Source organism: Leopardus geoffroyi, chromosome C1 (assembly GCF_018350155.1).
Source record: "Leopardus geoffroyi isolate Oge1 chromosome C1, O.geoffroyi_Oge1_pat1.0, whole genome shotgun sequence".
In the NCBI taxonomy this organism is placed as follows: Eukaryota; Metazoa; Chordata; class Mammalia; order Carnivora; family Felidae; genus Leopardus; species Leopardus geoffroyi.
The window spans coordinates 210,894,978-211,038,161 of NC_059328.1; the positions used below are offsets into that span (position 1 = coordinate 210,894,978).

Here is a 143,184-nt window from a genome sequence, read left to right on the forward strand (position 1 = left end):
ATTTGGGCTCAGGTCATGATCTCACGGTTCATGAGTTCAAGCCCCACGTCGGGCTCTGTCCTGATGGCTCAGAGCCTGGAGCCTGCTTTGGATTCTGCGTCTCCCTCTCTCTCTGCCCCTCCCCTGCTCATGCTCTGCCTCTATCTTTCTCTCAAAATTAAATAAACATTAAAAAAAAAAAAAAAGAATGGACTACCAGGGCCATCGGGTGGGTCAGTCAGTTATGCTTCCAACTCTTGAGTTCAGCTCAGGTCATGATCTCACAGTTTTGTGAGTTCGAGCCCTGAGTCGGGCTCTGCACTGACAGTGCGAATCCTACCTGGGATTCTCTCTCTCTCTCTCTCTGCCCCTCCCCCTCTCACACACTCTCTCTCTCTCTCTCTCTCTCTCTGTCTCAAAATCAATAAACTTTAAAAATAAATTTAAGGATAAATAAATAAAACAGAATGGACTACCACAGTCTGGCAAAAGGACCCAGATTAGAGGACTAGTCAGAGCCCCTCTAAGCTCATGAGTCTCAAAAATAAAACTTAAAAACATCCATCAAAGTTTAAGTTACTAAGCAAGATCTGAAATGAAGCCAAAAGTAAGCCTGAGCCTTCGCAATACCCCAACCAAGGTTAAATTAATATAAACAGAAAAGAACGAAGAGAAATCCCACATCCACCAAAGCTGACCCACTTAGCACAGCCTGATGGCATTACTTTTTGTAGTTAGGGAGATGGAAAGCTAAACTAATAATACCGAAAGTCTAAATGTGTACTGCTGGCTAAATTCATAGGGGAAAGTGACGGGGCCTGCTCTGCAGGGGTGGGGCTCTGCCCCTGATGCAAAGAATAAGTGGCCCCAGTAGATGGGAATCTAAGGCAAATGCAGCCCTCCATATTTTGGTGGTGGATGTATTTCTGAACATTTGTTTGAAATGGCTCTTTGTGAATAAAACAGCATTTTTAATCAATTAGGGACCCTTGTTTCCCTGTAACTGAAACCGTCATCTCAAAACAGAATTCCAGTTGTAGGTAAAGCACTTTCAAGTGCTCTGTTGGTGTCAGTAGCGGAAATGCACGGGCAGCGGGGGCAGGAAGGCTGCTGTTCTCATGGTTCCTTGCCTTGCTCTGCTCTCACTGCCCATCTTCCAAGTGACTTTTAAGTGAGATTAAGATGTTCCGGGATGGGGGATATGGTAAAATCAAAACAAAGGCAAAAACACACTTTTCATGCTAAAAGTTTGTATTTATTAGGACATTTAGAAAAACGCTGTCGACAAACAGGAATACAAGATTAAAAAAGGAGCAGAGGTAAAAGCACAGACATGGGAAGGAAATAATCACGTAGGTCTAAAGAACGTTAATTGCGATCCTATCTCACGGAGCCCCATGAGGTCAGCTCTTCATTCAGAGTGAGCATGTTGTGCTCGCGTCCTTTGTTTTCACTGTTGGCTATTTGATTAGAAACTTTTCAGATGGGAAACCTGAAAACACCCAAAGCAGGAAAAAAAAAACAAAAACAGGAACCTCAATGCAGGAGCAAAGAGGGTCAGTCTCAGAACAGCAGATGAGGACAGGTAGGGCAGGCGAATGGAGCAGAGGAACGTTCCAGGGTCTCCTGGGCAGGGACAGAGGCCAGGTGGCCCGCCTAGCTGCAGCACTGCCTCTTGCAACAGCACTTCTGCTGACAACAGCACTTCTGCTGGCAGCAGCCCTTCCCGCAGCCACACGAGCCGCAGCCACACGAGCGGCGGCAGCAGCAGACCACGGGGACGCTGCAGCAGCCCCCGCAGCAGCCGCAGCAGCAGGGACAGCAGCTGGAGCAGCAGCCCACCCGGTAGCACCTGCAGGTGGTGCAGCTGCCGCAGCCGCCGCCGCAGCCACCACAGCCGCCGCCGCAGCCACCGCAGCCACTACCGCAGCCACCGCAGCCACCGCCGCAGCCGCCGCAGCCGCCGCAGCCACCGCAACTTCCGCAGCCACAGCACCCCATGGTGTCGGTAAAGAGGTCTCGGGAGAGGGGAGGAGGGAGACTCTGGAGGTGAGGAAGGTCTGGTGCCGCCTCCTGCTGGGGGAGGGGCTTATATAGCATCTTGAAGCGGGTGGGGATGGAGCCGCCCAGGACCCGTGACCCTGAGCACTTCCTCATTGCCGCAGCTTCCACGATAAGCTCATCTAGGGTTGTTCCTTGTTTACATTCTAGCCGATGACATTTGACCCAATACATTTGCTAATTTTAGCTTTTCTTCTTAAAGTCATTTTATTTTATTTTTTTTAATGTTTATTTATTTTGAGGCAGAGAGAAAGAGAGAATGAGCACCCACGTGCACAGGGGAGGGGCAGAGAGAGAGAGAGAGAGAGAGGGAGAGACTCCGCAGCAGCCTCCGGACTGTCAGCTCAGAGCCCGACTCAGAGCTCAATCTCATGAACCGTGAGATCATGATCTGAGCCGATATCAAGAGCTGGACGCTTAACCGACTGAGTCGTGCAGGTGCCCCTTCTTACAGTCATTTTAGAGGCAGACTAAGAGATGCTCACATTTGGGAGGTGATCTCCATTTCCACAGAAACACAGCTGAACCTTTGAGATGTTAACCTAAGAAAGCACTTGATTACTGCCAGCTCCTTTTCTCCTGGGTGATTTTCTCTCCATATATTCAGTTGGAGCCCTCCCCTCCTCCCCACCCCCGGCTCTAACAGAAACTTCCAAGAGGTCGAGTCCATATGAACAGCCGAGTTGAACAAACCATTTGTCTCTGATTTTGTCACATCTATCACTGTTGTGTGGCTCACACCTCGTTAAACGGGTCCCTTTGGTTCTTGCGAGGTTTACATGTTCACAGCTACCTTTCCAAAGAAATGTGGACTATTTTTAAACTAAATGATCCTCTTTTCTCCCTCAACCCCACAAGTTCTCTACTGAAAGTCTTGACCCGATGCTCCCTTCTCTCCCACTATACTCCCTCCCTACGTGCTCACATCCAGAACCGGGGCTTCAGTTTCCATGTGCATTTCATGGATCCCTTCCCCCCATTTAGAATCTCCTCCGCACCCCAAATCCACCGACATCTAACTGGTGCTCCGCCCTCTTCCCAAGGCTTTTCCGAGGCACCTGCCATGTCCCTGGCCACAGACTCAAGGCATAGTCACCAACCCCACGACACAAAAGGTACATTCCTCCACTGCATGCCTTCTCCATCAAATGGACCATCCATTAAAATCTCGGCTTTGAATCCTTTGTTTCTCTCAGCCCCATTTCTGGTCTTCTTTCCAATTCTGTCGATTCTGCTTCCTTAAAAGCTCTCAAATCTCTTAAAACCTCTTATCTCTTGCCCCACTGCACCCCCCACCCCAGCTCAAGCACCACACCCCCCCCCCCCCACCCCCCGGTGGTTGAAAGGCTCTAGTCCACATACCACAAAAATAGTTTGGGATCATTAATAACAATGTCAACATGCCCCGGGGACCTTACAGCATTTTCTGTCACTCAGATTCCTGAAGGACAATCTCACTGGACTGGGAAAATAAACTCCGAGCAGCAAGCCATTTACAAAACGTAGTTTGGGGAATCTGTTGATCTCTGAAGATCCCCACGAAGGTCCTCAGAACTCCCTGAAAGGCCAGAGTGCCCCTCCATCAGCACACGCAGTACAGAGCCCGCTTTTGCTCTCATCCTTTTGTCTTCTGTTTTTCCAGCCTCCTTGTTGGTCGCTAGCCCTCAGACCCCACAGGACCCCAGCTACACATTCACCACATCTCACACTTCCTTTCTCCCCACATCGGGCCTCTCCTCACTTCTCAGGCCTCTGCGCCTGTGTCCCCCAAGGTACCACCCTGCTCTCAAAATTGCCTAGGTCAGCCTCCTTAGCAGACATCAACTGATGTCAAAGCCAAAAACTAATTCCTCATCCAGAGCAAAATACACCGAGGATTACACCATTAAAATGCAGACTCTTAAGAGGATTTATTTCCATTTTTAAAATAATCAGGGGTTGCTTGGGTGACTCAGTCCGTTAGGCATCCGACTTCGGCTCAGGTCATGATCTCCCAATTCATGGGTTCGAGCCCCACGTCAGGCTCTGTGCTGACAGCTCAGAGCCTGGAGCCTGCTTTGGATTCTGTGTCTCCCTCTCTTTCGCTGCCCCTCCCCCACTTGCACTCTGCCTCTCTGTTTCAAAAGTAAATAAATAAAATAAAATAAAATAAAATAAAATAAAATAAAATAAATCAGTATGACCTGGGTGTAAGAAATCACCATGACAAGGTGCCTGGCTGGCATAGTCGGTAGAACATCTGATTCTTGATCTCAGAATCATGAGTTCAAGCCCCCCATTGGGTATGGAGCCTGTTAAAAAAAAAAAAAAAAAAAGGATAGAAATACTGTTATTGGAACGCCTGGGTGGCTCCGTTGGTTGAGCATCCAACTCTTGATCTCAGATCGGGTCTTTTTCTTTTTTTTTTAATTTTTTTTTCAACGTTTATTTATTTTTGGGACAGAGAGAGACAGAGCATGAATGGGGGAGGGACAGAGAGAGAGGGAGACACAGAATCGGAAATAGGCTGCAGGCTCTGAGCCATCAGCCCAGAGCCTGACGCGGGGCTCGAACTCACGGACCGTGAGATCGTGACCTGGCTGAAGTCAGACGCTTAACCGACTGCGCCACCCAGGCGCCCCTCAGATTGGGTCTTGATCTCAGGGTTGTGAGTTCTGGCCCTGAGCCTAATTTAAAAAAAAAAAAATCACAATGGTATCTTTAGTTTCCCCTGGCCAACAAATGCAATGATGGCATCTGGCCTTGACAGTGACCTTTGAATCTGTTGCCAATTTCACATCCCCAGCTCCCAGGGTCATTTCTATCGCAAGCTCTTTGAGGTCAGGGAGGACACCTTGACCTTCAATGTAGCAGCTCCCTCAGAACTCACAGATCACCTGACCCAGGGGCTGCCTGATGATGGGTGTGGTCCGCACGCCCCGCGGGCACAGGCGGCTTGGGAATGCGGAGATGTTGCCTGGTCCCGTGGGTAGCCTCACCACGCTCCTGGTTCCCAGGAGGATTCCCTAGATTTTGTAAGTGTTTTAAACTTAAACTGGAATATAGGTTTATTTAAACAGTAAACTACACAGGTGATGAAGCCAAAGATATCTAAAAGGGAAGCACATAAGAGATGATGCGATTCTTCCCTGTAAATAGAGCCAAATAGCAACAAGGAAGTGGTCACGTGTCTTCCTGCTCCTGCTCCGGGGTTGGTATATAAGCCCCTCCCCCAGCAGGAGGCGGCACCAGACCTCCCTCACCTCCTGAGTCTCCCTCCTCCCCTCTCCTGAGTCCTCTCTGCCGACACCATGGGGTGCTGTGGCTGTGGAAGTTGCGGTGGCTGCGGCGGCTGCGGTGGTGGCTGCGGCGGCTGCAGTAGTGGCTGCGGTGGCTGCGGCGGCGGCTGCGGCAGTTGCACCACCTGCAGGTGCTACCGGGTGGGCTGCTGCTCCAGCTGCTGTCCCTGCTGCTGTGGCTGCTGCGGGGGCTGCTGCAGCGTCCCCGTGGTCTGCTGCTGCCGCCGCTCGTGTGGCTGTGGCTCGTGTGGCTGCGGGAAGGGCTGCTGCCAGCAGAAGTGCTGTTGTCAGCAGAAGTGCTGTTGCAAGAGGCAGTGCTGCAGCTAAGGCTGCGGTGTGCAGAGCTGGTAAGATTTCCTCTTCCCCCGCCTTGAAAATACTCCCTTCCTATCTCTTCGGTGCCTTAAGTCCTTCCATCAGAAGTCCCCGAACCAAGAGAAATTACCTAATGGAAGAAATCCGTATGCAGCCCAGCACCAGAGCAATTGTGCAAATTACTAATGAAGTCATGATTCCGAATACCTGGTTGGCTGGAACTATCCACTGTCTTTCAGTTCTGTCTTTGCCCACTTTTTCTCGTCTTCTTACATAGTTTTTTCCCCTTTTTTCTTGTGTGTTCTTAGTCATTGCATAATCCTGTCTAAATTTCCTAATAAAATAAAAACTAGAAGTCCATCAAAAGTGTTCTTTTTGCCTTTGTTGTGTTTGGGCGCGTAGAATCCTGGTTTGTGCTGAAGATTGCGAGAGAATTTATCTTTGCAGGAAGTCTTAAGAGCCCAACGGCGGCAGCACGTTCAAGGGTGGTCCTAGAAGCCCCTGCCAGGTCTCTGGGGACCAATATCTCCCCTCAGTGAAACTTCACCCTCCTCACAGACCCCTCACTCCCTTATAGCCCCGTGTGTGGTCTCCCCAGAGGTCCAGTTCCTTTGTGTCGATGTATGGACATGCCCCTTTAGTGGCCTATTGAACCCTCCATGGGCATTCCCATCAGGACTCAAATACAGAATTTCATGGTGGGCCTGAGACCATCTGGGCTTTGCATGGGGTCTCTTTTGTTGACACATTCAATCTTTTCCTTCCCTTCTTTCTGCTGTTTTGTGTATACAGTTTTCTTCTTTCACCTTTTTCAGTACACCGGAACGTTCAATTACAGAAGTCTGAAACATGCATTCGAGCTGTAAATTCTCCCGGTGCCTGTGTCTTCTGAACTACCTCTAGCAAAAGTGATAAATGAAAAGGAGATCTGATGAAAGGAAGCCCAGTGGAAAGGGGGTTTTCAGTGCTTCTTTGAGTGAGGAAGTCTTTTCTTCCACTGCTTCAATTTCATTTACAACAAGAGGGTAACCTGCTCTTTTCTTTTTTCTTCCCTTCTCCTGTTTTCCATTTTCTTTTCTTTTCCTTTCTTTTCTTTTCTCTTCTCTTCTCTTCTTTCTTTTCTTTCTTCTCCTCTCCCCTCCTTGTCCTTTCCTTTTTTCTTTTTCTGATTATTTTCTACAGCTTTTTCCAGCTGTTTTATTAGCAGCAGAGACCATAGGCTGACGAGAATTTGGATCACGGTGATCCAGTATTTTCACACATTGATGTATCTGTCCAGAAAGGGTAGGGGGGAAGCTATGGCAGATAACATGTTCTAAGAAAATAAATGAACCACATAGCTAGGCTCAAAAACAAGCGAACTATTTCTGTGGACCAAACATAGAATGGAAATGCTGACTGCAAGGTTGTATTCATGACCTTGCTGGGGTCAGGGTCTAGAAGTGCGCTGTAGGCGTGAGGAGAGTGGGAATATGATCACAGAGATCAGGTATTCGATGTAGAGAGGGGATGACAGCAAGGCAAACTTTTGGGATTTTGTGCCAGGGTGGGGCCCCTTTCGTCTTGAAAAAATTCTATGACTCTTTTCCACCTGGGGCTCTGGCCTGTGAACTGGTATCCATCAAAGACATATGGACCTCGTCCCAAGGTCACAAATTGTCTTAAATTATCTGCAGGCTTGAGAACAATCTATGATATCCCACTACACTATGGGATGGGGCTTGGAGGTGGGGCAGGAAAATATTCTAGGAAAACTTCTAGACAGGTAAAAGCCAAGGCAAGAGTTGGGGTAAGGAGAGAGAAAGCAAAAGAAATGAAAGGGGAAGCAAAACAGCTCTCACCTAGAGGAAGCTGGCAAAATTTCAAAACCTCCTTGTAGTAGGAAGTCTCAAACATGGTGCCCAATGATCCCTGCCTCCTGGTGTTCACACTCTTGTGAAATCATCTGCTCTTCATTATGTGCTGGCTCTAGGTACAGGTGAAGAGAATGCCACAAAAGTGACAGGATATCACATCCTTGATTAGGTTACAACAGTCTGTGACTTCCATCTTCAAGCCAACCCTTGATTTGTTGGCTTGCACTCTCTGATGAAACAAGCTGACATCTTGGAAAGGCCCACATGGCCAGGAACTGAGGGCAGTCTCCAGTCAACAGCCAGCAAAGAATTGAAGCTCTCAGCTCAGTAGCCACGAGGAGCTGAATCCTGCCAACAATTACATGAACTTGGAAATGCATTATGGCCCAGTCAGCATCCTGCCCCCTTGACATGACCACGGCCTGGTCAACACCTTGACTGGAGCCTATAAGAGACCCTGAAATAGAGGACCCAGCTACGATGTGCCCAGATTCCTGGGACTCAGAAACTGTGAGATAATAAATGTGCAGTGTTTTAAGCCACAAGGGTTGGGTTAACTTGTTATATAATGCTGAATAACTAACACACATTTGAAAATATCTAATATTAAGAACGGACAGGGGCGCCTGGGTGGCGCAGTCGGTTAAGCGTCCGACTTCAGCCAGGTCATGATCTCGCGGTCCGTGAGTTCGAGCCCCGCGTCGGGCTCTGGGCTGATGGCTCAGAGCCTGGAGCCTGTTTCCGATTCTGTGTCTCCCTCTCTCTCTGCCCCTCCCCCGTTCATGCTCTGTCTCTCTCTGTCCCCAAAATAAATAAACGTTGGAAAAAAAAAAAATTTAAAAAAAAAAAAAAAAAAAAGAACGGACAACAAAATAAGCTTGCAACATGAATTCATTTCAGATTACATTGACTTTGTAGAACTAACAGTGTCTTTTAAATTATATTTTTTTGGATCTTTAACAATAAGTAAGAGAATGACTTCTATTTAAAAAAAAAGAAGGATTTATAGTGAAAATACAGGTAAAAACAAAGTAAGTATAGATTGATATCAAAATCTCAGGAATAAAAAGATACGTGAGTTGAAATAAAACCTCAATCAACAAAATAAGACACCCTCAAAGAGAGAATTTGTGAATTGCAAGATAGACATTGGCTGCTCACTCAGTATACAACAGAGAAAAACAGAGTCCCAGAGTAGAAACTGAAGTTGTCTCGACATGATAACTAATCCGAGAAAAGGGTTTTGAAGATTTTTCCATTGGGAAAATTCCTGCCTCCTATGCCCAAGGATTTCTTTTTACTACCCTCAAGCTTATTTACCTTGGGCTTAAATTCCAGACACCCCTGGATGGATTAGATTTTAGGCAGCTTTTTACTCTAAAAAACATCGGACTCCAAATTATCATGAAGCAATGGTAGCATTTTCCATTATGACTGCTCGTGAATATTAAGTTGCTTAAAATTCGTTAGAACACTTTCGCTCATGCAGATCAAGTAAGAATTTGGTAAATTGTTCATCTACTTCTTTTCTAGGGATACCAACCAGCCAACACCACAAGTATCCATGAGGTAGACTATTCTGACCACTGCTTTGGCTCCATTGTCCATTATGGTAACCATACCCATCTTGTCTTTAGCAACTCAATGTCTCCATGTGGCTCCTGCCACCCTGGGATCCCATCATTTCCATTGTATTTGAGTGTCCCCAGTTCATGGGTAGCAGCTCCCACTGGAATTTCTGACCCATAGAGCAAAGCAGCCACAGAGTTCTAGAATGCTGGGCTGCTCTCACAAATATATTCTCAAAGTTATGGGAAAAGATGTGCCTTCTGGACCTTCCCATGTTGGGTGAACAAATCCGCAGGATAAATCCACTCTAATATTATACTTTGCCTAAGCTTTGGAATACCTTCCTCTATGGCACACCAAGGCACTTCTGGCATTTCAACTTCTTTAGGGTGGGCTTCATGTTTCAGCTAACCAACCAAACTGGCAACCCATATCAACAAATTCCGCTTGGTCCAACTTCATGTTCCCTCTATCATGATCCTACATCCTTAAGGTCCATTTCCACACATATTATCTAGATTTCTAGGTTTCTATACAAGCTGGGGGAACCATGTGTCTCTTTTGGACTGTAATGCTTCTCCATACACTTTGTATTTTACCTTTTGGGGCCTGCTGAAACAGCTGCCATTATAGGACCCCTCGTTAAGCAGGGGTGGAAGGGCAGCCTCTAAGGGCAAAGACTTGGCAGATCTAGGGGTCAGGTGTCCCCAGCTTTATTGAGATCTGACCATATGTCTCCATTCCAGTTTTCAGGATTTCATTTATTCCCAACGAGTGTCCTCACTTTATCAGAAGACACCCTGCAGGGTTAGGAATTCAATTTATGTTGTAAATCAGCCACTTGCAGAACGAGACTCTGGGTTTGGTTATCAGAAATCTCAGCTCTGTGGCTGCAGGAGATTTGCGTTTGTTTCAGGGATGATATTAGAGCTTTCAGGTCATTAATGCAGCACTTTGAGCTGGGAATTTGAATCCCTGAGGTCATCCTTATTTCTCCCTTATTTTCTCCAGTGAGAATATGTGTGTGTGTGTGTGTGTGTGTGTGTGTGTGTGTGTGTGTGTACTGCTCCAGGAGCAGCCTGCCAATTCCATTATTCTCTTCAGGTTAAGTAAAACATCCTGAACTGACAAATACACAGCAATCCAGAACCTCACCTCCCATAGGTATTTCAACTGGGCTGAATATTGTCCCGTCCAAAATTGATGCTCATCTGGAACCTATTAATGTGACTTTATTAGGGTCAACCCTAAATCCAACATGATTGGTCTCCTAATACTAAGAGGGGACTTTGGACATAGAGACACGGACACAAAGGGAGACCATCATGTGACACCAGAAGAACAGACTGGAGTGATGTGTCTACAAGTCAAGGGAGGCTAAGAATCGCCAGCAACTGCTAAAATCTAGGAAGAGGCAAGGAAGAACCCTCCCCGAGACCAAGTTTTCAGAGAGCAAGTATGGCCTCGCCAACACCTTGATTTCAGACTTCTAGCCTTCATAACTTTGAGAAAATAAGTTCCTGTTGCTTAATGCCACTCCATTTGTGGCAGTTTGTTGTAAGATCATTAGGAAACCAATGTAGTATTTGATTAGGAGGGCCCAATGGTGACACTTGTACGTCTAAAACTACATCATGCCATGACTATTAGTGCTCTCTTTATGACCGGAAACAGATTCATAGTGGCTTAAAACCTAACTAGATTAGATACCCAGTTCCAGGAAACCCAGAAACAGTTCAGAAAAGTTGGCCTTGTAGATGTGTCCTCTACAACCGCTCCTGGTACCAAAATCTGTATCAATCAGGATTCAACCTGAGAAACAGAACCAGTGGAGATATATAGTAAAAAATGTATTTCAAGGAGTTGGCTTACTTGATTGTCAGGGCTGATGAGGCTAAGTTCAAAACTCATAGGGCAGGCCATCAGGATGCGTGGGCTAGAACTCTCAGGCATGACCCGAAGCTCCTGTCCACAGAGGGAACTTCTCCTTCTGGGAAGGCTCAGTTCTTCTCTTAAGGCCTTTCAACTGATTGGATTGGTCCCACCTAGATTATCTGGGATAGTCTCCCTTACTGAAAGTCAACTGATTGTGAACTTTGATCACATCTGCAAAATACATCACAGCAATACCTCCATTAGTGTTTATTAGAATCAATGAGAAACTTGGCCCAGTCAAGTGGACACATAAGACCGTCACAAATTGCAACAAACTTATAAATTAGTTTGAGAAGAACTGAAATCATTACAACATTCAGTCTTTTCATGTAGGGTCATGGTAAAGTTTAAGGACAAATTTTCCCTTAATTTTTTGGCCTCCTTTTGGGGGAATTAAATTATTTTCCCCATTCTAACGTTTTTGGTAGTATACAATATGAATACAATATGGTTATCACATATTTTATTTTTTTTGAGAGAGAGAGAGCATGTGCTCCCAGATGAGTGGGAGAGGGGCAGAGAGAGAGAGAGAGAGAGAGAGGGAGAGAGAGCATCCTAAGCAGACCTCGCACCGTCAGTGGGGAGTCTGATGCAAGGCTCGATATCATGACCCTGAGATCATGACCTGAGCCGAAATCAAGAGTCTGATGCTTAACTGACCAAGTCATCCAGGAGTCCTGGTTATCACGTATTGATCATTTAATATGCATTGGACCTGTGCTAGAAACTTCTTTATTACCTAGATCAAAACAAATCACACTTTTATGAGGTTGGGCACAGAAAGCTAATATATATCATTAACTCTGGGATATTTCATGTTTCTGTTTTTGGATGGTCCCACTTGTCTGATTTCCATGTTGTTTTGGGATGGACTTCAAAGTATTCAAACAGTATTTAGGGTCCCAGTTGCTCACCGAGGCCATAAAGATGGCTGGTTTCAACTTGGTCAACTCCAGTTTTTGGTTGTACCCTGCTCACCGGCCCGTAGCTGAGGTTTTGATGTACTGTTGATGATAATTCTGTCTTTTACGGTGTCTTCATCTAGGACAAAAAATTAAAATGCCATGTAGTTTAGCGCCATATATTTTCAGAACAGTCCGTCTTCTGAGTCCATGATAGGAGAGACCAGGCTAAAACTGCGTCACTGTGTTCGTATCGGAAATGGAGTCCTCTGGATCATGTGGATTCTGGTCAGTAGTAGAATTACATCTTCCCTGTCTGCATTTGGCTGAATAGATTATGTAAATGCTTCTCACTAGGAAAATTCCAGCAATAACAGAGAAATAACTCCCATAAATTAAAAACTAAAAGAAGACAAAAAAAAAAGAGAGAAATCGTGAATGATATAGAAATGGATGCTCAACACTACAGGTAGGTAATGATGCTTTACTACTGGCTGTGAGATTTTTAAACAGATCATGGATCTTCTCTCTGCCTCAGTTTTCCAAATTGTAAAATTACAATAATAACCATATTTACACATTTGTTGAGAGGATTAGATGAGTTATTACATGTAGGGTGCACAGAAAAGTACCCACAGAGTAGAATTCAATCAATGTCAACTGTTTCCGTAGTTCTGAAGTTCTCCATCTATATAGACTCTATATAGATTTCCTTCTCGTTTTTCTTCCTTTTTTTCTATTCACATTTAGTATATGAAATTGGGAGTTCATTTTTTTCTTAGACCGTAACATGCTTGACACTGTTCCTATCCAAAATATTGAAATGATATTAATAGATATGTAGAATTTTAGAACCCAGATATATTACTAATGAATACATTAACCTTGAATCATTTTTTTAAAATTTATTTATTTATTTATTTGTTTAGAGAACCAGCAAGAAAGGGGCAGAGAGAGAGGCGGGGGACAGAGGATCCCAAGTGGGCTCTGTGCTGACAGCAGAGAGCCTGATGACGGGCTTAAACTCACAAACTGTGGGATCGTAAACTGAGCTGAAGTCGGACGCTCAACCGACTGAGCACCCAGGTGCCCCGACTTTTGATCATTTTTAACGACTCTCCTTAGATATATAGATCAAGAGGACTTAATTATGCTTTATCTTTAAAAAATTTAACTATATTAACTCTTAAAATTTTTGTTTGCATCATATGAATTTTCCCTCCCCACTCCAAACTTTAGATGTCTTTCCATTTTAGATGTGTTTTCTGTAAATAGACCATAGTTGTAAGAATCTAACCTGAAAATATTTTTATTGTCTTTATTTATTCGTTTTTTTTTTTTTTTTTTTTTTTTTTTTTTTTTTTTTTTTACCGGTCTGTCTAGCTTGGAATCACTTAACTTTTATTTTTGGAAAATTATAAACATTCACAAAAGTGGACAGAATAGTATACAAATGCCCATAAATCCGTGATCTGGTTTCGTCAATTATCAGCTCATAGCCAGTCTTGCTTCCATAGTGCCCCAACCACTTACCTTTTCATCTCACAGATTAATTTGAATCTAGTATCATATCATGTAATGAATATTTGTTTATATCTTTTTAAAAAATATTTATTTATTTTGAGAGCGAGCAAGAGAGGGCACGCTTGCAAGCTGGGGAGGGACAGAGAGAGAGGATCCCAACCAAGCAGGCTCAGCAATGTCAGAGCCGAGCCCCAGGGTTCCATCTCTTGGGATGAGATGAGATCGTGATCCGAGCCAAAATCAAGACTTGGCCACTTAACTGAGTCACCCAGGCGCCCCTCAGTTTGTATCTTTAAAATAGGGATGCACGGGGGCACCTTGGTGGCTTAGTCAGTTAAGCGTCTGACTTCGGCTCAGGTCATGATCTCACAGCTCGGGAGTTGGAGCCCCGCGTTGGGCTCTGTGCTGACAGCTCAGACCCTGGGGCCTGCTTCTCTGCCCCTCCCCCACTCGCACTCGCTCTCTATCTCTCTCTCTCAAAAATCAACATTAAAAAAATAAAAATAAAGATGCACAAAAGCATAACCACAAATAATTATCACACTTAAAAAATTAACAATTAAAAAAATATTTTTTTTTCTTCATTCTCATTTTCTTTTTTTCATTTAAAAATTTAAATTTAGGAATCATAACCTGAGCCGAAATCAAGGGTCGAACACTCAACGGCGGACCCTAACAATTCTTTAATATTGTCTAGTCAGGGCTCAAATTTCCCTGCTTGTCTCAGAATAGTTTTACTTTCTGGGTATGAATCAGATTTCAAAGAAGATCCACACATCATGATTGCTGAATTTCTCAAGACATGATCAGTCTTCATTTTATTTGTTGGAAACCTGTCTTTTCCCAGACTCTGGTGTTTTATGGGTGACATCCCTGGACGTCACTTAATGAGTTCTTCTGCTTCTCCTGTTTCCTGTGTGTTGGCAGTTCAACCCATGAGTTAATTTATTATTTAGCGATAATTAACCTATTTGTATTTTTTACCGCCCTATTTTCCCTATTCCTCACGCTCTTCAATGTTCCCCTCCTTTCTCGAACTCTCGTGTGACTGTTTTTCCACGTGCTATGCTTTATTTCTCTCTCCTGTATAATAATTGCATAATCTGCGTCTAATTCTTTCCTAGTTACACTTGAAATAGCAGCTCTTAAATAAACAAAGCAGTGGTGTGTTAAGCTGACGCTGCCTCAGGTACAGGCAGTAAGGGGGAGAACTGTCTGCAGAGAACTTCAAAACTGTAGCAAAACTGATTAAAAGTCCGTTGCGTGTCGTTATCGTCACGCTGCGGCAATTTGAACAATGCAGGTGATGAAACCCACCTCCCCCCCGGAGGGACTTACACCCCACTCCCCGCTTGGTGTGTGCCCCCCAGCAGTGTCCCATCGGTAATTCCTGCCCTCCTCTGCAACAGTACAAAATCTTTCGTTCTGAACATCCTTCTGCTGACAGATATCACTGTTGTCGAGTACTTTGGACATCTTTTAAAGAAACTCCTCAAGATGTAAAATGTAACTGTTTTAAATGCTTCGTGTTTTGATTCACTCACACCTTCCTTTCTTCTTTCTTTCTTTCTTCTTTCTTTGCTTTTCTTTCTTTCTTTCTTTCTTTCTTTCTTTCTTCTTTTCTTTTCTTTCTTTCTTCTTTCTTTGCTTTTCTTTCTTTCTTTCTTTCTTTCTTTCTTTCTTCTTTTCTTTTCTTTCTTTCTTTTTCTTTCTTTGCTTTTCTTTCTTTCTTTTTCTTTCTTTGCTTTTCTTTCTTTCTTCTCTTTCTTCTTTCTTTGCTTTTCTTTCTTTCTTTTATTTTTCTTTGCTTTTCTTTTTCTTTCTTTCTTCTTTCCTTGCTTCTTTCTTTCTTCTTTCTTTGCTTCTCTTTCTTCTTTTTTTGCTTCTTTCTTCTTTCTTTGCTTCTCTTCTTTTTTTGCTTCTTCCTTTCTTCTTTCTTTGCTTCTCTTTCTTCTTTTTTTGCTTCTTCCTTTCTTTCTTTCTTTGCTTCTTTCTTTCTTTGCTTCTTTCTTCCTTTCTTTATTCTTTCTTTCTTTCTTTTTTTCACATTCCTTCTTTTGGGAAATACCTTCCTCTTGGGATAATTTTCCTTCTTCCTCAGGTGCATCTTTGAGAAATTGCTTTTGTAAAGGTTTGTTGGTGATAACACATTCATCCCATTTCCGTTTGTTTGCAAATGTCTTCACTGTGCTCTCGTTTTTATTTATTTATTTATTTATTTATTTATTTATTATTTTTTAATGTGCCCTCAGTTTTATTTATTTTTTAATGTTTATTTAGTTTGAGGGAGAGACAGAGGGAGAGCTCAATGAGTGGGGGAGAGTGAGAGAGAGAGAGACAGAGAGACAGAGAGACAGAGGGAGAGAATCCCAAGCAGGTTCTGTGCTGTCAGTACACAGCCCGACGTGGGGCTGGGTATCATGAACCCTGAGATCACGACCTGAGCCAAAACCAAGAATCCAAACGCTTAACTGACTGAGCCACCCAGATGCTCCTTGCTCTCCTATTATTTATTTATTTGTTTGTTTTTTCAATTTTTTTCTAATGTTTATTTATTTTTGAGACGGAGACAGAGCGCGAGTGGGGGAGGGGCAGAGAGAGAGGGAGACACAGAATCTATTTATTTTTGAGACGGAGACAGAGCGCGAGTGGGGGAGGGGCAGAGAGAGAGGGAGACACAGAATCTATTTATTTTTGAGACGGAGACAGAGCGCGAGTGGGGGAGGGGCAGAGAGAGAGGGAGACACAGAATCCAAAGCAGGTTCCGGGCTCTGAGCTCTCCGCACAGAGCCGGTTGCGGGGCTCGAACCCACGAACCGTGAGATCATGACCTGAGCCGAAGTCAGACACTCAACCGTCTGAGCCACCCAGGCGCCCTCCTTGCTCTCTTTTCTAAAACGTGGTTTCTCTTTGTCTATAATTCCAGGCTGGCAGTTTTTGTCTCCGACACTTGAAGTCATTGATTTTCTGACTTCCGCATGAGCTATTGAAAAGTCCGTTGTCTATTACAATTTCTCTATAGCTGATGTTCTGTTTCTCTATTTTTAAGATTTCTTTTTCTTTGATTTTTTGCAATTAACCCAGTGTGTTTAAATTTTTTTTTTTCAACGTTTATTTATTTTTGGGACAGAGAGAGACAGAGCATGAACGGGGGAGGGGCAGAGAGAGAGGGAGACACAGAATCGGAAACAGGCTCCAGGCTCTGAGCCATCAGCCCAGAGCCCGACGCGGGGCTCGAAGTCACGGACCGCGAGATCGTGACCTGGCTGAAGTCGGACGCCTAACCGACTGCGCCACCCAGGCGCCCCTAACCCAGTGTGTTTAGATATGAATTTTCTTTGACTTACTCTTTTGAGATTTTGGGGGGCTTCTTAATTCTGAGAATACATGCTTTTGATTACTAGTGGAAAATTCTCAGTGTATATTTATCTGCCTCTCTGCTACCTTAGAATTTTTTTTTAATGTTTATTTATTTTTGAGAGAGAGAGACAGAGAGTGAGAGAGAGAGACAGAGAGAGAGAGCATGAGCAGGGGGAGGGGCAGAGAGAGAAGGAGACACAGAATCTGAAGCAGGTTCCAGGCTCCAGGCTCTGAGCTGTCAGCACAGAGCCCACTGCAGGGCTTGAATCCACAAACCTTTGAGATCAGAACCTGAGCCGAAGTCGGATGCTTAACCGACTGAGCCACCCATGTGCCCCTCTATTACCTTTATTATCTCCTCAAAGAACTCGAAATAGATATTTGTTGAACTTTCTCATTTTAATCCCCATGTGTATGAATAATTTTTCCACTTCTCTCACTCTCTGTGCTGCATTCCTGGTGATTTCTTCCCATTCAGTAATTTTTCCTATGTATGTGTCTACGTTGCCCTTAACATGTTTAAGTTCCTAATTCTGGTTAGTTCTATTTTTCCCAGATATTCATGATGTATCTTGTTCCATTCTTATGTTATCATTTTCCTCTGTGTACAGACGTGTTAAACATCTTACTTTACATTCTGACGCTAATTCCTCTGTCTCAAATCTCTGTCGGTCTGATTCTTTATTACTTCAGTTGGCTTGCTCATGCTACTTTATATCTATGCATGATTTTGGACTTTAAAAAAATCATAATCTCATATTTGGTGGAATTTTATCTGCGGCAGGTTTTTTGATTTCTGCATGGAAGGACAGTCTTCCAGACAGCATTTATTTGGACACGTATAAGTGCCTGGGGCCATTACCAACCAGGGGCACTTTAAACTAAATACTCAGCTTGAAAAATAATGTTTAGCATGTAGAAATTGGGCCCTGGAATTATGTGAGTGCTGGCTTATGAAGCAAATCTCTAGAATAAATTCCTCTGGCATCACCCCGGTTCATCTTCTTTGCTGGAGGCCCCCCCACCCCCGCCATAATTTCATGTTCTATTTCATCACTCACTGACAGTGTAGATTTGGGGTCGCCACTAAAACCAAAATTCCAGGTCACTGGGAGAATCAGTCCAGCATTTGCTGGAGCACGATAGACCCGGTGTGCCCTTATCTATCTGGTTTCCTGTTCCTGCCTTGACCTCTGGGGCGTTTTCTTATTTCTTTTTTTTTTTTTTTTTTTTAATTTTTTTTTTCAACGTTTATTCATTTTTGGGACAGAGAGAGACAGAGCATGAACGGGGGAGGGGCAGAGAGAGAGGGAGACACAGAATCGGAAACAGGCTCCAGGCTCTGAGCCATCAGCCCAGAGCCCGACGCGGGGCTCGAAGTCACGGACCGCGAGATCGTGACCTGGCTGAAGTCGGACGCTTAACCGACTGCGCCACCCAGGCGCCCCCGTTTTCTTATTTCTTACCAATTCAGCCATTTATTAAAAAATCTTCAATTTATATCCAGGAGTTTTAGGTGTTCTATAGCGTCGTGTGTTTTTCCGATAACTAGTCGATGGCTTTAGTGGAACGAGGCCTTTCTTATTTTAATATCTTTAAAAGTACGTAGCGTTTAATGAAAGTCTTTCTTAATTTAATATTTTGACATTTGTTTAAACTTTAAACTTAAGCAACCTGGACATCCACCCTTCTTCTCCTTCTTCAAATGCAATCCTTTAACCCCAATTCCTCTAAGGTACCTGCATTCAGATCATTTCCACTAGAACAGAAGAGTAGGAAAGCAAGACAATGTCTGAAGGTCAGGACCCAAACTCATTGAAAATCCATGTAAGTATTTTGTTTGATAATGAAAATCTGGCTTCACCTTCAGCTATTCTTTGGGTTAAGATTCCAAAATAGTTTACAAAGGAGCGAAACCTAAGTCCAACGGAACACGTATCTCACATGTTTGAGGTAATGAGCATGAACTGAACACGCTCATCTGAGCTATCTAACTGGCAAATATTCCATGATTTCAACACATCTGAAAAATTTCAGGTTTGATGTATGGGAGGCTGCCCAATACCTGAACGAATCCCCATTTCATGCACTTAAAATAATAGCATCGCTGTTCTCCTTTTTGTGAGATGATCTTTCTGTTTAGAGTGCCCCTTCCCTTATTAAGCCCTTTGGGGTTAAAACTAAAAAATCCATTTTCATGATTCTAATTTTTATTTAATTTGAGGCAGACGAAAGTACCAGTTATCCTAGCCAGATAATCTAATGGAGTGCGTAATCAGGGTCCATCTGGTCCCAGAGTGGCTGAGTGCAGTGGCTTCCTGCCAAGAGAGCTGGCGAGGATCATTTTGCATTTCTCAGTGAGGACAGGGGAGACAGAGCAGGGCGGCAGCTGTGGTTTTTATGACATTGAGGGATCACTTTACACCCATGCCCTTTCCCTTTTCTTTTTCATGTGTATTTCCCCCCTACTTGCTGGTGATAGGGTTCAGGACAATTTACCCCCAAATATGGCACTTTGGCATAGTGAATATTTTTTAACTGAAGGAATTTGAGATATAGCAGGTGCAGGAAGGACTCTCTGACCGTCCCCTGGAGCAGGTCATAAGACCCTAGTGTCTATATTCGGAGGAAAGGAACATCCTTATCTCCGAAGATAAAGGGACACGGAAAGAAATCTGAATGAACAGGTTGTGTGAAGCTTCCCCAGCTTACTATTCTTAGCTCGTAACCTTCTTGTCCTATCGTATTTTTTTCCCCCAACTCTCTACTCTCTATCAAATCTAGCATAAAAACACTCCAGCTTAACTATTTCTTTGTGTCTTCACTTCCTCATGAAGGCTCCCGCGTTACATAAAACTTATAACCAAACACAGTTGCGTACTTTTGTTAATCTTTGTTACAGAGACCCAGCTGACAACCAAGTAGGGTAGGAAGAAACATTTTTCCTCCCTTACGACATCAGGCGTTGTTCTTCATAGCTTAAGCCTCAAGACTATCCAGGGAGAAGGAGGGTAATGAGATTCATGAATGGGAGTTGAATGAATGGCATCTCCCACAATCAACATGAAATTTCTGGTTACCAATGTGTTGCCCAATTCCAAGGGGTATCTCTGCAACTTGGAGGGGGGAGCGGGGTCTGGGGCTGGGAGGGATGGAGGGCTATAGTAACGGGTAACCAACCTGGAAATAGTTGGGTGTCTTGGCGTGAAACTTGTGAGGTGTTATCACCTCTTTCACCTGACAAAAAGAGTACTTTTTAAAAAATCAGCTTTTTTGGAGTTGTGTGTTACTCACCCATTCCCTCCAAAAGTCCCTCATAACTTTAGACTTAATGGATGTCACTTATTTTTTTTTAAAAAACGAAACTTCCCCAGAAAATTATTTTATATCATCAGTATACCGCAGTATTATCTTATGCCTTTAGTAAAGACACACTTTAAAGTTACCACTTCTTACACAACTAGCTCAATTACTCCTTAGCTTTTTCTAGATGAGGTAAAAAGATGCTTTTAACTTTTCTCATGGGTCTTTTCCCCTTAGCCTTTTAGTAATATTCAAAGATGTACGTGGAACCTCTTTTCAAGATCTCTATGGTTCTTTTAAATTGAGAAAGTTATAAAAAGCTTATTCTGTGATAACAGTTTGAGAAATAATGCGAAAATGGGGGACTTAGTTCAGGATGTCTCAACACAGACTTCTCTCTGCTGAATCTCTAAGTCATATGAAAATGCTGACTTAGGTTGTATTTTCTATTTTTTAGATTCCAATCTTTTAAAATGGCACTTGAAATTATAGTAGGAAGCTCATGGGCTATCGTAAGTGCATAATCAATGACAAATAGGCATTTAGGATTGAGATTTGGGAGTTATTAATCAATATACCTGTATATTCTTGGCTCTCCAAAGTTTAATTCAAGCATATTCAATCAGATTCCTACCCAAAATCAATTTTTAAGAAGGTTGCTTTTCAAAACCAGGGATCTGCAATGAGACTTCTCTTGTCTGGGGAATATTTTATAGAAATAGGATTTGTCTTCTGTTATGCCTTTGGACTAAATATTTTCTGCTTACCCAGCTCTGGCATCCAGGTAAACTAGTCCTTTACTCAGGAGTTGAGTTTTACATTAAGTAACTTACATGAAAGAACCTCTATGAAAATTGTGCTAGCATTGAGGATATTGGCAGAGACTACAAAAGAAGATAGATAGAAATATAATGAAAGATTTTATAGGAGTGCCCCGAATCTAGATTCCCTTTTGTTGCGAAGATAAAACCATTTGGAAATCTTGAATTATCAGGGGAAGCAAAGGTGGAGCTTGACTTTTACTGCCAAATTTAATTTTCACCCCCAGCTCTTGATGTTTGCGAGAACTCCTCAGAAAGGTCAAAATGTATTGATTTTCCCACAAAGCAGTCATTTAAATCAGATTACACAAAATAGTGGCAGAGAGGAGGACAGGCAGATGGACGGGCAATTTTCTTCTCAAGTTCTATTTTGCCTCCTTCTGTTCTAGGAATTCATTAATTTCAGGTTAAGACACAATGGATTTGTAGAAAAATGAAGGAAATATCTGGAGGTGTGATGTATGAAGAAGTCCTTAGAAACAATAAGTGCATCCTAACAGTGTTGACTAATGTGAATAATTATTCTTTTTTTCTATTAAGAAAAGAGAGGAACGCATCCATGTATCGAGTACACTACCGGCCAGGAATGGTGTATTTTACAGGTGGGCATCTAATCTAAGATCTCATAAAGGAGGTTTTATATTTTCTATGTTACTGAACAGAAAACTGAGACATTAAAACAAAACTACATCTCCAGGGTAAGGATGAAGAACTGGGTGGCAGGTGCAGAGAAAACAAGATTGGCCATAAAATGATAATTGCTAAATTTGGGTGATGGGTGCCTGAGACATCATGAAGCTATTCTCTCTATTTTTAAAATGTATTTGAAATTTTCCCAAATAAAAAGTCCTCAAGAAATCACTAATGAACATCAAGGTTCAAATCCACTCTTGGTTGTTTTCAAGCTTGTGCTCTCTCGATCACATCACCTACCTAGTAATTTCTAAAAAGCTGGACAGCAAATTTCAAGCTGGGTAATAAACCAGGAATTTAAATTTTATGTTAGAAACTAACAATTGCTTGTTTTATGTTCTCAAAAAGAATTGAGTCTGAATCAATCTTAGTGTTGTATTTATTCAATGAAGATGTCTTTCTTTCTATTGAACTAGTGTGAGATTAAAATAAACCTCTTTTTGGGGCGCCTGGGTGGCGCAGTCGGCTAAGCGTCCGACTTCAGCCAGGTCACGATCTCGCGGTCTGTGAGTTCGAGCCCCGCGTTGGGCTCTGGGCTGATGGCTCAGAGCCTGGAGCCTGTTTCCGATTCTGTGTCTCCCTCTCTCTCTCTGCCCCTCCCCCGTTCATGCTCTGTCTCTGTCCCAAAAATAAATAAACGTTGAAAAAAAATAAAATAAACCTCTTTAAAAAAAAAATTTTTTTTTAAGTTTATTTATTTTTGAGATAGAGAGAGAGACAGAGCATGAACGGGGGGAAGGTCAGAGAGAGAGGGAGACACAGAATCTGAAACAGGCTCCAGGCTCTGAGCTGTCAGCACAGAGCCCGATGCGGGGCTAGAACTCATGGACCGCGAGATGATGACCTGAGCTGAAGTCGGATGCTTAACCGACTGAGCCACCCAGGCTCCCCTAAAATAAACTTCTTAAATGTCCCGGTGTCAATTGTGTTTCCTGAAATGACTTCTTTTTCTCTTTTTCTTTTTTTTCTTTTTTTTATTATTTTTTTTTTTCAACGTTTATTTATTTTTGGGACAGAGAGAGATAGAGCATGAACGGGGGAGGGGCAGAGAGAGAGGGAGACACAGAATCGGAAACAGGCTCCAGGCTCTAAGCCATCAGTCCAGAGCCCGACGCAGGCCTCGAACTCACGGACCGCGAGATCGTGACCCGGCTGAAGTCGGACGCTTAACCGACTGCGCCACCCAGGCGCCCCTCTCTTTTTCTTTTTAAAGAAGACATTTCAATATTCTAAACATTTGCATTGGATATGTAGAGACATGTAAGATCAACCATTTTGTCCGTAAGACTGAGTAGGCTTACGAAATTTGTGAACTAAGCTTTAATAAGATTGAACTTCAGCCAGAACAAGAAGAACCTTTAGCTGTGGGTAATGAGAACCACTTAAAGTGGAATGACTTCATGGCTCTGTTTTAGGTCATTCTTTCACTCTAGCATCTACTTAATGAAAAGGTCACCTGTTTAATAAAAAATTTTCTTAAGAAATAGAATGCATTGGGGTGCCTGGATGGCTCAAATGGTTAGGTATCCGACTCTTGCTTTTGGCTCAGATCATGATCCCAGGGTATTGAGTCGCATGTTGGGCTCTATGCTCAGTGTGGAGCCTGCTTGAGATTCTCTCTCTCTCTCTCTCTCTCTCTCTTTCTTTCTCTCTCTCCCCCCGTCTGCCCCTCTCCCCTGCTTGTGTGAGCACGTGCTCTATATCTCTACAATTAAAAAAATTAAAAAAGAACTAGAATATATCTTAACCTCATCATGTTTATATCTCTCAATACAAAATTATTCCATTGAAGACACTATGCTAAATGAAAAAAGCCAGAAACAAAAGGCTATAGACACTATGAATCCATTTATGACTTAAAAAAATATTTATTTATTTTGAGAGAGAGAGAGGATGAGAGCAAGCGAGCAGGGGAGGGGCAGAAAGAGAGGGAGAGAGAGAATCCTAAGCAGGCTCCATGCTGTCAGCACAGAGCCCGATGTGGGGCTCGATCTCACGATCCATGAGATCATGACCTGGGTGAAATCAAGAGTCAGACACTCAACTGACTGAGCCACCCAGGTGCCCCATTTATATGACTTTCTGAAATGACAAACCTATAGGGATAGAAAAGTGATGAGTGGGTTTCTGGGGGTGCTGTGGAGAGAGGCGACTGCAGAGGGACATGGGCATTTTCTCGGTGAAGGCACTCTTCTTTATTTTCACGTGGTGGTGGCTACACAGCTGTGTTTTTGCCTAAATTAATAGAACTGTATATACATTTATTTATGTGTCAATTTATTGTATGAAAATTGTATCTCAGAAAGTCTGATTACTATGTATAATAATATAAATGTGTGTGTGTGTGTGTGTATAGTTTTCAAAGTATGCCTCTGTGTCAGTGAGAGCACAGAATCATGCACTTACCTGTATGCTGACCGGAAGCCCCAGTCCCCGGTTGTCAACCACAGCTATAGTCATGACAGTCTGGATCACCAAGGCAACAAAGGTGTTGATTCCAAATATCAGGGCATAGCGTTCCACACTGAGGTTAACAGCAATCTGAAATCTAACATTGTACAAATGGAAAGAGCTTTGAAAGCATACATATGTGGGCTTTTACATACAGAGCAAGGAATCGTGTTGTTCCCAAGACTTGGCTCCCCTCAGGAAGCCCAGGCTTCTGTTGACAGTTTCTTGCTAAAAGCTCTTCTAGCAGAGAAAAAGGAGTGAAGGGTAAATGAAATAGTGAAGTGTTGTATTTTCACATTCCATGCGATGTGATGTATTTTAAGAATTTAAAATGAACAAACCTTTTCTAAAATTGAACCAAATATTCCAAATGTTCTGCAACGAGGGAGCACTGAACATCACTGGATGTGGCTATGGTTTATCAGTCACTTTTTAACTTAGATGTATCAATTAGTAAATCACAAGCCCCTTTGATGAGTTTTTATTTATTTGGAGATTGTTCACTGGATCATTGACTGTCTACGTTAGCGGTTTCAGAGTCTAATAGGGGAATTTTTCTCTGGAAAACTCACAAATTATTTTCTTTCACAGTTGATTCAATCTGGCATTAGTTCATTTTAAATAATTTATTGGGTTTTTAATGTTAGCCAGGCAAGACTGACATGTATGCATTAGAATTGTTCCACCTAATTTAGCTAAGACATTTATAACCTGAATCTATTTAAAAATATGAAAACAAATGGAAAGTTTTAACTATTTTCACATCCCCTCCCCAAATCCACACAGCAAAAAACAATCCAAGCATTTAAAAATTATGTGATTCAATGAAAATGTATTATTTCAGTGCAAAAACTTACCAATTAAACATAGCAAAGCCCATAAATAATCCTAGATCCCACAAAGTGAATATAACGGGTGGTCCAAATAGGCTTTATAATTTCGGGATTTTCTTGCTCAGCTAACAATTGTTCCTTTGGAAAGAAATGTTACAGGAGACAGATGCTTTTGAAACCTAGATTAAGTCAAATGGCAGATTCCCTTTTAGTATGCAAATTATTCCAGGTTGGAATCTTGATTTAATATTTACAGACGCTTCAACAGCTTATCAGTGATTACTTGGTTTGGGATAAGACCTTTACATGTGGTGGATTCAGATGGAGACATAATACTGACATCAGGCTGACTGTGGCATTGAATCCTAAGATCTTTTCAGTCTAAACCTGAAATACTGACTAAAATCTTTTGTCTTTTAAATTTTTTAAACATTATTTATTTTTGAGAGACAGAGCATGAGCAGGAGAGGGGCAGAGAGAGAGGGAGACACAGAATCTGAAGCAGGCTCCAGGCTCTGAGCTGTCAGCACACAGCCCAATAGGGGGCTCAAAACCATGAATGGTGAGATCATGACCTGAGCCAAAGTCAGACACTTGACCAACTGAGCCACCCAGGCACCCCCTGATTAAAATCTTATTTCAAAGCTCCTACTGGATTATTTCTATGTAGGCATAAAGCGACCACTGGCCAGGGCTGGTAAGTTCTTGGAAAGAGAATTGTATCATGTTCATCCGTGAGGCATTTAGCACTAAATACAGATGAACCTCTGAGACAGTCTATAATTTTATAAGATAGTACAACTTTGAAATTTTATTTGATCATTTATGTTCCACATATTGTGAAAATATAGGATTGGCACTTATCAATTTACCTTATAACTTAAAGGAAAGTAATAGCAACGTTTTCTAAAGCATTAAAAAAAATACATTGGTGTGCTGGGATGGCTCAGTCGGTTAAGAATCTGACTCCTAGGGGTGCCTGGGTGGCACAGTCGGTTAAGCGTCCGACTTCAGCCAGGTCACGATCTCGCGGTCCGTGACTTCGAGCCCCGCGTCGGGCTCTGGGCTGATGGCTCAGAGCCTGGAGGCTGTTTCCGATTCTGTGTCTCCCTCTCTCTCTGCCCCTCCCCCGTTCATGCTCTGTCTCTCTCTGTCCCAAAAATAAATAAACGTTGAAAAAAAAAATTAAAAAAAAAAAAAAAAAAGAATCTGACTCCTGATTTCGGCTCAGGTCCTGATCTCACATTTCATGAGATTAAGCCCCACATTGGGTTCTGTGCTGACAGCAGGGAGCCTGCTTGGGATTCTCTCTCTCCCTCTTTTTGCCCCTCCCTCCCTCATGATTTTTCTCAAAAATAAATCAATGAACTTTAAAAGCACATTACTTTGTGCCTATAAAAAATAGAATGGTTAGATTAAAAAAAATCAATAGCCCCAATTTTTTTTTAATATTGTATTATTGTATTCACTTTTTTTTTTTTCAAGAAGTGTTAACCAAATGCTTATTATGAAGCAAGAACTAGGGTAAAACACCAAGGTATACAATGAACAAACTTGATTCTATCCTCACAGAGCTTATACTCCTACAGGGAATATTTAACTGTTACCAGATAACTGCTTTGACTAATATTTAATTAAATTTATCAGTTTTTATCATGAAAAAGATATAGGTAGTAAATATCTTTTTGTAGAAAAATCAAATTATTTTTTATGAACTTCTTGTATCACGTGATGGTTGAAACCATGGCTGGTCAACTATCTTAGAATTCCTTCCAAATCTGAACACTAACCCTTTGTACTAGAGACACATGTATCCAACACTTGCCAAATTTATTTTAAAATTTTCTTAGAAGCTGGAGAAGTAATAAAATGTAAATGGAGTTAGAGTGATTGGATTCACCTACAGAGAAAATGATATTCAATCAGTATTCTGAAGGTGGACATGTGTGTGATAATTTCATTCAGCACCAAATTTGACAGGTCTATGAAGTCAAGTTCTCTTCTTTTCCCCACGGTGAGTGTGTATCCTGACATTAAGATACTATCTGTTGAGCGCTGTTCAGTAATTAGATAATCTAAATAATGTAGCCAAAGTTAATTACGTCTAAAATAATTCTTCACTAAACTTAACAGTCACCTGACTGAATGGACAAATTAGATGATCACTGAGTTTTATGTAGAACGCTCTGAACATACCGTCTGGGAAAACCCTGATGGTCAGTGTATGAGTTCCATCGTCACGGGCTCCCAGAATCGCAGCATTCTTACTATTCGTGTGACTTACCCCTCTACTTCTGTATGTCTATAATAAATCATTCTGAGAATTTATCAATACACCAAAACATTTGGGTTGTGTTTTTTTCCGAAACCATCTCATATTCTGACAGTTAATCTAGCTTTTTTTTCCTTCAAATTTTCTTATTTGTTTCTTTAGTAGAACAATATTGACTTGCTTCATGGTATGCAGTAGAAATGCAGATGGCTGTGAACCAATCTGTTCTGAAACATTCAAGAATAATACTTTTATCTTTTCATTGTGTAGAAGCTGTGGCCAGGGACAGTACAAATAAGTCTGAAAAAATATTGCTGCCAACTTTCAGATTCTCCATTTTCCTACACATAGCCATTGAGCGTTAAACCAAACGGATTTAGGTTTGGCTTGAGTTCTTTTTCCTAATCAAGAGTTAGATTTCGAAGACAAAACAAACAAACAAACAAACAACAAAACAACACAAAACAATTCCAAATATTTTCTAGAACAAAAGTGGGGGAAGACAGAGATCTCGTTAGGATGTTGAAGGTCAGAAAAGACTGAAATAACAATAAGAAAGTAACAGGGTAAGCCAAAAATCATGCTATCCCATTAAGAAAACATAAGTATAGTCAAACTTCTGAAAACCAAATAAAAACAGAAAATCTTAGAAGCAGCCTAGAGCAAAATTACCATCACATTTAGGGGAACAGCAATGAGAATGACAACTAACTCCTTAATGCAAGCTGAAAGACAATGGAAGTATAAATCTTGAACATGCTGAACGGAAAAACAAAACAAAATATAACAAAACACTATCAACTAAGAATTCTGATCAGCAGAACTGTACTTAGAAATGACAGTAAACTTCATTTTTAAATGCATAAAATTTGAGAGAAATTGTCACCAGGAGGTTTGTACTACAAGAAATGTTAAAGGAAGTTTTCAGGCTGAAGGGAATCAAGAGCAGATGGAGACTTGGATATAGAAAGAAATGAAAAGTACTGAGAAAGGTAAATCTACGAGCAAACGTAAGAGATTATTTTTTCCTGTCTTCATTTTTAAAAGATAACCTTCGGTTTATAGCAAATGGAATAATAACGTATTGTAGGGTTTATAACAGTTACTGAAGTACAATCTGTGAAACAGTACAAGGGACAGGGAGTAAATGGAATTATGTTGCTCTAAAGTATTTATACAAGAAGTGGTACAACATTAATTTAAGGAAAACTGATGAGTTAAGAAACCTAATCCCACTAAAGACATAAAGACTTAGCCAAGAAAAACCAATACAGAAGGGGCGCCTGGGTGGTGCAGTCGGTTAAGCGTCCGACTTCAGCCAGGTCACGATCTCGCGGTCCGGGAGTTCGAGCCCCGCGTCAGGCTCTGGGCTGATGGCTCGGAGCCTGGAGCCTGTTTCCGACTCTGTGTCTCCCTCTCTCTCTGCCCCTCCCCCGTTCATGCTCTGTCTCTCTCTGTCCCAAAAATAAATAAACGTTGAAAAAAAAAAATTTGAAAAAAAAAAAGAAAAACCAATACAGGAAATAAAATGGAATTAATACGAAAGCTCAATTGACTTCAAAAAAAGAATAAAGACAAATGAACAGGTGGGACAAATAGTAAACAAATAACAACCTGGTAGACTTAAACATAAACACGTTACATGGAGTTCATGGGTGAGCTCCTTGAACGTGTAAATTCACATTTTAAATTAATATTTATGGTTTCTTGGATATGTAAAGTAATGCTTTTCATCAAATTTGGGAACTTTTTGGCCATTATGTCTTTACATGTTTTTTTTCTCCCTCTTTGTGTTCTCTTCTTCTGGAACTACATAATGCATATATTGATTCAGTTCATGATGTTCCACACGCCTCTAAAAAAGTCTAAGGCCAAAGAGCCCATCCAAGATTATGCAGCTGATAATGTTAGGTCAAGGAAACTATTTCAGCTGCTTGCTTTATCACCGATCAACTTCCTAACTAAAATGAAACACATTGCCACATAGGAAATGAGGAGCTATACCTACCTAATCCTTTAGGCAACACTCATCACCTCTTCAGCTCATTTTCTTTCCTTTTTCATTAATCTAGATAAAATATTTCCTACGTTTAAACCACTGTGTCATTTAACATTTATTATATTCATATGTGGTTTTATAGAACAGCTTCGCCTTTACAACTGCTCTGAGGCTATTCGATGAGTTGTTTCAGAAAGAAACCGATGTGCCATGATTATTCAAGCAGGTAGGGAAAATTGGGAGTGCAAACTAACTTAGTCAAAATTAGATACAATCACATATCATTAAATGATGCTGCTAAAAAACCAAAATCAAAGTTCAGAAACTGGAACACTGGTACACTGTTGGTGGGAATACAAAACAGTGCAGTCACTATGGAAAATAGTGCGGAGGTTCCTCAACAAGTTAAAAATAGAACTACCCTACCATCCAGAGACTCCCACTTGTGAGTATTTATCCAGAAGCATCGAAATCAGGATCTAGAAGAGATATGAGCACTCCCATGTTTGTTACAGTGCTATTCTCAATAGCCAAGACGTGAATAAAGATAATGTGGTATATACACACACATGACTACTATTTGCCCTTCAAAAGAAGGAAATTCTGGGGCGCCTGGGTGGCTCAGTCAGTTAAGCGGCCGACTTCAGCTCAGGTCACGATCTCGCGGTCCGTGAGTTCGAGCCCTGCGTCAGGCTCTCGGCTGATGGCTCAGAGCCTGGAGCCTGCTTCTGACTCTGTGTCTCCCTCTCTCTCTGCCCCTCCCCCATTCATGCTCTGTCTCTCTCTGTCTCAAAAATAAATAAAAAACGTTATAAAAAAATTAAAAAAAAAAAGAAGGAAATTCTGCAATATGGGACAACATGGATGAAACCTGGAAACATTCCGTTACATAAAATGTGTCAGTCATAGAAGGGCAGATGTTGCACGATTCCATTTATATGAGGTGTCTAAAGTAATCAGATTCAAAGAAGCGAAGAATAGAAAGAATGGTGGTTTCCAGGGGCTGGGTGGAGGGGAAAATGAAGAGTTGCTACTTCATGTGTATAAATACCGATCTTTCAGTAATGCAACATAAAAAGTTTCTAGCGGTCTGATGAACAACATTGTGCCTATAGACAGCAATACTGTAGAGTGCACTTAAAAGTCTGCTAAGAGGCGTAGATCTCATGTTGTGTTTTTACTAAAATAAAAAAAAAGAGGACTACAAAATAAAGAAATCAATAAAATTATTCCATTAAGTAAATAAAATATAAAAAAGATAAAAAACCAAAATGTAAGGGCATATCCCTGTTTATTACTTGTGAGAACTTTGCATTTTCTTTGCCTGATTAATAACTTTAACCAAGTCCCAAGAGAGAGCTGGTTAAAATAAGAATATAGTTGTATTGTCTCTTATTTTTTTTAAAGTGTATGTATTTATTTTGAGAGAGAGAGACAGAGAAAGAGAGAGAGAAAAAGAGAGCAGAGAAAGAGGGAGATAGAGAATCCCATGCAGGCCCCAGCCTATCAGCATGGAGCCCGACACAGGGCTCGAATTCAAAAACAGTGAGATCATGACTTGAGCTGAAACCAAGAGTCCAAAGCTTAACTGACTAAGCCACCCAGGTGCTTCCCCCCCCACCACCCCGTTGTCGCTTACATTTAGCATTAAATATAACATTGCAAATGCCCTCCAGAAGAACTGGAAGAATAAATAAACATATTTTGTTGCTTCAGATTTAGATAAAGAAAGAAATGACAAATACTTACGCTGCTATCGTTATGAGAAGCATGTAACTTGACTTGAATATCAAAAAACCGGCATAGCACACCCAAATATTAGCTGTGTAATGCATGAGAAGCAGAGAACCTGCATCTGCCGCTGAGAAGATCGCCAGAGCCAGCTCTCCCAGGAGGTTCCAATTGACTTTCACACAGCCCGCTGTGAAGGCTGCCAGAGCCCCTGGAAAGAAAGGAATCAACGTATATTACATCTTGTCATTCCGTGCATAACAAAGTAGGGTGCCGCTTTGTTAAAATTCACATTGGATAGAAATGGAAGCATTTCCAGGCTTTGGTAAAAAAAAAAAAAAAAAAGATAGACTTATCGTGAACATCGATTGAATGAAAATCACTTGATCTGGCTTTGTGAAGTGTACATAACTTTTCCTCTTCAAGTTTGAAATAGATCAACTGAATCTGGGTGTCCATAAATCACACACTGGAATGGACCCGTAGAGCCCATTTTTTCCTTTCTTCCTCCCTTTGCAGAGGATAAAACTCAGGCTCAGAAATCTGGTGTCAAACAAAAACAAATTCAGACTTTGATAGGGAGAGGCTTTATTTAGAAGAAAGGCTTGTAATAGCACACTCTGATTGCCAAAATCTGCAAGCATCTTGAAAATCAAACAGAAAAAGATTTTCTTTTCTAGGGTAATCCTTCCCTATAGGGCAAGCAGACACAAGCAGGATCTTTGAAGGGGAAGCTGGGCAAGCGAGGGGAAATGATCAGGGGAGTCTGATAGGAAAGTGTCCCGCTGTGGTCAGCTAATTTTCAGGAGAAACTGATGGGGGCTGGGGCACATTCCGTATTGTGTCGTGTTTACTCAGGGTTGGCGAAGGCAGAACGTCCAGGGATCTGTAGTAAGGAGAGGAGTCTGACTAAAGTTCGGTCAAGACAAAGCAGACTGTATGGGACGGTAAATCGGGAATACTTGGTGACCGAGTGAGACGCCAAGTTTTTCAAGCTGAATGCCAGCTCTTGCTTCCATGTCTTTCTCTGTGCCACGTTACGGCTACTCTAGCAAGGAGAGACTCTCTCTCAGTGTCCCCGTCTCTGTTTTCTTTATCTTCTCTATAACACTGATTTAAAAATTTCCTCAAATTCCTGACAGGTACCAAACTTCTTTTAAAGAATTCTCTCTATACACTTTCCCACCATTTGTTGGTTTGATCATTCCCCTTTATACTTGTTCACACATTCATTCACCTACTCACCCATCAACTGTTTTGGAGCTTCTCTGTGGAAAAATGTGGTAAACGTTGGATCCTTGCTCTTGAAAATAGTATAGCCTACTGGAGACATTGGATCTATCAATTTATAGTGTTAATAAGAGTGCGATAAGGATTATAAAAACACTGATTCTAACTCAAATTTAAACAAGCCATAACCCAGTGGTTCTCACATGGGTCTTTTGCCCTTCAGGGGACAGATGGCAATATTTGAAGATAGTTTTCGTTTTCATGACTTGGCAGGGGTGGTGGTGGTGGTGGGGATATGCTAACAGGATCTAGTGGGTTAAGACCAGTGATGCTGTGGAACATCTTACAATGCACAGGACAGCACCCCCCGCCCCCCCCCCCCCCCCCACGACAAAGAATTTCCCCAACCGAAATGTCAGTGTTGTTGAGGATGAGAAACTTTGACCCAAGCCCAACATGTAGTCCCTAGACATATCCTTAGGACAAATCGATATAATGTGCATGATATACACGTTCTTATAATGTGTTCCTATAACGTGCTGTGAACAAAGTAACCATTTGTCACGTTTCTTACTACCCTTAGCTTTCTTTCTTAAAGACATGGCTTAGTTTACATGAGGTCTTAAGTCAGCAAACCACTCCTTTTTCTCCTGGTTTTACCTAAAAATTTGACACTAATTAGGATCCTCGCTAATCACAAAGAGACTAAAGAACAGCTGTGTTTAGGGGGCTTTTATTTTATTTTATTTTTTTTTATTTTTTTTTTTTCAACGTTTATTTATTTTTGGGACAGAGAGAGACAGAGCATGAACGGGGGAGGGGCAGAGAGAGAGGGAGACACAGAATCGGAAACAGGCTCCAGGCTCTGAGCCATCAGCCCAGAGCCCGACGCGGGGCTCGAACTCACGGACCGCGAGATCGTGACCTGGCTGAAGTCGGACGCTTAACCGACTGCGCCACCCAGGCGCCCCTAGGGGGCTTTTAAAGAATAAACTTTATGAACACTTTACCTTTTCTACACATTAGCTGAAGAGAAGAGGATTTTTTTTTTTTCTCCCTTTTCTCCAGGAGCAAGTCCTTAGAGAGGAAATGGGTTTAAGGTAAACAAATACAAGAACAGGTTTCTAGGAGCCAAAATGGAATTTTTAGAAAGGGAAATGAGAAGACTCTTACCTCAACAATGGACCCTGAAATGTTCAATAAATATGTGGGTGTGGAACACCCCAACTTCAAAAATAATATCTTCAAAGTCTTATTTGATGTGAAAGCTTTGTTATGTCAGGAAAATCCATGTGTGTTGTTGGGCTCACTTCAAAGACAGCTCTGACCTCTACCCTTCTGACTTTAGACCATTAACTCTTGGGTCAGCCCACCTTCCCTCACTCTTTTCACCTCATTCCCTTTGGAAAAGTATTTCAAACTGCACAAAATAGGTTCTGGGAAAAAGGAAGAGTCCATGGACAAGAATCTAAAATTCCCCCCAAACTGCTGTAGCTTCTCAGCCAGGAGGGAAATTTTTCAAGAGAAGGAAGCCCAGGACAGGGTTGAAGGGTGAATTTAGTGGTGCAAGTTGGAAACACTCAATCCCCCAGAGACCTTCTCAAGGTCATTCAGTCTTGCTGCCTCTTTTTTGGTGGACAAAATGCAGTATCAGAAATCCATCTATGGGTGAATAAGGTTGAAGCAGACACTTGCCAGTCAGCTCAAGGAGAAGCAATAAATACTCAGAAACACACATAGTCTCTTGGAGGGCCCGCCTCTGCCACCTTGCCATTTTCTCCATAATCAAAGATTACTATTGGGGTGCCTGATTGGCTCAGTCAGTTAAGCGTCCGACTTTGGCTCAGGTCATCTCACAGTCCGTGAGTTTGAGCCCCGCGTCGGGCTCTGTGCTGACAGCCCGGAGCCTGGAGCCTGCTTTGGATTCTGTGTCCGCTCTCTCTCTGCCCCTCCCTCGCTCATGTTCTAACTCTCTCTCTCTCAAGAATAAATAAAACATTAAAAAAAAAAAAAGATCACTATTTGTTAAGGGCTATTGTGGAGGGACACACTTCTTACTGGCTCTTACTAAACATTTGAATGAAAGTATAATACATATGAAGGGCCAGAGAGAAAATTATACAATACAATAACCTGGCTGCGGAGAAGAGATAGGGTAGAAGATTGTAAGAATCCAAGCTGGATTCACTATTATTCTAGAGAATATTTGGATATGGTAGGTAATGGGGAAGCTGAGTATGGAAAATAATCTTAATCAGAAGACAACAAGCTTTGGCAAATTCCCACATGTAGAATGAAGGAAAGATCTAACTATATTATTTAAGTTGTCTTGATGGGAACCTTTGAAATGGTAAAGTAGCTCTTAGAACAGTAGCTTTCAAACTTCTTTGACCATAGCCTGAAAAGGAAATATATTTCATATGTCCACTGGTACATTTATATGTGAATGTAAACAGAATTTTCATAAAATGAAACTTATCCTTATAAGCTGCTATGCTCCCTATTCTCTATTCTATTCTATTCTATTCTATTCTATTCCATTCCATTCCATTCCATTCCGTTCTAAATTTTCTATTCTGTTCTTTGATTTAAAAATGCTGGTTAGAAATCCATTACATTAATCTCAAGATCTATATTCTATAAAGGCCCAAATAGTAAATATTTTAGGCTTGTGGGCCACATAGCCTTCTTTGTTTTTATTTGGTTGCTTGCTTGGATTTATTACTTTTACAACCCTTGTCATATATTGTTTTTTTTTCCCCTTACAACTTCCTCTTCAAAATGTAAAAAGTATTATCTCTGGTGGGCCATGGGCCATCGTTTGCCCACTTCTATTAATGGTTTGCAAACCATAGTTTAAAGGCTAGTGTTACAGAGTGGTTAGAGAGGAAAGTGATTTGGTAGTTTTACCTTAAACTGTCCAACTCTTTATGGCCAGTGGGACACAAATTCGCAGTCCCTATTTTTAGGGGTGGATTACACTATTTCCATGGATAGTTTTGTCAATTTTCCCTTGAATTCATTGCCTTTTTAAAATTTGGTGACAAAAGCTCTTTTCGTTTTCGAAATATTTGGTATTCACTGTTGACATCTCTACAACCAATCTCTCCGAGACTATGATTTGAAAGAATATATTTCTGCCACACTGAAAAGAGAACGTCTGGTGGACCTACCTCCAAACGTTGCAAGGGCTTCTACTGCTCCATTATAGATTGCAGAGCTCTGGGATGGTGCCTTGTAATCCCACAGGATTTGAACATAGTTCAAAACCTGGTTAAAACCTGCTGTGGAAAAAGCCCACCACAGGGACCAGTAAAAAAGATGCTTTGAGGAGTAGCAACCCTTCAAATCTTGGAACCACTGCACAAAAACTCTCAGCGTTACATTTCCCGGCTTTGGATCGTTCAGCGGATCGTCCTCACCCAGGTTCCCTGAAAAGGTGACTAATCCTTTGCAGACTGGTTTGCGATCCTTTTGTGGTTCCTTTGAGAAAGCATCCTTCCCCCGTGGCTTGGGAGGAGCTCCTTTGCTGGGTTGTACATGAAAAAACATGCTCTTCTCAGGCATTGGTAGGAACAGGGAGAAAAGAAGGGCCACACAGACAGAGGCCAAGGATATGACGTTGAGGTAAAAGTACGATAGGCTGGCCAGGGATACCAGGAGCTGGGCCAGCACCGAGGCCACCGTGTAGGCCACCAGGGTGACGCTCCTGCAGTAGCCGCTCACTTTCTGGTAGTGCTCCGGGCTGACCACGCTGTAAATGTAGGCATAGTAGGCCACCTCGGAGGCGGAGACCATCCCATAGAAGAACTCTAGCACCTGCATGGCTCTCAATCCTTGACCAAACACAAGCAGCAGCCAGGTGATGACGAAGCTGATCCCCTGCAGGATAATGACTGGCTTGTAGCCGACATAGTCGGTGACGATGACCACTGGGAGCAGCAGTGCCAGGTAAGAGTATGTCCAGATGGGAAAGACCTCTTTTGTGATCTGTGAGGTTAAACGGGGAGGGTGTGAGGACACAAGCACGAGGAAGCGGAACACACACCTGACATATATCTTATCCACATGACGCGTATCCATCCCAGGACGCATTGCCGGGCCCCCGTCAGTTTGACCCTTCACAGGACTTTCTGACAATATGATGGAAAGCAATGGGAAACTGAAACTCAAGGGAAAGAAGTCCCCAAATCATAGAAACTCATGACATGTGGGTTCCTTCCTCCAGGTATAAAGAAAGAGCGGTTGCCGTTCTCAGTGATCTGCTTCTTACATTTTTAAAATGTAATATGATCTGCATACGCTCACCAGGCTGGGAAAAGAGGCCCTAATGCATATACTAAGCTCAACAGTTTTTGCGGGGCGGTTCAGGGCTGCTCAGGTGCTGTTCCTGTCCATTTAAGATAGTTTCCTCTCCTTCAATAAGGTTAAAAGGAATGTTTCAGGCACTGGCAGAACCTGACCATATTTACCTTTGATTCCCATCAGTATGTAAAATGTGCAGACCATCAGGCTGTCGTCTGGGTGATCAGGAAAATATAGAACAAATGACCAGTTCAAGACTCAGTATCAGAAGAAGGGATCTGTTCTCCGGTTCTTCTGCATTCTTGGCCTCACTTTCTTGGGCTGCTTTGGAGGACCCAAAACCCAAACCAAACTGCTTAGTGTCTTGTCTCTCTCTTGCTCAAATCAGCTTTGGCCACGATTTTCCAGGGAACACTGGTTATATCAGCAAATCATCTGAGCCCATCCACAGTACATGATAATTTCCGCTTCTGTAAGCGGAATCTACAGCAGATAGAAGATGATGTAAAGAAGGCTGGTAGACCCTCTTTTGGGGTCTCCCTGACCCTCGCAAACCTTAGGATCTCAGATCACTGACATAAACCACCCACTTCCTGAGCCTAGGAGTGTCCTTTGTTTTGACCTAATCTGTGCCCTTACCCCTTGAGTTCCCGGGTCCCCTTTTACCTACGTGTTCTCACAGTTTGGTAGAATGTTATTCTTGCTCTTCCTGACACTCAGGGGTAGTCACTAACCTGGGAGAAGATACGTCCCAGATCTGCTTTTTGTGACTGTCCCTGGAGTCTAAATCCAGCCAGGGGCTCTCTCCCAGCCAAACCTGTCTGCACCTAATGGCATTCAAGATTGGCACATGCTTTTCTTATTGGGAGGGGAAAGGGTGGATTGGTTCACAAGGCAGTTTCCTTGGCGTCGGGTAGGGACACAAGCATGGTTTCTGGGAGAGGGTGGCCAAGGGGGATGCAATTGTTATGCCCCATTTGCTGAATAACCAGCCCGGAAAACAGGTGTGACTCCTCCCCCCCCCCCCCCCTCCCCGGAAGAAATCAAACTGATACAGGGCTTTGTCTGGCCTTGTTATTGTTCGGTGGCTTAAAGTGGTGGTTCTCAAATGTTCGCGCAGATCAGATTCACCCGGAGGGTTTGTTAAACACCAGACATTCAGACTCTGGAGATCTGGGGTGGGGCCTGAAAATGAACATTTCTAACCAGTTTCCCAGTGATGCTGGTGCACTAGTCCAAGGACCACACTTTGAGACCCACTGACTAATAGGCTCCCTAGGATTAGATCCTATGGCCTGACTAACAGCTGACAACGGCCTTAATATTGATATGTAAAGAGGCAAAAAAATCTTCGGAGGACTTTTTCAGATGCTTTTGCATAACTTTTTCCTTCCCAATCTTACACTACCCTGTAAGGTTTGTATTTATACCTAAGGATGGCTTTATTTCTAAAGGTTCATGATAATCAGCAATGACGTCCTGGAGTATGATTTGTGTGCAGCTGGAAGATTGTTTTGAATTCACCCCATTTTTGTTGTATCAGAAAGTTTTACATTTTTGCACGACAGACATGCAGAAATTATTAAGACCCGTTTGTTCGCATTTGAGTTTGCGAGAAGTTCTGATATTTTGCTTCTACCCAAAACTTTAGACACCGGTTTTCACAAGATGTAAAACTAAGATCAACATGTGAGTACTCTTACCGTGCTGAGGCTTATATTTTTATCTGGTCCTGCTAAATAAGGTACAACAAATGGTTCTGATGGTTTCATCATTGAGAAAAATCCAAAGCAGCAGAGGATGACTGTGGGAAAAACCCAGGAATGGCGTGGTGATGTCTGGCAACAATTCATGGGTGGTTACGCTTAAAAAAAAAAAAAAAAAAAAAGCAAGTCAGAAGATTGATGGTTTCTTTTCATAAAACTTGTGTTCTCTTCCCCATGTTCCATTTGTCCTTTGGTCCCAAAACGGAAAAAACGAAAAGCATTGTGACAGTAAATATATACCACAGGTCAAAACACAGGAACTTGAGTCTTGCCTTTGCATTTCTTGGTTTAAAGACAAAACTGATGATTATTTGAAAACACTGCAGTCGGGATTAAATTTCATCTCAGCTGGAATGGCAGGGTCGCTGATGAAAAACCAGTTCCCAGCATTGCAAGCCAGTCAGCCATGCTCTCCTGTAATCTTTCATAGTAGCAAAAACTCAGGGAATTTCTCCTAAGGTGGAAATCTTGGGCCTGAGATAAGATTGGTGGAATTTTGATAGACACAGTTGCTAAGCCAACGTCTGCTTCATGGTCCCCATCCTGAGCCTATTACCCTGTAGTGGTTGATGACCTGGAAATTCATTAACGAATGCTTTAAAATGGTGAATAAAATAGCCTTTGGGGGAGTAAAGATTTATAAAGCAGATAGACCCCTTGCTTCTTCTAAGCATTGAATTCAAAGTAAACATTGGTTTAGCATCAGAAGCCTCAGCTAATTAAAACTGTCATCCACCCAGGTGATTTGGATTGTTTGTAATACCTACTTTCAGAAGAATTACATGACAATATCGCATCATGGATGAAATTCAACAGTATTTAAAAGTATTTTTCTGAGTTGATACTTGGTTCCTGCCCTACTTTTCCCCCCACTTATGTTGCTAATACTGAAATGTCAGAACTTCCGTCCGGGAGGATAAACCTTAAGGTTGGCTGACGGAAGGAAGACATGGGTAGCCTGAAGAAGGGCAATCCACTGCTCTGAGAGAATCTCCCTCGCTCGGTCTTCGACTGTTTCCTCCCTGAAGCTTCCTGACCCTCTCCAGCTCCTCTCCTGCCTTAGTCTATGCTCTGTCTCCGTTACAGCCCTGGCGAGGCATTATGGCATGGAAGTCAAGGGCAGGGCTCTGGAGTCAATAAGGTCCACATTCTTCTCCGCTGCTTACAAGCATGTAAACTCTGGCAAGTTACCGGATCTCTTCGGTACCTTGGATTTCTCATCTGTAAAATAGGGAAAATAATACCTACCTCACATTGTGGAGACTACCCACATTCAGTACATGTTAGAACGATGCCAATCAGTAAGCCTAAACTATGCAGTCTGCAGGGTGGATGGCTTTCAGAGGCACTGATGTATTGACATCCATATCTGCTAGTTAGCCCGGGAGCTCCGTGGAGGCAGGGATTCCTTTTTGTCACCGAGTCTAGCACAGAATCATATATATCAAAGGTCTCCTGGAAGGTGTCTTCAACTCCTTGGTGAAGGTACATCCGTTGGACCAAACAGGGTTTTCTAACTGAGCAAAAAAATTCATGTAATAATAAGGAGACATTTCCCAAGTGTTCTGGTTATTTAAAGTTGTCTTCTGGAGTGGGAACTATAAGCCACCATTGGATTTTCAAGAATATGGAGGTTACTCTGAAAATCGTTTTGGAGTAATGAAAGGGGAATTCCTGGTGAGAAGAACACGGGCTTTGCAGTTGAGCAAATACAGATCTCCGATCCACCTTTTAAGTTGTGTGACCCTGGACAAGTTTCTTAATGGACAGAGGCCTCAGGTTTCCTCACCTGTAGAGTGGAAAACTTCCCATTCTACCCCAAGTGTTGGCAGCCAGGGTGTCAAAGAATGTTGAACTCAAAATGGGTGGATTGGTTGGTTTGACTAGACTATGGAATCTGTTCCACCGCGATGGAAGGATTCACGTAGCAAGTGATCATGTGGAGAAACAGCTGCAACAAATCTTGAATATGGAATTTGGACTGCGGGTGTGAGGACGGGCTCCAAGTTCGCCCCCTGCTGGTATCTTCGCTTATTGCAAAAAGACGGTGTCATTTGAGCTCTGTGGTGTTTTGCCTGCCCAGACCTTCTGGATTGAACTGCTTGCTCTATGGCCTGTGGAAAACTAATGGCGCCCTAGAAAGAACCTTGAAACACGAAGCATACGCTATTCCCTGATATGAGGTCTCTGCTGAGGTTGAAGGGACCAAAGAACCCAACGTGAAAGATGCAAGCATTCCTTTCTCGGACCTTGTTAATTCCAAGGCATTTTTCGTTTTTTAAAATTAATGGCAGAGTTACTGCTTTAAAAAGGGACAACTACTGAATTTACAATCCCAGGTTATCTTAGTGGTGTGGTTGTTAATAGTTCAAACAGATGATAATTCGTAGTTGATTTTTAACCTGTTGCTTCAAAGGTCATTGGAAATCAGTTAAAACGTTACCAAACGGATGTTTCGATCTGCACCTAATTATGTCAAAACGCAAATTTCTAGTCTTCCTGAGGATGTCGGGTGCATCGAACCCAGTGGGCTTCTGTTTCGGGACACAGGGCTATTTCAGCTGCTTCAGGTGGGGAGTCCTGCCGCTTTGTGGAGCTGCTGTACTGGAAGGACTGGGTGGGCATCTAATAGATATCCTGGCTATTACTGTGCCCTGCACCTTCTGATAATAGGCTTTTTTTCTGTTGTATTAACTAACCATAGCTGGCTGAACTTACTTGAATTCCTTTACCTCTCCTAGTCCCACTGATTACAAGAAGGTAACAATGATCTACTTTATTGTTTCCGGGGAGTAAATGAGGTCAACAGGAGAGGACTGGGGCTCTGCGCAAGGCGATAAATACCAGGGTTTTCCCCTAGCCTTTCTTTGAGAATCTGCTCTAGTCCCATGACTCAGGAAATCACAAGACCAATGAATTGCTGATAACGTTAACAGCTCATATTGATAGCCCCAGCTAAATCGAATCATTGATCATCAGTACAAAATGTGTAAGTAATTTCAAAATTATTTTAAGATAATAAGAAGACACTAAAAAAGTAAGTTTATGGTTTGAGATTAGATTTGCAAGGAAAACTATTCCTTTAAGGACCTAAATAGTCTGAAAGCCTTTTATAACTATTAACTTACATATGAAAGGTCATAAGTCATACGTATTTGCCTTTTAATCAGGCCTTTATGGTCAGGCCATTACGGAGAACACTTGGTCAGTTTAGTTAGGTTCTGCTCCAAATACATGCTGTCCACACCTATTCTTTTCCATGATGTTTTACTAAATTCAGTTAGCATCGTCTCTAAATTAGTGAACATTCACTGTATATACTTATTAAGAATTAAAAGAAAATAATCTCTATACTCCAGCTCACCATGACTAAGTATTAAAAGTGGTGGTGTTTTCTAAAATCTAGATTTCTTTTTTTTTTTTTTAATTTTTTTTTTCAACGTTTATTTATTTTTGGGACAGAGAGAGACAGAGCATGAACGGGGGAGGGGCAGAGAGAGAGGGAGACACAGAATTGGAAACAGGCTCCAGGCTCTGAGCCATCAGCCCAGAGCCCGACGCGGGGCTCGAACCCACGGACCGCGAGATCGTGACCTGGCTGAAGTCGGATGCTTAACCGACTGCGCCACCCAGGCGCCCCTAAAATCTAGATTTCTTAAATCAGCTCTCCGTGCCAGCATTTTCCATCTGGACCTTGCTCTGCCCTTTCTAACTGGCAGTGTTGTTTAACACACAGTGACCACGTGGCCTCATCATTTTTAATGGCAATTTGACAGATTTCTTTCTAGTTGACTTTCAACGGCCACATCACTCATCTTGCTGTTCGGAGGCCGTCAGGTAGGACTAGGGACTCATTTCATTGGCACGTTTCCCTCGCATCCAGGAAATCATGAGGACTAATGCACTGTTGATACCGACGTTGGTGCTGGGAAGTGACATGGTCTGTAACAAATATGTAAAAACGTGGAGGCGGCTTTGGAACTGGATAACGGATCAGGGCTAGAAGAATTTGGGGGTATTTGATAGAAAAAAATTTAGAATGCCTTGAAGAGATTGTTGGTGGAAATACTACTGTTTAAGGCAATTCTGTCGAGGGCTCAGAAAGAAGAGAAGAGGGCTACGGAGAAAGTGCCTATTGTCTTAAAGAGGACCTCTATCACCAGGAACAGAATGTGGCTAGAAATAGGAATGGTAAAGGTGTTTCCGATGATGTCCCAGATGGGAAGGAGAAGCACGCTATTGGACACTGGAGGAAAGGTGAATTTTGTCAGAAAATGGCAGAGAACATGATGGAATTTTGTTCTGTTGTTGGAAGGAAAGTAGAACTGGTAAGAAACGAATCTGGATATTTTGCTTGGAGAGCTCCAAGCAGTGTTGAAGGCGCAGCCTGGCTTCTCCTTGCTGGTTATAGTAAAATATGAGGGAAAAGAAAGAAATTGAGGAAGGAACTGCAAAGCAAAAAGGAACGAGTCTTCAATGATCTGAAAGATTCTCAGCCCATCTAGATAGCATACTTTGCAAACAGTGCCAAGAGCGTAGCTGGACAATCATTTGCTAAAGAGCTCGGCTGTGTGGCTAATGGATCCAATGAACCATGTTAGCAAAAGCTGGGAATAGAGATGGGGTTCCCCAGGAATGCTCCGTGGAGGGCTCTCTTGCCTGATGGTTTGCACCTCTCTGAATTGCACAGGAGTCTGACGGATCTTTGAGAATTTTATATCCACAGAATCACTACTAGCCTGGACTAACAGGGGCAGGGGAAGCATGAAATGAAAAAAGAATGACCCTGAAGGCAGAGGCACAGATGCAGAAGTTTGGGCTGATGAGATCCCCTCAAGGCCAACACGGGGAGGCTGCCACCCTATCTGGCCCAGGGGACAGAGCATCGAGCCACACAGGATTATTCTCAGGGCTTGAAAACTGATAGAACTTGCCCTGATAATTTTTAAGACTTCCTTAGGACCCATTACCCCCTTTTTTCCTTTCAATTTCTCCTGTTTGGAAAGAAAATGTCTACTCTATCCTGTGATATTGTGTTCTGTAAGCAGATACCTTGTTTTCTGGTTCACAGGTGAAGGGGAGTTTTACCAAAGGATGAATCATATCCCTTGGGTCTCACCCATATTGATTTATATGATTTAGATGATGAAGTTTGGGACTCTGAATTGATGACAGCCTGGGATTAGAGTGGATGCTGGGATGGTGAAGACCTTTGGAAATATTGGGAAATGGGTGAACATAATGTTGCATGTGGGAAGGATGTAAATTTTGAGAGGCCAGAAGGCAGACTGTTATGGGCTGAATTGTGTCCCCCACACAAAGAAAGTATGTTGAAGTCCTAATTCCCAGCACCTCAAAATGGAAATTATTTGGAAACAGGGTTGTTGCAGATATAATTAAGATGAGGTCATCCTAGAGTAGGGCAGGTGTTTATTCCAATATGACTGAGATGCTTAAGGAGAAACACAGGTACAAAGACACACAGGGAGAAGGTGGCCATGTGATAACAAGGCAAAGATTGGAGAGAGGCACGGGGACCTGGGTGAATCAGCAGGTTAAGCATCTGACTCTTGATTTCAGCTCAGGTCATGATATCCTGGTTCATGAGTTTGAGTCCCACTTGGGCGCCTGCTTGGAATTTTCTCTCTCCTTCTCTCTCTGCCTCTCCCCCTGCTCTCTCTTAAAAGTAAATAAACTTAAAAAAAAAAAAAAAAGATTGGAGAGAGGCATCCACAAACCAAAGAACAGCAAGGATTGCCCGCAAACACTGTAAGTTGACGGAGGCAAGGAAGGCTCTTGCCCTACAGATTTCAGAGGGTGGAGGGTCCTGCTGACACCTTCGTTCTAGATGTCTCATCTCCAGAACTATGAGAGAGAGAATACATTTCTGTTGTTTTAAACCACCCAGTTTTGTGGCACTTTTTTTTTTTTAATGTTTATTTATTTTTGAGACAGAGAGACACAGAGCATGAACGGGGGAGGGTCAGAGAGAGAGGGAGACACAGAATCGGAAGCAGGCTCCAGACTCCGAGCCTTCAGCCCAGAGCCCGACGCGGGGCTGGAACTCACGGACCGCGAGATCGTGACCTGAGTCGAAGTCGGATGTTTAACCGACTGAGCCACCCAGGCGCCCCGCACTTACTTGTTTTTTTTTTTTTTTTTTTTTTTTTACAGTCATCTTAGGAAGCTGATATTGACTTTGATATACCTAATAGGAATTTTTGATAACTTGGACAAAATGTATGATGTATTTCACGTTTAAAATTTTTCATGAAACATATTCTAGCCCAGATTTCTTTGTATTCATACTTTCATTATTGTTAAATATAAAAAGGAAAATGCATCTTTATTTATATACGGAGTGAAATTTCCCAGTTTGTTTTGGAGCTAATTATAAATATCTTCAGCTAGGTAATAAACATTGTTTATACCCCATATGGTGGTTGTTCAAAAACTGAAATGTTCTCATAAAAGACTGAAATGTTAGGTTTTTAAATTTTTTTTTAACGTTTATTTATTTATTTTTTTTGAGACAGAGAGACAGAGCATGAACGGGGCAGGGTCAGAGAGAGGGAGACACAGAATCTGAAACAGGCTCCAGGCTCTGAGCTGTCAGCACAGAGCCCGATGCGGGGCTCGAACTCACAGACTGAGAGATCATGACCTGAGCCGAAGTTGGACGCTTAACCGACTGAGCCACCCAGGCGCCCCTTAGGTTTTTAAATTTAATGTTGTACGAATTGCAGAAATGATACTTACCCTTTTAGGTCACCCGCTTAAGCAAACTATAATTTAAAAAATTTTTTCTTTTAGTTTATTTACTTTTTGAGAGAGAGAAAGAGCAGAGGAGGGGCAGAGAGAGAGGGAGAGAGAGGATCCCAAGCAGGCTATGCACTGTCAGTGCATAGTCCAATGTGGGGCTCAAACCCATGAACCATGAGATCATAACCTGAGCTGAAATCAAGAGCTGGACGCTTAACCAACTGAGCCACCCAGGTGCTCCATTAAACTGTATTTTTTAAATAAAAATTTATAAATTTCCCTATGGCTTAGTCACTACTCTACTTGTAAGTTTTATATTGATTTTTCCATTGAGATACTGAGGCTTATAACAATTGCTCTCCTTTTTACCGAATCTGTCTTCTTTATCAAGTTATCAAGTTTTAGAAAGAAGCGTGTGGCGGTGGCAATGAAGGTGTCTCTTGTACGGGAGGCTGATGTTCCCAGGGCATGTTTAGTAGGGTTCTGTTTTCAGCCAACAGAGCCTTCATCCACCCCCAAGTACTCAGGAAGCCTTTGGGGAAAGAAGAAAAAAAAGGAAGGAAGGAAGGAAGGAAGGAAGGAAGGAAGGAAGGAAGGAAGCCAGTTTTATTGTAGCTGTAGGAAAATTGCTCTAAACCATTCATGCACCTTTATTTGATCTCCTGGTCTGAACAGAGCATAAATTCAGCACGGCTGGCCAGATTAAAAGACTTAACGATGGAAACACCATCCTGCACACGCGATAAACGCGGGCTAGTGCTACAGGGATTTCACGATGCAAACCCTCTTTTTTTTTTTTTTTTCAATGGGCATTATCACTGCAGAAACTTTCTGTTAAAGAAAAGATGACCAGGTTCATTCTAGAACCTTCTTTGATTATTCATGGCAGTGCTACAAATACATTGGGTCAGTGTATTGTTGGAATGGATGTAACTCCTATTGAGTCAGAAAGAATGGCGTAAAGTGAAAATTGCTGAACAACTGCTAGGTATAGAAACTCCTTTGTGAATTTTTGGGTTTTGACAGGCTGTCCCGAGTCCATTTTTACCCCTTAATTGAAAGCAGCATGGTACAAAAAAAGAAAAAATTGGTAGGAGAATGTGCTAAAACGGGAGACACCGTCCAGTGGGTCTCTCCCCACTCACTGATTCAGCAGGTCTCAGCCTGGAGGGTTGAGACTGGGAATTTTCATTTCTAACAGGTTTCCAAGCGATGCTGAGGCTGCCATTTGGGGGACCTCACGTTGAGAGTCACAGCTTAGCAAACAGCAGTTTGGAGGCAGTTCTGAAGCTGGAAATTTGAATGAGATTTCGGGGTTGGTTTTGGCTTTACGCTCCTTGAAGATTAGACACTAGAGGGCGGTGTGATCCTGGCACACGGGGACAGAGAGCGGATGATGTCCCATCAAATCCAGACCTTTGCTTCAGCCCAGACATCTCTGATTTTTATCTGTTTTGTTTATTGACCGTTCACATAGGAATTTATTTTTTTTTTATTTTTTTTAATGTTCATTTATTTGTGAGACAGAGAGAGACAGAGAACAAGTGGGGGAGGGGCAGAGAGAGAGAGGGAGACACAGAATCGGAAGCAGGCTCCAGGCTCTGAGCTGTCAGCAGAGAGCCCAACACGGGGCTCGAACTCACGGACCGCGAGATCATGACCTGAGTCACGAGATCATGACCTGAGTCAAAGTAGGACACTTAACCAACTGAGTCAGCCAGGCGCCCCGGAATGTATTTATTTTTTTCCACATATGAATTTATATGTAAGAAAGGTTCTACTTCCAGGAATAAATTTAAAAGCTGCTCTCTTTTTGCTGGAGATGAGGGGCGAATTGGGGGGGGGGTGTGATTTTATGTCCCATTGTTCAGACTGCTTTAGAATTGAAAGATAAATGGGCTCTTTAGAGTCTGGCGTTTCTAAAAGTGTTTTCAATGAATTCAAATTCGATTCATAATAGAAATAGAATTTGGGGACCAAGTAAGTTCAGAAGCATTGGGTTAAGTCAAGTCACACGAGTTCTCTTGCTGGAATGTTCCTCACAATCTTTATGTGTACGTTGGAGTTCCTTGAGAGGGGGCAGAGAATGCAGAGCCACTGTGAGTGTTTTGGAAAGAAACACCAGTCTGGTCCTAATGCTTCATGTCTCTAGAAAGACGTAGAGACTGGAAGATAACGTGACTGCTGGGTAGTGACAGGGCCTGTCTCCTGACCGCGGCTCAGCGTACCTTCCACAGGAAAAACCTACACGACCGTGTGCTGCCCATGCCCAGGTAAGTCAAATGCACTTGGTTTTGGGGGCCTTGAATCCTTCCCGTTCCACCTGTTGGAATACTTTTCCTTCAGGCACCTGAAGGTGGGCTGCATCCCACACGGTCATACAGGCTGTGCTCCAATGCCCCTTTTGACTTCTCAAAACACCCTGTCCGAGATGGTTGTTGTTTTTTTCTGTCACTCTCTATATGCTTAATGGTTTTTGTTCAAATCTTCCCTTTGTTTTTGTTAACGTTTATTTATTTATCTTTAGGGGGGGCAGGGGCAGAGAGAGAGAGAGAAGGAGAGAGAGAATCCCAAGCAGGCTCCCCACTGTCAGCACGGAGCCTGATGCGGGGCTCAAACCCATGAACTGTGAGATCATGACCTGAGCTGAAATCAAAGAGTCAGACGCTTAACCGACTCAGCCCCCAGGCACCCCTATTTCTTCCCTTTAAAAAGAAGAGCTGTATCCATCCATCGTGGTGTCTACTATATTCTTAGTATTTAGTAGGTCCTCAATTAGCATTTTTTTAGGATAAATTTACCTAGTGCTATCAAAGAATATAGCATAAGATTGACTATTGTACCCAACAGGGTTCTCCAGAGAAATAGAACCAATAGGAGTTTTTATATATTGTGTGTTAAAATGGCAAAAACTAGTGTGTTTTATGAAATAGTTCTGACAGGACCCAGATAATCCAAACACTATATGAATTTATGGAAAAATCTCCACTTGCATTGGGTTTAAAATTCCAACATCTGACACTTTCCAGTAACTGTTTAAATTTAATCATATTTTATTTTTATACACCCTGGTATGTTAGAGAATATTCTTCCAGGCTTCAGGAAATTTGGATTCAAATATTATTAAGGGAGTGGGGATTTTGTATGTATCCAAAGGCCTCTCTGAGAAGGAATTCTACACTGGATTTTACTGCAATTAAGGTAACTGCCTTGGAAAATCCTGGCCACTTTTTTTTTTTTTTTTTTGAATTTTCCATCTTCCAAATCTCACAGGGGTGCTTCTCGTAAGCAGGTTGACCTGTAACCACACAGTGGAAGCGAGTTCAGGCAAATATCATTCCAGGCTTCTTCCGTGCAGGAGGGAGGATGCCCTGACAGGTGGTTGTGGTGGGGGTGATCTGGAGTTGCCGACGGACAAAGCAGCACAGACGTTTGTGGGGTGAACGAGCTTAAGACAAAAATCCACCTTCTGAGGAGCCTTCCCCCGCTGAGTCTCACAGAATTTTTTTTTATCCCTTCTCCTTGACTCACAAGGTCCCTCCTGCCCTGCGGACCATTGAGATAATGGGGGCAGGGAGTGTGTGTATGTGTGTGTGGTGTCTTCGATATAAAACAAAGCCTGGAAATCGATGTGCTGTGTTAAAGAACTCCTGTGTTAAGGACTTGGCTTCTGGTATTCTTAGTGGCAGCGATCTACACGTGTGCGGTCTACAGTGAGCAATACACGTAGTTCCGTAAGTGTGTTCGCACACACTTGCTAGTAACAATCACCTGGCTGTCTGGTAATGTCACTTTGAAAGGAGGTTAGAGATAATGTTCACCATAGAAGATGAAGTTCCCTGGAAAAGAGTGAGTTGCTTTGGGTGGAATTTCGGCTGTCCGTGGGCAAAGAGCTTTGGGAGGGACGATCTTCCGGATTACCCCATGTTATCTACCGCCCACTCTGTTCCTTCACCAGGTGGGCCCCCATGAAGACTGGCTTATTTGGGGACCTATTACGTTGACTGTCCTCTTCTTCGAGGTAAAATAAATGCTGATCCAAATTCTATCACTAAAGCTCTTACCTAAGTGGAGTAGGTGGCAATGATAGACGCTAAACTACATCAGTCAAGACGAATAATGACAATGAAAACTATTTGCCAGGGGTTGGGGTGAGAGATCTGTTTTCCATTTACTTCTACTTCACAGAGAGTAGGGATATGCTCTTCCATATGGAACGTTTCTGGGGTGTTCTAGGTGTTTCTTGTGTAAGTGGCTGAGGAAATGACTATCTGTGGAGCCATCGAGGAGCCATACTGACAGCCATCTGGACGCCTACTCTCTTCTTTCATTCATCATATTTCTGTTCAGCCTGCCTGTGGGTTGTTGCACAATTCTACAGTTGAACTTTGAGCTGAACTTCTGGTCTTTTCTTCTCCATGACTTCCATGGGCCTACCTACAGCTGTTTCCACCGTCCTGGAGAAGCTGAAATTCCTCCACCCTCTGAATGTTGGCTTGAGAAAACCAGAGATCAGTCTAAGGGAAGAAACACAATCTCCCACTTGATGGGGATGGAAGAGGACCACGGCCTCTTTGGAGAGAGGAGGAGAAGAATAGGCCACAGTGCCAGGATTAGGCCTCATTTCCAAGGACCCTTTTTTCCATTCTACCTCAGCTCCCCATTCTCATGGCCGTACCGTATTCTCCCTCTAATGAGGGATCCAGTCATCTGGCTGTGTCTACAAACATCTCTTCTTGCTATGTCATCAGCTACGGTCACTGTACTATTCCTTAGCTCCATTGGGATATCTGTCCCCCCCGCCCCCCAATATTCCAGCCTTCTCCTTTCGTTCTTTCCCTTATTTCTACAACAATCATACCAATGCCTTAAGCTCCATCACCTGACCATGTTTAGATCACATCTGTGTGAAAAAAAACCTCATTCTAAGGGTTTTTGTTTGGACACCATTTCTCAGTTGGTGATTTTGCATTCTTTATCTCGTCTGTTGGATGAATGGCTGAGTTCTCCATCAGGGCTTTCCCCATCTTTCATGGAGTTCCTGGAGTGCCCTTCCAAGAGGAAGTACCAGACTCTGCTGGGTGCAATTTTCAGCCGCTACTCAGAGATTCTCCAGATTCTGATGCACCCCACCCCCAAGCCGAGAACCACTCCGAGACCTCTGCCCAGATTACTTTCCCGAAAAGGGAGCCCCTGAGGGTCAGGTCTGCACGCTGCCGGATTTAGTGCTGCACGAGGCGAGTGTGGAGGGCCACACTCTTTAAATGACTTGTGCACACAAATATCTGAACTTCTTCAGCCCACAAAAGACTTTCAGCCGCTCCGCACCCCTGGAAGCACGTGGGTGGTCAAGTGAAACCTGTCTTCTCCTGATACCTTTGAATAACCACCCATAATTATTACTTCTAGCGACCTTCTAGAATCTGGCTTTACCGGTCTGTCCCCATGTCCTGAGATTCTGAGTGCTCAGCGTGTACTCCAAGGACGCAATTCCCAATCAAAACCAAATCAGTGCTTCCTAACACATACCATCACAAGCACAGAAAAATAATACCTCCGGCACGTGCCGTGCCGTTTAACCTAATACCTGCTTGGACAGGCATTGATACTACATGCTTTCTACGCCTCATTTTGAATCCTTGGAAGTTCACAAAGCAGATATTGTCTCAACCTGGCAGATGGGCAGGCAGACATTCCAGGAGAGATAACGTGGCTTGCCCGGGGTCATGCAGTTTAGAATCCAGTTCGGTAAGGATGTAAAGCTCAAAATCTTCTGCCTGCTGGGTGGGGCGTGCTGATCTGAAGTTCCCTTCTCTCATTCCTTTCAAGTTGTTCCACAGCCTTGTTTCCCTCCTCCTCTGTCCATGTCGCCCTCCCCTCACCCCAAAATTTCCACTGTGTGACGTACAGCTTCAGGTTGCCGTCTACAACGATGCGCGTCATTAAATGTTACATATTATCTATCCCTACTGCTATAAGATGTGGCATGCATACCCTTTTTCTCATTAAAATTAAAAAAAAATCTTTATTTTTGAGAGAGAGAGAGAAACAGAACGCGAGTGGGGGAGGAACACAGAGAGAGAGGGACACACAGAATCTGAAGCAAGCTGCAGGCTCTGAGCTGTCAGCCCAGAGCCCAGTACGGGGCTCGAACTCATGAACTGCAAGTTCATGGCCTCAGCCGAAGTCAGAGGCTCAACCAACTGAGCCACCCAGGCGCCCCATTCTCTTTTTCTTACTGAAGGATAAGAATAATTGACATCCAACATCCTGTTAGTTTCAGGTGTACATCACAGTGATTTGATATTTTTAGACCATTATGAAATGATCCTCACAATAAGTGTAGTTACCATCTATTGCCGTACAAAGGTATTACAACATGACTCATTATATTCCCTATGCTGTATAATACATTGGCATGGTTTATTTTAAAACTGGAAGTTTGTACCTCTTCATCCTTTTCATGTATTTTGCCCCTTCCCAGCCCCCCCTCCCCTAATTTGGCTTATGTATCTGTGAGTCTCTTTCTGTTTTGTTTCATTCGTTTTGTTTTTTAGATTCCACATACAAATGAAATCATATAGTATTTTTCTCTGACTTATTTCACTTAGCTTTGTACTCTCTGGGTCCATCCATTTTGTCACAAATGGCGAGATTTCATTCATTTCATGGCTGAGTAATGCAGCATGTATTCTTGAAATCAGTTCAGTGGACATTTACAGAGGTTTTCTTTGAACAGTTTAAGCCCCCCGCAAGCTGTTCCTTGGGCCGAAGAGATCCTGCGCTATTTATTGCTAGTGGCATCTAAGAGTTGTCAGGCTTTCCGGGATGGGGTGCTTAATTCCCAGCTGGAAAGGTTCCTGGATTGAAAGTTCAGATGTAGGGGGAAGAGCGTCTGCATTGACAGCCAGCTCTATCCTTTGGATGCTATGAGGCATCGACCCCTTCTGTTCCAGCCTGCTGCTGATGCTGCTAGCCGACTTTCAGAAGTTGTTTCAAGGATGCTTTGCCTTTACCACCACACTTAACAGCATACAATTTTGAATAAATGTGGCAGCCCCCCTCCAGCCTTGGGCAAATGATCAAAAGCAATGACATTTTAATTATTATTTGATTCACGTACCTTCTCCATCACAAGGAGTAGAAATAAGAATTCTCTACAAATTACTCTTTTCCTATGGCCCTCTCTGTTCTGATATAATTTTTTTTTTTTTTCCTCTCTGGAAGAAATACTTGTCCGTATTTTATTTTGCCCTACTAGGACGAAGCAAGGGTGGTCCCCTATTGGGTGAAACCGGTGTCTGAAGCAGACACTGGAAAGGGGTCTTTGCACACGCTGTTCCCTCCAGCAGAAAAGTAAAGCTTGTCTGGGCTTACCTTTGTGGTCTTAAAAGCGAGAGAAGAGGACGCTTTGCACAGAAGGAGAGCATTAGTCAGCAAAAAAAAAAAAAAAAAAAGAAAAAAAAAAAAAGAAATTCACAAGGTGAGCGCGGCGTTCTGTCCTCTGCTCCGCTGGGACACGAACGAGGCCAGCCGCCGTCAGCCGCGATGTCCAAGTTCCGGTCTGCAGGGCAGATCTGCAACACCTGCCGAAAATCTTGATTGAGCAATGAGGCACGCCGTGGCGTGCTGCAAATCCGCAGCAGACCTGAAGGACCGGGCAGAGTTCATTACCACGGATTAATGAGCCCTCCGCCTTTGCATCCGCAGAGAATTGACTTTTTTCCTTGTATTAAAGATAGATCACTGCTATCACATTAACAGCTTCTTGGAGAAGCGAAGTTTTCGGATTTTCTCAGCACCTATTTTTGTTAGTGGCAAGAAGACCAGTCGGTCACACTCCTACTACTATTTCACTAGCTTCGTATTTGGATCTCACACCCCGGGTCTTTTCCCAAGTCACAGTGTTCTTCCTTGGAACATCTAACTGGGTTGAATTTTTGAGGGCACATACTTGCCTTTTTCTTCCATGACATGTTACTTGAATGCTTATCTCCAAAGCTTGATGCATTTCCCACCCCCAACCATTTCCTTCGAGCAAGCCTCCGTTGCTAGAATCTCCAAAGCGATTTGGTCTCTGAGGCTGAAGATTCAGCCACCTGCCTCTCTTTGTTGCCATTGTTAATGAGCTACATCATTTTTTTTTTTTTTTTTTTTTTTTCTGCTGTACCACTTACAACCTGCTTTTGAGCCACCTCCTTCCGGACATTTGCAGCTGGTTCCAGGCCAGTATTCTTCTCCCTGTTTGTGGGTGTAGCTCCCAGGGCTGGCATTGGCCAGTCAGCACTGCAGATTTTAGATAATGACCTCGAAACTCACATACGTTCTTAGATTAGGTCAGTTGCCCTTATAATTGTTTCCAAAGGTAGGAAAGGAAACAAAAGGAAAGGGCAGTGCTGTCCAAAATTCTCCTTTTGTGTTTAGTAGAAGAGAACAGGGTGTGTGTGGGATGCCCCCCCGCCCCCCGCCCCCCCTTCCCCCTCAATGCTCTAAGAACTTGCTGTGGGTATTTTAGCCCCCTCCAACTCTTCAACATTCTCTCCTTAGCTTTCTGGGTCACCCTGACTGTGGAAGAGAAACCCCAAGAGGTGTATACCAAGAGGTATCCAGTGTGACACCTCAGATAACAGTGTCTGTGGAGTGGACACAGTTAAGTTTCCTAATATTGTTTTTTCCTCTCACCCAGCCTTTTTTTTAAATTCCCAAGATCTGGAAAATCTAAGCTAGAGATAACGAATTTGTAGAATGATTTGCTTCCCGCTGCCAAAAATGCCTACATTACTTTGGCAACTATGTTTTACACCCTCTTTATAACCGCCCCCCCCCCAATTCCTACAGTGTCCTCAGAATAACTATACTAGAAAGTTATAGACCAAAGATGGGGATAAGGTCTGCCAAAATTGGACACCTGTAAATGAAATTTAAGCATTTAGTTAAATTTCATATACTTTCAAATAAAATAACATTTTAGTTTACTCTTTAGCGTTAAAGCAGGAAAAGCCCGGTAAATTTAGATAAAGCCAGCATATGTTGTTCTAATCCGGGCCAGGATCAGATGGAGAAGAAGCTGATGCTGTAGGAAGTAAGGAGAGCTGTTTAATTTCTCTTTCTCTGCGGCAAATAGAAAACAAAGGAGGATTTTTTTTTTTAAGACCTCTGAGTAAAAATACGCTCCTTGCAGGGGCTAGAACAATGCCTAGTTTGTAGTAAGCCCTGAATTAATTGTTAATAAAAGGGGTTAGTACTTTAGAAGGAGTCTCTACCAATGCCATTCAGTAGTTTCCTCCTCGTGCAGTCTCGTCTCAAAACTTCTCATTTTCCCATTAGTGCAATGGCTGTGGGTTCCCAAACTCACACGTATGCTCTGCGATGTAATTAGGCAGTAACAGGAGATGTTCCAATTCCGACTGTCTTAGCAAAATGCTAGTAATGTGGTCTTGCCATCAAACCTCAGGCAGCCCAAGAAAAGGGGTGCCTGGCCATGTCACATTTCGAAAAATAATTGCTAACAGTAACCTCAGCCCAGACTTACCGAGCCTTGCCTGTGGGCTGGCCACTTGACGCACGTCTTAACCTCTTTAATCTTCGCGACAATCCAACGAAGTATGACTGTTCTTGTCCCCATTTTGCAGGTGAGAAAATTGAGGTGCAGAAAAGTGAAGTAACTTTCCCCAGGTCATGCAGCAGGCCGGACTCTCTTCAGCAGGGCAGGTTGGCTGCACGAACGAAACAAATGTCCCTCCATCAAAGACCATCTGGGGCCATCTCCTTCCTTCTTCTGTTGTCGGGGACACAGGAGGTTGGCAAATTGGACCAGTTAGCTTTTCTCGGGTCTGCTGGTTTCTGTTCCTTTCTGGACGAGTCCTGATCTCTGCTTCTCCTGCTTCCGGTATCTGAGATGGCCCAGCTCCCAGTCCTCTGTGCCCCCTCCCTGCCTGGCCAAGCTGTCGGGGCATAGTCCACACAGTGAAGTGTGCACCCTGCTCGAGCCAACTTCCTTTGTAAAGTCACACAGAGACTCGGGTTTGGGATCTAGATCTTTCTGGGAATATAGGTGTCTGGGGGTGGGGGAAGGGGGGCGGGGGGGGAGGCCAACATCTTTTCCAGACTGCTGTGACCAAAGAAACCTAATTCAGAATTTCTTTAGAATTTTGTGCTCAGTAGCTTAAAGTCCTAGAACCAGATTTAGAAAAGACTCCCAGCGCCGCCTCCCACCTGGTGTAGACGCCACCCGAACCCTCCCCTTCCCCCCTCCCCACAGATGATGTTTTCCAGCCTCTGCAAGAGTAAAGGGGCATCAGATGGTCAGCTCACAATGTTGTTGCTTTTTCCTTGCTTTTTCACTTTCCACCTGAATAGGAGGTGTTTTGATATGTAGGGAAGAATCTATATGCGTCAGGAAAGAACTAGACATTGTCTCGACTCTGAAGCACATTCTTCTGAGTTACCTGATCCTAGCCTTTCATCGCCAGGTGGACTATTTTCCAGACCTGTACACTGTAGATAACTACATGCAACATGAAATAATTCTTATTTCATGCAGGTGAACTCTGCCCAGTAGATGGACCGTCCTTCCTCCGTGTGGTAAAAACTCTAAATGTTTCCAATAAGGATGTAAATGAGAAAGGACGCTACATTCTCTTCTGGATGTTGGAATAAATAGTAAAGAAGAAGCCATTTGTCACGTGTCTTGGGTGGCTCTATCACCATCCTCCTCGAGATGGCATTCCAGGGCCTCCCCCAGCAGAAGGCGGCACCAGACCTCCCTCACCTCCGGAGTCTCCCTCCTCCCCTCTCCTGAGTCCTCTCTACCGACACCATAGGGCGCTGTGGCTGTGGAAGTTGCGGTGGCTGAGGCGGTCGCTGCGACAGGTGCATCACCTGCAGGTGCTACCGGGTGGGCTGCTGCCCCTGCTGCTGCGGCTGCGGGAAGGGCTGTGGGAAGGGCAAGACGCAGTGCTGTTGCTCGGTGGCTGGGGGGTAAGAGGCCGTGGGGCCTCTGCTCCCTCCAGTTAATGAGATTTTCCTGTCTGCCTCTGCTCCCACACCTCCCCGCTTGCTATCACCTGGGTGCCCTGGACTTACTCTTTTTTTTTTTTAATTTTGTAAATGTTTATTTGAGAGAGAGAGAGAGCGTGAGCACGGAAGGGGCAGAGAGAGAGAGGGAGACACAGAATCTAAAGGAGGCTCCAGGCTCTGAGCTGTCAGCACACAGCCCATTGTGGGGCTCAAACTCACGAATGTGAGATCATGACCTGAGCCAAAGTTGGACATTTAACCAACTGAGCCACCCAGGTGCCCCACTCTTTTTTTTTTTTTTTAAGTTTTATTTTTTATTTGAGCAGGTGAAAGTACATGAGTGGGAGAGGGGCAGAGGGAGAGAGAGAGAGAATCTCAAGCAGGCCCCATGCTCAGTGTGGATCCCCATGCGGGGCTCCGTCCCACGACCCTGGGACCATGACGGGGGCCGAACACAAGAGTCGGGTGCTCAACCAACCGAGCCACCCAGGCGCCCCAGGACTTCCTCTTTGGAACAATATGGCTGGTTTTTGAACTCTGTGCCCTTCTCTATCAACTCAATGGTCCCAAACCATTTTATTTGAAAAAATCCCGAAGAAGTCATGGGCTTTGCAAGGATGGAAACCCAGCCAACACCTGAAGATCAGTCACTCCGTGAGCCCAGCCGAAGGGATCACGATCCTGAGCATTCTCTCTGATCTGTATTCATGTAGTCTCCCAACTTAGTACTTCTGCTCTGCACCTGTGTGCAAACTACTTTTATTACTATTACCGTTTTCCATTACTTTCACTATTATTTGCAGTCACCACGTAGGTATTGCCCAAGTTCCCAAATGAAACACAGAAAACAGCCACAGATGGACAAGCGGGCAAAGAAATTGTGATGTGATATGCGTGTGTACGTGTGCATGTGTGCGTCTGTGTAAGTGACAGAAGCCAGAGAAAAATAACTGCTGTTGGAAGTCTCTTGTATGTGGAATCAAAAAAAGGACAAGATCATAGATACAGGGAAGAGGTAGGTGGTTACCGGGGGTGAGGGTGGGACAAACAGGGGAAGGGGGGTAAAAAAAAAATCAAAGATGCAGAAAACAGCCCTAAGTGATTCTGCTTTTATTCTGCTGTGGCTACAGGGGGCCTGCAGGAAGTTTCTGTCATCCTGGCTGAGCTGTACGGATGTGTATATGGCAGCAGAAGGAGCTCAGGGCTGCTGGGCAGGCCACCGCCAGGCCTGGGGCCTCCCCTCCCAGCCACCTGTCATTTTTTCGTCTCCTGAGACTGGTAGGCACTTCCCCCAGACGTTTCAGCGCCCACTGCCTTGTGTGCCTCTTCCCGAAAGGCCCAGTGACCCTACTCATTTGTCAAATGTGGGTCATGTGCCCTGTAGCGACAATTTCCTCAAGCCAGATCTAAATATTTCACCTACATCAAGGCGAAGGGCTAGAACTGTAACCTTTTTCTTTCTTCTCAGAAATGGTTATTCTCTCGCCATTCCTTTCTTTTTTTGTTGTTTCATGTTTTTTAATGTTTTTATTTTATTTTTGGGAGAGAGAGAGAGAGAGAGAGCGCGAGCAGGGGAAGGGCAGCCCCCCTTTTTTTTTTAAGTTTTATTTTTTATTTGAGCAGGAGAAAGTACATGAGTGGGAGAGGGGCAGAGGGAGAGAGAGAGAGAGAGAGAGAGAGAGAGAGAGAGAGAGAATCTCAAGCAGGCTCCACGCTCAATGTAGTACCCCATACAGGGCTCTGTCCCACGACCCTGGGATCATGACCTGAGCTGAAAACAAGAGTCAGAAGCTCAACCGACTGAGCCACCCAGGAGCCCCCATCTTGTCATTTCTCTCCCCTTACTTCTATTGTTTATGATTTTTTTTTTTTTAGCTTTTATTTTTATTTGTTTGGAGAGAAAGAGCACGTGTGGTTACGTACGAGCGTGTGGAGGGGGCGCAGGCAGAGAGAGAGGGAGACTGAATCCCAAGCAGGCTCCGTGCTGTCGATGCAGAGCCCAGTGCCGGGCTCGATCCCACGAACTGTGAGATCATGACCTGAGCCAAAATCAAGAGTCAGCTGCTTAACCAACTGAGCTACCCGGGTGCCCCATGACTTCTGTTTTTGTTGTTGTTTCTGGAAGTCATTCTATGTACAAAACAAAGCATTTAAGATATTTCTCCCTAAGGTGCTCTTACCAATCAAGAAAACCTACCCCTTACAAAGCAAACATATATTTTAATATATATATTATAATACATTATATTATATATATTAAATATATATACAAATCTTATATATATCTTACATATATAATACATACATATATATTATATATAAATCTTTCTATTTAATGAGATACCAAATAAAAATTTTTCATTTCAAAATACTCTTTTGCCTTCTGTGTTTGTTCCTTTTAATTATAAATGTACATTTAGGATATTCATGCATATTGCAAACAAATGGAAAAAAAAACATCAGAATGGTCACGTGTAAAAAAATCTGCAGCTTATTTACCCTTGTTATTTCTCAAGAGGCTAAACATTTTTTTTTTTTTTTAATTAGCATTTCAGTTTGGTCATGAGTCATTTACACGGTGCAAAAAGCATCCAAATCCATGGGAACTGACACGTCCACCACATTTCTCCTTCCCCCGTGTCAGGTCATTGTTATTAGCTTTGTTTGTCCTTCCAGAAAAGTTGTGTGTGTATATAAGCCACTACCCACACTTACATTTACACAAATCAGGAGCTACTACACTCATTGTTTTCCACCTAATGGTTTATTCCACCTCATACTTCTCTCCACCTAATAATTTATTTTATAGGCCTTTACCACGATGTAATGATCTTCCTCATTTTTATCCTGTTAATAGTATTACAGGTGAACATATTGATGGACCATAATACATCATCCCTGTCTCCATGTAACAACCTTTAAATAGTTTCCACTCCTGTGTTCTCAGAAACAGTATTGTCATGAAAAGCAGTTGTGTGAGTCATTTCCCAGGTGTGCAGTATAGCAATAGTGTCTATTTCTACCAGAGAAATCTATAGGTGGAAAGATATGTGCATTTGTAATTGGGGGTGTGGAGTTTTCCCTCACAGCAATGGAGCTGATTTGTACACGCGCCAACCATCTTTGAGACTGCCCGTGGACCCATTGCCAGAGAACTAAGTGTATTGTTACTCTTCTGGATTATTCTCTAGTCTGCCAGGGGACAAATGGTATCTCGTTGTCATTTAATATACATTTTTCTTAGGAGTTAAACATCTACGTGTCTGAGCCTTATTTTGCTTTCTCTGAATTCCCTGTTCACATGCTTTGCCCATTTTTCTATTAGATGACTGATCTTTTTCTTATCAGTTGGTATTGCTTCTTTAGAAATTAAGGAAAGCAGCTTTAATGAGTTGCAATATTTACTCCAGATTACTGTTTGTCTTCTGGGTTTGTTTGCCGTGATTTTTCTCCCACATGTAAGTTTATGGTGTCAATTCATTTTTCTAAATGACTTCGAGGTTTTATGCTACTTTAGAAAGGTTTGAGGTTATAGTGTTTACGTGTTTTTTCTACTATTTTTGTGGTTTCATTTTTTATATCTGTGTACTAATATATATACTGCATATTGATAAAGTTATTTTGTCACTTTTGCACCTAATTTAGTTTTTCTTTGAAAAAAATTCTGCCAATCTTATTAAATATTCCATTTTTTCTTCCTTTGTATAAGATGGTATCTTTATCATAGTCTAAAATCCCATATAAACTAGGGACTAAATCAGAACTTTCTACTCTATTCCAGTGGACTGTCTCTTCATGTTGCTATGTTATTATAGTTAAGAGTTTAGTGTAGCATGTTATTCTCTGCAAATAATTTAATCTCATTTTCCCTTGACAAAGCATTTTCTTGGTTCTTCTTTGTTAGGTTTCCAAATAAAATGTAGCATCACCCTTACACATTCTGAAAAAAAAATGTATTTTTTCCTCTGGTATAGGATTTAACTTATAAACTTATTTAGAAAGCATGATGTCTTTATATAATTTTTCTTCCTAACCAAGGACAAGATAGGCCTTTCTATATGTTTAGGTGTTATTTTGTAATCTTCAGAAGTGTTTGCCAGGCATATTCATATATGCCTTACACGTTTATTAAATTACTAAATAGATTAAATATAATTATTGTTGTATTATTTTTGTCCTACCATAACTCAGGTCTGTAAGTCCCACGCATCTTCTAAATGGTTGTTGTACCACGAAGGCTGTTGATTGCTATATATTTACTTTCTATACTGTGATCTTAGTTTTTAGTTGAGTCTTCTGGGTGTATGCTTGTAGTCTCTGGAATAATGATAATTTTGCCTCCTCTAGTACAGTTTTTCACTTCTCATTTTTTTGCTTGTCTAACTGTGTTGGCTTATACCACTAGTCCAATCAATTAAATAGGAAGAATAATAGTGGTCATCCTTTCCTTGGTTTTTTTTTTTTTTTTTTTCAACGTTTATTTATTTTTGGGACAGAGAGAGACAGAGCATGAACGAGGGGGGGGGGGCAGAGAGAGAGGGAGACACAGAATCGGAAACAGGCTCCAGGCTCTGAGCCATCAGCCCAGAGCCCGATGCGGGGCTCGAACTCACGGACTGCGAGATCGTGACCCGGCTGAAGTCGGACGCTCAACCGACTGCAGCACCCAGGCGCCCCAATCCTTGGTTTTGATAGAAGTAGCAACATCATTACTTTTCCCTAGTAAGTAAATGTTGGCTTTGGGGCTGAGTTTTATTTTCAGTCCAGTGATTGGATTTTAGAATTTGGAGAAAAGTATATCTGAAACACAAATCTTGAATCGGCATTCTATATTTCCATGGCAGACTGCACAATCTGTCTTCTATTGAAGTTGCAAAGGACAAGCACAGATGATTCTCAGCACAATTCATCCAAAAATTAGAAAGACTCTTTAATATTTTTGCCCGCATTATTTTATTTGGCACAAGCACTGCCCTTTAAAAATTAGGCGTTTCCCCCACCCTATTAGTATTTTCTTACTTAAAAATACTTAAAAAGTCCTAGAAATTTCTAGTTAAGTTTCTCTGTTTTACACAGAGATCACACGGACACAGCATTAAAACACCTGTCTGGGGTCATGGTAGGGAGAAAGCTCGTTGTCTCCCCTATGGTCACCAGGAATTGACTTGACTGTCATTCTGTGGATATCCAGGAACGTCTGGAGCTATTCCTGAGGTAGATTTTTAACAACAAAGCTCGGCAGGACACAAAGTGAAAAATAATCATGACCAAATTAAATAGTGATATTATCAAATTTTAGCTTGTGAATAATGCCATGTTATCAGGATTGAAGAGGGATCCTCAGAAATGGGACCAAACCTTGAAATTCTCTCAGAGAACTGCATGCTATATAGAAATATAGTGAATAGAAGGAGAAGGAAAATGGCCATGTGACAAAAAATGTCCCCTCTCTTGCCAGTTTCAGCAAGATAAAACAAAGATGTGAGCCAAGCAACAAGGTGAATCTAGTTAGTATTTCTGCTCTGGAGTCGGGAACGTCAACTCCAGAATGGCTGGAGTTTCTCGTGGTTTGTTTCCATGCCATTTGCATGTCCTAAAGAGTAATCAAAACCAGAATTTCCCAGTCCTTGTTACTCCCTGGGGTCCCCGGCACGGACCGTTTGACTGAGGTGATGGGATCTGTTGAATGCATCCAGCTGGGCACATAGACATCTGGTCTAAAACCGATATTTTGTTGGGGTTTTGAAAAGGTTCCTTGAAATCCAGACTTAGGAAGTGTGTCATTTTGTGTCACTCGGTGACTTTGTGACCAGGCGGGTCCTTTCTCAGTGGATGCAGTGGTTGCCATAAGGTTAGAGCTTTGTTTCCATGTTGATATTCCTGGGTCCGTCTGGGTGGGGCTCAGCTGGATTCTGACATGTAGCAGAGCTCTGGGGCTGCTCTTGGAACTTGGTTGAGCAGATGATGTATATGCTTCTCATTAGAAAAATGCCAGCAATAACTGCAAAGTAACTCCCATAAACTAAAAACTAGAGAAAAACAAGTAGAATTAATTAGACACACACAAAATATGACTGTGTCTATTATTGATAATACACAGTGGTGCTGTTGATTTGCTTGCATTATGAGATAACTAAGACCCAGGATCTTAATATGAGCCATTTAGATTTGCACAATACTTTCTTCTACCTTAGAAGAATCAAGTATGAAAGTGTAAGAAATGCAGTGGGTAGCTCAGTCTGTTAAATGTCCGACTTCAGCTCAGGTCATGATCTCACGGTTTGTGGGTTCGAGCCCCACATCGGGCTCTGTGCTGACAGCTCAGAGCCTGGAGCCTGCTTCGGATTCTGTGTCTCCCTCTCTCTCTCTCTGCCCCTGCCCCGCTCATGCTCTGTCTCTCTCTTTCAAAAATAAATAAACTTTTAAAAAATTAAAAAAAAAACAACAACAATGCAGTAACTAAGAATGCGGGTTCCGGAGCCAAGGTTGCTTGGGTTCAAACGCCAGCTGACATCACCAATAGTGAAAAAAAAACCCACCAAATCCCACTGATATGTGTGTATGTTTGCAGGACAGTGCAACGCCATATGTAATGTCCCCAAGGATGAATTTTAGATAATGAGGTTACTTCTCACATGCCTTACCCCTGCCTTTTCCAGATCCATACGTAAAATGTGAGATTGGGCTGATTTCAAGTACCTCAGTGGAGCAGGGAAAAGGAAATTGCTGACTTAAGCATTTAGCTAAGCAATTCAAGAAACGAAGGCTTGGCAGTGGTGAGGTTGACAAAAACCCTTTGCGATTACCTGGTTATTCTACACTCCCCGCAACACCCGAGTAGGAAACAGCAATCCTGCAGCTTACCTGAATGCTGATAGGCAGGTTGAGTCCTTTCTGATCTACTACGATCACTGTCATAATGGTCTGGATCACCAGGGCCACGAAGGTGTTCATTCCAAACACCAGGGCATAGCGCTCCACACTCAGATTAACTGCAATCTGAAATCTATCATTAAACGTTGAATTACATTTTTTTGGAAACAAAGTACACATGGGATTCTTACCTTTAAAAGACAGAAACTGAAGATTAATGTGGTGACTTGTTACCCACACTTTTTGTCTAAATCTCCTCCAGTTTCGACAAAGGGGCAGAGCAAAGAAAGGGAATTAAAAAATACAGTTGAAGTCCAAATTAAAATACAGTTGAAGGAAACAGGACAAAATTCCTCCTCTCCAATTTAATGCTTCCAGAAATGAAACCTAAATGTTCTCAGGTCTCACTCATAACCTGAGAATATTCGATGCTATCTGATTTTTGATACCTTTTCGCAGCGAAATGGAAGCACCGCCCAATCTACGGAATCGTTTGGAGCGTTATTCTTTTTATTGTCAATTGTATTCACAGTTTCAAATTTTTGTAAGTGAATTATTTATTCATTGGAAGATCAGATCATGCCTGGCTATGCAGCTGAGTGAATCTGTAATTTATTTTTGATAATTTGATAGATTCTGTATCTTACAACTCATGAAGGAGTGGCAGAAGTATATTCTCGGGCGCTCTCCCTTGGAACAAAGGTGAAAGGCTTTGGGTTCTGAATATCCTTAACATGAAAAGAAGTAATGTAATCCTACCTTAACAATGCCCTCACATTAAAAAAAGAAACTCGATTCATTAAACTGACATATTTCTGTGAAAAAAGTAAACCTGCCAACAAACTTTCTTTCTTTTGTTCCATGATCTTTTCCCATGGTGTTTATATTTCCGTGTTTCATCAATTGCTTATCAAACATTTTTCACATATTAAAAACCAAAACTTAATACAGCTTTTGGCTCTACCTCTTTCCTGTGACTTGAAATTCAAATGTTTCTTATCTCTTTGGTTAATACCAAAGCTTATTTCCTATAGTCAGCTTTCTTTGCACTTCTATATACGTAACAAAACATTTTTCACTGTTAAAAAAAAAAAAAAAGATTTCTGGGATATACAGTTTCTTATAATTGTTGCATCTGCTTCTGTCAAAATACAACTTTTTATAACTTTCTGAGTAGATTTTGCTTCACACAAAAGCATATGCCTACAATTACATTAACCGATGAAATCGGTCATGAAATCTACGTGTGATCATTCAAAATCAGGTTGCACCATACCCCGTGAGGGCAAACGGCTTGCAATAAAAATCACGACCTGACAGTGCATCATTGCTTTTGGTTTATGAACCCACAGAACTTTGTTTTTTCTCTGATGGCTGACCTTAGCAACATTCAGAGGGCAAACAGTTAAATGAAAACACGGCTTAATTGTGTCCAATTTAATATGTAATCAACATTTAATACTGCAATCGATTAAAATCCTTCTGAAATTCTGAAAGAAACTCTCGAAATGCAACAGAAGAGAGAATGTGGCGTGGGTTTAGGTGCAGAGAGACATGGCTGGTAATACTTACGCTGCTATGGTTATAAGAAGCATATAGCTGGACTTGAATATTAAATAGCCAGCATAGCATACCCAGATGTTGGTTGTGTAATGCATGAGAAACAGAGAGCCTGCACTAATGATGGAGAAGATCGCTAGAGCCAACTCTCCCAGGAGATCCCAGTTGACTTTCACAAAGCCCACGGCAAAGGCAGCCACGGCCCCTGGAAAAGAAACATTAAGGGAGATCCAACACAATGACTTTACACACAGGATATGTCAACAGGCTCCCTTCAAAAATCCAGGTCATAGGTAAATCTACAAGATGAATATATGGCTTTCACAAAAATAGTGTGATCCACCTAAATGTGGATTTATCTTTTTCTCAACCATGCTTTCTTCTGGCTTCTCCCTTTACCTCCTATTCTTCCAATCAGTTTCAATTCGTTTCTGCTACATGCCATGAACTGCACCCTGCAGAGGGGCCAGAAAGTTTCTTTACCACAGCAGACTGGGGTACACAGCACACAAACCAGTCAGTGACTACAACAGGTGAAGGGCAGGGAGAGAGAAGAATGAGACAGCTGCTTAGATAGTACACCTAGCCCATCCACACTTGCCTTTCTTTATTGTCTTTTTACCGTAATTTTTTTCAATGGGTAACAGATGTGTTGCACACATCTTTTGGTCTTTATTAGTAATCTTAGTCCTTTAGTCTCCATCTCAGTGTCTTTGAGATCTGGCCTCATTTGGGTGAACTCGATATTGACTTATGGGGTTTAAGAGATTGAGTAACTAGGGCACCTGGGTGGCTCAGTTGGTTGAGTGTCTGACTTTTGATTTTGGCTCAGCTCACGGTCTCACGGTTCGTGGGATTGAGTCTTGTGTTGGGGTTCTGCAATTCGGGCACTGTGCTGAGCATGGAGTCCATTTGGGATTCTCTCTCTCTCTCTCTCTCTCTCTCTGCCCTGACCCCCACTCATACTTGAGCATGCTCTCTCTCTCAAAACAAAGAAATAAAAAATAAACTTTAAAAAAAGAGATTGAATAATTGACAGTGATCAGGGTTAGTCTTTATAGTTCTGTTTAACAAAATGAAAGGTATTTCTTTTCAAATGACTAATGTTTGATTAATTCCCTTTCCACATGTGATCCAGGAAAGAACCAGTGCTACAAAGAAATAAAATTATTTTTTCGCCCTGAATTTGGAACATTGGGGAAATAATTTCAATAAACCAATTCCAGTGCAGTCCTGATTTGCAGGAATTAAGATGAGGCCTCCCAAAGGAGAGACAATAAGAGAACAGACACTCCATGAGTTTTCTGACATTTTTTGTAAATGTCAGGGTGTGGAAATCTCTTACTTCCTAGAAAATATCTTTAAAGTCTCAGTTGAATTTAAGTTCTCATTTACCAGGATATAAATATTTATTGTAAACTTCAAAGGCAGATTTCCTCCTGACATTGGAATCCTGACTCTCACATATATCCCACTTCTCATTTAGATCTCTTAAGAAAGTTACTTTTGGAGCTATCTGGTGTAGAACCTAAAGCTGCTAAAGGTGAGCATGAGCTAAATCAAATCCTTTATTAACAAAACTCTTTCCCTGGTAATCCGAAGTCGTAAGTTTCATCCATTTTCTAAAATAATAAAATCTACTCACTTATATACACGGTGAGTATTTTCTTTTGGATATTAAAAACAATCCTGGAAGAACAAGGGGCGTTATTAGCACCTTTCCTGAGGATGAAATGGAATCTTAGGAATTTGGCTAGAATTTAATCATTTGGTGCCTAATCCTGAGCTCTCGAGTTATCCATTGTAACTCTACCACATTAAATAAAAGTGTCGTGGTCCTCTTTTTCTTTTTATCTCCTGTACCTTCCATTCCAAAAAAAAAAAAAAAAAAAGAAAAGAAAAAGAGAGAGAGAGAGAAGATTAATATGCTTTCCGAACAGAACCACCGTGGAGTTGAGTTTAGAAACTGGAGACATAAACTCAATGGGGGTAGCCCATCAAAGGAAGATAAATCAATGTTTACTTACCTCCAAAGGTTGCAACAGCTTCTACTGCCCCATTATAGATGAAAGAATTTTGGGATGGTGCCTTGTAATCCCACAGGATTTGAACATAGTTCAAAATTTGGTTAAAACCTGCTGTGGAAAAGGCCCACCACAGAGACCAGTAAAAAAGATGATGTGAGGAGTAGCATCCCTTCAAATCTTGGAACCACTGCACAAAAACTCTCAAGACGACATTTCTTGGCACCGGATTGCTCACCCGCCAACCCTCCAGGGTCCCTGAAATGGTGGGTATTTCTGAAGTGGGTTTCTCTTCGCCGCCTGGTGTGGGAACCTTGTAAGTTTCATCTAACACTGCGGTGTTGTTTGGTGGCTTTTGTACTTCTTTGCTGGGCTGTACATGAAAAAACATGCTCTTCTCAGGCATTGGTAGGAACAGGGAGAAAAGAAGGGCCACACAGACAGAGGCCAAGGATATGACGTTGAGGTAAAAGTACGATAGGCTGGCCAGGGATACCAGGAGCTGGGCCAGCACCGAGGCCGCCGTGTAAGCCACCAGGGTGACGCTCCTGCAGTAGCCGCTCACTTTCTGGTAGTGCTCCGGGCTGACCACGCTGTAAATGTAGGCATAGTAGGCCACCTCGGTGGCGGTGACCATGCCATAGAAGAACTCTACAACCTGCATGGCCCTCACTCCCTGGCCAAACAAAAGCAGCAGCCAGGTGACGACGAAGCTGATCCCCTGCAGGATAATGACTGGCTTGTAGCGGACGTAGTCGGTGGCGATGAACACTGGGAGCAGCAGTGCCAGGTAAGAGTATGTCCAGATGGGAAGGATCTCATTTGTGATCTGTGAGGTTGAAAGATGGATCACGTGACCACGAAGTGCCAGGAGGTGAAAGAGATAGAAACCTTTTTAGGTAGTACATTGCTATAGTATAGGTGGCTCGCCCACTATCAAATTCTGCATCCAGTTGGATAGCATAGTGTTCGTATTAGCGAAGAGCACGACAGAAAACTGATTTTCAAGGAAAAGACCCCTTCTCTAAAACCCCTCCCCCTTCTCTAAAACCAAACCAGGTTTTATCAGTTTATGCGAATCCCAACAGAATATATTTGCTTCATGTGCAATCCGAACTCTTAAAATTTAAATAGTACGTACATTTGAGTTAAATTAGTTAACAATCGTTCAACAGACACTTCTGGGGTTTTCAGGCTCTTAAAATATACCGTCCCCTTCCTGTTCAAGGTTTTAACATTAGACAAAGCAGCCCCAATGTTAGAAGAATCGGACAACCTTTACGTTTATTTGATCCATCACTGCGTCATAAAAATCCACAGTCTGATGAGCTCACGCGAAGACAGCAAAGACTCAATAACCTTGCAGAATTACAAAGTGGGAACAAGTAACGCACAGAAAATTTGGTGCCAAATTTGCTGGGCTCCTTAACCCTCTTCTCTCCCAATGCTATTGGTTGATCTCTGCTTGCTCAATTCTGGCCTCAATTTGATGTGGGCATCACACGGCTATCGTCAGAAATGCAGGGGACCTCAGTGATCATTCAAAGAAAGGAAAGACCGACCAAAGGAGTTGATCTTTGGGGCAGGATGGGTGTGGCAGAGACTCATTCGCACCAGCCTTTGTCCTGTGCCTCTCTGCTGTCTACAGCAACCTCCATGGGTCCCAAGGTCAATGATGAGGAACAGTTCAGTGATTTGAAAGGCTAGTGGGACTGAGCGGCACCTCTCAGCATGGGTGCATTAACTGGTCTGTAGTGGTCACAGAAGCAGCCCCCAGCGAGTTCATTGGCTGGTTTTGGACCTGTCTTTGTCCTTTGTTTTGTCTGAGTCCTGACAGGCTTCCATCTGGACAAAACTGGAAACAGAGTCGCCCCTGATATTACATCACCCCACAACAAGTTTGCCTTCCTGTCCTTCGCACCTCACCACCAAATAATTAGCCTTCTGGGCAGAGTTGCCCACCCTGCAGTGTTTCTCATGGCTATGGCTGGAGCTTACAAAACCAGCCCACGGTAGCGGTCCCATTGGGTGAGTGCATTTTCTTGTTGCACTTGTTATAAAAAGGGAGGTGAATCTTTTACGTAAGAGAATTCCGTCCTCAGGGGAAGCTAAAACTGGGAGATAAAGCTGTTAATGTCTCACCTGCTGGTTAATAGTTTTTCAAGACTGAGTAAGTGTCCTACAGAAATGATGCAGTTCTTTACCAGATCCTGCTCCTACCTCGGCAGCCTGAAAGTTTCTTAGGACTGGATCCTGTGCCTGGCAGAGACTTTGCTTTAGGATTTGTTTAACAGAATCCATTGAGCCCTGAAAGTTACCATGCGTTGAGACTAATGGTAGGACTCCACAAGAGTTAAGATAGTTATTACGCATATAGCTATTACACACATTACACACATTGCAAGTGTGAGGAGGAAAGAGTAGTTTGAATAGTTGTATTAAATGACAAATACCATGAAAATAGGATCACTGAGGTCCGTGTGTTAATGTCTCAAGTTGAAAGAAACCCTAACCCAAAGTCCCGTCCGAATGCTGTAAAATTAAACCACGTTAAGATATGTATATGTATCAATTTACCTCTGAGCTGGTCAGGTTTTTATCTGGTCCAGATAAATATGGGACTAAGAAGGGTTCTGAGGGTCTCATCATGGAGAAAAATCCAAATAAACACAGGATCACGGTGGGATAAATCCAGGAATGGCTCGGTGAAGCTTTGAAACAACCCATTGCTGATCAAATGGAAACAAAGCCAAAATTAGGTGATGTTTCATTATTTTTGGTATCTTGGATATAAAGAAAACCCGACTGCTAAACATTTTGTGAAAGGATAAAATTTCACCTGTCTGCAGTTGAAATGGAAAGGTGAGTGACGAGTAAGTGTTCTCAGACATTCCTTAGGTGCGCCAGTCAAACCCTTCTTTGTCAACGGGCTTGGTCCTCACTATTGCTGGGACAGGATCACACTTCCCTAGTGTTCTCCATCACAAACATGATAACGAGTAGTTACTAATAAATGGTAAACAATGGGTTAATCAATGTTCGAGAGTAAGTAAAACATTGATTGGTGAATTACTGGCGTACATGTGGTAGGTGAAGTACCTTTCGGAGGTCAAATGTAACTGAATACCCATTTAGTCGATCAAGTTGCTACGAATCTGCCCACTATATTTTGCACCGTGACCGTGAAATCTTTAACACGTTGAATGGCACGTCTTTATTCACACATTTATCTCTCTATTACACTATCCCTTGATTAGTATTGTGCTTGACACATAACGGACACCCAGGATACTTTTGTTAGGTGTCTCCAATCTGAGAATTTATAATTCTTCAGTTAAAAAAAAATTAAACCAGGTACAGATCCAACTGGCCATTTTTCCATGTTTCCCCCCTTTTCCAGATTGATGCTAATTCTATGTTGGGAATGAAAGGCATCGCTTTGTAGACTGTTATTCTGCTTTCATTACGACTGGGTCCATTTCTTGTCTCAGTCTGCAGCTTTACACCCCTCAGTGGGGCAGGCAGCTCATTAATGGTTTATACTTTGCTCCTAACCCACAAATGAGATTGCTTGAAGTTCAAATTTCAGACAAAAAGTCCAATGGATTATCTGCAATAGGAAAATGCCTTCTTATTCCTTCCTACTTGGGATCAAGCTTTACTTACAAAATATATACATTTTTGGTGGCCTTGGATGAGGTTAAGCTCTCTGAGATAATTTATAGGGAGGAAACTAACTTGTTGTGAGTATGAGGCTTTTCTGCATGTTATCTAATTAAGTCCTAATAATAGCTGTAAAATAGACACTATTTCCCCAAATTCCCAGGTGAGCCTATGGGAGATCCAAGGTGTCCTACAACTGGCTTCAAGCCAGACAGTCAAGATTTGAATACAGATCTCCCTGACTTCTCTCTGGGTCCCTTCCCCTGCTCCACTCTGTCTCATTTTGGTGGCCCTATTTCACTGGGCTGCTGGTAGTAAGCCTACTGACAACCTCCCCTTGCAGTGAGGGGAGAAAGTGTTTTCACAAACACATTTGTCTTAAAGATTATGACTTACTACATAGAGCTTCCCAGGTCAATTGTAGTTTGAAAGTGGACCCAAGAGAGGGAAAGTAATGCTCACTCCAGAGGAGCAAGTCATTGAGTGAAATTCCAGGGATCCAGGAAGAGGAAGAGGGATGTGGGGAGGGCTTACTGGGTCACACCATGGGTCTGCCACCCACCCCATCTTTTCATAAGGTGACCTCAGACCGCTGCATGGTTCCTAGCTGGAGTTAAATGAGGGGAACACTGTCTGTTTATGTCAACAAAACCCTCAATGAAGCAGCGCAGAGACCATGGAAATCAGAATTTGGATGGGATCATAATTGCAAGCAAGGCTGACAACATGAAAATTTTGCCAAGAGCATACTGGGTTTGACTGCCCTCAGCCCTCAATGCTTGGGATTTATCTCTTCCTGAGTGGTTGCTAGAAGCTCCAGAGACCTGCTGGGGCCTTCTTTTATTTTGTAAGTAATGTTCTCGTGGAAAAGTCTAAAAGTCTATCAGAGGTTGGCAATTCTTGAGGCTTGCCCGTCTTTGAAAGGGTGGTCTTAATGGGGTGATATCTGTGGACTCCACGTCTAGAATATTCTCTCCATCTATGTTGACCATGGATTGTCCACTGACTTCAAGTCGTCACCTTCATCTTCTCCATGCATCTCAGAGAACTAGCAGTGCTCTCAGGGCTCCCTGGGCTGTTAAGAGCCCTCTGGATTACCTGCCCCTTCGTCTCGTAACTGTTTTATTATGCTACCCAGCTGGACTTGGTGAGGAAGGTCACACAGAAAAAGACACTGTATGTCCCACTAGAGTGTAAGCAGGAGGGCGGGGTGTTTTGTTTGGTTGGTTCAGTGCTCTAAGCCTAGTGCCTAGAAGAGTGTCCAACACATGGTATGACTTGCAGAAGGAAGGGGATGAAGGTCAAACCTCGCCACTGAGATCTAGTAAAGATTTGTCCACATTTCCAGAATGTGCTGCTAGCTGCATCAGGTAAAGGTGAGGGAGGTCCTTAATTCTACAAGCACCTTGCAGTTTAGTTGTGCATCTGTAAAATGGCGTCATGATGCTAACTACGTGTGTGGGCTTTCCATGAGCATCAGGTGCCTTGATATCCGCAAGGGATTTGGTGCCATGTTAGGCATAGGGTTGCTGCTCAAACACAAGGAATTTCTCTTCCCTTTGCTCTTTTTCAGCTTCGAGGATCCACAGTGATTCTGGCTTAATGAGGAGAAAAGGAGGGAAGGTGTCTGACCTTAGCTGAAGATAATGGGAAATATCTGGGGAGCTCATCCCTGCATCCTAGGAAGCTGGGCTTCCTTTCCTCACTCCTTTTCAAGCCTCTGCCCCACAGAACAGCAAACACATGCTCCAAAGCTAGGTTTCTGGCCAGAGGAAATAGAAGGCATCTAACCAAACAATAGCAGGTATCAATTAACCAAGAAGGACTGGGCAGAGGAGCTCAAGTTTCCTGGTTTAATGGCAACAGGAGCTCCCAGACCCTTACCAAGGCCATGTCTTGCCTAGTGTCTATTCTTCAGGGCCACAGCCATCGTGACTGCCTGCTGGGAGACTTCTCAGAGGCGAATGGCTGTTCTCTCACCTTCCCCTACCCCAAGTTCTCTTTGTCTAGCACTAGCTCCTTTCCATAATCCTTTCCTACGCTGGTCTGTTAACAAGGACTGTGTGAACTTGACTGGCATATCAGATGGCCTGGGAGCTTCGTGGGTCAGTAGGTATGGAGGCCCAGGAATCTGTGTTTATACACACAGCGATTCTGACACAGGAGGCCCAAGGACCACTCGCCCGTTACTCAACCCCCCAGGGACACTGGCTCCACGCCACAGCCTTGGATCTTAACAGGGTGGAGGGCGAAGTGGATGGAAACCGTCCAGGGAGCGTTTGCAAAACTACATGTAGACACATAAGACCCTGAAATTCTTTTCTGGCTCTCTAGGGCCTGAAGGGTCCAGGACAGGTGGAAAAATCCTGAGGCAACTGTGGTGTTTTGAATATGCCTCTCACGTTCTGTCTGCCTCAACCCACCAACCCTTTCATGTGCACACATCACTCCCTGTTTGTGACCCACTCTGTCCCATTCAGCCCAAATCTGTTTCTAGTAGGGACCCTGGAGTGCCTGTATCGAGCACTGAATCAACAGCAAGGCTCTGGCTCCTTCAGTTATCACAGCACACAGATGGGTATCTGAAATTCTCCAGCCCAGCATGACCTTTCATCCACCTTCTGAAGGCACTGATTTATTTTTTCTTCCTTATGTAAAAGCCCGCAACTCACACGGGTAAGATGACAACAATCTATCAGCTATTGTTCACTGGCCTCCTGCTTTACACCAAGCCTCGTATCCATTATTGTATGAGACACAAGCATTGTATTAGACATTTAATGATTGTCTCTAATCCTTAGAACGATCCTAATTATATACATTATATGTATTTATCTATAGTTATTAGATTTTCATATAACACAATAATCATATGCAGATATTTATTATATAAATAATCATAATTATTAGCTATGATTATGTGAAATAAACATACATATAATTATATAATATGTAATACAGATTTATTATATTTAATATTTTTTTAACTTTTTAGAAGTGTTTATTTTTTGAGACAGAGAGAGAGTGCAAGCAAGGAGGAGCAGAGAGAGAGGGAGACACAGAATCGGAAGCAGGCTCCAGGCTCCGAGCTGTCAGCACAGAGCCTGATGCGGGGCTGGAACCCATGAACCGCGAGATCCTGAACCTGAGTCAAAGTCGACACTTAACCGACTGAACCCCCCCCAGGTGCCCCTAATTTATTATATTTCATATTATGTGTTATACAGTTGACCCTTGAACAACACGTTTGAACTGCATGGGTCCACTTACAGGTGGATTTTTTTTTTTTTAAGTACAGTACAGTACTGTAAATCTGTTTTCTCTTCCTTATGATTTTGTTCTCTAGCTTACTTGATTGTAAGAATAGGGTATATAATACATATAACATACAAAATAGGTGTTAATCGACTGTTTTGTTATCAGTGAGGCTTCCAGTCAACAGTAGGCTAGTAGTAGTTAAGTTTAGGACGTTTATTATGTCAAAAGCTTACTACGTGCATTTTCAACCACACAGGGCATTGGCATCCCTCATCCCGATGTTGTTTGAGGATCAATTGTAATTCCATATTTTTTATATGTCTCTAAAATGTCGCCAATTTCTCAGACATGGGAAAGGAGCCTCCTCATGGCTCATGGCCACTCCGCTAAGAAAGGTTAAGATTGAGTTCAGGATCGGGTCTGTTGGTGCCACGTTTGCATCTTCCCTCTACTCGGAGGGGTAGGCATCTCCTACTTCTGGGGCACCATTTTCACCTCCTGGACGTCTTCCTCTCATTTCCTCGCCAGGTGTCCCCAGAGTCACTGTCAATGTGGCCCCCGGGTTTCCAACCCAACAATCTAGGTACTGCCCGAATCATTCTCTCCTCCTGGAGAAACCTCTGGCTAATGGTCTCATAAAGTCTGGCGGTATTGATCACTACCTTTTATTTTTATCTTATTGAAGAGATGCTACTCTTTTCTGTCACCAAGACGATGATAGTGATAATCAGATTACACAGTCTATACTTTTTTATATTTGGAAAATTGTCTGATTTTTTCCTTGAAGACTTTGTGAGTTAGATAGAGGAGACGGTATTGTCCTCATTGTATAGACGAGAAAATTGAGGGCCAGAGGCAGTCATGTTTGTGCAGGTTTTCACCTTTAATGAACATTAGAGCCTGGACTTTTTTTCCTGTACTTGACTGTACTTGTTTTTTCCAATTCCAAGTTCAGTAATCTTACCCCTTGCGTGGAGAGGCCTGGTCATACCCTCAAGATTCCAATTCCTTGTTTGTTTTGGGAGAGTGTTTTTCAGATTGTGGGTGTCAAGAACATTCAGTGAGTTGCAAACAGAATTATTGTTTTTTATGTTTCAGAAAAATATATTAAAAATCCAAGTGTACCACAGAGTGAGCCTATTTTTTTCCGGGCTTCGTTTGGGTTATCAACATATAAACATAGAAAAATGATCACACCTTATATTACATCTTTCTGTGGGACACAGTCATAGGGCTAGAAGTTGCACAGGAGGGGACGCCTGGGTGGCTCAGTCGGTTAAGTGTCTGACTTCGGCTCAGGTCACGATCTTACGGTTCATGAGTTCGAGCCCCGCATCAAGCTCTCTGCTGTTAGCGCAGGGCCCACTTCAGATACTCTGTCTCCCCCTCTCCCTGCCCCTGTCCTGCTCACACACACTCATTCTCTCTCAAAAATAAATAAACATAAAAAAACTTAAAAAAAAAGAAGGTACAGAAGAAAATATAGGACTAAATATTTACCCATGTCCCTCAGAAGCATACCTGTTAACATCATAGAACACCTGTTCTGTCTCCAAAGCACTCAGCCTCCACAGCAAAGCATCATCATGGAAAAGACTGTCCTTTTGCTACTTTTCCATTGATAATTAATTTTGACCCTGTAATATTATCTTGCCCCTAGAGAGCACTCTAAACTTTCCTTCATTTCACTGACTCCAACTCAAGGTCGTGAATTGTATTGATTTTCGGACTCGATGCCTCTGAAAGCAAGATGTCGACCTTTCCCCTTTCTGTGCTTAAGATAATCCTTCTAAAAGTTGCTCCTGCAGTCATAATTCTCGCATATTACTCATATGCTCCATTGCTATTTTTTTTTTTAAAGGCACAAGAACATTATTTTGGCAGGTGGTTGAAAGAAAATACAATACAAGGACATTCTCCAAAACAAAAGTCAGCTTATCGGACGATCGGGGCTTGAAATCTAGAGTGAAAATGCCAGAAATAACAAGAGAGGCTCAATGCATCAGCTGCTCCTTCTGGAGGAAACTTGGAGCCGTGGCTGAGTCAACTGCCGAACTTACCTTGGTTGGCGGGGCCGTGTGGGAAAGCGCTTCAGAGGGGGAGCTCTCACTAGCAGCAGCCGCTGGAAGAGGCGAGCGCTGAGCATGCAATTCGGCTTCACCCCCAGCTACAGCTCCCCCCCACCCCCCACTGCAGGGTGCCAGTGTTCTCCCTGCCCCGTGGCCTAGAGGGCACTTACTTCCAACCACTTGCACAACCTCCGCAATTGCATCACATCACGTGGGCCCCAGTAGTAAACGGTCACGTGCACTGTTGGGGTTATCAGCCAGCACCTGTGACCTTGCCTGAGCTCTGGAGACCACACTTCTGCATTGGGAAGAGACCCACCTAACTTATTTTGGAAGCGACACGCTCCTTTCTCTTTTTGGTGGCAAGAAAACAGTGATTATTTTTCATTAACGTCCACCAGGGACCCTTCAGCCAGGTCTGCAGTCTCTTCTCTCAGGTGCTACGTGGGGTCCGGTTCTGGAAGGTCTCATGGTTTTCCGGCCACCTCCCTTTCTTCAGGGTACGTGGGATGCTGTAGCCTTCAGAATGAGAATCCCTTTGTTAGGGTATCTAAACCAACTTTGTTTTAAGGTGCTCAGAGACTTTTCTCCATCTCCTAAAAACTTCAAGGTTTACTTGTGTTTCAGCTATGATCAGGCTGGGCTGGGGCAGCTTCTCACTAGTTTTGTTTCCATCTGCCTCGGAACAATGTCTTTTTATGCATCTTCTTACGTGTTTCCAGTCTCTTGGTATCAGAGTTCATGTTTTTGTCTTCTCTTTCATTCCAATCGTTACCACATTACTGACCTTTCCCCACTCCTACTGTTCTTTAACCACAGCCTTAAATCTTTCCAACTGGCTTTTCCATACGAATGTGCAGAGCTTTACCAATAATCTCAAGTGTTCTTTGATTTATAATATTGTCCCTGAAATTCCCAACTTTCTTATATTGGCTGCAAAAGAATGATACTCGTCATTATCATTCTATGGTAGGGCGAAAAGGAAACTTGATTTTACGGTTGCCAGGATCCCATTTGGATCGGGTCGCAAGGTAAACGTAGCACTCACATTTTCTGCTTGCTGAAGTCTACAGCCATCCACTTTGCTGTATTTCCTTCAGTTAGTTAACTTATCGACTCACTGTGTGAACGAAACCATTTCCATATTTGTGCACACAAAAGTTGTCACGTATTGTTTATCTATGCCATGGGGGACCCCATTGGGTCCAGGCCAATGTGGAATTTATCCAAACTGCAAGCCCTGTCAAGTGTCCTGTTTCCTAAACGACAGGCTATGCGTGTGCACCTGTAAGTATAGCTGTAAAAACTTTGTGGCCCCAAATATTTCTGAGTGTATATTTCCATTTGCATAGAACAGGCGACTATTAAAAAGCAAGAACCGCAGACACTGGCCCGTGCTGGTGGGCTTCCTGGCTCCTTGGGGAGTGGACCGGGTGCACTTCTGAGCTAGGGGGACTCCAGGTGATCAGATTCCACTACCCACTTCGTGAAGATGGAATTCTCCTCCCACAGCCAAAGCTTTCAGAGCTGTGAGCTCCCTGATGCAGGGACAAGATGACCTGGTCCAGGTAAAGATCTTTTCCAAACCCCGTTTTCCAAAGGTTTCTTGTAACAGAGAGCCTGGAGTGTCAGGGACTTGGTCAGTGGAAAGGCATCATTTTATCAAGTCCCCTTTCATGCTTGTTTTGAAGATATTGCCAGAATTAACTGAGGTGCCAACAACTGAGGAGAAAACTATCCAGAATCCCCAGTCTCCACCGAATTCCTTCCCAGTACTCCCTATTAAACATTCTAGTCATCTCAGAGAGGATACCTGACAAGTCAACTAGCATCTGAAAATGGGCTGGCCTCATTTTCACATTATTCTCCAGAATGCTTACTGCAGTCAAAACACCAATTTCAAACAACAGAGCACCAGACTGGTCATTTAAAATAACCATGAATCTTACAACCTCTAAATGCCAAAAGATTTGGGCAGCTGGTCCAGAGAGATGACATTTGCAAACAGTTTCACTCCCCAGGGTCCAAAGCCTTTTTAAAAACAGAGTTGGGGAGGTATTTGTTACACTTTCCAAAAACCCATCTTTCAGGTTTTCAACACTGCTGGCCCAAGCCCCTCACCAGTCAGAAGCAAAGCCAAGGTCTGATTACTGAAAACTGAAATGTATCCTTTTCACGGACAACAGAGTAGAACAACATCCTGAAGTTACGCCTTTGGATCTACTTACTACTTACTTACTAAAGAAGAGAATATAACTTTGAGCGAAACGTCCAAATAAGTCAAGGAGCCACAGCATGCTTGAATCCAGGCAAGTTGATGCTGGAAGAGTATGGGGAAATGATTCCAGGGAATTGCTTAATTACTGTTCCTCTGTTGAAAATCAGGATTGGAGGTCAGTTTCGCCCTACTGTATTTTAGGCTTCATCTTATTTAAAATGCATTTCACTGACCTCTACTTCATTGCATACACAAAAACTAATTTGACATAATCAGCTCTAGAAACCACAGAGTACTGTCTAGAAGAAAACGTCTTTATGACATAGAGGTTGGAAAATGTATCACTGAAATGACATAAAGGACTCAGCTTACAAGAAATGAATTGATAAACTGGATTTCATCAAAAAACCGTATCTCCTTATCAAGAGATACCATGAGGAAAATGGAAAGGAAAACTACAGAGAAGACTTTACGACCACTAGAATGCCTAAGCACAAAAAGACTAGCAAACCAAATGCTGGCAAAGATTTAGAGCAGCAGAATTCGTACACATCGCTTGTGGGAAAGTAAAATGCCACCAACAACTCTTTGGAAAACCATTTGGAAATCTATACAATACTTCCATATACTCACAATAGTGAAAACACAGGAAGCAACCGAAATGTCTCCTAAACGGTGAATGGGGGTAGAATAAACAATATTGTGTATTTAAGCAACGAATGCTGATTTAATCAGCAACATAAGAAATGAGCTATTGCAAAACCTTGGTGAATATTTAAAAAGTTATGCTCTGCCAAAGAATCCAGGCACAAAACTGCGATTGCATTAAGGTATGTAAAGTCCTAAAGCCAGCAAAAAGTAACTTACAGTGATAGATACTGGATCAGTGGTTGCCTGGGGGGTGGGGGAGGCGGGGAGACAGTGGAGGGACTTATTGCAATAGAGCACAAGAACACAAGGGAACTTTCTGGAGTGATGGAATATCCTATGTCTTGATGAGATACAGATACATGGGTGTATACAATTATAAACATTCGAACTTAAAATCCATATTTTATGTTGTATGTAAATTATATTTCAAGTAAAAAAAAAAATACATCGTACTTCCCCTCCCCACTCCCCAATCTTTAAAAGCATTTCATTGTGGGGCGCCTGGGTGGCTCAGTTGGTTGAGCATCCGACTTCGGCTCAGGTCATGATCTCATGGTTCGTGGGTTCGAGCCCCACGTCAAGCCCCACGTCGAGCCCGACCGGTTTCTGGGCTGACAGCTCAGAGCCTGGAGGCTGCTTGGGATTCTGTCTCCCTCTCTCTGCTCCTCCCCTACTCGCACTCTGTCTCTCTCTCAAAAATAAATAAAGATTTTAAAAAATGTTTTTTAAAGCATTTCATTGCGTGGGACCCTCCCCTGCCCTGGACTTTGCTTATTGTTGTAAGCACTAGGTTTTTCCAAATTCTACCAGGGACAATCGGAAAACAGAACAGCATCTTTCAAATTGGGTCTATCCTAGAAAATTTGGAATGGAAACAGTGCCCACAAATCAAAACTAGGACAGACCACAAACTTTGTAAGTCTGGCCCCATAGAATACGCTTCAAAATAAAACAGAGGGAATCAGAGTTACCTGTTCCTTTTGTGTCCTGAGTTTATTTCTTTCCACAACTAAATCCAGTTTCCTGCCTTCAGATTCGGCTGCAGCTCCTTCCTGACGTCCCCTGCTGGGAGTCCTAGTCGCAATGCCCACCCACCCCTCCGGGAGTCTAGAGTCCTTCAGGACTGAGCTGTCAAGAGCAATGGATTTATACACCAAAGCCCACCCCCTTCTTGAGACACTAGAACCCACCCTCTTCCGCAGACATCCTCTTTTGGAATCTCATCAGAAAAAAAAAAAAAAAAAAAAAAAGGAGAAACCGATCTTTGTGAGACACAGTTAGGGAGTTAAACATATCAAAAACACTCACCTGAAGGTTAGTACTAAAATAGTCTAGGGGCACCTGAGAGGCTCAGTCAGTTAAGCGTCCAACTTTGGCTCAGGTCATGATCTCACAGATGGCGAGTTTGAGCCCCGCGTCTGTGCCGACAGCTCGGAGCCTGGAGCCTGCTTCGGATTCTGTGTCTCCCTCTCTCTCTCTCTCTGCCCTTGCCCCACTCACGCTCTGTCTCTTTCTGTCAAGAATAAATAAACGTTACGAAATAAAAATTAAAAAAGACAAAAAGAGAAAAAAATAGTCTAATTTAGTTTCTCTAAAGTTTTGTATTAAGTGACTTAGACCCTCAGAAAACCAAGAAGCAGTACTCTACTCTCAGCCACTCATAATCCTTTATGTATCCCCACCCCCCCCCCAAAAAAAAAACCATAACAAAAACAAACACTAGGGCATCTTTGCTGAAATTAAGCAGTCCACACAGCTTCAAAAGGTGTGAATTAGGCCCATAGATTCAATATGCAGACCGGAATAGTTCTGCTTTTGGTCAAAACATGGCAAGAGTAGATACAAGTGATCTTTAAGAGACAGGCTTCAGATTCCATTTTGTCCTATATGGTGTCATTCTGTTTTGCAAATGTGTGAAACATCTGCTGATGAATTACTCAGGCCTTTCCAGGCTGTTTCTTCTCTGTCTGCGGTTAGATCAATCTAGAATCAGGTGTAGCTGGAAGGATAAAACTGGCAGACGGCTTACATGGCAAGTCAACTGACCATGTCTGGCCACTGAAATGCCGTGTGGGCAACTAGCCCAACACGTGTGGGTAGCTAGCTGTGTGGACCCGGCTAGGGAAAAAATTGTGCTTCAAGGAAAGACTATGCATAGTTTGAGCTATTTTTCAACTATATAAACTGTAGTAACCAATACCAATATGAAAAAAAATTTTTGTTTACTTTTTTTAACTTGCATTCATTTTTGAGAGACAGAGAGAGACAGAGCATGAGCAGGAGAGAGGCAGAGAGAGAGGGAGACAGAGAATCTGAAGCAGGCTCCAGGCTCCGAGCTGTCAGCACAGAGCCTGATGCAGGGCTCGAACTCACAAACTGTGAGATCACGACCTGAGCTGATGTCAGCCGCTTAAGCTTAACCGACTGAGCCACCCAGGCGCCCCTAATATGAAATAATTCTTGACTACAGACACGCAAATGAATTCTATCCAATGAAGGGACAGACCTCTGCTCCCACCCCCATGGAAAACCGGTTTTACCTCTCAATATTGCCGGTCTATAAATATACCCATTCTTTGGGTTTTTCTTTGATCTGGTGGTAACAGTATTACCAGTTTCCTTATTTATGAATTAATAAAACTTTTAACAAAAATTATCCTTTTCCAAAAATTATCTTTTCGTTCTTATTACCATTCATCATTATCTCCAGCCTATCCAATTTATTCCTCTGAATCTAAATGATTTGCTAATAGTTGTTAATTACTGAATATAGTATTTAATATTTTGACCTCTTACTGCAGACCTTCCAGCTTTAGGCTTCTCTTTTTCATTCCTCTCTCTCTCCAGGTTTGGTGGCCGGTGTGGTTGAGCGACAAGCGCATGACTTTGGAGTCTGAAGCTCAAGTTCCACCTCCCCCACCCTCCTCTCCTAACCCCACCCCTGTGTGTGGCGTGTACTTATAACCTCCCTCAAGTCTGCTCTTAAAATGGGGATAACCACACCCACCTCCCACTGTTGTCTCAGGAACTGCTCAATCTGGTTCGCACACATTAGTTGCTCAATAAAGCTTCCTTCCCATCTGCCTCCGGCAAGCCACAGAGCAAATTCAACCAGAATGAACACAGCTTGGCACTCATAGTTCAGGGAGAGTGACTTCAGAAAAGGTACACAGTAAATAACTTCACCTCAATTCATTTGAATATTTCTCCTTGAATTGGATTCACCATTACCCAACCTTGAGAAACCACTGAGGATCTCTGACCAACAATGACAGAGCAAACTCGGTACTTTTGCCCTTTTCAGCTACTACGAAGACACATTTGGAAGTTTGTTATGTTTGGGTCTATTTAAAAGATGTACCTTACTGAAAACACCCCTTTCTGCCTTAGGAGATACAAATGTGTTCCAGGCTTGGTGAGTACTTCCAGAAAACATTTCCTTCACCCCTTGCACACGTTAAGCACCCACGCCACAACCACAAGCCTTTTGCACATTTACAGCAGCAACACTGACTTGCCAACTAATTGCTGTGCATGTTCTTTCATGAATTAGGCCTCCTTTCCAGAAATATCATGGTAAGGTACGGTTGTGTTTTCCTTTCATTTCAATTAAGGTAGTCTCCGTAGAGGGCGGGGGTGGGGGGGCGGAGAGGGCTCTGCCCTTCAAAGTTCCTGGCTGCTGCTTCCCTCACCGGGAGCCCTGTCTCCCTTCTTGGATTGGGATTTAGAATTCTGCGCTGAGGTTTCTTTTCGGTGAAAATCTGTGCACGCGGGTGTAACCATGGGGGATGCTGGCCCTTTCCCAGAGTCGTAGTCTTAGTCTGCTTTGCAGATGGCTGAAAGTGAGATTCTCGCCAGACCCACTTGGGCGAGCCTTCAGCACCGAGTTGGCAGGAGAGCGCAGGAGCCGCGCAGCACGAGGCAGCCCCGGGCGCGCCCGGGAATCCGGGCGAGTCCCAACCCGCCCGCTGCAGCGCGGGGACGCGTCCCGCCCGCGCGGCCGCAACCGGGGAGAAGGGGAGCGCTGCAGCCTAGGGGTGATGGTGTTTCGGCCAGGAATTCGCCTCCCGCACAGGCAGTCTTACCTATAGGAGGGGGCTGTTGCTCGCCAAATCGCTCACATCCCGGGAGAACGAGCCCCCGGGAAGGGCCCCCTTCGGCCGGGAGGCCGTCCCTTTGGGTCCGGCCAGAAGCTGAAGGTAGGGGCGGGGGAGGAGCCTGCCACACACGAAGCCCCGAGGCCCCGCCCCACGTTTTGCATATGCTAATTATAAGAGGAAACTCTGAGAAGTAAATCTGAGGTCTGAGGTCTGAGGGCCAGCTCATACCTGCTACCCTCTGTACCCCAAAAGAGCAACTTTTATAACAATAAAAGTACTATCCTGATACATCAGTGTGATAAAGCAGGATGAACTGAGTACAGTGTGGATCTATTTACAGATAGATCCTTGCCTATAAATCCATTTGCGTTTCCCCAAATCTTGTGAGAGAGGAACAGCTAGGAAGCCCATTCTACAGATGAAGAAAGCGAGGCAGAAGGCAGTGGGAATAGTAAACGGAGACGTCTGGATTTTTGTCTGGGCATCCCGGCTCCAGAGCTAATGTTTATAATCACGGTGCTCTTTTATTTTGCTTTATTTCTCAAGGTTGTGAGATGGCGTGGTGTTCTTGCCCTTTGAGAATTTGAACAAATAGTTCAAATATTAAGTAGTTTTTGTTAAGCGGAGGTTGTTTTAAAAAGCAATATGAAGGGGCGCCTGGGTGGCGCAGTCGGTTAAGCGTCCGACTTCAGCCAGGTCACGATCTCGCGGTCCGTGAGTTCGAGCCCCGCGTCGGGCTCTGGGCTGATGGCTCAGAGCCTGGAGCCTGTTTCCGATTCTGTGTCTCCCTCTCTCTCTGCCCCTCCCCCGTTCATGCTCTGTCTCTCTCTGTCCCAAAAATAAATAAACGTTGAAAAAAAAATTAAAAAAAAAAAAAAAAGCAATATGAAGTTCTCGTTGATTAAAATGGAAAAGAAAATGTTTTTGTTATCTTTTGGTAGAAATGGAAAACCCTCCCCAAAGATTAATACTGCTTGATTTTGAGGACTACGACTGGAAATGAAATTGATTAAAAGTCCTCCAGGCGTTCTGGGTCACTGTCCTGCTGGCTTGGATTTTTCTATTCTCATCCTTCTATGATTTGCGGAAAATCGATTTATAAGTTACCAAGATACACCTTGGGGATGGGAGTACCCTGCTCATTGTGCAACAGAGTGCCCTTGTACATTGACTGCCAGGCCCTACCAGAGAACCCTGGAATTTTCTTAAAGGTCGAGGGTGTCATAATTTCCTCCCTACCTCTTGCCAAGAGAAGACCTCATTTTGGACCTTGAGTTTACCTCTGTGTTTCTCTGATAGCCCTTGGCCATAGTCTAAGTCACAGAGAGACGATGAAGAATTCATTCATTTGAAGGGACATAAACATATTTGCTGATTAGGTGACCTGAGGTCCAGATTTGGTTCTGTATTATCCAGTGGTGGGAGGGGTATGGGTGAGGTCATAGGCGATAAGAGACTGGCCATGTTGATAACTGTTGACTTGGGTGGTGGTTCTTAGGAATTTATTGTACTGTTCACCACTTCTATTTATGTTTGGCATTTTCCATACCAGAAGCGTTAAAAAAAATCATTTCTTCACGAAGAAGTTGTTTGTTGAGTATATATTATATGCCGGATGCTGTTCTAGGTGCTTGAGATAGTCAGTCAACCAGAGAATGAGAAATCTTTGCTTTGTAGAACGTACATTTCAGTTGTGCATGGGGTGAGGTAGAGAGGACAGCACAAGGTAAACAGGAAAAATTCCTGAATCTTATGGTATTTTAGAAAGTTTCAGGTGTGCTGGAAAAGAAAAGAAAAAAAAAAAAGACAGAGTAGATAGAAGGATGTAGAATGATGCAGGAGAGGGCTAGGGTCTGAGCACTAGGGTGTGCGTGTTGGACAAGCACATGTAGAAGATGTAAAGGAGTTACTGGGAGGAGGATGAAAACCTGGGAGAGGAAAGTTTATTAGGGAGGATCAGGTGCTCAGTTGTGTCAAATGCCACTGGGATCCAAGGGAAAAACCCCATAGACTGTGTCAACTTCTCACTTGGTCATCTTACCCAGCAAATGAATGGAGAGTCTCTTATGTTGGTACTCAACAACATGGCGGCAATGATATTCACAAAAAGTTGACACAGGAGTGGAGAAAAGGCGACCGAAGAAACCTGACATGGGATGCTGTTTGGTAATGAACTCTCTTGCGCGCGCACGCTCTCTCTCTGTCTCTCTCAGATACGAACTTTTGGAAGGCAAAGGCTTGCTTTTCTTTAGATCTCCGGGGCTGGCCTAAATACGTGGCCTAACACGGCACTTACGTATCTGCTGGATGAATGAGTGAGGAAAATGGACATGAAGCGATGGAGTGAAACAATGACCTACCATGTGGGGTGTCCAACACTTACAACCAGAATTCGGTTGCAAACACAGACATCAGGAGGTCATCTGTAGGAAAACACAGGAATTTCCCTCAATGAGACTGACAACCAAAAGTTGGGGCTCTACCCCTCCACCCCCCCACCCCCCCGATTTCTATCTTTGTTATAGAATCCATTATAAGACATTATAGGACCGATCATCCATTAGTTGATTAGTCGCTGTACTGGCCTCAGTCATGGGAAGGTACACATCTTTATAGAATGGAAAGACACATTAGAATAAGCAGATTTTTTTTTTTTAATTAAATAAGAGTTGCCTTTTTTTTTTTTTATAGAGACATAGAAATGGGAGGAAGTTAGTGAATGTACAATAGAAAAGTTGACCAAAAGTAATTTTTTGAAGAAAAAGAAATCTTGGCTATCATGGTTTCACTTTACCAAGCTTATGATATAAATCGATCTTTGACACGGGTGGCTGATGTCGCCACAATATAGGTGGTTATTCATCTTTCTTTCAAATGGAGACGGGATTACACGGGTGACCGAGAGTATTTACGCGCTTCATGGTACCTTCTGGAAAACCCAGGGTGAAGAAACTGGTGTCGTCATGATACCACACTGGAGGGAAAGAGCCAGCCCTGAAACCTCAGAGCCCGAGGACAGCATGAGTCGCTCCAAGACATCCAAGGACACAGAACAGGAGCAGGCGGGCGGAAGGACGGAGGGAGGTCTTACCCAACGCGGCGAGCAGAGCCCCGGACAGCTCTTGCCCTGGAGGCAGAGCCGCCCGCCCGCCCGCCTAGCTGCAGCACTGCCTCTTGCAACAGCACTTCTGCTGACAACAGCACTTCTGCTGGCAGCAGCCCTTCCCGCAGCCGCACGAGCCGCAGCCACACGAGCGGCGGCAGCAGCAGACCACGGGGACGCTGCAGCAGCCCCCGCAGCAGCCGCAGCAGCAGGGACAGCAGCTGGAGCAGCAGCCCACCCGGTAGCACCTGCATGTGGTGCAGCTGCCGCAGCCGCCGCCGCAGCCACCACAGCCACCGCCGCAGCCACCGCAGCCACCGCAGCCACTACTGCAGCCGCCGCAGCCACCGCCGCAGCCGCCGCAGCCACCGCAACTTCCGCAGCCACAGCACCCCATGGTGTCGGCAGAGAGGATTCGGGAGAGGGGAGGAGGGAGACTCAGGAGGTGAGGGAGGTCTGGTGCCGCCTTCTGCAGGGGGAGGGGCTTATATATCCTCTTTGGGACCCTACCGAGGGCACGTGGCCACTTCCTTGTTGTGGTTTCCACCAGCTTCCCTGGCAGAATGTCACAAGACCCTGAATGTATTTCCTCACCGAGCACCTCTGACTTCATAGGACCGCTTGTTTTCACATTCACCTCTTCCTCAAGTTGTGCTTCTAATAAAACAACGCGTTTCTCAGATGTTTCATCTTGTTTGAATCCAGCAGCCTTCAAGTGCAAGTAAGACACATACACACACACACACACACACACACACACACACACACACACACACACAGAGTCTCACGTGGCCAGAGCTCATCTGTTTTGTGAGCATCAGGATCCCTTGGTGCCAATGATTATCTTTTCCTTGGTTGCACGGGGCCCCTTCTCTGCTTGCACATGGTCTTTGCTGGGTGCCAGGGAAGGTGGGACCCCATGTGCAGAAGCAAAGCACCCACATTTGTCTCTTTTCACATGTCAGAAGTTCTGAGGCTAAAGACTCCAAGAGTTTCCCTCGTTGAGTTTCAGATTCACTTTGTCCTTGGCTCATGGGTCCAAATACGGGAAAGTCACTTGAAAGCGATTGCTCTGGGGTGGGAGGGTTTGTGCTGATTTATTTCAGCATGAGCTTCCCACGCCGGGTCATGACTCCCTGTGTTCTGTGCTCATGGGGTAGTGGACAGAGCCACGTTGGCTCCAAGGCCCAGAGAAAGCCGTGGTTCCTCTGTGACTCAGTTTCCTTAGTTTAGGTTAAGTTATGTCTACTTTATTTTTTAATTTATTTTTTTAAAGTTTAGTTATTTATTTGAGAGAGACGGAGACAGAGCGAGAGGGAAGGAGCAGAGAGAGAGGGAGGGAGAGAGAGAGAGAATCCCAAGCAGGCTCCGTGCTGCCAGCACAGAGCCCAACGTGGGACTCCAACTCATGAAAACGTGAGATCATGACCTGAGTCCAACCAGGAGTTGGACGCTTAACAGACTTAGCCACCCAGGCTCCCCAGTTAACAATTTTCTTAATAATATTTTCTTATCTCTGGCTTATTTTCAAGTAAGAACATGGTATATAGTATACACAACATACAACACTTGTGTTAATCGATGTTGTATGTTAACATGAGGGCTTCTAGTCAACAGCAGGCTATCAGTATCGAAGTTTTAGTGGAGCCAAAAGTTATATGTAGAGTTTTAAATGTGCGGGGCTCGGGCGCCCCAATCCTGCATTGTTCAAGGGTCAACTGTATATAATTTAATCCTGCCTAGATTCGTGTTGTCACACCTAAAATGATCACAGCAAGATCTTGACTATTACTTATTGGGCTTCCTAGTAAATATGGGAAACTTACTTTGCCACTGTAGCTTCTACTTCTAGCTTTTCTAGAAGAAAAACTAACCAGGAGTATACAATATAGGATTCCACTCCAGGTACTTTACCACGTTTAGTGTCGGCACCGTCCTCAGAGGTAAATGCCATTAGCAGTTCTGGTTCAAAGGGGTCAAGGTACATGCTGAGTGTCACATCTGGGGTCTTAGCCAGGATTCCAACTCTGCTCTGCCTCACTCTGGCGGAACAGAGCAAAGGGACGATCATGTCTCTTTAATTCTAAGATCTGCTCTGTGTGTTCAGAACCTACAGCTGAAATCTCCAGGCTCCGTTTTTCCTTTCAGTTATAGCTTTGAGGTTTGACATCATGAGCAACGGTGACAATTACCTCCTATCATATTTAACATACGCTGTGTAGAACAACGGCTACTTGAGTTTTCTCTGTGGGAATGCCTGCAATGGCTCGCACCTACTCAGTCACGCGTCACTTCTGAGGGAGTTCCCGTGTCTCCTTACTGCTTGGGTGCCCTCTGCAAATGTCACCGTAGGTGGCAAAGCCTGGGGGAATGGCGCATGACCTTTGTTTTCATGACCAAGCTTAATTTCTTGGTTGTTTTTTCATACTTTGTAGTATACCGTAATCGGTCACTAACAAAAATGGTACTTACCGAACGCTACCTCGACACCACTGTTCTCCTCACCTGTGGCCTCTTGGAAGATTTCTGCTCTTATTCAAGGCTCAATGAAAACATCTTCTGTGTACCACCATTGCCCACAAAACATCACTCACTCTTTCCTTCCCACTTTTTCTACTCGTTTCTGATGTCTTCATGTCGCCTTCTCTGTGTTACTGCCCCGACTGAGCTCCTTGAAGTCTGGGATCATATTTATTTCTATTCGCATCCCGGTACCAGGAACACAGAAGTGAATTGATAAAGGGGCAGGCTGGTGAGAGTTGAGAATGGTGCAATGGACTGAAGGTTTATATCCCGCCAAAATGCATGTGCTAAATCCTTAACCCCCATTGTGATGGTATGAGCAGGCGGGGCCTTTGAGAGGTGATTAGGTCATGAGGGTGCAGCTGTCATGAGTGAGATTAGTCTCTTATAGAGGGACCCCAGGGACTTCCCTCAGCCTCTTTCCACCTTGTGAAGATACACTGAGAAGTTCGCAGCTAGGAAGAGAGCTCTCACCCAAACCCACGATGCTGGCATCGTCATCTCGCATTTCCGGCCTTTGGAACCGTGATTGTTACTGAGTCACCCAGTCTACAGTATTTAGTTAGAGCAACCCAAACGAAGACAGATGTGATCGGACAAAATAACGTGGGCCGAAGAAGAATCATCCTAGAGGCTTCCAAAAAGAAACTGAAGAGGAAGTGACAGACCTTGAAAAAGATGGGGTCTTCCTGTCCCATCTATAAGCAACAGGAACTGAGGGGGAAAGAGGGCCAGGGTACGGCCTGGGCCAAAGTAACAAGATGGCAGATCTGTCCCCGGCATTCTCCAGCTCCGTTTTTACGGCGTCTTTCCTGGAGCATTGCCTTTCGATTCCTTGCAACTTAGGCCTCGTGGAAGCCATTTTGGGTTCCCTGGGGCACAATGGTATAAAAAGTTAATGTCCCCAGGCCCCTTTTTAGCAGTGTTCGTGCAGCCAGGAGTCAGAAGGCAAGCCTGCTGCTCCAACCATGGCACCCGCCCCTTCCCCTCACCAGGCATCTCTGGCATTTCTCCATATTCCTTTTCTCTCTCCCCACCCCCACCCCCCCCCCAGCCCCGCCATGGGGATGAAAGATGGAATGGTGGGTTGTGCTAAAACAAGATAGGTCCCGTGGCTTTCGTGTATGTGTGTGAGTGTATGTGTGCTTTGCTCTTTCTACTTCATTTATTGTTTAAAGTTTATTTGCTTATTTTGAGAGAGAGAGAGAGAGAGAGAATCCCAAGCAGGGTCCGAGCTGTCAGCACAGAGCCCGACGTAGGGCTTGAATTCACGAGCCATGAGATCGTGACCTGAGCTGAAGTCCAGTGCTCTTTCTATTTCACTTTTAAGAAGGGGCTGGAATTTCGTTTTGTTGGCATCACCAGACTTTGCTGTGGTGTTCCTACTGCTGCCTCCTTGTGGTATTTGACAGAAAAGAAACTGATGAGAGCACAAATCAATTCACTCCGACAGCATTTCTGGAGCACCGAGTCCTCATCAGCATGGTGGCAGGGCTGTGTAAGAGTGGGCCAGGCCCTCCTGGACTCATTCGCCAGCCACCCCGCGTACTCCACTCCTTCACGATCATATGTCCCAGGGGTTCTCTCCAAACACGTAAAAGGAAAGGAGGATTCCGTGCAAAATACTTTTGCAGCCTTCAAGGGGCTATTTCTAAACATGCATCCTTTCCCAGAGTGCTCTGATGTGGGGCCTCTGGATCTCAAGGAGAGGGTGGCGATTCTGCCCCCTGGGGGACTTCTGGCAATGTCTGGAGACAGCTGGGTTGTCATAGCTGGGAGAGAGGTTGTCACAACCAGCTAGTTGAGGCCCAGAGGCCAAGGCATAGGCCATCCCCCCACAACTAGGAGCTGTCTGGCTGAAAATATCGGCAGTGCCGAGGTTAAGAACCCCTACCACACTGTTGTATCTTTCCAAAGTATTTTCTCATGTAGTTTTTCAAAGTGATATAGTTGCCTGAGACTTGGTGCAAAAAATTATTTCTCAATAATGAAGTCACATTCAGCTCCTGACACGTATGATGTTCCTTGCTAGGAGGTTCTATAGTGGACTATTTTGTGCCATTATTTGGTCTGTGATTTAGAGCAGGAATAAGGCTGGGAGTACAGCCAGCATAATGCACATTCTCTATCAGAGCATATGGAACGTGCAATATGGGTCATGTCAGTAGCTTTCAAATGTGCCTTGAGGGGCACCTGGGTGGTTCAGTTGGTTAAGCATCTGACTTTGGCTCAGGTCATGATTTCACTGTTTGTGGGTTTGAGCCCCACGTTGGGCTCTGTGCTGACAGCTCAGAGCCTGGAGCCTGCTTCCGATTCTGTGTCTCAGTCTCTCTCTCTGCCCCTCCCCTGCTCATACTCTGTCTCTCTCTCTCTCTGTCTGTCTCTCAAAAATAAAAATAAACATTAAAAAAAAAAAAAAAGACTGAAGCAGAAATCGGCACTTCTTAGGGCAGTTGGATGGCTCAATCAGTTTAGCATCTGACTCTTGACCTTGGCTCAGGTTGTGATGGCACGTTAGTAAGTTCAAGCCCTGCATCGGGCCCTGTGCTGACAGTGTGGAGCCCACTTGGGATTCTGTCTCTCTCCCTTTCTCTCTGCCCACCACCTCCTGCTTGCTCCCTATCTCTCTCTCATAATAAATAAAAATAAACATAAAAAAAAAAAAAAGAAATGGGCACTTCTTGCCTGGCCCAAGTCTGTTTTTTTTTTAATAGTTTTTTCTTTTTTTCTTTTAAAGTTTATTTATTAATTTTGAGAGAGAAAGAGAGCACGAACATGGGAGGGGCTGAGAGAATGGGAGAGAAAGAGAATCCTGAGCAGGCTCTGCACTGACCACGCAGAGCCTGATGTGGGGCTTGAACCCATGACCTCAGCAGCTAGACGCTGTTCTAGGGACCGAGAGTACTTCAATGAACAAAGCAGATAAAAATTCTTATTGTCCTAGAACTATTATGCTCGTTGTGGGAGGGGGACTATATCCTTATATGTTAGAGGTTAAAGACTACACGTACAAATGGCCAATGGCCCAGATATAAAACAAAACTCTCACCCATAATGGGCAGCAACCAGCCAGGAAACCAACCTTGATCTAAGGAAGCTACTGAGGCAGCCAATGTACTACCCACGAGTCAGACTTATATAGTCTGACCACCATCTACAGCAAACAATCCAGGAAGCCAGATGATAACTCCTGTAATCTACCCCAAACGGTCAGGACCTGATCAGTAACTGCCAGCTTCCCAAATTTTCATCCCCGCTTCCAGCTTAGGACTAACCATGGAGATCCACGTATGCACCCTCCCCCCCCCCCCGCCCCAACCAGTAACATCGGGTACCCCGCTTCTAGTCTGTGTCCATCTTCCCCAGGTCACAGGGTCCCAGCAGGGCACACCTGAGACCTCTCCTTTTCCACTATAAATCTCTCCCACATTCAAGCCTCTGCCCAAACGCAAGAGACAGTGGCCGACCCCTTTGCTGTAGTGAGCTCCGAATACATAAATAACCTTTGTCTATTCTCTTCGGTCTTCATTTATTTCCACAAGGTTTACTCTCTCTCCTTCTGCCCCTCTGCCCCTCTCATGCATGCTCTCTCTCTAAAATAAAATTAAAAAAAAAAAAAAATAGAAAACCCTGGAAACAATGGAAATTTCCGTCATCCAGAGAGTAGATGAACAAATGAATCTTAGTATGTTGACATAAAAGAATGCATATAGATGTAAGAAATCCACGTCCAAAGAAAAGCAAAGAAATAGTGAGCACAGACATTAGAGTAATGACTACTTTGGGTGCAGGGGTGCAGAAAGAAGGGTTGGGATGGCGACCTTTTAGTTAGGATGGGTTAGTTTTAGTTTTAGAAGGGTTGGGATGGAGACTTTTAGTTAGACTAGGATGTCAAGGTTTTGTCCCATTATATTACTAAAATAATTAGCAAATTAAATAAAGAAGACTATGCTTAGAGCGTATTATGAATCAGAGATTATGGCTCATTGTTTTCTGGGCTTTGAAAGGCCTTAAAAAAATAAAGTACTGTATTAAAATATAGTATCATGGGGGGAAAAAGAGCAGTATAGGAGAGATTTGGATTGCAGGGAGGGTGAGTAGGATTTCGATTTTATTTTTTTATATATATGTTTAAAAGTTTATTTTTAAAAGTTTATTTTTTTGCATCCATATTATTTTTAAAATATATATTTTTAAAAGTTTATTTATTTATTTTGAGAAAGAGAAAAAGAGGGAGAAGGAGAATGGGGGAGGGACAGAGAGGAGAGAGAGTCTAAAGCAGGTTCCATGCCCAGCGGGGAGCCCGACTAGGGGCTCGATCCCATAGCCATCACCACCTGAGCCAACATCAAGAGTTAGACACTCAGCTGACCGAGCCACCCAGGTGCCCCAGGATTTCGATTTTAAGTTGAGTGATTCAAATAGGACTCTTGGAGAGTATGGGTGACATTTGAGCACAGACAAGGAGTGAACCATCCAGTGGCAAGGTCAAGAGCATTGTGGACTGTGGGACTGTAACAGATGAGGGTGCTGGGAGCAAGAGTTCAGCAAGGTGATGAGGAGATTGTAGCTCCCCATGTTAGTTTCGGTCACTGCAAACGTCAGCCTTGCCGCTGAGTGTCCTGGGCAACCTGGGGAGGGTGCGAGTTAGAGATGAGACCAACTGCCTTTTCACTGCAGAAGGATTACTGTAAACTGTACCTTGAGAGCTGACTATGGGGAGAGGCTGGTTGGGGGCAGCTCTACCCTGAGTCTGAGGAACTCTTGCTGGGGGTGGCGATGGGGGCTAGACCTTTGGGGGAGGGGAGCAGGTGGTGAGCGGGTTGGATTCCGATGATGCCACCCATTTTGCTGATCAATCTAACGCAGGACATGCGAACAAGATGGGAGTCGAGGGGTGCCAATGTCTCTTTGGCCTGGGTCACAGGAAGGATGAAGTCATGCTGGAGAGGATTAACCGGGAAGGGTGTATCTGTGAGAAAAGCATTTTTTTTTTTTTTGGTGGGGGGGGGGCGGGTACTGGTAGGAAGATCAAGAATCCGGTTTTCGGCTTGTAGATGGTTTCTAATATTTTGCTATTATAAGCGATGCTGTAATGAATGTCCAACATAACCCACCCAGGCATTGGTTCAAATCCCAGGGTTCAAATCCCCTTTCTAAAGTTACTAGTTCTGCAGTGACTTCACCTTTTTGGTCTCCTGATTTCTGAAATGATAATAATAATAATAAACCTAACCAAAATGGTTATTCTGCGGAATCAATGCCCAACACAAAAAAGTAAGAGCTTATTAAATGTTAGCTGTGCATTGCATCCTTTCTCTCTTCTTTTTTTTTTTTTAAATTTTTTTTTTCAACGTTTATTTATTTTTGGGAGAGAGAGAGACAGAGCATGAACGGGGGAGGGGCAGAGAGAGAGGGAGACACAGAATCGGAAACAGGCTCCAGGCTCCGAGCCATCAGCCCAGAGCCCGACGCGGGGCTCGAACTCCCGGACCGCGAGATCGTGACCTGGCTGAAGTCGGACGCTTAACCGACTGCGCCACCCAGGCGCCCCTCCTTTCTCTCTTCTGATATTTCCTTGGAGCAACTTCTTAAAGGTGGAATTTGCTAGATCAAACGTTATCCCCGTTGTGCTGATGAAAGTTACAAAATTGCTCTCTATAAAGTGTTCATCAGTTGTTCCCATCCACTGTGCGTGATGCTTTCCTTATACTCTGCAACCAGCACTAGACATGATTAAAACAATACTTTGTTAATATAACAGATGAGAAAAATTCGTGTTTTTCTTGATTATTAGTGAAGTTCATTGTAAGAAAAAAATGTGTTTTATATTATGGATGCAAATATATATAATGAGCTCCCACGTATCCAGCTTCAACGATGTATTCTGAGCCAATTATTTTGAAGCCAATTTGTAAGAATTAAAGTATAACTGCAATACCATTGTTATGCTGAACAATTAACAGTAATTTTTAATTAACTTCTAGTAAGTAGCCATGCTCAAATTTTCACACATATCTTACTCTAAAAACAGTTATCTAATTAGGGTTCTGATAAGACTCACGTATCCCTGCAACTGACTGAAGGGCCCGTACAATCTATTCTTTCTTTTTTTTTTCTTTTTTTAATGTTTATTTATTTTTGAGAGAGAGAGACTGAGACAGAGCACAAGTACGGGAGGGACAGAGAGAGAGAGAGAGAGGGAGACACAGAATCTGAAACAGGCTCCAGGCTCTGAGCTGTCAGCACAGAGCCCGACGTGGGGCGGGGTGGGGGGGGGCTCAAACTCACGAACCGTGAGATCCTGACCTGAGCCAAAGTCAGACACTTAACCGACTGAGTCTCCCAGGTGCCCCTATAGTGTCTATTCTAGCCTGCAGCTCCCCTTGAAGCCCTGTCCACCTTCTTGCCACTTGTCTTCAGTGTAGCATTAATTTTGGGCGACTGAGTGTTGGAGTTGGAAGACTGCACCCCCGTGGAATCATTTAACACCCTGGATTTCCAGTAGTCAGATCCACCTGCCACGATTCAGTGTCTAGTTTTGGACAAGCCTGCTTCATAGGCGGTGTTGTGTTCTTCCATCAAGAGGCATCTATTTGTCTCACTTGTGTGACGTTGGGATCCATGATTAGTCACTACCTACATCCATGAATTCATTAGGGCTGGATTTTCCTTCCTCTGTATTACCTGGACTCCGTCTGCAGAGAGAAATGTCCTCTTCTCTCTTCTTTGGCTACTCTGAGGTACGTTTTATTTCGAAAAAGGCAGAACAAATGCCTGATTCTCCCTCCCACCATTTTTAAAAACGAGTTTCAAAATAATGTGCTAATTTTCTGGCCTCTTCCAAAGATGACTAATGAGGTTTTTTATTTCTTTTTGGTATTACTATGAACTCATGTATTTAAAAATATTGAATGTGTCTCTGTACTTTGCAGCTATTGTTGTTTCTGACGTTCAGATTGTCTTCTCAATACGACTCCGTTACGTTTTGTAGCTTCCTAGTTTTTAGAATGACAAGAGGGCTGGGGCTCATCTTGTCTATTTTATGACCCAAACCAGGAACAACCCAGTTTTCAAGGAGACTTGGTTTATGTTTTTTTTTTTTTTAAATACTGATTTGCCCTTTGTACATTTTTTTCCATATGGGTTTGTAAGAACTGTTTACACATGAAGATATTTATCTTTTGTCTGTCAGATGAGCACATACAGTTTCCCAGCTTAAAAAAAATGGAGACTTTGTTTATTTTGAATTGTTGGCAGACATTTAAATGTTTAAATGCTGTCCAGGTGCCCCAGCAAATACTTAATATAAGGATAATTATGTATAATTAAATATTACATTAAAAATCAGAATAAAGTCTATATTTTGTAATAATCTTCATTTTGTCATATAAATACACAGAAGATAGCACCATGGTTATTAAAAGGGAAAGAGTAGATTAACAGTGGACGAAACTGGTGGGCATAATACTAATTAGTCGATCACATTACCAGTAGGGGTAAACTGACATTGCATACTTCTCAACGCCAAGTTCTGAGGAAAAAAAAAACAAACAAACACCTGTGTAGTACTTCTGCAAATATGCCTAACTTGAATTTGATCATGAGGGAACAAACACCCAAATTCATTTTAAAGGTGATTTTGCAAAAACAACTTTGCCAGGAGAAAAATAAAATGTCGGAGGCCAACTTAAATTACATAAGATACATCTTTGATTGGACCCAGGTTGAAAAATTATTAAAAATGTCAATAAAGGCGTGCCTGGGCAGCTCAGCTGGTTGAGTATCCAACTCTTGATTTCGGGTCAGGTCATGATCTTGCAGTCATGAGATCGAGCTTCGAGTCAGGCTCCATGCTAAGCTTGAAGCCTGCTCATGATTCTGTTCCTTTCTCTCTGCCCCTCCCCTGCCATGCTTTCAACCCCTCAAATAAATAAACAAACAAATAAATAAATAAATAAATAAAGTGAATATATAAATTACAAAGCATCCTTGGGATGGAGAAATTGAAGATTGTATATTACACAGTAGCATGTATCACTATTATGTTTCTTAAGTGTGAAAATTGTGTCATTGTTTTGTAGGAGAATATCCCTTTTGGCCAATGCATGCCAATATTTTTAAGGGTGAAGTTTCATATTTGCAGCTTACTCTCAAATGAGACGGACAGATAAAGATAAAGCTAAGACTGGCAAAATGTTAACCATGGGTGAACTTCAGTGAGTGGTGTATAGGATCGTGCAATATTTTCACAATTTCCTGTGGGTTTGTAATTCTCCAAAATAAAAATATTGGGAAAAACAAAAAGAATAGGAAAACAATGGAAGGAAATATAACAAAATGGTAAAAGTGGTTATTATATGCAATGTTAACTTGCGCTCTTGTAATTTTCTGTGTTTTGAAATTGTTTATAATGAATTCACATTATTTTGAATTCATAGAAAATATTAAAAAAAATTTTTAACCTTTATTTTTGAGACAGAGAGAGACAGAGCACGAAAGGGGGAGGGTCAGAGAGAGGGGGAGACACAGAATCCGAAGTAGGCTCCAGGCTTTGAGCTGTCAGCACAGAGCCCGATGTGAGGCTCGAACTCACAGACCTCGAGATCATGACCTGAGCCGAACTGAGATGCTTAACCGACTGAGCCACCCCAGGCGCCCCAAATAGAAAATATTTTTAAAAGAAGGGGAGAATTACCACTCTATTTTCTTCATTTTTCTCTCTCAATGTTTCACGTCAGTTTCCATGATTTGAAGTCACAGCAGGGGGACTCATAAGTTAGGGCAGCAATTCATGCCTTTATGTGGCACTTCCTCACAAATTTGGCAAAGTGCTCTTAACCAGTGAAGAATGGAACGATCTTCACCTCTGTTGTGAGTGTGTTTGGGAACAAGTTCCTCTCATTTGGGTGTGTTTCCTTAGAAATCTGAAGGACAGTGTAGGTCTAATTCTCCGACTAAAGAAGGACCTCCAGGAATTTGAAAACCTGCAGAGAACTAGCTTTGGATGAATTATTTAATGAAACCCATAACTTGACTCTAAGGAATTCCCTATTTTTTCCCAAATGGCTTTACTCTCAGCCCAACCCGAGACATTGAACATTCTGGCCAATTTGAGGTCAGACACCTGCACCTTGCACAGCAATGAAGGCAGTCACTGTCACAGTCATGGCCACTATTTTGCCTGGACTCCCTCAGCCTCAGGTCCAGAGCTGCTGTGTGTAATTGAAGAGACACAGTGAGTCCGCAGAAGCACAAGAATTCAGAGCACTGCTCTCCCTGACTATGAACGCTCCCCGGGGCTTTAATACTTCTCGGGGGTGATGTCACAGGAACACTATAGTGCTTGGTGGTGCCTTTGCCATCTACAAGCCTGTGGGATTTCCATCAGTTAGGTCTTTCTTCCTAAACTCTTTTGTACCCCCATGGGCACCCCTCTCATGCACACTTGCTGATAATACCTTTCGCTTGACTGCGTGTTATAATTTTGGGGGTAGGTGTCTATTTACACAAATGATCTTGTTGAGCTTTCAGATATTCCCTTCTAAGTTCACAGGGATCTCACTCTTTTTTTTTTAATTTTTTAAAATTTTATTTTTGAGAGAGAGAGGGAGAGGGAGGGAGAGGGAGTGGATGGGGGAGAGGCAGAGAGAAAGGGAGAGAATCCCAAGCAGGCTCCATGCTGTCAGCGCAGGGCCCAACGCGGGTCTTGATGTCATGAACCGTGAGATCATGACCTGAGCCAAAATCAAGAGTTGGATGCTTAACCGACTGAATCACCCAGGTGCCCCTTTTTATTTATTTATTTTTATTATTTGGATCTCGCTCTTTTTTTGACTACTGCGCAGTATTCTGATGTAGAGAGACAACATTTAATGTGACCTCGATAGCAGACATTTAGTTTTTTTTCCTAGTCTTTAACTATGCTGCAACGAATAGACTTACCAATAATACGTTTTTGCCCAAGATGTGAGATTTCTGAGTTCAAAGGCAGGCACTTTAAAAAAAACGTGCAGATTGTTAGATTGCTGCCCTGAGAAATAGTGCCATTTAGAACTCTCATCAATATTGGAGAAAAAGGACATCTTTTCCATGCCCATGCCGACAGGCTGCTACTCGTTTGCGAAAATAGCTAGTGGGGACTAGACAAAAACTGTTCAAGAGATTTTTGCAGGATAAACTTCCTAGTTATCCCTATCCATGCTTATTTAATGGAAACGTGGTGGTGGGGTGTGTGTGTGTGTGTGTGTGTGTGTGTGTGTGTGATATCCTCTACGGAAAATCCTTTCTGCAAATGGGATGACAGCCTTTACCTCAAAGCTGCAAAGCTCAAAAGGCTGATTTGCATACATTTAATATGAAAATAAAGTTCTTTTTTTTTTTTTTCAACGTTTATTTATTTTTGGGACAGAGAGAGACAGAACATGAACGGGGGAGGGTCAGAGAGAGAGGGAGACATGGAATCGGAAACAGGCTCCAGGCTCTGAGCCATCAGCCCAGAGCCTGACGCGGGGCTCGAACTCACGGACCGCGAGATCGTGACCTGGCTGAAGTCGGATGCTTAACCGACTGTGCCACCCAGGCGCCCCAAATATGAAAATAAAGTTCTAAATTGAGGAGTGGTATTACGTTCTCTTGTAAGGGAATACTGAGGTTGTAGGCAGACCTTGACTTCGCTATAAATCTGTGGAATTAATCTTTTGTAACTGAACTAGAATTTTTCATTCAGTTGAGGAAATCCACTTGTGGAAAAGACACCATTCCCACATCAAATTCAAACTGCATATGAAATCTATATGTTCGTGAAGTTATTTTACCTTGGAAGGAATATGCATGGATGGCAATAACAGAAATTCTAGCACCCAGGGTGGATTCTATCGAGCCTTGTGTGTGCTTAGCTATTATTGTCAGTCTACTTAAGACATTCTTGAAAAACACGAACATATTATAAGCTACAATATAGATGTGAGACTGATAAAATATTGAAGAATCTAGTGTTGATTAATGTAGGCCTTCCATTACAGGCATAATTGGTGTTCACAATAAATGCAGGCAACCCCGTGGGGGGTGGGGGTGGGGGACGCTGGGGGCGCTCTTTTCTCCCTGCTCAACACGGCCTGTTCATCCTCCCAGAGAGGTAACCACCAAATAAGAGGCTTTTGTGAGTCAATATTTTAAGGACGACCTAGTATAGTTTATTAGACATTTAGAAGGTTGCTGTGTAATAAGCAGAAATACAAAGCGGCAACTGAGAAATGGGGAATCCATCGCACTTAGGCACGGCAAAGGCAGACATTGACGGGGGAAGGCAATGAACACGGAATGAAATGGTCTTACTGGTCTGAGCTCAGGGCGGCTGCAGGCTGCTCTTCCGGGGCTGGCAGGGGCTCACATCTTTTAGTTTAATGATTCCTTCGGGTTTAGACACTTCTGAGGTGTGAAGTCTTGAGCCACCTGAAGCAAAAAGAGAAGACGCACAGGCAAGGTCCCAACACAGAGCTCAAAGCCATCAAGCTCACGCAGCAGGGCAGGTAGCCGGGGAGCAGCAGACAGGGACCGGGTGACGGAGTCTGCCCCCCAAAGCTCCTGCCTGGGGGTCGGTGCCAGGACAGCCCCTCCGGGGTCAGCCAAACCGCCAGCGTCTGCCCAATGTGACAGCCGCCAGAGCTATGCAGAGGAATGATCAAGATGTTCTCCGTCTTTCCCCACCGGACGGCCTTGTACGGGAGGGTCTGGCTCTTGCTCTCCAAGGGTGAAGCCTCACGGACATTTCAGAGTATGAGACACTTAACCGAAGAGAAAAATCCCAGGGAGTTCAGGTGACGAGGAGACAGGGGAGCAGGCAGGTGGGATGGAGGGAAGCCTTAGCCATGGGGACCAGCAGACGCCCCTCCCCCCGCCCCCCAGCACCCGCACCCCGCCCACCGCGCGCCTAGCTGCAGCACTGCCTCTTGCAACAGCACTTCTGCTGACAACAGCACTTCTGCTGGCAGCAGCCCTTCCCGCAGCCGCACGAGCCGCAGCCACACGAGCGGCGGCAGCAGCAGACCACGGGGACGCTGCAGCAGCCCCCGCAGCAGCCGCAGCAGCAGGGACAGCAGCTGGAGCAGCAGCCCACCCGGTAGCACCTGCAGGTGGTGCAGCTGCCGCAGCCGCCGCCGCAGCCGCCGCCGCAGCCACCACCGCAGCCGCCGCAGCCACCGCCGCAGCCACCGCAGCCACTACCGCAGCCACCGCCGCAGCCGCCGCAGCCACCGCAACTTCCGCAGCCACAGCACCCCATGGTGTCGGCAGAGAGGACTCGGGAGAGAGGAGGAGGGAGACTCGGGAGGTGAGGGAGGTCTGGTGCCGCCTCCTGCTGGAGGGGGGTTTATATACCAACCCCACAAACTGAGCTCCTGCCTTATTGTTCACCCCTCTTCCTCGTAAACACCTCATGAGGCCTCTCACACCCTTCCTTATTGGAGTCTTGGCCAGTTCACCTTGCTAATTTTAACTTTGACTTGTCTCTGAAACCTATATTTGGATTAGAACACACGTCCAAGAGGTGTGAGCCCTTGAAAACATAAATGCATATATATTTTTTGCCCCAGGGCCTACTCCAGTGCCTGGCCCATTGTAACTATTTAATAGATAGTTGTTGAGGTAAATAAATGCCTGAAATATTTAGGAGCAATCTTTTTTTTTTTTTTTTTTTTTTTTTTTTTTTTTTTAACATGGGAGTCTGAGTCAAGAGCCAAATAAAAGTCCTGTGTTTCTGTATATACTTCTTGGTTATCCAGGTTAAAAACAACAACAACAACAAAACATTATTTTTCTCTCTACTGGGATTCATGACACCCCCTCCCCCGTTGCAAACAAAACAAAACAAAACAAAACAAAACAAAACAAAACAAAATCTTTTGAAAGAATAAGTGAAAACCAGAGTGAAAAGAGGAAAAAGTAAGTGTCCGTAAATGCATTCTATCTCACCTGAAAACGCGGATATGCTTTTCCCGGCTCCCTGAGATTTGTTGTTTGTTTTTGTTTGCAAGAATTGCTTGGTCATTAACACATTTCTTTTTAACTTGTCTAACGTCAGATGCTAAAGACAGAATTGTGCACAGCCTACTCCTAAATCATCTGTCAAGAGAAATTTCTACTGTAGTTTGTCTGTTAAATAATTGAGAAAACAGGGGCGCCTGGGTGGCTCAGTCGGTTAAGCCTAGGACTTCTGCTCAGGCCATGATCTCATGGTTTGTGAGTTGGAGCCCCACCTCAGGCTCTCTGCTGTCAGCACAGAGCCCCCTTCAGATCCTTCTCTCTCCCTCTGCCCCTCCCCTGCTCTCTCTCTCTCTCTCTCTTTCTCAAAAATAAATAAAACAATTAGGGGCACCTGGGTGGCTCAGCCGGTTAAGCATCCTACTTCGGCTCAGGTCACGATCTTGCGGTCTGTGAGTTCGAGCCCCGAATCGGGCTCTGTGCTGGCAGCTCAGAGCCTGGAGCCTGTTTCAAATTCTGTGTCTCCCTCTCTCTGCCCCTCCCCCGCTCACACTTTGTCTCTCTTTCTCTGTGCCCCTCCTGTCTCTCTCTCTCTAAAAAATAAGTAAACATTAAAAAAATAAAAATAAAAAAAATAAAACAACTAAAAAAATTGAGCAAACAAAAATAAGAAAGGTTTCATCGGGTGGCTGGGTTTCTCTTGCACCTCTCTCCTGTTGAGGACCTGGGTTCAGTCCCGTGTTTCAGACCCACCGGGGCCTGGGAATGTTGATTTGAAATGACTGGTCTCTGTCCGGCTCATTCTCTGATTCCAGAGAGCCTGTGGATGTGATGAGGCGTCCACAGAGGCATGTTCTTGCCGGACTGACTTGAGGACGGAGGCCTGCCTGGCTAGTCCAGCCACTCCAGAGGGGGCACAGAGGAGGAAACCGTCACGGTCTGTCTTGGGGCTTATGCTGTGGCTTCTGGATCAGACACAGCCCGGCTTTGCCTTTGGCAGGCCTGCACTTCCCCCAGAATGTTGGTGTCCCTGGATTTATAAGTGACACCTCTTTTATAAGCTTACTTAAAATGCCCTCCCATGATCTGCTTCTCATCAACCAGGAGGACGTGAGGACCGTTCCCACCCTCCATTTTGGTGGCTGGGCATCCCGGAGAAGCCCTGCTGTGTGCAGGGAGCCTCCAGAAAGGTCTCCGATGGCTCCTGTCTGTCATACAGGCATCATGGTCGGGGGCCTGGAACGACTTCTTTCCTACAGCGTGGCTATCATTTTTCTAGTTGTGGACTCAAGAGGCAACACACAGCTATTTCATTCATAACAGAAAACTCAAAGTTTACTAAGGAGGCTGCTGGGCTAAAAATAGCAGTGTTATGTGGCAAGGGACCTCAAGAAGGAAGTAAAGAAAAGGTCTTGTGAGGTCCTTCCATGGAAACTGGGCTAAAAAATAAGGGGGGTATTGATATATAAACCCCTCCCCCAGCAGGACGTGGCACCAGACCTCCCTCACCTCCCGAGTCTCCTTCCTCTCCTCTCCCGAGTCCTCTCTGCCGACACCATGGGGTGCTGTGGCTGTGGAAGTTGCGGTGGCTGCGGTGGCTGCAGCGGTGGCTGCGGCGGCTGCAGTAGTGGCTGCGGTGGCTGCGGTGGTGGCTGCGGTGGCTGCGGCGGCGGCTGTGGTGGCTGCGGCGGCGGCTGCGGCAGCTGCACCACCTGCAGGTGCTACCGGGTGGGCTGCTGCTCCAGCTGCTGTCCCTGCTGCTGCGGCTGCTGCGGGGGCTGCTGCAGCGTCCCCGTGGTCTGCTGCTGCCGCCGCTCGTGTGGCTGCGGCTCGTGCGGCTGCGGGAAGGGCTGCTGCCAGCAGAAGTGCTGTTGTCAGCAGAAGTGCTGTTGCAAGAGGCAGTGCTGCAGCTAGGCGCGCGGTGGGCGGGGTGCGGGTGCTGGGGGGCGGGGGGAGGGGCATCTGCTGGTCCCCATGGCTAAAGCTTCCCTCCATCCCACCTGTCTGCTCCTGCTGTCTCCCTGCGTCCTGGACTTTCTGGTACTTTCCCCCTCGGCTCTCATGCTCTGAGTTGAGGTAGCTTTTGCCGTTTTAAAAATAGCCACATGGAGGGGGCACCTGGGTGGCTCAGTCTGACTTCAGCTCAGGTCATGATCTCGCAGTTTTGTGAGTTCAAGCCCGGCATCAGGCGCTGTACTGACGGTGTGGAGTTTGGTTGGGATTCATCCTCTCTCTCTCTCTCTCTCTCTCTCTCTCTCTCTCTCAGAATAAATAATAAATAAACTTAAAAAGACAGTCACGTGGACATTTTCTACAATGTCATCCAAGAAAAAGGATGGAGAACACCTTGATGATTGAGCTCAGCAATCGTGACTTCTACTTGGCTTTCTTCTTTGCACTATTTTTCTGTCTAGACTTTGAGCCTTTTTGTATTTACTATAAATGGTGTGTCCTTTCTGTGGCCATAGAAGCTTTCTAGATGTTTGCCTAAAAATCACTCAATAAAAGGCGAAAACAAACTCTGACCAGTTGTTACTGCTTTATCTTGTTTTATCCTTGGGGTTATTTTCATTGAGCTAACGTTGATTATGTTCCTCCATGGACTGGGGCCATCAAGGGCACAAAAATAATTATGCCCTTATGCGATGACAATCTAGTCATACACAAATAACCACCAACACAAGGCAGAATAATAAACAAGTCAAGAGGCCATGATGTAGTGTGTTGTGGCAGGAGAGGGTCCAGAGGGTTGGATGGGGAATGAGTGTAAAGGACCGGAAAAGCTTCGAGATGCCATTTGGGGGCGTGTTTTAAAGAATTAGTGAGGTTTTGACAGGTGGAAGTGATTAGGGACAGATATTTCAAGCAGAAGGCAAAAAAAAGGAAGGATTGGAAAGTCGAAGACATATATGGGAACTAGTAAGCTGTTGAGTGTGTCCCAAGTACAGAGCATGTGACTGTATTTGGAAATAACCAATGACAAGACTAGCAATCACACTGCCCTTAAAAGCCAGGAATTCTTCTAAGAACTTACGTGTTTTGACGGACGCCCTGTTATTATGTCCATTGCACAGAAGGGAAACAGCCAAGAGAGGTTAAGTAACTTGCTGAAAGCTCACGGATGTTGCTGGTGGAGCTCGGGCTTGCCACAAATGCTACAGGCTGGTGGTTTTTGAGAGGGGATGTTTGACTGCAACATAGAGTTAACTGGTTGGTAGAGAGAACTGAAGCTACCTCGGCAATATTGGGGAAAACAACGAGGACCTAATACAATGGCAGAATGGGAACAGCAAGTGTATTTGTGGGGGATGAGAGCATGATACAAAACCCGACAAGTGAGGACCACGTCTACAGTCCCCCAATAGGCAAGACTTCAGTGGTGGTTGCTATGGACTGAATTATGCGCCCCCCATCCCTGTGTTGAAGCCAGAGCTCCGAATGTGATGGTATTTGGAGATGGCATCTTTGGGAGGTAATTAAGTTCAGACAAGGTCCCGAGGGTGTGACCTCAGGATGGGATTCGTTCCCTTACAAGAAGAGGAAGAGACTCCAGTGTTCTCTGTCTCTCTCTGCCACGTGAGGGCACAGCAAGAAGGTAGTCGTTTGCAGTCCAAAATAGAGCTCTCACCAGAACCCACCCACACACCCCAGTCTCAGACTTTCCAGCCTCCAGAACCGTGAGAAAATAAATCTTTGTTGTTCAAGCCAGTGAGTCTATGGTCTTTTGCTATGGTTGCCTGGGATAATACCATGAGGTAACAATAATGCATAGTGACTTCTGTTCTTTTCTGAGAGATTTGGGATACTGTACATGACAGCCTGTTTTTAAATTTATGTTAAATATGGTCGACAAATAGGTGAGGAACTGACCATTTCCGTTAAGGTTGTTTGTCTCACTCTGTAAGGTTTGGAGTTAAAGGGAATTGATAACAGCATAAAAAAGCCGTCCAATAAATGACACATTAAATTCTCTTATAAATCGCCCTGATTCTCTTCACAGCGTATTTAATCTACTCCCTTGGCATGGGTATTTTGAGAAGCGGCAGGTCTGCTTGATTTGCTAACCTAAAAAGATCCAGACCTGAAAAAATTGTCTTCTTGGTCTACTTATCTAATCTTGATGTTTTGCATTCATTTCTAAGAGGAAAATTTGGGTTCAGATTGTCGACTGAAAACACGCTTTGTATGGATCACAAGGCTTGGCACGCAGTTTGCTTATAATATGATTAGAATCAGTAGACACTAATCATAATATATGTGTATAACCTGTGTGTTTATACATTTACATGTTATTTATATTTATCATTGTTTTTATTATATATGTTATTTACATGGGTTATACCCATGTTCTTATATACACATTAGGCTATAGATATGGTGTATATGTTATACACAATATTTACATACCTATATATACACACATGACTTACCACATGATTATTTATGATTTTATGATTTTACGACTTACCACATGATTATTTTCTTCATTCATTCGTAAAACCTAGTGATTTGTGAAGATCTGTTCTGAAGTATAGTTGTTTCTGTAAAGGCTTGCTTCCAAGTTCTTCTGTCTGTTCCTTCCTGATCTTGGGAGCAACGGTGACTCTTTTGCTCTTGTGTTTACTTTCCCACTGTGGCTTCTATGATCCAGGTTAGCACAGGTTAAAGTGTTAGCATCCGAAAGACTTTTGGTCATTTCAAGACAGCTGAAGCAAAGACATAAGGATCTTCAGCATATACTAGCATATGGAGTGTTCTGGAATTGTGTGTTGGCTGCCTGGGGAGGAAGAAGGCGAGCATCAGTGAGAAGGATAGGAGGGTGCTGGGAAGGACGAACAGGTAGACAGTGATGGTTGACTTATCTTTCGATGGTAAGATGGGGTCTACCTTAATTTTTTCTTCGGACCTGACTTCTGGTTCTCTTTGCTGTTAGATGTTAAATGACCTGTTTGATAAAGATGCCTGAAGTTAAAACACAGTCTTACTGACTTTTTGTTTTATTCTGTGATTCATTTTCTCTCAACACGAGACTGTCTTTACCCCTTGGGAAGACCCCGAAGTAACGGTGCCTAAATAATTAGCCCGGTGCCTAAATCTCTCTTATATTTTCAACTGATTCAAGCAATGATTTCTCTTCTATATTTGCTAGACTAATGAAACAAAAATCAGATGATACTTAACTAACCCTCCTGTGATAAAGAAAAATCTATGAGTTTTAGTTTTTATATTAGTTTTTATATTAGTTTTTATATTAGATACCTTTCAAGGGTCAATTACTAAGAAATGTTGTAAAACATACTCAACCACATTTTAACTTCTTTCTTGTAAGGACATCATTTGCTAAGAGTGCCATTCTATATTATGGATCCTCAGGCTGCCATAGTAAACTACCACAGGTTGGATGGCTTAAATAACTGCAATTTTTTTTCTCACAGTTGTAAAGACTGGACATCCATCCAAGATCCCAAGATCGGAGTTTGAGGAAGTTTGGTTTCCCCCCTGAGGCCTTTCTCCTTGACTTGAAGATGGGGATCTTCTTGTTGGGTCCTCACATGGCCTTTTCTCTGGGTGGATGCATCCCTGGTGTCTCTCTTCTAATAAGGGGAACACCAGTCATATTGGATTAGACCCCCACCCTTAAGACTTTATTTATCCTTAATTACCTCTTGAAATACAATATGTATTGTATCTTGTGTGTGCACTTAGCACACTATGGATAAAGCGTTGAATGGGTGTTATAGCTTTCTTGGCCTGACTTTTGTTGGAAAGAAGCTTAGAGTCAACTTTTCTGTCCACTCCAGTGGCCAGGAGGATTGTGTCATGTCTGGATTTTTGTATTAATCTTTCCTCTTAGTGTAACTCACCCAGCTCTAGTGTTCTCTTGCCAACACGTTTTCAACCTTTATCTTTCTGTGTGCTTTTTGTAAACCATCTTAAGTCCTTTGTGAAATGAGTGGAATATAAATAAGCAAGCAAGAAAATAACCGAACCAAAGCCTTTGGCTCTTGAGCCAAAAAAAAGTTGGTAGTTACTTTTCCTTGCTGGAGCTTCCCAGACTTTAGCTTTTCTGATTGGTTCCTACGGACTCACCCTGAGCGGTTCTCCTCCTGCAGGAGAAATGCATACTTTATGAAAAACCTTTCTTTTTCTTAAAAAAAAATTTTTTTTTTGTTAGCATTTATTTATTTTTGAGAGACAGAGGGAGACAGAGTGTGAGTGGGGGAGGGACAAAGAGACAGAGGGAGACACAGAATCCGAAACAGGCTCCAGGCTCTGAGCTGTCAGCACAGAGCCCGATGTGGGGTTTGAACTCACGAACCGTGAGATCATGACCTGAGCGGAAGTCAGACGCTTAACTGACTGAGCCACCCAGGTGCCCCTGAAAAACCTTTCTTTATGTACATTTCTCCACATCTTCCATCTACCTTATTTTGATGAATAGTGAAAAATGGACCCAATAATTCCTCCAAACACAGAGTTGTGCATAATGCCAAAGGGAGACAGGTAAGTTGGAAGAGAAGAACTTCACCTCACCGTGATACATGACCTTTCCTCTTGTCCACAGAGGTAGGTTTTCACAGTCCTGTCTTGTTTGTGGAGATTCAGATGTTATGGTTTGAGGATCCATGTAGATTATTCTTCTTCAACGTAGACATCTTTTTCATATATTTTAGAATTGTTCTTCTCTCATCCCTCTTTGCCATCTCTCAAGGCCATGTTTACTAACGATGACTTTTGAGTATTGTCAATTCATTTTTTAAAAATTTAAATCAAAGTTAGCTAACATATAGTGTCATAATGATTTTAGGAGTAGGATTTAGTGATTCATCACTCTCATATAACACCCAGTGCTCATCCCAACAAGTGTCCTCCTTAATGCCCATCCCCCATTTAGCCCATCCCCCCCCCCAACACCCCTCCAGCAACCATCGTTTTTTTTCTCTGTATTTAAGAGTCTCTTATGGTTTACCTTCCTCTCTCTTTATATTTTATTTTTCCTTCCCTTCCCCTATGTTCATCTGTTTTGTTTCTTGAATTCCACATGAGTGAAATAACATAATACTTACCTTTCTCTGACTGACTTATTTCGCTTAGTAAAACACACTCTAGTTCTATCCATATTGTTGCAAATGGCAAGATTTCATTCTATATCTATATCTATGTCTATATCTATATCTATATTATCTATATCTATATCACCTATATCTATATCTATATCTGTATCTGTATATATATCTATACCATCTATATCTGTATCTATATCTATATCTATCTATCCCACATCTTCTTTATTGATCATAAATAAGTCATTGGAAATTTGGGCTCTTTCCATAATTTGGCTATTGTTGATAGCGCTGCTATCAACATTGGGGTGCATGTGCCCCTTTGAATCAGCAGTTTTGTATACTTGGATATAGACCGAGTAGTGCAATTGCTGGGTTGTAAGGTAGTTCTATTTTTAAATTTTTGAGGAACCTCCACACCGTTTTCCAGAGTGGCTGCACCAGTTTGCATTCCCACCAATAGTGCATGAGGGTTCCCCTTTCTCCACATCCTCATCAACATCTGTTGTTTCCTGAGTTGTTAATTCTAACCATCCTGACAGGTGTGAGGTGGTATCTCATTGTGGTTTTGATTTGTATTTCCCTGATGATGAGTGATGTTGAGCATCTTTTCATGTGTCTGTTAGCCATCTGGATGGCTTCTTTGGAAAAGTGTCTGTTCATGTCTTTAGGTCCATTGAAATAAGGGAAATAAATGGTTTGATCAAACGCCCCCGAGACAACTCCCAGCCTCTTGTTCTGAGATCAGATGGGAGGTTTAGCCATCTACCTCTTCGTGTTCCCATATCATGACCAGTTTCAAAAACCCAAATTATGACTCCATAATGTTTTTTTTAATCCTTGTTTTGTAAAGACTGTTTTGGAGATATCAAACCCCAATGTGAGATTTCTTAAGACCTCACGGTGTCCTTTCCCTGAATAAAACTCACTCTTGACTTCACTCAAACTTTTCTTTCCTTGTTATTCTTGTGTTCTCATTTCTGCACTTGAAAAAAAAAATCTCGTGTCTATATGTATGTGGAGTAAAGTGGTACATAGCTAATAAAAGAGCACAGTGTTAGAAAAATACTTTTTCATCATCCCAGACAGTAATAACTCTTGGGGTGGACTTCTTTTTTTTTTTTGATAATGAAAAATAAAGCTTTATTAGTTAAAAAAAATAGCTTATTACATGTATATCTTCACAATCAAATTGTCAATGTATATTCTGCATTCCAGGGCAGCTCTCTTTTCTGTTGGATGTTTTTTTGGTTGAGACTGTAATCACAAGAACAGTCCTTGACATGTTTGGGATTCATTGAATACCAATTCCATTCTGCAGAGTCTGAACTTTACAAAGGAGGCCACTTAGTAAATCCCATAGCCAGTCAGCTTTTTCCAGCATCAGATACAGATGCCTCCATTTTCTCAGGTGTGAGCAGGGATGCTGCATGTCCGGATGATGCTAATTGATGAGGGCCAGTTGGCTGGAGTCCAGGAGAGGGTATCGAAAGGTTAGCCTGAAGCAACTGGTGAGGGAGATCAAGGCTGGTGTCGGTGACCTCACTCCTGTTTCTATTCTGTGCCTTAGGTTGGTGGCAGTGGTGGGGAGGGCTCATGTTCTTACCTGTGTTCAGCGTCTCATGTGTTCCCTTTCTTTTTCAAAACCTATGCCCGGGAAATACTTGGTAACGGGAGTCACTTATTAAAAGTTGAAGGTGACTAGTCCTGCCCAAGGTTTCATTTAATATTTGAACTGGGAATGGTTTGCCTTTGAAGGAATGTCAGCTGAGATTACAAGCTGGAGCTGGAGCACTTTTGTGATGCTCGCCACAAGTTCTGGTCCAGAGAGGAGAGCTGCCTGCATAGATAGCGCGAAGAGTGGTAATCCGCTTAAATAATAATTATGCAAATAAGAGTTAATGAGACACTAGGTGATCCTCCAACATTTCTGGCCTTTTGGCAGCAGAGACAAGAGAGTAGAGTGCACCAGATTTAGAAGAGGGCAAAGTTTAATCATTGGCTGTAATGCACCCTTATAACCGTTTTCCTAGGCTCTGTTTTTCTAGCGGGGAAAATAGTATCTTGAATGGTTAACGCTGTTGGGTGGCTACTGTTCTTTTGTCTTCAAAAGAGCATGAGGTATCTTGTGAAATATGTGTGTGCACTCTAAATCAAACCGTAATAACTACCATGGAAGATCCCTCGTTTTCCTTTTTTTGCTCTTAGCCTCTTGCATCCCATTTACTTCCAGGGGAAATGACTGAAGTGGGATCATCATGGTATGTATGTGTGCATCATACCTTATACAAGAGATAGATTGTGTCGCACAGATAGCTGCTAGTCATGCAGCTAATCAGCTAATCAGCAGCTAGCAGCTAATCATGCAGCTAGTCAGCGCTAATACGCGCCCATGCCCTCCCCTCCATCCCACTCTTTTTGAGTTTGTCTGCCAGTTTCAAGAGTGGAAAACCCAAAGAAGTCCAGACAGACAAAATCGATTTATGTTTGAAGGACAGAGGATTAGACGAGGAAAGAAAATAGGTAGGATCCTAAAAGAAGAAAGCCAAGGCTGAGTTCTTTGGGAATTTATGGGTAATTTTCAGAAGGTGAGGTGACAAAGAGGTTGGCCGTGCTGTCGTGCGGAGGGTGCTTGGGGGACAGGAGGATGCAAATGTTTAGGATGTTTTTCCCTGGCTTCTATAATTTGCTTCTCCCTTTGAACTTTGCCAAGAGATTGCAGTGAATGTTCGCATTTTATTTTTTCCTGGGTAATGTGACTTTGCTTAGATAGACCATAAGGCAGCAGCTTTACAAAGAATGTACACACACATCTGTCTGTCTACCACTCTATCTAAACCTATGTTGATTTTATATTGCAAAAGTCAATCATGCTAATAGAGAAATTTAAACGGTCCAGTATTGGACAAAGTAAAAAGCAAAAGTCCACGGTGAATCTCATCACTTAAGTAGAATCACATTTACTTTTGGTAGCTGGACTCACAGTCCTTTTTTCTACGCATATACTAACATATAGTTGATATTTGCAAAATGAGACTAAGTTCTATATACTTTTGTGCAACTTCCTTTTTTCACTTGTTAGTACTGCATAACATCTCTCTGGCCCATGCATATCTTTTAGAAATTTCTGCAAAGTTTTCCATCTTACAGGTTTACTATAATTGTTTTTAAAACTTTGTCACCATTAATGGGCATTTAGGTTCTGTCAGATTGTTTGATATTGCAAACAATGCTGCAGTGAACATCTCCGAACATATGGACATATAGATTCTACCATAAACCATCTTTTTAAAATTATTTAATGTTTATTTATTTATTATATATATATATATATATATATATATATATAGAGAGAGAGAGAGAGAGAGAGAGAGAGAGAATGAGGAGGGGAGGTGCCAAGAGAGAGAGGGAAATGCAGAATCTGAAGCAGGTTCCAGGCTCTGAGCTGCCAGCACAGAGCCCGATGTGGGGCTCGAACTCACAAACCACGAGATCATGACCTGAGCTGAAGTTGGACACTTAACCGACTGAGCCAGCCAGGCGCCCCCCCATCTTTAAAAAAAAGAAAAAGACCTTTATGATCCTTTGTATTTCTATGTTATCAGTTGTAACATCTCTTTGATTTCTGATTTGAGTCCTCTCTCTTTTTTTCTTGGTGAGTCTGGCTAAAGGCTTGTCTATTTTGTTTGTATTTCCAAAGAACCAGCTTTTAGTTTATTGATCTGTTCTGTTTTTTTAGTCTCTATTTCATTTATTTCTGCTCTGACCTTTGTTATTTCCTTCCTTCTACTAACTTTGGGCTTTGTTTGTTTGCTTGTTTTTCCCTAGTTATTTGAAGCATAAAGATACATTGTTCATTTGATATTTTTCTTATTTCTTGATGTAAGTGTTTATTGCTATGAACTTCCCTTTTAGAACTGCTTTTGCTGCATCTCATGGTATATTCCATTTCCACATGTCTCTTGGGATTTTTTTATTTCTCTTCCTATTTCTTCCATGACTCATTGGTTGTTCAGTAGCGGCTGTTTAATGTTCACATATTTGTGAATTTTCCAGTTTTCTTCATTTCTAGTTTCATATCATTGTGGTCAGAAAAGATGCTTGATATGATTTCAGTATTCTTCAATGTATTACGACTAGTTTTGTGGCCTGACATATGATCTATCCTGGAGAATGTTCCATGTACACTTGAATGTGTATTCTCTTGCTTTTGGATGGACTGTTTCTTATATGTCTATTAAGTCCACTTGGTCCAATGTTTCATTTAAGGTCAATATTTCCTTACGGATTTTCTGTCTGTATGATCTATCCATTGATGTAAATGAGGTATTAAAAACCTCTAGTATTTTATTAACTATTTCTTCCTTTAGGTCTGTTAATATTTGCTTTATATATTTAGGTGATTCTATGCTGGGTGCATAAATATTTACAAATGTTATAGCCTCTTGTTGGATTGACCTCTTTATGATTATGCAAGCCCATATTTGTCTCATTACTCTTTTTGTTTCAGGTATAACGTTATTTTATCTGATATGTTTATTTATCTGATATAAGTGTAGCTACTCCAGCTTTCTTTTGGTTTCCATTTGTATGAAATATGTTTTTCCATTTCTTCACTTTCAGTCTCTGTGTGTTCTCATATCTAAAGTGAGTCTCTTGTAGGCAGCATATAGATGTCTTTTTTTTTTTTAATCTATTCAACCACTTTATGTCTTTTTATTGATGTGAATTAATTATTGATAGTTATGTACTTACTACCATTTTGCTAATTGTTTTCTGGCTATTTTATAGTTCTCTATTCCTTTCTTCTTTTTTTGCTCCCTTTCTTTGTGATTTGATACTTTTCTTTAGTGGAATGCTTATATTCCTTTCTCTTTAATTTTTGGGTATTTAGCATATAGACTTTTGTTTTGAGGTTACCACAAGGTTTACATATAGTAGTTTTTATCTAAAACAGTCTATTTTAAGTTGATAACAACTTACATTTGAAATGAAAGAGACATTGCAACTGATACCACAGAAACACAAAGGATAATAAGAGGTTACGATGAACAATTATATGCCAGCAAATCGGACAACCTAGAAGCAATGGATGAATTGCTAGAGACACACAACCTAAAATACTGAATCATGATGAAAAGGAAATCTGAACAGACTGGTAACTAGTAAAGAGACTGAATCAGTAATCAAAAACCTTCCAACAAGCCAAAGTCCAGGGCCGGATAGCTACACTGGCAAATTCTACCTAACATGTAGAGAAGAATTAATGCCAATCCTTCTCAAACTCTTGCAAGAAATGGAAGAGAAGGGAACTCTTTCAAAGTCATTTTATGAGGCTAACATCAGGCTGATACCAAAACCAGACAAGGATGCCACAAGGAAATGATAGGCCAATATCCCTGATGAACATAGATGCAAAATACTATTAAACCAAATTGAACAATACACTAAAAAGATTATACGACACCTAAAACCGATATAATATCTTATGTCAGCTACACTTCAGTTTAAAAAAATGGGCTATAAAAATGGATTATACACCATGCTCAAGTGGTATTTATTTCAGGGATGCAAGAATGGGTTGGCATCTAAAAATCAGTCACTGTGACACACCACATTAACAAAATGAAGAATAATCATGTGATCACCTCAATAGATGCAGGAAAAGAAGTTAACAAAACGTAGCTTCAATTCATGATAAAAACTTTCAACAAAGTGGGCATAACAGACATAACAAAGGCCATATATAATAATCCCAGAGCTAACATCATACTCCACAGTGAAAAGTTTAAAGCTTTTTCTCTAAGATCAGGAGCAAGAGAAGGATGCCTACTCTCACTACTTTTTTTCAACATAGCATAGAAAGAAAAAGAAGTAAAAGGCATATAAACTGGAAAGAAAGAAGCAAAACTATCACTATTTACAGATGACATAATGTTATAAACAGAAAACTTTAAAGACTCCACCAAAAAAACCACTGTAACTAATACACAAATTCAGTAAAGCGCAGCATGCAAAACCGATACACAAAAATATGTTGTGTTTTTGTGCAATAATAATGAGCTATCAGAAAGAGAAATAAAGAAAACAATCCCACTTACAATTGCATCAAAAAGAATAAAATACCTAGGAATAAATTTAACAAAAGAGGTAAAATTGTATGTTGGAAACTACGAGACATTAGTAGAAGAAATTGAAGAAGACATAAATGAATGGAATGATATTCTGTGTTCATGGATCGGAAAAACCAGTGTTGTTAAAATGTCAATACTACCCAAAGCAATCTACAGATTCAGTAGAAAATCCCTATTAAAATTTCTATGGCATTTTTCACAAAAAGAACAAATAATCCTAAACGTTGTATGAAACCACAAAAAGCCCCAACTAGTCAAAGCTATCTTGAGAAAGAAGGAAAAGCTGGAGGTATCGTGCTCTCTGATTTAAAACTCTATTGTAATTCTATATTAAATTAAAACAGTATGATATTAGCAAAAAAGATAGACACAGAGATCTATGGAACAGAATACAGTCTAGAAATAAATCTGTGGATACATGGTTAATTTATGACAAAGGAGCCAAGAATATTCAATGGGGAAAGGACAGTCTCTTTATTACATGGTATTGGGAAAACTAAACAGCTACATGCAAAAGAATAAAATTAGACCACTATATTATACCACATGCAGAAATAAACTCAAAATGGATTAAAAACTTGAACATAAGACCTGAAGCCATAAGATCTGTAGAAGAACACGTAGATAGTAAGCTCCTTGACTTAGGTCTTGTTGGTGATTTTTTGAATCAGAAACCAAAAGCAGAGGAAACAAAAGCAAAAATAAACAAGTAGGACTGCATCAAACTAAAAATCTTCTGCCCAGGGGGGTATATTATAAAGGAAACCATCAGCGAAATGAAAAGGCAATCTACTGAATGGGAGTGAATATTTGTAAATTATATACCTGGAAAGGAGTTAATGTCTAAAATATATAAAGAACTCCTATGACTCAATATATGAAGAACTCATACAACTCAAGAAAACCTAATAATCCAACTGAAAAATGGGCAGAAGACCTGAATAGGTATTTTTCCAAAGAAGAAATACAGACAGACAACAGGCACATGAAAAGGTGCTCATACATCTTTACGTCCTTAATCACTGAGGAAGTGAAAATCAAAGCCACAGTGAGATGTCACCTCACACCTGTCAGAATGGATATTACTGAGAAGACAAGGAATTACAAGTGTTGGGGAGGATGTGGAGAAAAGGAGACCGTCTTGCACTGTTGGTGGGAATGCAAACTGGTGCAGCCACTCGGGAAGACAGTGTGGAGGTTCCTCAAAAAATTAAAAATAGAACTACCCTGCGACCCAGCAATGGCACTACTAGGTATTCATCCAAAGGATATAAAAACACTATCACTCATTTTTTTAAATCGGATGATTTATTTTTTGGGTGTTGAGTTGTATCAGTTCTTTGTATATATCTGGATACTAATCGCTTATCAGATAGATATGTCATCGGCAAATATCTTCTTCCATTCCATAGGTCGCCTTTTAGTTTCGTTGATGGTTTCCTTCGCTGTGCAGAAGCTCTTTACTTTGATGTGGACCCAGTAGTTTATTTTTGCTTTTGTTTCCCTTGCCTCAAGAGACATATTTCGAAAAATGTTGCGACAGCTTATGTCACAGAGCTTAGTTCCTGTGTTCTCTTCTAGGGTTTTTTATGGTTTTGGGTCTCACATTTAGGTCTTTCACCCATTTTGAGTTGATGCTTGTGTGCGGTGTGGGGAAATGGCCAAGTTTCATTCTTCTGCATGTAGCTGCCTTCTTCTTCTTACCTTAAAAGGAGAGGGAAAGGGAACTCACGCCCAGCTAGAATCCATGACCTTGGCTTAGGCTTAGAGCCTTCCCTTGTGGCTCAGCATACTTTCCTGAGCTTGTAAGTTCAAATCTCTTTTTCTTCCCGGCTCCCAACATTGTCACCCTAATAGAGAAAAAAGGCACATTTACGTCAAAGCAAAAACTCTTTGTCGGAAAATGAATGAACTGGCACTATGTGAAAAGTCATTCGTAAAAGTCAGATACCGATACCAATAATCACCAGACTGTGTGACAATCGTTACTGGAGTAATATATACAACCTGCAATGAAACGGAGAAAAGGAAATTCTGGGGTGCTAGGGGAGATATAACGAGGGGAAGCAGCTTCATGAAGACAGAGTGAGTGTGGGTTCAGGCAGAATCCGCCTGGTAAAACAGTCACGAGCTCGAGAAAAGCATGTGGGGTGGGAAAGCGGGTGCGATGGTGTATGACAACAGGTGGTGGAGGTGACCCACGGTTAATCCTGAACCCCCCGTGGACCTTTGTAAGCCATGCAAAACCAGACTTTATCCTCCAGGCAGCCGTGAACCAGACAGGACTTTGAAGCAGGGGAGTGGCGCGATCAGATCTGGGCTCTCCAAAGTCCTTTCTGATGAGGAAATAGGAGGCAAAGGGTTTGAACAAGAGGTTCACGTTCCGGGTGTGTGTGTGTGTGTGTATTACAAATGACCAGGAAACTTGGCAAATGATTCGGAAATTGTGCAACCACTGGGAGAGCATTACAAGACTCCTGTGAAGTGGGCTCTCTGCCGTTAAACATGAAATGTCAAGCACGGTGAGCCGCGGGGAGAGGTGGGCACCTCAACAGAAAATGATGATATGACAACGGTTGGCCCTTACCGAGCGTCTCCCGGGGGGATTTTCCGAGCACCTTCTACACATTAGCTCATAGAATCCATGCAACGATTCCATGATATAAATTCTGTTTTCCCTCCCTCTTACGGATAAAGACAACGAGGCACACGGAAGCGTTAGGTGATCTACCCCGCGCTCCCTGAACAGGTCGCAGAGCGGCTCCTGAATTCAGGCCGCTTGACTCCTGGGCTGCAGCTTTGAAACACAGCCCTGCGCTGCCACCTGGTGGTCCGGTGTGGGAAGTGCGACAACACGGGTGTGTTTGGGCCCGTGCGAGGTCAGAGAGGGCGGCGGGAAGGTGTGAACTTGGCGCAGAAGTTAGGAAGACATTTGAGGCGGAGGGCTGGAGGACACTTGAGACATTTGAGGCAGAGGGAGCATGGCAGGAAGGTTCCAGTCTTGGCACCATGCGTGCAGAACATGATGATCTTGGTGGGCCGGGAGGAAAGTGGGACACGCCAGGAAATGAAGTGGTGATGTCACGGAGAGCAGATTATAGGGGACCTCTTAGGCTCACAGGGGACTGGGACTTTGAACTCAAGCGGATGGGAAACCACTGAAGAGCAAACCACAGGAGCAACGGGGCGAGATTCCCATTTGACGCAAATTCCCCCATTGCTACAGCGAAAAAGGATGTGGGAGACAAGACCAGGGCAGGAGGCCAGCAGAGCAGCCGGAAGGAGACAACGAGCTGTGGCAGAGTAGGGGAGGACAGCGTGGTCAAGGAGGGCTTTGGGGGGGGGAGGCAAGCGGTCAGGATTTGGGAGTGGACGTGAGGTCCAAGACGGACGAGTGAAGCATGATGGTGGGGTCCGATGATCCGAGGTGGAGAGGAAGCAGGGACAGCAGCAGGCTCAGGGACACCAGGAAAAAGACACGGTTACCACTGTTCCTTGCTTCTGAGGCTCCCGTAGCAGTGGCCCTCAATCAGGGAAGCTTTGGGGTCCGGGAAATATTTGGCAAGGTCCAGACTGTTTGGTTCTCATAACTGGTTTCTGCTGATCATCCTGCGGTTTCCAGGAGAGCTCCTACAGCAAAGAATCACGAGACTCCAGATGTCAATGGGGCCCACCTCAACATACACTGAGCTCGGTGTTGGCTGTGTGGCTGCTGGGCCAGGGCCTCAGAGAAGACCACTGGCTGGCTGGGTCATGTTGTGTGCATTCTGCACCCCCCTCCCCGCCCCCCCCCCCCCCCCCCCCCCCCCCCCCCCCCCCCCCCCCGCCAAGGCTGCTCCAGGAGCCATAGCAGAAGGACACTCGTCGCCATCAGCATACTGCCTTACAGAAACAAGGCCCTGTGCTCCAGGCAGATTCCCAGGACATCCTACATGGGGCTGAGTTCATCCAGGGTTCCCTCCCTTCCCCCCCCCCCACCCCCACTTCAGGATGGGTTAGTAGGTTTCTGCGAGCTAAGAAGTGCCTTCCAAGGCTCAGACGGCTAGATCACAGCCTTATCTTTGAGGAAGCCACTGGTCAAAGTTGGCAGTTAATGGGAGTAAAGTTCTCCTTTGGACAGATATTGCTCTGTGGTGAGGGTAGGTTCAAGGCTTTCCTCCTTTCCTTTCTCCAGGGCCATCTCCTTACGAGCAGAGACATGGCCAGCTACCCTGGCTGGCCATCCAACACTTGACTTTGGGATTGATTCTCAGCAAAACATGAATTATTTTTCACTGTTGGTGCTCTGGATAGCGAGCAAAGGAGCTTCAGTTCTAAGAATAGGGTGGTAAACCTACAATGGTGAGTGGGTGAGTGAAGGGGGTGTTTGTCTCTCTGGGATGCCTATGGAGCCCTCACTCTGCCCAGCAGCCCTTGGCCACATCAACTGCCCAGGTGGAGATACATCCCACCATGCTATTACCGCTAAGTGACTGACCGTTGAGAACAATTTTCTAAAGAACCATCCCTTTTTTGTACATGCAGGAGGACCTGGAAGACAGAGAGGAAACTGCCTTAGGCTAATTCACAGACTCTTCACACAGTGAAACTTCACATAGACTCTAATACATCATTTCCTTGGGGCAAAGCCAATGTTTAAGAAAACATTGGGTTTTCTTAAATGTTTAAGAAAACTCACTGGGTATGAGTTTTCATTAGAAAAACCACAGGTTAAAGTCTAGACAGGTGATGCACAAAGAGATGGAGACTCTGTACCCACAGACACCCTTCTTGGGTGCCAAGGATACTCGTGAAGTTAAAGAGAAATCAGGACAAGCGTGGTAAAGCCCAGCTTGCTCACGCTTGCTAGAAATAAGCTTTGTCGTTTTAGCACGCTAGCTGGCTCAGTTTCCCCACTGGTTTTGAAAAATGACACTATTTGCTTCTACCGGGGGTGGCGTGGGAACCCTTGTTTAAATGTTTTGTAATAATAAGATAAAAAGGGTAAGTGAGAGGAACAAGATGCGGATGGCTGGGCCAGTGACGATACCCATCGTTCTTCTATGTCAAGAACTGTCAACTGTTTCCTCTTCTCACATCCCCTCCCCGCCGGCCACTAGATATTCATTTCTGTTGTCTTCGGATGCAGTGGGGGCAGTCTGGCAAGTGCTTTCCTGTGAAATGGAGACACAGGAAGCTGTCCAATGGTTTATCATTCTCCGACTGGTGCCTTCAGCCATTGGCAGCTGTCATCACTGCTTTGCTTGTGAGCTGTTTCTACTTACTAAGTAACAGAGGTGAAAGAAACGAGTAAGGGGTGAAATAGGCTATCGCTCCATTGGCCAATGCTCAGGCGGTCTCCGCCCCCATGTGCTACAGGACGAGGCCGACCTTTCTTCTGTGAGGTGTTGAGGCCCGGGTCCCCAGCCAGAGACCAGAGATCAGGCCTGGAGGGGAGTGCCTCGTTAAACACAAACTCTCCCCCCGTCAAGTGGCCTTTGAACAACTGGACAGGACCAACTCGCTCCCGAGGGTGGTCTGTCTCCTGCCAGACTTTTTAAAAGAAAGCTCTAGAATCCTAAGAGGCAGACTAGTTTAACTTTGTGACACTCCTTTACAGCTCCGATTCACGGGAACAATCCCTCTTGCTGAGCACTGTCGGAGTTTGTAGTTTGTTCATGATTTATGACGCTCTCAGAAGGGGATTGCTTGGAAATTGTTCCCCTGTGGCCTCCTGTGTGCCAAAAACATTGTCGTCTTGGCTCATTGATTAATTTGGAAATTCTCGAGGACCTGGGAGCCTTCCCAGTTAGGGCACCTAGAAAAGCAGTGTGAGGCATACGTCCCGGGGTAGGTGTGGGAACAGATGCTGAGTGAGACACCCCACACCCAGCCTGTACCTACTGTCCCGGGCTCTACCTGATGAGCGTGTCTCTGCTTCTCTCTCTTTAAATGGAAACGTGCCTTGATCGCCACGTGGAAGTCAGTCCCCTTTTAGCCCCTGTGTTAGTTTCCGCCTTGAACGTGGTGGCTCCAAGCGACACCCATCTGTTCCCTTACAGTTCTGGAAGTCTGAAATCAGTCCCAGTGGGATAAAGTCAAGGGGGAGCCTCCTTGGCTCCCTCTGGAGGCTCTGGGGGGAGAAAGGCTGCCTCACCTTTTCTAGACTCTGGAAGCCTCCCGCATTTCCTGGCTGGGGCGGGCCCTTTCCCCTCATCCCTCCGCCCCTCCCCGCTGCTTCCACGTCCATAGCACTTTTCCCTCCACGTAAGTCAAACTGGGCGACTCAGAGACTCATGTTTAGTCTGGGGGAAAAAAGCCTCATGAGGCCTGAAAATACTTGCGGAACAGGAGGCAGACACAACGACACTAAAAGCAAATGTTTTAGCTTTAGGAAGTGTTATTTGGTCAAAGAAACTGCTTCCTCTAGAACCTTTAGGAATTCAACCTGCTGGCAAACCAAAACGTGCGTTTGCGAAAGCTACCGCTTTTTGTTAGACTTTACATTTTTATTTTATGTGTTGTTACGATTGGTACGATTCCACCAATTCCCCGCCCCCCCCCCCCCCCCCCCCCAGCTCTGTCTGACCGGCCTTTTCCTTAGCGTTTCCTAATGTCCAGAACTCTTTCCCCTCTGATCACGAGTCATGGAGTTTTGAGCTGTGCCAAGGTGCTGTCCCACGAGCTGGTGCAGGGAACACGCTTCAGCTGAGGAAAGAGACGGCCGGATGTCCGAGGAGTATTTGATTTTCTCGGTGTCGGAAGCGGCGAACGTCCTGGAGAACACGGTCGAATGCTTGACGGAGACAGAGGCAGTAAATGCAGTCGGCTTCAGCGTTGATCTGAATCCCAGGGAATCTGGCTCTGCTCTAACCAGCTGACACGCTGGGGGCCAGCCAAATGCCTTCTGTAGTCATTGGCTCCTCACTAGAAAGAGAAAGGACTTTCCTACGTGATCTGCGGCTCCCCCTCCTTCTCCCCCATAAGAGAAGATTCTCACAGGTGAAGGCTACTCAACGAGTTTCTCCACAATTTGTCAAAGGCCTTATGAGACCTTCTCCAGGTACCTTTCTTCTTGAGATTCCCCAGAGGAACGAGAGTAAGCACGCAAAGTGCAAGGCGAACAAACAAATCCGGAAAACAAACGAGACAGGGTTCGAAAGCTCTCGGACGTCCTATTTATTTGCTTCTTGGCCTGTGTGGTGCAAAGCTCAGGTGATACTGAATGAGGGATGTTCACGCTTCTCAGTGGCCTAGTCAAGCCCTGCAAACCACAGAATACGCCCCACTGGCCGGCACCAAACTGAACCTGCCCTCACGGACCACATGCTGTGGTATCTCTCTGTTGCTTTCTTCCCTGGGCTCCAGCTCGGTCAGCTCAGGGGGGTTCCCGCTGGGCGTGCGAGCATCTTCTGGTTTTCTGACAGTAACAGGGATCTGTCCAGTTCCAGGGCCTGTTGTGGCCACCCCACTGTCCTTCCTCTATTCTCCCATCGTACCCAAATTTCGGTTAATTTTTAAAACGAAGACTTCTTGTCTCTTCGTGTGTAGGTTTAGGCTCAATTAAGAGGAAGGTGTGGAAATTTTGCCTCTAACCCCTGCCCCTGCACATAGACGGCCTCCCCACCAAAACCCCAGAGTGGTGCATTTGCTACAACGGACAAACGTGCGTTGACGCATCATTATCACCCGTAGTCCATAGCTTACACTAGGGTCACTGTTGGTGTTGCACATTCTATGGGTTTGGACACATATATAATGAAATTCAGCCATTGCTATGCATTCGTGTGCATTCTAGAGTATTTTCGTTGCCCTGCAAATTCTCTGTCTTCTACTTTTCACCCCTTCCCTTTGCCCCAGCCCCTGGCAACCGCTGATCTTTTCGCTCTGTCCGTGGTTTTGCCTTTTCCGGAATGTCATAGAGTTGGAATCAGACAGTGTATAACCTTTTCAAATTGTCTTCTTTCACTTCGTAACATACATTTATGCCCCCCCACCCCGTTTTCCCACATGGTGTGGTAGCTCACTTAGAGCCAAATAATACTCTGTTGTCCGAATGTTCCACGGTATATTTACCCTCTCACCTACTGAAGGACATCTTGGTTGCTTCTGAGTTTTGGCAATCGTGAACAAAGCTGCTGTAAATATCTGTGTGCAGGTTTTTGTGTGGACAGAAATGTTCAACTCCTTTGGATAAATACCAAGGAACACAGGTGCTGGATCATATGTTAGGAGCATGTCTGGTTTTTGTAAGAAACCTCCCAACTCTCTTCCAAAGTGGCTGCACCATTTTGCTCCCCAGCAGTGAATGAGAATTCCCCTTTGCTTCCCCGTCCTCACCAGCATTTGGTGCTTTCGGGGTTCTAGATTTTGGCCATTCTAATAAGTGTAGAGTGATATCTCAATGTTGTTTTAATTTGCATTTCCCTGACGACAGACGATGTGGGGCATCTTTTCATAGGCTTATTTGTCGTCTGTATATCTTTAGTGAGGGCTCTTTGACTTATTTTTTAATCCGGTTGTTTGTGCTTTCATTATTGATAGGTAAGAGTTCTGGTGTATTTTATGTTAGTTTACTTGTTTACTTTTATGTTATTTGAATTTTTTTTTAACATTTATTTATTTTGGGGAGACAGAGAGAGGCAGAGTATGAGCAGGGGAGGGGCAGAGAGAGAGGGAGACACAGAATTCGAAGCAGGCTGCAGGCTCCGAGCTGTCAGCACAGAGCCTGACACGGTGCCCGAACTCACAAACCGCTGGATCATGACCTGAGCTGAAGTCAGACGTTCAACTGACTGAGCCACCCAGGCGCCCCTATTTTTATGTTATTTTTTGAGAGAGAGAGAGAGAGAGAGAGAGAGAGAGCACAAATGGGGGAGGGGCAGAGGGAGAGAGAGAATTTTAACCAGGCTGTGTGCTCAGTATGGAACCTGATGCAGGGCTCGATCTCACCACTGTGAGATCATGACCTGAGCTGAAATCAAGAGTTGGCTGTTAAACCGACTGAATCACCCAGGCATCCCGAGAGTTCTTGGTACCTTGTAGATACCAATCCTTTCTCAAATGTGAATTTTGCAAATATTTTCTTCTGGTCTGTGGCCTATCTTTTTATTTTCTTGACATTGTCCTTGCAGAGCAAACAATTTTAATTTTAATTTTAATGATGTCCAGTTTATTGATTATTTCTTTTATGGCTTGTGACTGGTGTTTTATGTAAAAAAAAAAAATCATTTTCTTACCAAGGTCATGCAGATTTTCTCTTATGTTATCTTCTAGGAGTTTTATGGTTTGGGGTTTTGGTTTCTGTGGACTTTTAATGCAAACACTTCAGCTTTCTCTTTTGTATCCTTGTCTTTGCATATGATGAGCCTATCCACTTAGGACATTTTGCTTATGAAAACAGGTCCCTCTCTGAGAGTATTTCTGACAGCAGGGGTTAAGGTAGTGGCATAGTTATTTTCAGCATACTTAGTTATTCTATAATATCCATGGAGGGGAAGGTGGACATTGTCTGGGGTAAGAGGACTCGGGATCCAACAAGAATATAATCTTGCTTTGAGAGCACCACTTTATTTCTGAACCAAATAGTACAAAATAAATAGACAGTTGCTTTTCAATAACAGATAATTATTGTCTCCAATTTTTTCTTGGGCTTTCTTATGATTATAAATGCCTTTTCTTGAACATAATAATGAATTACTTTACCCTTTCTCCATATCTCAACACTTTACCTTTTTTGACTGAAGTGAGATAAACAGAAAAGAGGCCGAAGGGTAGATGACAGATCACCAAATATGGCATTGGAAGACCTGGGTTGAAGTCTTGGTTCTCCTGGAAAAGTCACTCAGCTGATTCGGGCCTCCATTTCACTATCTGAAACATGAGTGGTTGTCCTAGACGACCTCTAAAGTTTCTGTGAAAATATCACTGAGCTCTAAGTAGGTCACTTTTTACAGTAGATTTTTCCACATCTAAGGTGACCCTAGAAAGACTTTTCAAATCTATGTAAGTCAGTTTAAAAAGAAAGACAAAGACTATGAGAGGAAATGATGAGTCTATAGTTTTCCATTTCTTAATTTTTAAAATCAAAGTTCTGGTATTGTCTATCAGAATTTCCACTGATCGTGGAAAGGCCATTGGACTTCTCTGTCTTTGTCATTGATTAATAATCTTTCATTTCTGTTCCACCTGGAATTATAGAGGGTTCTACGTCTTTAACTTTTTTGGTGGTTTGGTAGAGCGTGCGAACGCCGTCAGTGCTGATTTCCAAGAAATATTGATGTTGAAATTTATCCTTGGTATTGTGGAGATTTGTCCCTTCTGATAGAAACTGGAAAAAAAGATCTCCCCCACACCTTGAAAACTGATGTGAAAAGTGATGCTAACAGTAAAGGTCATTCTTGTAAAAAAAAAAAAAAAGAAAAATGTTGACATTTACGTGTTTTGGTTCGCTTTTTTCTTCCTTCCTATGTGCTGACAGGTGCAGTCCCAATCCACATGATTAATTTTTACTTGTTTTTTACTTGGCATCACTTCAAACAAGCCATTTGTTTAAGATGAAAAAAACATAAGAATGTGCTACTATAAATTCATGGTTTCTGCTCCAAGTTTTAGGTTTCTGGGGGGGTTTGACCTTTAGAGAGACTCTGGTAAGAGGCAGTTGGGATTCTACAATGTTTGCAGTATTATATGATTTTTGTTGAGATGGAGAATATGGTGAGGAGCAGATGGGAGAGAGAGAAGTGGGTAGAGGCCACCCTGGGCGCCATATCTCACTGTCATGTCCCAGAATCACTTGATTTTTCTCTAAATTCTTCCCGTGAAGACTGCAAGGAAAAGGAGAAGAAAGGAAATCTTCTGTCATGAGACAGAAAACAGCAGAGAGGCCTATGTGGGGTCTTAGGAACCAGAGAGAGGAAGAACTGACTCTTGCATCTGGTGGTAGAGAAGCAAGGCCTTGTACAAGTTCAATGTCCCCCCAAAAAGCAGGAGAAATGCAAGGTTAAGCTAAGAAAGTCATAACTTTGCTTTGACTGGGCTCGAGTTTGTGCATTGATATTTTATCTATTTGAAAATGTTCTCCTCTATTTGGGAGTAATTTCAGACTTGCAGAAAAGTTATGGAGACAGTACTGAAGAGGATTCCTGTGTATCCTGTCCTAATGCGGCCTGTCCTAATGTGGCCAGCCTGTCCTAATGCAGCCAGCTTCCGGCACCCTGGCATATGCAGCAAGACTGAGTCTCACTGGCACTTTCTTATGAGTTAAACCCCAGACATCACTGGATTTCACCAGTTTCCCGGTAATGGCCTTGTTCCGTTCTAGGATCCTTGCTTGGTGAGCATTCTACATCGAGTCGGTCTGTCTCAGTCTTCCTTGGTCTGTGACAGATTCTCAATCTTTCGTTGTTTTCCATGACCTCGACAGTTTTGAGGAGTCACAGCTTTTTCATTGTTATTTTCTGTAACTTAATTATTTTATTTCATTTTATAAAAATCCTTTTTTTTTTTTTTTTAATTTTTTTTTTTCAACGTTTATTTATTTTTGGGACAGAGAGAGACAGAGCATGAACGGGGGAGGGGCAGAGAGAGAGGGAGACACAGAATCGGAAACAGGCTCCAGGCTCTGAGCCATCAGCCCAGAGCCCGACGCGGGGCTCGAACTCACGGACCGTGAGATCGTGACCTGGCTGAAGTCAGACGCTTAACCGACTGCGCCACCCAGGCGCCCCATAAAAATCCTTTTTTTAAAAAAAATAAGAGATGGCCCATTGAATACCTGGGAAATAGCAGTGTCTGTCGCCATTACCTGCTCTGAAGCTACCCATTGGGTCAATGTTTTCCCAATGTAAACACGGAAGGCTGTGCTTGGGAGAAGACAGCTGGCTTCCACGGAGAAAGTCTAGGAAATTATTTTATTTTATTAACAGTAAGGGCTCCAGGAGTAGAGCTGGAAAGGAACTATTTTTTTCCCAATTCGGAGTGTTAGTGACTTAACCAAAAAAAGAGTGCCAATTTCTTCAAACTCTGGGCCGGTAGGAAGGCAAGAAAGACTTCTTTGTTCTCAGGATGAGTAGGGTATGTGGGAGGTTCACAGTAAATCCTTTTTTTTTTTTTTTTTTTTTAAATTCATAGCTTTATGAAGATATAAGTCACATGCTGTTTGAAGTGTGCAATTCAGTTTTTTAAGTGTTTTTAATTTCATTCCATACTTTTCAATATATTCACACCATTGTGTTACTATCATCACGATCTTATTTTAGAACATTCTCATCTCCCGGAAAAGAAAGCCCCAGCACTTTGGCGTTCACTCCCCATTCTTCCTCCACCCCCAACCCCCCTCTCTGGACTTGCCTATTCTAGGACGTTTCATATAAATACGATAATACACTATGTGGTCTTTTGTGTCTGTCTTCTCTTACTTGGGATAAAGTTTCTGGGGTGCACCCACACTGTAGCAAGTTTTAGTGCTTCACTTTTTAGGTTTTTGCTGATGGATGGTCCATAAGATGGACACGTCACATTATTTATTTATTTATTTATTTATTTATTTATTTATTTATAAATGCTTATTTATTTTGAGAGAGAGAGAGAGCAAACAGGAGGGACAGAGAGAGGAGAGAGAAACCCAAGCAGGTTTCACACTGTTAGTGCAGAGCCAGACGCAGGGCTTGGACTCAAGGACCGTGAGATCATGACCCCAGCTGACATCAAGAGTCAGACGCTTAGGGGCGCCTGGGTGGCTCAGTCGGTTAAACATCCGACTTCGGCTGGGGTCACAATCTCGCGGTCCGTGAGTTCGAGCCCCGCGTCGGGCTCTGGGCTGACAGCTCAGAGCCTGGAGCCTGTTTCCGATTCTGTGTCTCCCTCTCTCTCTGCCCCTCCCCCGTTCATGCTCTGTCTCTCTCTGTCTCAAAAATAAATAAACGTTAAAAAAAAAAATTAAAAAAAAAAAGAGTCAGACGCTTAACTGATTGAGCCCCCCTGGGTGCCCCAAGCCTCATGTTTATTTTTAAGAGCTGACTCCACGAAAGGGAGAGGAGAAAGCTGGCGGAGCAGACGACGGTGTGACCTCAGTAAAATAAGAGAAAGTTTAGTTTGACTTTTTCAAACGGCTGGTTTTCCATAACATGTAAATTTCTCGAAAGCAGAAATGATGTTTCTCTGCCTCACGCACCATGTGTCTGTCCGGCCCTGCCTGATTCCCAGCACTGCAGTCTGGGCCACCTGGGTTCCCCGCCGCCATTCCCCCCCACCCCCCCCACCCCCCCCAGTAGCACAGAATCACTCCACTCTCAGGACCTATTTTTAATCTTGCAGGTGGAGAATGGATATAAGAAACCTTACCTAACAGAGTTTCGATGTGACCCATAACAAGGTTAACAACAACGATGTGTTCCGATATAACAATAGATGATCTGTTAAAAAAAAAAAACAAACTACACAGAGAAATGCATTCTGTGATCAAATACATTTAGGAAATGCCTTATGTTCTTCCTCCGAAGATTGAAAATGAGTCTGAGTATACGAATGTCTCTGAAAACATCAGTTTAGTGTTTGGTTAACGTTGCCTAGCTTAGGGCCGCCAAGATCACCTTTCACCTTTTCCAAGGGTAATGGGGGTCCACAGAAAAGTGTGGAAGGTGCTTCTTTTGAGGAACGCTTGAGGACTCTGCCCCCTTGCCACTGGCCCAGCCCTGAGTCTGTGCTGCCACCACGGTTCCTGGGCTCTGCCCTGCTTGTGGGGCCAATGTCATATCTCAGATCATGGTCCTAGAGATGGCCCTGTCTTGTCATTCCGCTCCAGCAGTTCACCCCCAGGGCCCCCAACCCTGCCCCCAAAACTCAGCTCAGAGGCTGGGGCTCGGTCAGGCCCCGTTGGGTTTCCCCATTGTACTTTATATCTTCATCAGCTTCACGGGGTAGGCTCCATAGATTGTTTGTCATCCTTGGGACACTCGGTGTGTGTCATGCTTGTGTCCTGACTACAGTCTTCTGCCTGGATGACCTAGAACTTGCACAACCCCCAGGTCTGTAGTTTTTATCCGCTCCATTCCTGTCCACTCCAGGCCCTGGTCCCAATAACCCAGGATCCTTTGTCCCAGAGCAGTTTATTGATCTCAAGGTGCCATGTTTAAGATATGACAGTGCCCCTCTGGAGTGTTTTGCACAAAGTAGATACACAAGATTTGTTGCTGAAATGACAGCCGGGGGTATCAATGCTCATCCTATTCTGTGTTGTTGCTGAAGGAGCATGAGTTTTAGAGTCAGGCAGACCCAGGTTTTGATCTTGGCCCCGGCACTTAATCGTTGTTTGACCTTGGACCTGATACACATTTCTCTGAGTCTCATTTTTCTTATCTGTAGAATGGGCACCAATAAGCCTGCCTCACATGGTTCTCATCAGCATGGGTTTAAGACACCATCATTGTTAGCAAGAATCCCCTGATTCTGGCCTGAGTCTTTCCAAATATCATTTTGAGAGACACGAGAATTAATAATAAATATGAAATCCCCTGCCACAGAACTTTTGTATGTTATAGGTTAGAATTTGAAAAATCAGGGGCGCCTGGGTGGCGCAGTCGGTTAAGCGTCCGACTTCAGCTCAGGTCACGATCTCGCGGTCCGTGAGTTCGAGCCCCGCGTCGGGCTCTGGGCTGATGGCTCAGAGCCTGGAGCCTGTTTCCGATTCTGTGTCTCCCTCTCTCTCTGCCCCTCCCCCCTCGTTCATGCTCTGTCTCTCTCTGTCCCCCCAAAAAATAAATAAACGTTGAAAAAAGAAAAAAAAGAAAAAGAAAAATCACTTAGAACAAGGCCGGGTGCATGAGGTGTATAAGTGCTGTGGGAATGTTATAAAACAAAGATTTCCCTATCTTCTTTTTTTTTTTTTTTTTTTTTTCAACGTTTATTTATTTTTGGGACAGAGAGAGACACAGCATGAACGGGGGAGGGGCAGAGAGAGAGCGAGACACAGAATCGGAAACAGGCTCCAGGCTCTGAGCCATCAGCCCAGAGCCTGACGCGGGGCTGGAACTCACGGACCGCGAGATCGTGACCTGGCTGAAGTCGGACGCTTAACCGACTGCGCCACCCAGGCGCCCCTCCCTATCTTCTCTTAAGGATCCATGCACCATTGGCGTCAGGAAGAAAACCAAAAACTCACTTCCATGGGACTGCTCGTCACAACAGGGCTTGGGTGCATTGCCCCACATTGGTCGGTTCCACCGTGGTGACGCTGGGCCACAGAAGATAACCGGAACCCTCAACTGTGTGGAGGAGTGGATCCCTGTGCTAGCTGAGAGGTGAAGCTCAATTGTCCTTTTAGAGAAATACTCCCACCCGCAGGAAAGAAAAGCTAGGTAGACAGACATGCATACGTCTGATTCTCAAACCATGAAGCAATCCCGGATGTATTCACCTTTATCTCAAATACTATCTTGAAGCCCCCCCCCCATCCTCCTTACTAGTAACTGCCCCTGCCCCCACCATGCCATGCTTCATCCACTCAACTTCAACTCCAGTGTCACAAGCCTCCTCCCTTACCCTGCTTCCTGTCCCCTATCTCACTTGCCCAGATCTATATGACACAAGAGAGAGAGAATCCTCAACACCTAAGGGCAAGAGTGCTCTGACTGAGTCAGCATTTTGTCTTACACGGGCTCCATGGGGGCCCCCAACGAGTAAAATGAGAAACTAGCCAATGGTTTCTCCTTTTCATCTCTCCTGGGGCACCTGCAGTTGGGAGAGAGAGGTGTTTGGGAGAATTGATAGAACTTTTGGGGTGGATCATTTCCTACTGGAAGAAAACTGAGGGTGAGCAGCTGCTGAATGAAGAGCTTCTGCCTTGCTTCTGGAAGGCTGCTGAGCCACAAAATCAGAGAAGCTTCCAGCCATCTGCTACACAGCTGTCCTTGCAGATTTAACACTTTAGTGAGGGACTGGGATCCTACTGCTGAGCCCACAAATAGTTGCTTGACTTTGAACCATGAAACCAGTTTGCAAATCTTCAGTTGTGCACTGTTGAGATGTGTCCACACCTTTGGTCTTTACTTCCTCCCTCCCTCCCTCCCTCTCTCCTTCCCTCCCTTCCTCTTTCTTTCTTTCTTTCTTTCTTTCTTTCTTTCTTTCTTTCCTTCTTTCCATTCTCCTTCCCTCTCTCCCTCCTTTCTTTCTTTCTTTCTTTCTTTCTTTCCTTCTTTCCATTCTCCTTCCCTCTCTCCCTCCTTTCTTTCTTTCTTTCTTTCTTTCTTTCTTTCTTTCTTTCTTTCTTTCTTTCTTTCTTTCTTTCCTTCTTTCCATTCTCCTTCCCTCTCTCCCTCCCTTCCTTCCTTCCTTCTTCTTTCTTTCTTTCTTTCTTTCTTTCTTTCCTTCTTTTTCTTTCTTTCTTTTTCTTTCTTTCCAATCTCCTTCCCTCCCTTCCTTCCTCCCTCCCTCCCTCCCTCTCTCCTTCCCTCCCTTCCTCTTTCTTTCTTTCTTCTTTCTTTCTTTCTTTCTTTCTTTCTTTCTTTCTTTCTTTCCTTCTTTCCATTCTCCTTCCCTCTCTCCCTCCTTTCTTTCTTTCTTTCTTTCTTTCTTTCTTTCTTTCTTTCTTTCTCTTTCTTTCTTTCTTTCTTTCTTTCTTTCTTTCTTTCTTTCCTTCTTTCCATTCTCCTTCCCTCTCTCCCTCCTTTCTTTCTTTCTTTCTTTCTTTCTTTCTTTCTTTCTTTCTCTTTCTTTCTTTCTTTCTTTCCTTCTTTCCATTCTCCTTCCCTCTCTCCCTCCCTTCCTTCCTTCCTTCTTCTTTCTTTCTTTCTTTCTTTCTTTCTTTTTCTTTCTTTCTTTTTCTTTCTTTCCAATCTCCTTCCCTCCCTCCCTTCCTTCCTTCCTTCCTTCCTTCCTTCCTTCCTTCCTCTTTCTTTCTTTCTTTCTTTCTTTTTTCTTTCTTTCTTTCTTTCTTTCCTTCTTTCCATTCTCCTTCCCTCCCTTCCTTCCTTCCTTCCTTCCTTCCTTCCTTCCTTCCTTCCTCTTTCTTTCTTTCTTTTCTTTCTTTCTTTCTTTCTTTCTTAAACAGAAATCTTTTCAGAGCAGGTGCTACACAGTCTGATCTGCATATTTAATCTGTATTATTCAGTTTAGGCATATAGCCAGAAAAATTGCTCCGATGCAATGTCTCCACATGTTCCTGGTTTTGTAGCTAAGAAGCTTTGCAGAAAACTGCTATGTTAAGCAAGAAAAAAACATGTTTGTATCTTGGAGTTGGTGGTACAGAATGGTCTGGGGGAAAAAATCTCTTGACTCTGCAACTAACTGGTTTTAAAACTTAGACAAAACTCTTGGGTGTGTAGCTGAGCTATTTGTTGAGGTGAGTGGGTAAATTCTAAAGTCACTCACGACACTGAAATCTTACTGTGGATTTGAACATTCCACTCTCTTCCCTCCAAATCCATTGCATGTACATTAACCTGGAGGTCTGCATTGATGAAAATTGATGACAGGAATAAAGTTGATTCACCTTTGCCACATTTTCCAATAGGAAAATGAGTTTTCCTTTTGGAGAATTAATAAAAAGAAAAAACCCCACCAGAACGGATTGGCTCTGGTCCCAGCACCAGGAAACTACCTGCTTAGCCAGGCGTAATGGGGAAGGCTTGAGATAAAGAGGCTGGGAACAGTATATCAGTGAGATTTTCTAAGGAGGAAGAACGAAATAGCACGCAAGTAACACTGCGTGATTATCTGAAGAAGATAAAGGAAAGAAGGAGAGGAGTGCCACGGCTGGGAAAGTACCATCTCGAATAAGACGAATCCTGGAATTCTGCCCGGAGGAAACAACAGAGGGTGATTTGGAAGCCCATCTTGTGTCCAAAAAAAGACTCCAGGTGGGTGAAAGCTCTTCGCGTGGTGGGCTCAGGGGAATGAATCAAAAGGAGTAAACATGCAACTTTTGCCCGTGCACATCCAAGGATTTGCAGAAATTCTCCAAGGCGGTGATTCTTTGCCTGTTTGAAATGATAGATTCCTTGAAGAGTCTGGTGGAAACCGCGGCCTGCCTCCTCAGGAAAATAACACACCTACACACGTAGACCCAACATTTTTTTTTTAAAGACCATTTGTTTTTAGAGCAGTTTTAGATTCATAACAAGGTTGAGAGGAAGGTACAGGAATTTCCCATATGTTTCCTGCCCTCATGGCTGCAGGGCCTGCCCCACTGCTAACATTCACACTTGAGTGGATGTGTTTGTTACAACCAGTGAACCTGCTTTGGCACGTCGTTACCACCCAGAGGCCATAGTTTACATTGGGATTTGCTGTTGCCATTGTTGTTTCGATGGGTTTGGATAAACGTATAATGACATGTATCCACCGTTGTAGTATCATACGGAGTAGTTTCACTGCTCTGAAAATCCTCTGGGCTTCATGGGTTTATCCCTTCCCACCACCTCCAACCCCTGGTGACCACTGATCATTTTCCTGTCTCCGTAGCTTTATCTTTTCCAGAAGGTCATATAGTTGAAATCATACAGCATATATAGTCTTTTCCCATTGGCTTCTTCCTCTTCGTACTACGTATTTAAGGTTCGTCTATGTCTTTTTTCTGTGGCTTGATAGCTCATTTTTCTTTAGTGCTGTTCTCTTTAGTGTTTTAGTTCATTGTCTGTGTGAACCACCATTTCTTGAAGGACATCTTGATTGCTTCCAAAGTTAGGTGCTTATGAACAAAGCTGCCATAACATATCTGTGTAGCAAGTTTTGGTGTGGATATAAGTTTTCCACTCCGCTGGATGGATACTAAAGGAACACAATTTCTGGACTGTGTAATTTCTGGACTAGTAAAAGGGTGTTTAGTTTTGTAAGAAACTGCCCCGCTGTCTTCTAAACTGGCTTTTCCATTTTGCATTCCCACCCAGCAGCGAATGAGAGTTCTTATCGCTTCACAACCTCTCCAACATTTGGTGTCGTTAATGTTCTGGGTTTTGGCCATTCGAATAGGTGTGGAGTGGAATGTCAATATGGTTTTACTTGGCATTTCCCCAAATGACATATCTTTTCATATGCTTATTTGTCACATGTGTATCTTCTTCATTGAGATAGTAACTGTTACAGTCTTGGACCCATTTTTCAATTGTATTGTTTGTGTTCTCATTGTTGAGTGTTAAGAGTTCTGTGTGTATTTTGGATAACAGCCTTTATCAGATACATTTTTTTTGCAAATGATTTCTCCCAGTCTGTGGCTTGTCTTCTAATTCTCTTAACCTTGTCCTTCTCAGAGCAGAAGTTTTTAATTTAAGTGAAACCCAGCTTATCAATTATTTCTTTCATGGACTGTATCTTTGATGGTGTGTGTAAAAGTCACTGCCACACCCAAAGTCATCTAGATTTTCTCCTACACTATCTTCTAGAAGTTTTATAGTTTCATGTTTAGGTCTATGATCCATTGTGAGTTAATTTGTGCAAAAAGTGTAAGTCTCTGCCTAGATTCTTTTTTTTTTTTTTTTTTTTTTTATAGATATCTAGTGGTTGGAGCACCATTTGTTGAAATGACCATCTTTGTCCCATTGTATTGCCTTTACCTCTTTGTCAAAGATCAGTTCACTATATTTTTGTGAGTCTATTTTTGGGCTCTCTGTTTTGTGCTATTGATCTATTTTTCTGTTTTTCACCAATGCCATATTGTCTCAATTACTGTAGATTTAGAGTAAGTCTTAACATCTGGTAGGGTCAGTCCTTCAGCTTTGTTTTTCTCCTTCAACATTGCATTGGCTGGACCCAGTCTTTTATATATAATTTCTGGGGGTTGGTAAATATCTTGAAAGCCATCCATTGGTCCTAGGAATCCACAAAATTGGGATTGACAGTAAGTTATTCAGTGATAACTCCCATCTTTCTCTTTCTATGGCCAATTTCTAAGAGACAAGTGTTGGAGAAGCAGCATGGACGGTGGGTCTGGACTGATCTGGGTTCAAATCCCAGCTTGAGAGAAAGTGGTAGATCTATGAAGGACCTGAGGTCAAACTGTATATATTAAAGAGCTATTTTCATTTTTCCCTTTCTCTGAAATTTCAAACTTATAGTTGTTGCCAGAAAGCCTCCTAACCTCACTTTCTTTACGTTTTCTCTGCATGATAATTCTTCTTTCTCATTTATGTCTTCTCTTAAGATCTAAATCATACAAAATGATCTTTTCTTTCTCTTTTCCTTCCTTCCTTCCTTCCTTCCTTCCTTCCTTCCTTCCTTCCTTTATTTCTTCCCCCTTCCCCCCTCCCCCACCTCTCTCTCTCTCTTTCTTGGTCCACCATCCTCTTTTTCTCTCCTTGGGAACCAAGAACTGGAACAATGGAGAATAAGTGTCTCCATGTCATTATTACAATAGTCTTTGATTCTTTCATGGGTGAGGAGCCTGCTTTGGGAAACTATATTAATGCCAACATGGATTTCTGAGACCTGAGGCCAGGGCAGCTGTGGTCGGAGAGAAGAAAACGAGTTGGAAGCCAAACGTGTAGAAGAATTAGGGACGAATAGATGTAGGAAACAAGGGGTGAGAATAACAAAAAATGAATTCAGTTGGTTCATTCATCTGTCGCACATTCTTGAACCTCTACCCTCTGTCAGGTGCTATACAGACAAAGACAGGAAAATATAGCTTCTTACGTAGTGTGAAAAGCAAAGTCCCATGGGAGTTCCAAGTAAAGAGCTGTTTCATCTAGTTGTGGAAACTGTCCTATAAAAGTAACCTTTGAAGTAGGTCTTGAATGATAAAAGGGGAACATCCAACAACAGTGATGGGCCAGGTGGAGGTAGAAGGAGTAAATGGATTATTCCAGAAATGGGGAGATATTGGGGAAAGGACCTTGAATCAGCATGTCCATATTGTTGGGTGAGAGATGAGGCCAGAAGGATCCTTAGGTTTCCTAAAGTCCTTTTGGGACTTGATTGTGCATCAAGGGGTATGGGCAGAGCTCCGGAAAGTGAGGACCCTCCACACTTCTGAGAGTCTTCCCCAACCTGTGGATATTGTGGTGAATGTCGTCCAGTCTAGTGGCCGCCATCTACCTAATCGGCAGAGCCCTGAAGGCCTGGCTCCAGGAGGGGTGGGACAATCCTGCAAGCACCATCAGGTCCCTTTCCCCCCAACTCTTGACTCTGTCTGTGTCTGAGGCTGACGTGAGGTTTTGCAATTACTTTCTGAAGCAATGTCTTCCCTCCCTTTTCACAGCCAGATTCTCATTTGGAATCCCACCAGCTTTTCCTCCAGTGTTGGTTCTGAGAAACTCATCTTGAATCCCTGTTTGAATCTGTGAGCATCATTCTCACGGCCCTGGAAAAGGGCATCATGTAGTTCAAGTGTGATCATGCTAAGCTGTTCTTAGTCACTCCTGGGAACTGGATTCGGTTCAAGCTCTAAACCATTTACTGTGACTGCTGCTGACAGGTTACTTTGTACTCCCAAATCAAGTCTCTTCCTGGCACACAGGAAATAGTAAATAGGTCACAAGAAAGGCAAGAGTGAAAAGATCAGCAATCTTTAAACTGTGAGAGTTGAAGCCGTGGAGGAAACTGGTGGAGCCCTTGCCAAACCTCTTGGCAGAATGGCACACGTGCCAGAGAAAATTCTGTCAGAGGGTGTCACATACACTGTGGGTGGACTGCGAATGCTTCTGGAATGACAGGATAGCAGTGGAGTGGGGCGTGCGTTTTTTTCCCTGAGAAGCTGCACACGAGAAATTTTTACAGGTGCCAGGAGATAACTTCTTCACATCTAGGAACTTTTATTTAAAAAAAATTTTTCTTTTTACATTTATTTATTTTTGAGAGGCAGAGAGAGACAGAGCACAAGTGGGGGAGGGCCAGAGAGAGAAGGAGACACAGAATCCGAAGCAGGCTCCAGGCTCCGAGCCGTCAGCACACAGCCCGACGGGGGGCTCGAACTCACGGAGTGTGAGATCATGACCTGAGCCGAAGTCAGACGCTTAACCGACTGAGCCCCCCAGGTGCCCCTCACTGATTCCTGTTTTATCCTTTTAACTGAGGTATAATCTTCTCAACCTCCAAGGCTATCTCTTTTACATCTTTGTCTTGACCGCATTGCTTAGTGTGGTGAAAACAGTATCTACACCGATAGCTTGCCTGTGATTTATACTTTGCATGGTACCAAGTACTTTCACTTGGATTGCCTCGCCAGCCGTCTAAGTGATACCTGGATACATATTTATCCTCACTTTGTGGATGCAGAGGTTAAGACTCAGTGGCTTGGTCGGGGCCACATGGCCAGTGTGTGACCCGGCTGACGTGAGAACTTAGTCCTTCTGACTCTGGCCCTGTGCTGCCTTCTCCTGCCAATCTGACCACACAGCACATGTCCAACCAGTACTCCTGTGTTTATGTGTGTCTCTAATATGTTTCTTCGTCCACATTCGCTAAAGTAATTGGCCATTTTTTGCCATTCTGTGTTGATTTCTTGTATATTTTGGCATGATTGAAATTCTCGAAAGATGAAGTTTTTCAGTCTAATGTATTTGATTGCTAAAAATTGTAGGAAGTGTAACATTCCGTCTCTTCCTCCCCCCACTCCTCCCTCAGTGAAATCTCTCGTTAAATTTAGTTTCCCAGGGGTGCCTGGGGGACTCCGTCGCTTAAGTAAGCATATGATGTTGGCTCAAGTCATGATCTCACGGTTTGTGAGTTCAGGCCCGCATCCAGCTCTGTGCTGACAGGAGCCTGCTTCGAATTCTGGGTCTCCCTCTCTCTCTGCCCCTCCCTGGCTCATTCCCTTTCTCTCTCTCTCTCTCTCTGTCTCAAAAGTAAATAAACATTAAAAAATTTAGTTTTCCAGGTGCTTAAAATAGTTGTATCCTTGTAATTATTCTCTTATTTATTGTGACATTTAACAAAGATCCAAATTCCTTGGAGTTGGAGGGAAGAGAAAGATTAGGCCTTAGTTGCCTTCACTCTAAAACAAACTTTCTCACTTGTAATGGCTAAAATTATGTGTGCCTTGTACCGACTTACTCTAACCTCCCCAAAGTCTGTGGAGGGATCACAAAATATGTTTTTATTTGGGGGGTTGGAGGTGGGAAGTCAATCCAGGTACACACTTGTCAATATGTAATGAGCTCCCAGGGTCAATGGTGCTTTGAGTTCCTCATTCCTGTTTTTTATAATCATCTTTCTGAAAGTGATTATGTATCTTTACTGACTAATTAACACAGAGTTTCAGGGTAGAAAAGTCTCTGGTGACTTTCACAGTGGGATACACAATTTCTTAAAATCATACTATAGTCAGTCTCAACTTTTTATTCTCCCAGTGGTCCTGCTCATCCCTCTGAGTGGGTAAAAATCATCTGTGACCCTTGACTCATCTCTGGGAGAAAGTTCTGTAACTAGAAAAATTTACGACACAGGTGTTTGAAAGTCTGACAGTTTTCACTTGTGATTCTTTACCTAGGGAACACGTCAGTCCTCAGAAAGGGTGGAAACATTTCAGAAAGTGCTTAAATTCAGTAATGATGATATTAATTAGGGTGAATCCTTTTGGCTGAGCTTCATGATTACTTGGGGGTTTATTCTGGAGATGCTGTACTGATTGTTATTTCAATATAGACCACATTTTGTTCTGGCCTATCTACCATCCCTCATCTTGGCCCCCTTACATATGGTGGGCTTGGATTAAGGTCTGTAGGACAGAAGCAGATCAATGAACTCACTCAGGAATGAGTCCAAAGCTTTGGCCTTGTTGGTTTCTTTCCCTGGCCAGCTATTGCGTCATTCCGTCTAGTTCTACTAGCAGTCGAGACATCTTCTACAGGCTCTAGGCAGATCAGTAGCTCTTGGCTGGAGCTGGAGGGCATGGTGGGGCATTCCAGCGGCTTATCTGGTTCTATCAATGGGCACCTGTGAGCTCTGAGGAAACGTGCCATAAACGATAATGTATGTGGTTGGAAGTGACAAGATACCTCAGGATTTGCCTAACTTCTACTATGAGAGGAAGGATGATTCAGATGGTGAAATGCAACACGGTCCGGAAATATAACAAGATTCAAAATGGCTGCCTGCTAAGGCTCAGACCATTGTGAAATGCAAGGAAGTGTTTATAAGCCTACTGGTTAATTAAACTGGCTTATTATAAGCTGGTTAAAACTAGAAGGCTATACGGAACTAGCAAAAACAGAGCCGAATGATGGTTTCCAGGGGCCGGGGGGTAGGGGAATTTGGAAGATGATGGTTAAAGGGTACAGACTTGCAGTCAGATGATGAATCATAGCATTGCAATTATAGTCAATAATGCTATGTTACATACTTCAAAGTTGCCAAGAGACTAAATCTGAAATATTCTTACCACACACACACATCGTAAGGCTATAATACTACAGGACTTTATCGACATTTCTTCTTATTTAGTGGAAATGAACCTGCTAATCAATAAGATTTATAAAATAATTGTTTTCTGCCTTTGAATAGTTTACTACTTCCAAAGAGAATTTGGAGAGCAGATGTCTGTGCATTGTTTATTTTCTGATGGAGATGCTGAGATCCAGAGAGCACACTGACTTGCCCAATCATACAGAAAGTTATTGGTATGCTTGGTTATTTTTTAACCCTCACCAGCAAAGTAATCTGTGTTTCCGAAACTTAAAAAAATATTTTTTTAATGTTTATTTATTTTTGAGAGACAGAGAGAGAGAGAGAGAGAGAGAGAGACAGAGCGTGAGAGGGGAGGGGCAGAGAGAGAGGGAGACACGGAATGTAAAGCAGGCTCCAGGCTCTGAGTTGTCAGCACAGAGCCCAACCCGGGGTTCAAGCTCACGGACCGCAAGATCATGACCTGAGCCAAAGCCGGACGCTTAACAGACTGAGCCACCCAAGCACCACCCCCACCCCCCACGCTTTTTTTTTTTTTTTATGGACACATTTTCCTAACCTAATAAATCAACTTCACAATTAAATTTTAAAACAGCTACTAGCTCATGTAAACAGTTTCTGGTTGTCCTGCAAATTCCAACACAAGATAGATTGTTGATGTTCTCCTGGAATAGTCATGCATCTTCTAGGGCCATCCATGAAGTTAGGAGGGCAGTGAAAATTTTGCAAGACTTACTGTAATATCATCATGAAAGCCTGACACGAAGTGTTCCAAAATATAAGATTATTCATTTTCTTCTGGTGGCAATGAAAAATATTAAAACTATGAATAAAGGTAGCCCTTTAAAATCATATTTATCAGTTCACTCTACTAGGAAATGAGAATTTTTAATATGTGGGTTTGAAAATAATTCATTCTTCTCTGATTATAAAAGCAATATGTGTTTATTATTAAAAACTGACAAATATAGAAAAAAACCATGAAAACAAGTGGGGAGAGCCTCCCATCACCACAGGTAATTTCTGTTTTCATTTTGGTGAATTTCTTTCCAGTTTTTTTTTTTTAATGTATAAGTACAAATATACACAGTTTCCCATAATGGCTTAACGTACTACTTATAACTTTGTGTCATACGATTTATAACTTTGTGTCGTACGATTTTCTCTATTTTTATGTCATTAGCATTTCCTCCCTTGCGTAAATGTTTCAAAATTATTTAAATGGCAACATATTATTCAATCATATGGAAATCCTATCATTGTTTTAATCACAGTTCTATTATTAACTAATTGGGTGTTTCCATTTTCTTTCCTATTCTGCATAGTGCTGCAATGAACAGTTTTGGGTGTCATTTATGACTTTTTTTTTTTTTTTTGCAAACATTTATGATTGTAATCTTACTAAATGCAGATTGCCTGAAATAAGTGATGAGGCTTAGTCTTTCCTAGGGTAACTCTAGAAACGTGTAACAAATGGACCCTGAATCTCTCTCTCCAGAAGTGCAGTGAACTGGCAAAATCCGGAAGGATCTAAACATCACATATTAGAACTTGAACATGTCACCACGTCGACCCTGCTGGTCGTTTAGCCAATGCCATTCTTCAGGACCAAAGGACAGTTGTTAGCCCTCATATGAAACTGTGTGCTTTGTAGGAACATGTGGCATCGGTCTCCATCTGTGCCCTGACTAGGCAGCATTCCTTAGCAAATTATTCCCTGCCTACTTGGACTATTATAGCTGGCTCCTTCACATCAGCTTTGAGAAAGCATGCAGGGGAATTTTCAAGTTTACAATAGGGAGCAACCGAGATTTCACCATCAGAGCAATAACTCAGTTAGATATTTAAAACCTCTAATCTGTTAAGTAAATACACTCAGTACCAAGAGGTTCCTTTGGAAAGTACGGGAGTCATAGGGACTGCCCTCCTCCTTTTCATCGGTTCTCTTCCGGTTCTTCGATGTCCCTGGCAAAATATTTACTTTAAGGGTTCAGGGCGTGGCATATACATTTCACAGCATGTTCGCTTTGTGCCAGGTAAAAATAAATAAATAAATAAATAAATAAATAAATAAATAAATAAAAAGTCCACAGCAGTTAATGTGGCAGAGGCTAGGATGTATCACAGGGGCTCATAGCATTCAGGCATTTGCCACATTTAGACTTATATTTAATGGAGAAGTAGTTGTTCCTTCCACAAAGCCCTAAGTAAATACATGCATTTCTATTTGTTGATCCTGTGAAATACACAAGGAATTGGGTCCACTCACTCAGAATTCTGGTAGGTAGCTTTGCAATCTCAAAACTGTGAAATAGGTACACATTTCTAGACCCTAAAATTCCATTTCTCGGCCTTCTTTTAAGAAAGTGATTAAGAATATGTGCAAAGATTCATCCACACCAAGTTCTTCATAGTACTATTTACAACAACCAAAAAGTTAGAAACAACCTAGGGCATTTAATCATGGATAACCATGCAATAATGAGAAGCCATACTACTGTTTAAAATGATAGAATAGAGAGTACATTTTTTGATATAAACATTAGACCATATCTGTATTCTTAAATGAAAAGAATAGGTTTTTAAATACATGTGCCGTGTGATCGGACTTAGGTTAAAGATATGAATAAACACAAGTCTACAAAGTTAAACAAAAAGTTTTTTTTTTTACCTCTCTAGTTCTCTAGGATGGTGAGTTTCTAATTAATCTTTGCTTTTCTCTTTTGACTTCTCTAATATCTTTTCTTTTTCAATGGCGTATGCATTATGGTAATATTTTTTAAAGGGGCAGGAAGATGTTTAAAGCTCTGTTCTTTCTATATTATGCCTTATAGATTTTTCCCCCAATTTTCAAGAATAGGCACTAGAAGATTTATGGGTTCAGCCTGATGTATACACTTTGTGATAAAATATTTTTGCAAGGAAAAGACTAAATACTCCACCCTCTCATTAAACCCTTCAAACAATTCAGGAGGAGCTGTCACTCCAGGGACCACAAGTTTGCTGCCCTCATTCACATCTCCCTGCCTCACGGAAGCTACTTCTTTAAAACATCACGATACCTCACTGCCCCGCTCTTAACCTCAGAATCCTTGGCACATTTCATAAAAGGTTGACTTCCATTTGGAGCATGGGAAATATCATATTTAAATGATCATGAAACTGTTGAATTGCATTATTGCTTTTTCCACTGAATACGGTTATAAGAAAACTCCACTAAACCAAGCATAGCATTTCATCAGTGAGAAGTCCTTTACGGAAAATACAATTAATGCTTTGGACTGTTTAAAGGAAGAAGTCAAACCTCATATTTGCCTGGCGAAATTTAAGGTAGCCTCCATGTTGCAGATATAGAAAATCAAGAATACTTTTTGTAGCACAACTTGTCAATTAGTGTGCATGTTTTAACAGTATGCCTAGGGGCGCCTGGGTGGTGCAGTCGGTTAAGCGTCCGACTTCAGCCAGGTCACGATCTCGCGGTCCGTGAGTTCGAGCCCCGCGTCAGGCTCTGGGCTGATGGCTCAGAGCCTGGAGCCTGTTTCTGATTCTGTGTCTCCCTCTTTCTCTGCCCCTCCCCCGTTCATGCTCTGTCTCTCTCTGTCCCCAAAATAAATAAACGTTGAAAAAAAAATTAAAAAAAAAACAAAACAAAAAAACAGTGTATGCCTAGAAAATTTTAATGTCTTCTCATTGTTACCCACGTACAAACCCACAACCAGCGTGAACACCGAAAATTTTGCTATCTCGGATGGTATTTCTCTTGTTTCTTATGGGAATTTTAATCTCGTGATGTTTCATGTAGCCATTAACCCTTCTTCGACCTGGATTTCAAGGCACAGATCTTGTGTGAGCAAGCCAGGCAAGCCTGTTAACCACTCTTCTAAGACGCACACTCAATCTTGGTTGAATGAATGAACGAATTTCTCTATTTCCTCCTCATGCACGGTAGGGTCCACGTAAATGAGGCGTTCTCTCCGGATCTTTCTTTTGAGGGATAATACTTCACATTCTTTGTCCCTTCCTTCTTATTTTGCCCTCTGTACCTGTGTGTGTGCATGTATGCCTGTGTGTGTACATGTATATATTTTAAAATTCAAGATTAAGTCGGGATGATTTTCCACAGCAGGAAAGAAGGGGGATGTCAGCAGCTCCATGAAGTCAGAGTTCCATTTAGAATTCTCTGGGAAAGATTCATTCCGTCCCGTGGCAGCACGGTGGAGAAAATAATTTTTTTTTAAATTTTTTTAACGTTTATTTTATTTTTGAGACAGGGAGAGACAGCGTGAACGGGGGAGGGTCAGAGAGAGAGGGAGACACAGAATCTGAAGCAGGCTTCAGGCTCCGAGCTGTCAGCACAGAGCCCGACGCGGGGCTCGAACTCACAGATCATGACATCATGACCTGAGCCGAAGTCGGACGCTCAACTGACTGAGCCACCCAGGCGCCCCAATAATTTTTTAGATGTCTATGAAGAACGTTTCCATTTTCCCAATGTCAATAACAAGGAGCAATGGTTCACCTAGAGGGCCCTCCAAAGACTTTGAGATGTGGTCTATTTGACCTGAGTTAAGTTTTCGTAGTATTTGCTATTGAATGGAGGAGAGTGACTTCCTACACTGTGGAGGAGATACTGAAGGATGTCTATGGAGTGATGAAACGCTGGTCTTAATGTTACCCTGGGACCTTC

At 43.2% G+C, this 143,184-nt stretch overlaps 5 protein-coding genes and 2 long non-coding RNA genes across 14 annotated transcripts; 3 read left to right on the top strand and 4 right to left on the bottom strand.

The window, feature by feature from the left end:
• Window positions 1-5,330: 5,330 nt before the first annotated feature.
• On the top strand, window positions 5,331-5,645 carry LOC123596949 (small cysteine and glycine repeat-containing protein 9-like). The gene has a single exon (XM_045475155.1). The coding sequence runs from the start codon at window positions 5,331-5,333 to the stop codon at window positions 5,643-5,645; it is 315 nt and encodes a 104-aa protein (XP_045331111.1).
• Window positions 5,646-8,465: 2,820 nt separating this feature from the next.
• On the bottom strand, window positions 8,466-55,000 carry LOC123599577 (thiamine transporter 2-like). Of its 3 annotated transcripts, XR_006713207.1 has the most exons (8): window positions 54,478-55,000; window positions 52,323-52,531; window positions 38,121-38,281; window positions 35,286-36,102; window positions 30,901-31,093; window positions 24,003-24,144; window positions 11,908-12,297; window positions 8,466-11,164 (listed from the first exon to the last, which is right to left on the bottom strand). XR_006713207.1 is itself a non-coding variant. In XM_045481566.1 (7 exons), exons 3-7 carry the CDS (start codon window positions 38,268-38,270, stop codon window positions 12,124-12,126), a joined length of 1,476 nt encoding a protein of 491 aa, XP_045337522.1. In that variant the 5' UTR covers window positions 38,271-38,281; window positions 52,323-52,531; window positions 54,478-55,000; the 3' UTR covers window positions 11,710-12,123. The 3 variants fall into 3 exon arrangements, 2 of the variants coding, with proteins under 2 accessions (XP_045337522.1, XP_045337523.1); XM_045481566.1 differs by lacking the exon at window positions 8,466-11,164 and having other exon boundaries at window positions 11,710-12,297; XM_045481567.1 differs by lacking the exons at window positions 8,466-11,164; window positions 52,323-52,531 and having other exon boundaries at window positions 11,710-12,297.
• LOC123599578 lies at window positions 41,829-55,622 on the top strand. Of its 2 annotated transcripts, none has more exons than XR_006713208.1 (3): window positions 41,829-42,020; window positions 47,098-47,218; window positions 55,489-55,622. It is a non-coding gene; the product is annotated as an uncharacterized LOC123599578 (long non-coding RNA). The 2 variants fall into 2 exon arrangements; XR_006713209.1 differs by lacking the exon at window positions 55,489-55,622 and adding an exon at window positions 54,578-54,688.
• A 5,276-nt stretch (window positions 55,623-60,898) lies between these two features.
• On the bottom strand, window positions 60,899-82,469 carry SLC19A3 (solute carrier family 19 member 3). 5 transcript variants are annotated; one of them, XM_045481565.1, is made up of 7 exons: window positions 79,589-79,604; window positions 79,252-79,342; window positions 68,999-69,150; window positions 66,425-67,250; window positions 64,410-64,602; window positions 62,829-62,970; window positions 60,899-61,993 (listed from the first exon to the last, which is right to left on the bottom strand). In XM_045481565.1, the coding sequence occupies exons 3-7, from the start codon at window positions 69,146-69,148 to the stop codon at window positions 61,817-61,819; spliced, it is 1,488 nt and encodes a 495-aa protein (XP_045337521.1). In that variant the 5' UTR covers window positions 69,149-69,150; window positions 79,252-79,342; window positions 79,589-79,604; the 3' UTR covers window positions 60,899-61,816. The 5 variants fall into 5 exon arrangements, with proteins under 5 accessions (XP_045337521.1, XP_045337520.1, XP_045337517.1 ...); XM_045481564.1 differs by having other exon boundaries at window positions 79,252-79,345; window positions 79,589-79,603; XM_045481561.1 differs by lacking the exons at window positions 79,252-79,342; window positions 79,589-79,604 and adding an exon at window positions 82,366-82,469.
• A 1,382-nt stretch (window positions 82,470-83,851) lies between these two features.
• LOC123599579 lies at window positions 83,852-88,261 on the bottom strand. The gene is made up of 3 exons (XR_006713210.1): window positions 87,956-88,261; window positions 84,422-84,803; window positions 83,852-84,159 (listed from the first exon to the last, which is right to left on the bottom strand). It is a non-coding gene; the product is annotated as an uncharacterized LOC123599579 (long non-coding RNA).
• Window positions 88,262-99,938: 11,677 nt separating this feature from the next.
• LOC123596950 (small cysteine and glycine repeat-containing protein 4-like) lies at window positions 99,939-100,289 on the bottom strand. The gene has a single exon (XM_045475156.1). It carries the CDS (start codon window positions 100,287-100,289, stop codon window positions 99,939-99,941), a length of 351 nt encoding a protein of 116 aa, XP_045331112.1.
• A 2,255-nt stretch (window positions 100,290-102,544) lies between these two features.
• LOC123596951 (small cysteine and glycine repeat-containing protein 4-like) lies at window positions 102,545-102,901 on the top strand. The gene has a single exon (XM_045475158.1). It carries the CDS (start codon window positions 102,545-102,547, stop codon window positions 102,899-102,901), a length of 357 nt encoding a protein of 118 aa, XP_045331114.1.
• Window positions 102,902-143,184: the final 40,283 nt, after the last annotated feature.

Coding starts and splice junctions, on each gene's coding strand:
- LOC123596949 (XM_045475155.1), top strand. CDS start 5,331: ATGGGGTGCTGTGGCTGTGGAAGTTGCGGTGGCTGCGGCGGCTGCGGT.
- LOC123599577 (XM_045481567.1), bottom strand. CDS start 38,270: ATGAATTGTTGCCAGACATCACCACGCCATTCCTGGGTTTTTCCCACA. Junction 36,103..38,120: donor AAAATATAAGCCTCAGCACG/GTAAGAGTACTC, acceptor TTAACCTCACAG/ATCACAAAAGAGGTCTTTCC. Junction 24,145..30,900: donor CTTCTCATAACGATAGCAGC/GTAAGTATTTGT, acceptor GTACAATGTTAG/ATTTCAGATTGCTGTTAACC.
- SLC19A3 (XM_045481562.1), bottom strand. CDS start 69,312: ATGTCTGAGAACACTTACTCGTCACTCACCTTTCCATTTCAACTGCAG. Junction 62,971..64,409: donor CTTCTTATAACCATAGCAGC/GTAAGTATTACC, acceptor GTTTAATGATAG/ATTTCAGATTGCAGTTAATC. Junction 61,994..62,828: donor ACCTGCCTATCAGCATTCAG/GTAAGCTGCAGG, acceptor GTTTTTCTCTAG/TTTTTAGTTTATGGGAGTTA.
- LOC123596950 (XM_045475156.1), bottom strand. CDS start 100,289: ATGGGGTGCTGTGGCTGCGGAAGTTGCGGTGGCTGCGGCGGCTGCGGC.
- LOC123596951 (XM_045475158.1), top strand. CDS start 102,545: ATGGGGTGCTGTGGCTGTGGAAGTTGCGGTGGCTGCGGTGGCTGCAGC.